The following is a 125,853-nucleotide window of genomic DNA, read 5'->3' on the forward strand; positions in this document are numbered from 1 at the left end:
ACTATTAGGAGGGAGCTGGGGTAGTGCTAAAAGAAATAATGATGTTTACTAATGACATTATTAGTCCTTCATGAAATATTCTCCTTTGAAGTATCCCTATCTAGAAAATGTGCTTCTGGTTTTCAACATAGTTTTGCTTAGATGCTAAGCCACTGTTTGGGCTTAAGCTTACAAAGTTGGAGCCCATATCGGTGGGGGAGGCATGGCAGCAGGCAACCAGAGCTGGAAGCTGCAAGTTCACATCACCATCAATAAACAGGAAGCAGCCATGTACCCTCAAATTCCACCCCAAGGACATACTTCCTCCAGCAAGGCCTCTCCTCCCAAACTTCCCCAAACAGCGCCACCATCTGGGAACCAAATGTTCAAATACCCAAGCCTATGGGGGACATCTCTCATCCAAACTACCACAGACACTGTTTCCCAAACACTGGATTACTATCTGACTGATTAATTTCACAATTTTTAAAATATTTGTATTGCTATCGGATTAACTCAGCAATTTTTAAAACGTTTATCTCCAAAAAGGCATTTTGAGGCAGCACAGGTCCAACTTTCAATCTCTGCTCTAAATCTTTTGCATCTTCCGTATCGTTTCATCCTCATGACAACCTCGCAGTTATGTGTTCTTGCTGTAGATGAGACTCAAGTTGAAAACAGACTAAGAAATGACAAGGTTTTGCAGCTACTAAGCAGAAGAGCAGGATTCAAACTCAAGTATCTCCACGACCAAAACTCTTTCAGTGGCATTTATTTAGAAACCCTAGGCCTAGACAATAGAAAATCAAACTAACAGTACCAGGCTGTATAATTGTCAAATAAATAGTGTGAAGAATGAGTGATGTGTTCTTTCTGAGTAACAGAAGCTGGCTGTGTGGTTCCCAGACCCTGAGAGGGTGTGTGGGAGTGAGGAATGGAGAAAGGATGGTTAGAGTGCGGGGGTATAGTTGGGAAGGAAGAATAACTTCTTGTGTTCTCCTGCACAGTTGCATAATTCTGGTGTTCATGAATTAATTGAATATTTCAAAAGTGTTATTAAAGAGAATTTTGAATGTTTCCAACAAAAAGAAAAGACTTGTGTTTTAATTAATAGATATGCCATTTACTATGATCTGATTATTACATATTGTACACATGTATTGAAATAGACTCAGCTAAAGATATAGCTCAGTTGGTAGAGTACTTGCCTAACGAGTACTATGAAGCCTTAAGTTCTATCCCATATACTGCATATACCAGCTATAGCAGTATATGCCTGTAATTCAGCATGCAGAAGAAATCAGCAGGAGGATCAGTAGTTCAAGGCTGGTCTTGTGTACATAATGATTTGGAGGCTAACCTAGTCTACATGAGATTATATCTCAAACAAAAAAGAAAGCAAAGAAAACATATTACATATACCATGAATGTGTGACATTATTATTTGTTAACTTAAAATATATATTAATAAAAATAAAGACGACTGTAATAGAAAGGATGGGTGTAGGACTATATACACATATATGCATGTTAAATCTTCAAAATTAAGAAACATGCAGATAGATGGTGAAATTGAAGCATTTACAATGGGGAAATGTGGAGAGAAGGCAATAGAGACATAAAAGATCGAAAGCAAATGTGCTCGCAGCATATCTAACAGAATATAGGCCAGGCTAGTGAAAACCAAGTAATGTAAATGTGTCCACCAGCCCGCAAACATAATGACAAGACACATACAAAAGAACATAATCAAGGTCCCACGTCTAAAGGAAGATTCTGGGTCCTTCTACAGAAAAGCACATTTCTCCCATGAAGATTTAGCAAATAATAAGCCCTTGTTAGATGAGAATGGATACTAGGCATTGTGTTGGATAATTAGACACAGGATAAGAAGTAAAACAAAGATTATAATCATACTGATCTATTCTGTAGTCCTACTGCTTGCCTCAACTTGTGAGGGATCGGGCTATGCAGCCAGAGGGAAAGATGGCAAGGTCATGAAGACAGGACATCCATGCAGTGGATGAGTACAGGGCTCGCCAGGCCTCCACTATCCAATTGCTAGCCAGGAAAGGCTGCCACAACCCCATAGGACTGTGCTCATCTTCACAACAGAAAGATGACCTCCAAGGTTTCTAACACAGTATCTCTTCCTTCAACCACACTCCATGCGAGGATTCTCATTACAGTTCCATAGCCAGGGCAAGTATTGACATGACTTGAATTCTGCCCCCATGTCAGTAAACATGTCTACACAGAAGGAAGGGAGCAATTAGGGCAGGGAAGGGTCCATAAAAGCTGACCCGTCTAGGGAACACAGTGATTCCCATCTACTATTCAGACATGGTTTTCCATTTTCCGTGCATGTCTTTGCTAGAAACCAAAGAAAAACATTTCCTCTCCATGCACAACAGGAAACTATATGTGCAGAAGACTTGAAATCTCTCCATGGAAAGAATTTTGCCACAATAGAGAGCTGACCTGGGAGATGGCCCCCGGGGAGACTTTCCTGGGAAAAGAGATGGAAGTTTTGTTATTGAACTGTGTTGACTATCACATATCATAATCTGAGACATCACTCAGCTCTTATAAGGAAAAGTTTTAAAAAATAAATATGCAAGTTATTTACAAACACCATGAATTGCTACAGCATGCCTTTAATAAACTGGTGCCTTTCTGAAGTCTGGGAGGGGTAGTAGTCTTAAAACACGAGTGAAATATAAAACCAAAACCAGGTTGCTCCAGCTTGTCCTCCTGGTATAACCGTGAAGAAGTCTATAAGCATCTAGCTGTGTTAGCCCACAGAGGAGAAGATGGTCTTGCATACAAATAACAAACATGAAGCCATCATGCAGGCCGCCACCCCAATAGCCAATACCTCAATACCCTCAGAGCATCACATTTTCTCTACATTGTTTTATGTCGTCACTAAGTGCCAACACAGGAATGGCATGTCACTACCTCAGACCATCAAGTTCAGAACCAAACCATTCAACTTTTCCCCAAATATATCCCTTTCCTGTTTCTTTATTTGGATAATGACAGCAATACCTTGCAAGTCTATATAATTCATCAGCATCCAGTTCACGGTCTTGACATCATTTACTCCTTCTCACACACAACTACACATATACGGAAACAAACACTTTATTTGGAGGGTTATTACCCTTTGTTCTTTGTGTGGGGTGGGGGTGGTGGTGGTGTTTGCTCTATTTTTTTTTTGTTTGTTTGTTTGAGACAGGGTCTCTCTGTAGCCCCAGCTGGCCTGGAACTCACTATGTAGACCTGTTGTGCCCAGTTCGTGAGACCCCAAAGACCACCAAGGAGCCAACCGATGCAAACACACAGGGGTTTATTTATTGTTGCAAGCTTAAGCTTGGGTCCACTCTGTCACCGACTCAGTGGATCTCAGATGTGAGACCCCTTGCTTTGGGAGACAGAGGTTTTTATAGGTTTATTTCAGCAAGTTCAGCAAGTAGGAGAGTAGGGGAGTCTCCAGCCTGGCAAGCATCTGATTGGTTTCAGCTCAGTGCCAAACCATAAACTGCTGGCTTCAGGAAATCTGAAAAGACATCTGGACTTTTAGTACTTTCATGTCCCTGGTTAATTGACCACTGGTGGTGGTGGGGGGGTGTTGTTCTCTATCCATTCCAAGTATTGTAGTTTTTCTTAGAAGAGGGCCCAGGGCTGGGTCAGTCCTATGGAGGTTTTATCCAAGATGGAGTCACTCAGGTCTCTCAAACAAGGCTGGCCTCCGTCTCATAGAAATCTGCCTGCCTCTGCCTCAAAGGTACTGGGATTAAAGGTATGTGCCACCACGCCTGGCCACTCCAAGCTCTTTTTTGTTCCCAAAACTACATGGACAATGAGACTCCATGGACTGTCACATGTCTCTTTGTGTGACTGAAAAATTTTGTCTTGTTTTCTAAAGAAAAAGGATTCTATTAAAAAGAAGCCTCCTCTCTGTTGCTCATACCCAAATTTATTTGCTGGACATTGATCTCCACCTTCAATCCTCCTATTGAACCCAACATTAGACACTGAACATCTCCTACTTGGAAATGACTATGAATTCATACTTTCATCTCCCAGCCTCTACTGTGTCCCCATTTTTAATCTGTCCTCAGATAACTGCCACACTCAGCTTCCTAAGGCAGCTGAGGTATTGTGTCTTCTGTTTGGAAGCTCTCATTGATTGACTTATGTTAAGAAGTTTTGAAAAGATTAAGAAAGAAGTAAGAAGACAGAGAAAAGATAAAAAATATTTCAAATATTTTTACTGAAATATTTTACCATTAATTTGGTGTCATGTCCTAATTGTTTATATTTAGTGCATTTAATATACAAAACAATTCATTTGGGGAAATATGAATATAGATACATATATAGAGATATATTGTATTAAAAACAAAGAAAGAATAGATAATGAACTAGTAGAAAGAGTTGCATGGCTAGGCATGGTGACACACTCCTTTGGGCAGAAGCAAAGCCAGCTGGATCTTTATGAGATCCAGACCAGCCTGGTCAACTCAGTGAGTTCCAGGCTAGCTGGGGCTACAAGGAGACCTTATCTATAAATAATAAATAATAAATAAATAAATAAATAAATAAATAAACAAATAAGTACAAGGTTCAAATGTAGATTTGACCATCTATTTGGCTTTTCTGAATCTTCCAACTGTACTGTGGTTATATAAAATGCTCTTATCCTTAGGAAATATATACTAAATGTAAAAAGGTCAAAGAATATGACCTCTCTGACCCACTACCACACACACTATGTATTTGTTGGGGCAGGGGAAGACAGAGACAAGACAGAGACAGAGAGAATAAAATAAAAACAATTTGTCATGAAGTTAAAAATTGTCAGTCAAGGGTAAAGAGCCATTTTATTTTCCCTGACAGGACATTTATCACTTCTTTCTGCTCTGGAGAAACCAGAAACCTTTACCCCCATTTCTAATCTCTGTTTCTAGTCACTGATGGGTTTGAGACCCTGAAAATCTGCTAATTATGTCTTAGTAAAGACTATGTTTGAGAAGAGCTCTCATTCTACTGCAGTGGCTTTGTTTAGCAAATGGTTTTACATATTTCCTCTTTAGTTCAAGTGTTAGAGATCTTTGTTACTGTAATGTGTTTTCTGATTTGTCGTGCTGTCCCTCGGGTATGTTCTTGTGAAATGGATATTTCTGAGTTTAGATTTCTTCATCTGCAAAGCAGGAATGGTTGGGTAATCACTAGATTATATCTCTCAGTTCCTTCCTCCCACAATAAAAGCTACCATATTCCACTTCCTCAATCTTCTTAATGCAGAAGAAATTCAATTATCTCATCACAGCATTTGCTATCGCTGGGGAGAGAAAGTGTCATTTGTTCACGTTTTAGATGAAGTGACGTCTGTTATCAAACTTGCTCCATCCTGGATAACTTTTTAATTTCTTAATTGAGAAAGAAGCTGATTCTAACAAGGACTCTAACAGTACTAAGTCGAGCCTGAGATTGCTTCCAAGTAGAAGGAAATTGTTGAAATAATTGCCATGTTGCCAGACAAACGCCTCCAGTTTTCACTAGTTCTCAGGCCTGCTTTTTACTCCTCACTACCCAGGTTCACTGGCCTGCTCAGTTTCATTTGCCTGATAAGGGGGCATCTTTTCATATGCTGTCAGTTGGAAGTGATTTCTTATGAAGTGGCTCTTCAAATCTGTGTTTTTATAGGATTGGTCTTTTTTATGTAATCACTGAAATGTGAGCGTTCTTTATACTACATTGCAGACACAAGGCCTTTTAGCCTCCCTCCTCCATATATGGCTTGTTTTTCCTTCATTCTTCAAGTATACCTTTTAACAGCAGATGTTTTTAATTATGATGAAGTCCAATTTATCAATTTACTCCTTCATAGACTGTGTTCCCCTTAGTGATGTATCTAAGTCTTTTGCCTACCGAAGGTTTACAAAAAATTACTTCTCCTATATTTATATCAAGAATTGCTATCTCAGGGTTAGAGAGATGGCTCAGCGGTTAAGAGCACTGGCTGCTCTTGCAAAGGATCCTGGTTTGATTCCCAGCACCCCCATGGCAGCTAACAACCATCCACAACTCCAGCTCCAGAGGATCCAATGCCCTCTTCTGACCTCCACAGGCATTGCACAACCAGGTTCACTTACACACATGCAGGCAATACACTCATACACATGAAATAAAAAAAATAAATAAAATACTTTAAAAATAGAATTACTGAATTACTGTCATTTTACACTTGACATTTAGGACTCTGATCCCTTTTAAATGAGTTATACTAAGAATGAAAATATTTTGCTTTACATTTTTGCCTTACACATGGATTTACATGTGTTCTGGGTTTAGTTTTAAAGGCTGCCCTTCTGCCAAGGAACTTTCCCTTACCAAAAACCTACATAATGTTTCCATTTGTTTCTAGACTCTTGCTTCTTTCCCATTGACCTATTTGTTTATTTTTAAGGCCATACTAGACTTTTCTATTGTTGATAGCATTATGGCTCCAAATTTGTTATTTCTGAAAGTTATTTTTAGTATTGCACAGTGTTTCTATTCATACATGAGTTTTGAATCTGCTTGTCAGATTTGACAAAAACACCTGGGATTCAGAATAAGAGCACATTTAATTATATAAGAATTTGAGGACAACTGACATTTAAGGTACACATTGACATTTACTTTTGTCTTCTTTAAATTTTTTCTTCAATTTTAAGACATTCAGTAAATGGATCTTTCATATCTTCCATGAGATTTATCCTTAGTTATGCATATATCCAAAACTATTATAGATGGATGTTTTATACCAATGCTTGATTATTTGACAGTATGAAAATACTGACCATTTCTATTCACTATTAAACTTATTTTCTACATCCTTATTAGTTAATCCTAAGACTTGTTTTGAAGAGTCAATCTGATGTTTTTTACACAGAAAACAAGATGAGGTGCCAGTAATGACATTTTCTATTCTTTTCCAGTTTGCAATACTTTTTCCCATATATTATTGAATAAATTGATCAGGGCAAGCATCTTTTGTCATTGTGTTCCTGATTTAAGAATGAAGACTGTCAGTATGAGAACATCTTTTCTGTTCTAGTGTCCTGACAGTTTTACTAGCAGTAGATGGGGATCATAAAATCCATGTATTTATTTAGATGATCACTTTTTGTATTTTATAATGATGAATTCCATTGAATGGTTGTCAATTATTAAGTATCATTGTATCCTGTGATAAACATCACATACTATCATCATTTTGTTTAATTTTTGTAGACATTGTTGAATTTTCATTGCCAAAAGTTTGTTTAAATATATTGTGGCTAAGTTACCAAATGATACGGTTCACCGTTGCCTTTCATTGTAAGGTTTCTTTCTTTTTTTCTTTTGAGACGGGGTCTATCTCTTTCCAGCAGGCTGGCCTGGAACTTGCTACAAAGCCTAGGCTGGCCTTGAACTCTTGTCTCCATGCTCTAGTGCTGAGCTCTGTTTTGGTATTAATTTTAGAGCACTGACAGTCTTACAGAACTAGCAGCAGAGTCTAAAATTGTGTAAAATTGATTTTTCTTTTAAATGTTGTTGAAATTCATCACTAAATACATTTAAACCTGGACTTTCTCAGAAAAACAAATTACTACAAATTCTATCACTTTAATGGATACAGCTCCAGTGAGCTTGTGTTTTTCAAATCAGTAATTAGTCTAATCAAAACTCTGTGATCCATGGGCATCACATTTCTCATATTGCCTGCTTTATCCCACAGTTCTACAACCTGCTATGATCCTGGGACTGGTGATTCAATCTAACCACTGTGCTAGAATTTCATCACTTTTATCTTCTCAAAAAACTAACTCTTGTGTCTATTTTTTCTTTTGTTGTTTTCTATCATCGATAACCACTTCAGTCTTCATTACTTTTTTAGTTTATTTTAACTTCTTTTTTATTTCTTAAACAGGAGCTGAGGTCATTGAGGTGAGACTCTTCTCATATTGCCTGCTAGAAATTTCTTCTAAATACTGCTTAAAGTTACTGTGCAACTTTCAGTCAGTATTTCTTGTTTTCACTTTCACTTGATTCAAAATGTTTCCCAATGTCTATTTTGATTTCTTCTTCGGCCCATGGTTTGTTCAGCCACATGTTACTCAGTTTCTTGGTATCTGGAGATTTTGCTGTTGTCTCTTAGTTCCTGATTTCTAATTTAACTACATGGAATCACTGTGAATGCCATGAGATTCGTCTTATGGCTGCGAATATGGTTTCTCTTGATGAGTATTCCATGAATATGATTTTCTGTGGTTGAGTATTCTACAAATATAAATAGGTCAAATCAAGTAAGAGTTTTCTTTCTTTCTGAAACCCCCCTGATCGTTGGTGTTGTGTGACTCCTCTAGCCAGTCATAAATGAACTTACTCTCTGTCAGGCCACTGACAACTAAAGAAAAGTTTCCACCAATGGGTTTATTGGGGTTACTTATAGGAGTATGAGTGGCTTAAAGGCAGCTAGAACACTGGAAAGTTCTAACCCAGTATCAGTGATGATTCACAAAAGCTGACCAACTAAGCCCCCATCCCTACCCTCTCATCCAGCCAAATTTTTACTCCTGAATATTTTAACACTGTTGTAGAAGAGGGTATCTTCCTAAGAGACTTACCAACAGGCCCTTAAATTAAAACATAAAGAACAAACAGGAGGAACCAGGATGTAAAAATAGTGTTGGTGGTCAACTGGTGATCAAGATATAGACAGAAGTAGAATCTAATCCTGATCGGACCACCTTGTAAAGAACAGGTGACAGCTGTCTCTCCAGCTTCCAGGACATCTTTGCCAAGAAAACATGCTCAGAATGCTGTTACTCTTTGAACTTTTTCAACTTTTTAACTTTTAAACTTTAGGGGTACTTAAGCCGCTGTGTATATTTTTTTGCATCTTACACGTCTAATTATAACAGACAGAATTCTGGGAAAATGTGCTTCTTTGAAGAGCATGCCTCAGGTTGAGCACAATGGATGTAATCACAGGGAGATGACCTCTAAGCCCCCGTGCCTGCTAGGATCTGTGCTGTTGCTTTTTGGCTTGACCGGCTCTTTTTCTGGAGTGTATGCTTGCTTCCTTCCCTGACTTAGTTACTCTTGACTGATTGCTCTGCTACTGTGTCCCACCTGAAGTATTTTCTTTGGGGAACACAAGAACAAGACGACTGCTGGAGTTGAGACCAGAGGAAGCTGGAGACTTCCGCATAACAGCACTACCCAAGACCATGTGAGTTTGAGGGCAGGAGGGAATGGTAGTTTGTATCTCAAGTAGTAGTCTGGTGATCCACCTCCCATATGCTGTTTTATTTCATTGCTTAGACTGTTATCCTGGGTTCTGTGCTTCATGGTAGCCAGATAGCTCTGTCATACCTGGAGCAAAATGCTAAACTAAAACAGCTACTCAGTTTCTATAACAACTACCTAAGGTAATAAAATAAACTTATGAAGAGAAAAGCGTTATGGTTTACAGTTTTACAAGTTGCAGTTCAGGACCCTTTTATTTTGGGGACTCATGTCAAGAGAGCACATCAAACCAAGAACACACCAAGGAGCAAACACACCCCATGGCTAGGATGGAAAAAGAAAAAAGACAAGACTAGGGTCCCACAATCCCCAGGAAGCCCTCACCCCCTGCTAGGCCCCACCTTTTAAAGGTTCCACCACCTTCCCATTGCACTACCCTGGGGACCAGGCCTTTAATACGCACTTTAATGTCCTAATGTTGTAGGACACTCAACATTCAAAATACAAATTACTCTGTTCTTCACTGAGTGAGAAGTGCTGAAATCTATTATCACTGAGGATTTTCTATGTACCCTGCAATTCCATTGACTTCGCTTCATGTATTCTGAAGGTAAGGTGTTATAAGCATAAATTCTTATCATAATTCTTATCTCATCCTGATGATTTTGCCTTTATATGTGGGATTAAAGTTTTCATTAGGTGATGTGTGAATATTACCTGGGAAGATGAACAGACATATATTCACCTGAGGTAGGCACCAGTGACAAACCAAAGAAACAAGTCCACCAAGTCTAGCTTGGTGAATCAATGAGCTCAATTAGGCTTACTTTCAAAAACATGAGTAAGTGGTTATTTTACATGGGCAGGATAATTTACAAGCAGGCTAAACTACTGAAGAAAATGTCTCTTTTATCAACTGTCAATTTCTTACACACCTTCAGGAAGTTCATAATATACCCTCATGAGTTCCTTCCAGCCCATAGAATGAATGTTAGTGGGCCCTATACTACATGGGGCCTCATGCAGGTAATCAGCTACTGATAGCTCAGGGTGACAAAGACCCTGTCGTGCTCAGAGGTAAGAATTCCACAATACCAAGCTTGAAAATTGTGAGGACATTAAAGTTTTAAATATTTTTCTACCCTTCTACATTTTCCATTAGGAATTTGAATTATGTGCATATAAAACTGCCTAAGGTTTTCTTGTAACTCACTGTATTATTTAATTTTTTCTGTTTCTCCTTTGAAATACTTTCTATATCTAGATCTTCAAATTCATTATTTTTCCTGCTACACTGTCTAGTCTGCTATTAATTCAAACCAATATATTGTGTTAGATGTTTAATTTCCATCTCCAAAATTCTGAGTTGAGTTTTTGAGCACATTGACATTTGGGTTCCAGTTTAAACAATTGCTATAATGTCCTTTTTTTGCTAATGACAGTTGTGGGTCAGCTTTAATTTTTTAAATATTCTCTTCATGCTGGATAATGTTTTTCCTAATTTTTAAATTTTGAGCATCTGGTAATTTTCCACCTGATGAGAAACTGTATACAGTATACTTTTTTTTCTCTTTGATGGGCAGTACTAGAATTTGAACCTGGGGCTTAATGCATACTGGCCAAGCCTTGTACCATTGAGTTATATTGCCTTCCAGTTCACTTTTTACTTGTTATCTTTTTTGTTATTTGAGACAGTGTCTCACTAAATTGCACAGGCTAATCTTAATTCACCCATGCTGATTTTGGATTTGTGGTCCTCCTACAGGTCTGCCAAATATGACTGTATGGTGCCTTCATTGATGTCTTATGCAGCTAACTTACATAGAAATAACCAAAGGTTTTTTTTTTTTTTTTTTTTTTTTTTTTTTTTTTTTTAAAAAAAATTTTTTTTGTTTTTTATGGAGGTAACTTAAAAAAAAAAAACCAAAGGTTTTTTTTTTTTTTTTTTTTTTTTTTTGTCTTGTCTCTCCTCCTAGCCTGGGTACTGTCCCATTCCTTGTCTTGGCACCCCAGACACTGGGGCTGACCTCTCGGCCAGGAATCACCACTGCTTCCTAATACTTTGCATCCAGGTCAACCCAGTTCCTTCTGACAGTCCCCAGGAGCCCCCTGGCCCTGGTCCCACCCTCACCTCCCTCTGCTTCCCTGGGGTGAACAACCCACCAGCCTCTTTCCTGGACACTGGGGCTGACCTCTCTCCAGGAAACACCACTGCTTCCTGATCCTTTGCATCCAGACAAACCAAGTTCCTTCTCACGGTGCCCAGGAGCCCTCTGGGCCTGGTCCCTCCCTCACCTCCCTCTGCTTCCCTGGGCTGAACAACCAGCCAGCCTCTTTCCTGGGTAAGCCCATTGGTGCCCACCTTGCCTTGACTCCCCTAGCTTCATTCACCCTCCCAGGTCCCCTTCCTTTTCTCTCTTCCTAGCCTGTGTACTGGACCATTTCTTGTCTTGGCACCCCAGACACCCAGGCTGACACCTCTGCTTGGAGCCACCACTGCTTCCTGATCCTTTGCATCCAGACCAGCCCAGTTCCTCCCTGCAGTCCCCAGGAGCCCTTGGGGCCTCTTCCTGACCCCACCTCCCTTTGCATTCCTGGGTAGCACAGCCACCAGCTGCCCGAGACCATCACCTTTCCTGGGCCAGTCCAACCCCAAATTCCTGAGGACAACATCCTTCCTGGAGGGATCCAGACCTTAGGAGAAAGCCTGAGAGCATCTGAGCCTCATCTCACTTGGGCCTCTGTGGGAACTCCTGAAGACAAAAGCAATCTGGCCGCTCTCATATAAAATCAAAAGAGAGCACCTGAAGCCTAGACCAACCAGCTTCTTATGCCCAACAAGTAAACCACAAAGGCACATAAAGTTTACAAAAAAAAAGCAGATTTAAATTCAACAAAGGAAGGCTTGGGTCTCACACAAGAATCAGAAACTATGAAAGAAATTAACATCTCAAAGTCACAGAAGAAAAAATTATATATCCCCACCAAGTACCAATATTCCTCTAGAGGAGTACAATGAGAACTCCCTAGAGATAACAGAGGACATGGAACTCAAAAGAACAATTATAAACATGATAAAAGAATTCAGAATTTAAAGAACACACAAAGAAAGAAATCAAAGAACTAAAGGAAGATAGGGATGCACATCTGAATGAATTCAGAAAAGAGTTAGAAATATTGAAGAATAAATACTCAGGCTGAAATGAAGAAAGAAGTGAAACACACTGTAAGCCAATTATAAAGGAAAGGAAAAAAAAGCTCACTAATAGGATGAATGAAATGGAAAACAGAATACCAAGACTGAAAGATAAAGAGGATGATTTTCGATCACTCAAGCAAAGGCTATGAAAAATTTAAGAAACACAAGAATGGAATATGTAAGAATTGTGTGACACCATAAAAAACCAAACTTATGAATCATAGGCATACGGGAAGGAGAAGAATCTCAAGATAATGGTATGGACCAGATCTTCAACAGGATTGTATAAGAAAATTTCCCAAAACTAAAAAAAGACATGCCCATACAAATACAAGAACCATATAGAACACCAAATAGACAGGACCAGAAAAGAAACTCTCCATGGCACATCATAGTAAAAACACTAAACATACATAACAAAGAGACAATACTAAAAGCTGCAAAAGAAAAACAAGTCACATGTAAAGGAAAACCCAATCAGGATTACAGCTGACTTTTCAGTGAAAACTATGAAAGCAAGAAGAGCCTGGACCAATGTCCACAGATGCCAACCCTGATTACTTTGCCAAGCCAAAATGTCTATCATAGTTGAAGTGGAAAGAAAAATCTTCCATGACATAAAAAGGCTAAAAGAATTCATGTCCACAAAAACCAAACCTTCAGAGAGTTTTTGAAGCAATACAAGGAGCTGAAGAAAGGCACAACTATACACAAGGGGAGACAGAAAGAAATTCAATGAAGGGATAACTGTGGAAATGCACAGCTACATCAAAAATGTGAACAGAAATAAAAACGACTGGATTCAATACACAGCTTTCATTAAAACTTTAAAATATCAATGGACTGAACTCCCCAGTCAAAAGATACAGACTAGTTGAATGGATTAAGAAACAAAATGCATCTTTTTGTTGTTGCAAGAAACTCATCTCACTTTCAAGGACAGGCACTACCTGGAAAGGATGAAAAAAAAAAAAATACCAAGCGAATGGTACTAAGAAAAAAGAAGGCATTGCAATTCTAATATCTGATAAAATAGACTTTAAAACTAATCAGAAGAGACAAACAGGGCCACTTCATTCTGACTAAAGGAACAATAAACCAAGAAGATATTACACTCAAGAACATATATTCACCAAACTCTGATGCACCCAACTTCATAAAAACAGTACTACAGGACATGAAGAGCCATATCAATCCCAACTCACTAGGAGTAGGGGACTTCAATATCCCATTGTCATCATTAGATAGGTCAACAGGACAGAGAATTAACAGAGAGACATCTGAATTAAACAATAGCATATATCAAATGGACCTAAGAGACATATACCAAATATTCCACCCAAACACCAAAGAAAATACTTTCTATTCAGAGCCCCATGGAACCTTCTCCAAATATCGACCCATATACTGGGGCACAAAACAAACCTCAACAAATACAAAAAGACTGAAATAATTCCATGCATTCTATCAGACCACAATGCAATAAAGCTTAAAATCAACAATGGAAGAAACCCCAGTAACCATATGAACACATGGAGATTAAACAACACACTCCTGAATGATGAATGATTCAAAGGAGAAATTAAGAAAGAAATGAGATTGTTCCTAGAACTAAACGAAAAGGACAATACAACACAACAATACTTCTGGGACACATTGAAAGCAATCCTTAGAGGGAAGTTTATAGCTGTAAAGTACGTACATTAAAAAATCTGAAAGAACACAAATAAATGACAACATTGCAACTCAAGACACTTGAAAAGCAAAAACAAATGAAACACAAACCCAGCAGACAAGAAGAAATAACAAAAAATCAGAGCAGAAATTAATGAAATAGAAACAAAGAAAGCAATACAAAAAATCAATGAATCCAAGAGCTGGTTCTTTGAGAAGATAAACAAGACTGATAGACCACTAGCCCAGTTAACCAAAAGAAAGAAAGAGCACCTCCAAATCAACAAAATCAGAGAAAAATACTCAGCAATTTAAAGAGAGAAAAAAAAAAGAAAGAGTAACTCCAAATAAACAAAATTAGAAGTGAAAGGGGAAACATCAAAACAGACATCAAAAATATCCAGAACACTATAAGGCAATACTTTAAAAACCTATATGCTACTAAAATTTGAAAACAAAAAAAGAAATGGACAGGTACCTAAAAACCTGGGAACCACCAAAAATAGACCAAGAAGAGATTAACAACTTAAACAGATCCATAACAAATAAGGAAATTGAAACAGTAATACAAAGCCTCCTGACTAAAAAAAGCCCAGGACCATATGAATTTACAGCAGAGTTCTACCAGTAATTTAAAGAGGATCTACATCCAATACTACTTAATTTATTCAAAAAGATGGAAATGGAGGGAGAATTTCCAAATTCCTTCCCTGCAGCCAGCATCACTCTAATACCAAAGCCAGGTAAAGATACAACCAAAAAAGAAAACTATAGACTCATATCCTTAATGAACATAGATGCAAAAATTCTCAAGATACTTGCAAACCACATACAGACACACATCAAAAAGATCATCCACCATGATCAAGATGGATTTATTCCAGAGATGCAGAAATGGTTCAGTATACATAAGTCAATAAATGTCATAAGTCATATAAATGGGCTCAAAGACAAGAACCACATGGTCATCTCAATAGATGCAGAGAAGGCTTTTGACAAAATTCAACATGCATTTATGTTCAACGTCCTAGAGAGAATTGGACTAGAGGTAACATACCTCAACATAATTAAAGCCATATATAACAAACCCACAGCCAACATCATTCTAAATGGAAAAAAACAGGAAGCATTCCAATTGAAATCAGGAACCAGACAAGGCTTTCCACTATGTCCACTCCTCTTTAAAATAGTGCTTGAAACTCTTGCAAGAGCAATAAGACATGAGAAGGGAATTAAAAGAGTAATAATTGGAAGAGATCAAATTATCTCTTTTTGCAGATGATATGATATTATATCTAAGAGATGCCAAAAATTCCACCAGAAAACTCATAGAAATTATTAGCACATTCAATAAAATGGTGGGTTACAAAATTAATCTACAAAAGTCTGTAGCCTTTATATATACCAATAACAGTAATCAGAGAAAAAATACATGGAAACACTCCCCTTCACAAGAGCTGCAAAAAAATTAAATATCTCAGAATAAACCTCATCAAAGACACTAAAGACCTCTACAATGAAAATTTTTAAATCTTTTTAGAAAGAGATTGAGGAAGACATCAGAAAATGGAAGCACCTCCCATGCTCATAGATTGGAAGAATTAATATTGTGAAAATGACCATCCAACAAAAAGCTATTTATAGATTAAATGAAATGCCAATCAAAATCCCCATGACATTTTTCACAGAATTGGAGAAAAAACATCCTAAGATTCATATGGAAGACAAAAGACCTCAGATAGCCAAGGCAACCCTGAGCACTAAGAGTAATTCTTGGGGGAATTACTATACCAGATATTAAACTGTATTATAAAGCTGTAGTCATAAAAACAACATGGTACTTGCACAAAAATAGACCCAAAAATCAATGGAACAAAATTGAAGACCCAAATATGAGTACATTCAATTTCAGCCACCTGATATTTGACAAAGGGGCCAAGAACATTCACTGGAAGAAAGACAGCATGTTCAGCAAATGGTGCTGGCAAAACTGGATCTTCACCTGTAGAAGAATATAGCTAAACCCCTGTCTTTCACCTTGCACAAAAGTCAACTCCAAATGAATCAAAGATCTCAATGTGAAGTCTGAAACTCTGAAACTGTTAGAAGAAAACATTGGCAACAACCTACAAGATATAGATGTAGGAAAGGATTTTCTGAACTGGACATCAACTTCCCAGGAAACAAGGTCAAGAAACAACAAATAGGACCTCATTAAACTAAAAAGCTTCTGTACATCAAATGAGGCAACCAAGGAAGCAAACAGAAAACCCACAGAATGGGAGAAAATCTTCACCAGCGACACGTCTGACAGAGGTATAATAACCAGAATTTATAATTAACGCAAAAAACAGAGAACCAAGACAAGAAGCAACCCAGTTAAAAGATGAGCTAAGGAGCTGAACAGAGAGTTCTCAAAAGAAGAAGTAAAGATGGCTATGAAACACCTTAAAAGATGTTCAACATCAGTAATAATTAGGGAAATTCAAATTAAAACCACTTTAAGATTTCATCTTACCCCAGTTAAACTGGCTAAGATCAAGAGAACAAATGATACCAAATGTTGGAGAGGATGTGGGGAGAGGGGAACACTCATCCACTGGTGGTGGGGCTGCAAACTTGTTCAACCCCTATGGAAAGCAGTGCGGGGAACTCTTAGAAATCTATAAATGAACCTACCATTTGACCCAGTTATACCACTCCTTGGCATATACCCAAAGAACTCCTTCTATTGCACAGACACTTGTACTTCCATATTTGTTACCTCTCTTTTCACAATAGCTAAAAGACTGAAGCAACCTAAGTGCCCCTCAGTTGACTAGTGGATAATGAAAATGTGGTTCATTTAAATGATGGAGTTTTGCTCAGCAGTAAAGAAAGGTGAAATCATGAAATTTGCAGGTAAATGAATGAAACTAGAAGCTGTTATACTAAGTGAAGTAACACAGACTCAAAAAAAATTGATGTATGTTCTCCCTCATATGTAGATCCTAACACCAAATCCTTATAGGTCAGTGTGTATCCATATATAACTACAGGAACCAGGATAATGAAAAGGAACCAGGGAGGCAAAGGAAAAGAAAGAACCTGAAAGAGAAGAACAGTAGAAAACAGGTCTTAATAATGGAGATATGGATAAAAATTGGGTTATTTTAGGGGAGGTAGGGAAGGTTATACAAGGAACTTAGGGGGAAAAGGGAAAGAAGGAGTTCAAGAAAGGTAGGACCCTAGAGAAGGGTATTATTAAGGGAGAAGTGAGAAAAACAGGGGCACCTTAAATGGGGAAACCATGGTGGAATAGTTAGACAATGTGAGAGATAAATAATGCCTAGCTAGTTTTAAAAAACTAGAGGGAACCATATTAGTCCAACAACCTACTGACAAATTATATATACCAGATCAAGAAATAATGTCTAGGTAAGGTTTATCTGAGAACAATTGGTCTTTGCCCAAGATTTAGCTACATGGCACACAGTAATTAAAAGTAAGTACCAGACTGGTGGAACTAACTTTCTTGGATGTTTAACAGCCATACTATGAGGCCTATACTAATTTGGTCAGAGGGACAGGAAGGACAATTTTTGCTCCTTTCCTTCCTATGTTGACTAAGTTCCAGGGGACTATAAGCATCTCACAAAATGTCCTATAACTGTGGTGAGTCACCTTGTCCTCTTGATCAAGGAGGCTGTGGGGACCCTACCAGATTGACCTGAACCAGTGTCCAGTCTACCAAGTGGAGGGTCAACACAGAGAAAACATTTCCTCTATACTTCCAAGAGAAGCCAGCCATAGTCAAGTAGAGCCTTTGACTTATCTTCACATAGACAAAACTGGCAAAAGAATGGAGCCAGGGGCTCCTTCCAAGCCCATGTGACCCCTGAGGAACAGATCCTCAAATGACCTTAAGAGTAAAAATGAATTGGTTCATCAGGGCCAATTGTAGGGTCTTAAACACCCAAAAGGAAAGTACAACCAAAGACTAATGGGGTCAATATAATTCTTTAAGAGTCCCTGTGTATAGCTAAAGGCTACATAACAAGAAACAATGCCAGACAGGAGATACCTTCCTTTGGGTTGTTGGCCAAGTTGGCCCAAAAGACTCCGAGACAATAACGCAGCATAGAACTGGGAAAATGAATAGCAGACCCAAATCTTATCTAAAGGAATATTGACAACTGATTGTTGCTAGATGAGGAACAGCTGATCTTCCTAAAACAAGGATCTCTAGATAGGCTGACTAGATTCAGCAGACGAACATGCACTGGGCCGCTGACAACACAATGGACAGTAACAGGGGTGACAGAGTATATGGGCTCCAGTGTGGGGGGGGCTATGGAGGATGCCATATTCATGCCATATAGATGAATAAGATTATATGGGACAGTCTGTATGATATACACACAAAAAAATCAATGAATTAAAGAAAAAGACATATTTGAGGAGGAAGCATAAAAATTCACTTCATGTTAATTAGTAGACATGATAATCATTACCATTGTAATCTACCTGATGACTTTATATCCATACTCGGGTGCCAAGGATCCGAATGTAACTGACTTTGACTACTAACAATCAGGTACATAGAGATTACAGACTCATGTGCAAACATCTAAGTGTTATAGTAACATTACAAATGTAGGAAACAGCATATTTTTAAATGAAATGGAGATATTCTTTAAGGGTAAAAACTCATTCAATTTTATATCTTACAGGGTTTATACTGTGTTCAATATTGTATAACTGTATTAATTCAACTGTGAACCTAAAAATTAACAGCCAGTTTTGAAAGAAATATATCCTTGCTCTGGAAATTGTTACTGAATATGTTAAACATGTAATGAAATGCTTCTTGTAAAAAATAAATAGGTAAAAATAAAAAAAATAAAATTTTTAAAATCTCTTAGAGAACTCTTAGAATTGATAAGCACTTTCATCAAAATGGTATGACACAAATTAACACAAAAAAATTGACTTTACCATTTATCAATGATAAACAAACAGAAAAAGAAATCAAGTAAATACTCTGATTCACAATAGACTCCAAAAAATTCCTTGGAATAAACCTTACCCAGGATGTGAAAGACTTCTAAAAATGAAACACTGAAGTAAGAAATTAAGGGAAAGACCTTATGATGGAAAAACCTTCCACGCTCATGGATTAGAAGAATCAATATTGTGAAAATGATTATCATACAAAAGCAATCTACAGATTCAATGCAATCAAATTTCCAGTGATGTTCTCCACATAAATAGGAAATGTGATCTTAAAACTCACATGGAAGCAAAAGAGACCCCAGATAGCCAAAGCAATCCTGAGCAAAACGAGTAACACTGGAGGTATCACCATATCTGATTTCAAGCAATGCCATAAAGACATAGCCATGAAAACAGCATGTTATGGTTATGAAGTACACATGTAGATCAATGGTATAGAAAAGGACAAGGCCACACAACTACACACAACTACAGCCACCTGAGTTTTGACAAATATTCAAACATCCACCTTGGAGAAAAAACATTGTCTTCACCAAAAGCTTGGCATCTACATGCAGAAGAATGAAATCAAATGAGTATTTTTCAGCCTGCATAAAACTTAATTCCAGATAGATCAAAGACCTCAACACAAGACACAAAATCCTGAAATTGCTAGGGGAAAAAGTATGGATCTGGAACTCTCTCAATGAGACACTAAAAGTCTTGAGTCCTGCAAAGGAAACTGGCAATCAAGTGAAGTGACAGCCAACAGAATGGAGGAAACTGCTTTGTCAGCTGTGTATCTGACAGAAGACCAATATCTAGAATATACAAAGAACTCAAGAAAATAAACAACTCCATCATAAAGTGGGCCATGGAAATAAACAGCAAGTTCTCAAAAGAAGAAAACCAAATGACTAATAAACATTTTCAAAACTGCTCAACATCATTAAGCATCAGGCAAATGCAAATGAAATACTTTAAGGTTCCATCTCACCCCAATTTAATGGCAGTCATAAAGAAATCAAATGACAACAAAGTCTGGTGAGGATGTAGGGAAAGAAAAAATGCCTATTCACCATTGCTGGAGGCTCAAATGAGGATGACCACTGTCAAAATCAGTGTGCAGTCTCCTCAGAATGCTAGAACCAGAACTATCATGGGACTCAGCTATACCATTCTTGAGGTATACCTGAAGCACTATATCCTACTACAACATGCACATCCATATTCACTGCTACAGTTCATAATAGTTAGGAAATGGAATCAGCCTACACGTCCACCTTCTAATGAATGGATAATGAAAATATAGTACATATATGCAATTGAATTTTATTCAGCTATAAAGAAAAAATGAAATTATGAAATTTGTATATAAATAGATGGAACTTGAAAAAACATATGCCAGTCTCAACAAGACAAATGCTGCATGTTCTCTTTTATATGTGGATCTTAGCTTCAAATCATTCAGTTGTTATCTTTAAAATGTAGTACTAGTAGATGCCAGGAACCAGAAAGAGACCATTGCAGGCAGAGTACCTCAATGTAAGGGGGTTGTAGGGTATAGGTGATACAAGAGTAGAAAGGGGAATATTGGGAGGGGAGTGGAAAGGTTTAAGCAATATTTATATATTGCTTGAGTTTTTGTTTTGCTTTTTTTTTTTTACTAGAAAGGAGACCATTTTCAGTTCCTGTTAATGTAGCCTAGGCAGAACAGGAAATTTTTTTCCTGCCTTTAAAAACAATACCTAAAGGAAAAAAGGAAAAATCAAAAACACAACAGAGAAGAGAAACTTCTCCTTGTCTTGCTTTGAGGATGTGCTGTATCATCTCCTGTTGCAACTGTTACAGATTACACAAACTCGGAGGCTTAAAACAACACAGATTTATTATTTATAGCTAAGTAGGTCAGAAGTGTGACCCAGGTCTCTGACAGCACAGATGCATTCCTTACTGGAAGCTTTAAGTGACAATCCATTTCCTTGCTGTTCCAGTTTCTAAAAGCCACCTATATTCCTTGGCCCATGACCCCGTACTCCATCTTCCAAGCCTGTAACTTCACATCCCCCTACTTTTCTATAGTCTCATTTCCTCACCCCAGCAACAAAATACTCCATGCCTTAAGCATCTGTGTGATTAGACTGTGTTCACAGGACCTGAGGTTAGAATGCAGACGTCTTTAGGGGGACAATATTCTGCTTAACCATACCTGATATCTGGTGGCTTAAATATTACTGTTTTGTTCACTTTTTTTCAAGAGGGAGCCACAAATAAGTGTCCTATTAGACTTACATGTTTTTTATTTTTTAATTTATGTTTATTTTATGTGTATGAGTGTTTTGCCTATGCACCCATGCATTAAATGCCTGCAGATATCAGAAGAAGGCATTGGATCCCCTGGAACTGGAGTTATGGTTGGTTGTTAACCACTATGCATGTGTTTGGAACTGAACCCGGGTCCTTTGCAAGAGCAGCCAGTGCTCTTAACCACTGAGCCATCTCTCCAGCCCATTTTGTTTACTTTTAAGCAACAAGAATGACTTTTAAAAGCAGAAATCCTTTTAAAAGCATTCAGTCAAATGCAGTTTAAGAAACTAAATTTGCCATTTTTCTTTCCTACTCAGTTGAAAAAGGCATAGAATTAGAGAGACTGCTTCCTGTGCACAGCTCACTGGTAAGCCTTCCTTCTTAGCCCATGATCTCTGGTTTATTCATAGTTAGTATGCAATGAGGTCTATGTGTTTCTAAGTACCATGTGCTTTCCAGCAGTACTCCCAAGAGTCCTCTCTAGTTTTTATATTGGTTGGTATCATTTCTTAAACAAATTTCATAAGTATTTATAGCAATGACATAATACTCAGTATGTATTGGCTATGTCAAATACTTTGTTTAATATTGTGATGTTGAATTTTAAAGTAATATTATTATTAATTCTTTCAGAATTTTACACAATGTATTTTGGTCATATTCACCTCTCCTACCCCAAACTCTTCTCAGATCCACCCCACCTATTACCCACCCAATTTCATATTCTCTCTCTCTCTCTCTCTCTCTCTCTCTCTCTCTCTCTTAAGACCATCAAGTCCAGTTCCTGTTGCCCAATGGTTCCCTGGGCCATGGTCAACACCCTTAAGAAAACTGTTTCTCCCTCTCCCAGCAGCTTTTGATTGCCAGTAGCTGCTCAGCTAGTGGTGAGACTTTGTGCCTACATCTCACCTCCATGCTGGATTTTGTTGCTTGAGCTTGTGCAGGTCTTGTGTGTGCTATCACAACCTCTGTGAGTTCATATGTGCACAACCCTGTTTCTTCAGAAAAACACGGCTTCTTTATTGTCATCCACCACCTCTGGATCCTATCATCTTTCCACCCCCTCTTTCTCAATGATCCCTGAGTCTTAGGGAAGGATACAATATAGAGGTGCTATTTAGTGCTGAGCACTACATGTCTTTAATTCTCTGCACTTTGACCAGTTGTGGGTCTTTTGTGTTCATTGCCATTTACTACAAGAAGAAGATTCTCTGATGAGAGTTGAGAGATGCACTAATCTATGGGTATAGCAATAAGTCATCAGGAGTCAGTTCAATACTAAGTTCATTTAGCAGAATAATAGTAGTAGGGTCTCACTTAGGGTCTAGGACTTAACCTAGCCATAGGCTCTTGGCCCCAGTAATGGTGCCAGGTATGGGTTCTCTCTTGTGGAGCTAAGATTAAAAGAAAAAAAGTGACAATAAATTTTGGCATGGATGTGGAAAAAGGTAAATATTTACTCACTGTAGTTGAAAGTGAAAACTGGTACAACGACCATGGAAGTCAGTGTGGATATTCCTCAAGTAGCTAGAAACAGATCTACCACATGATCCCTCTATACTATCCTATGGCATGTACCCAAAGGACAGGATATCCTACTATAGAGATACTTGCACATTCATATACATTACTGCTCTGTTCATAATAGAAAGATGTCTTAGTCTTCAATTTCTGTGACAAAACACTCTGACCAATATCAACTTGGGGAAGAAAGGGTTTATTTTATCCTACATCTCCAGGGTTCATCACTGAGGGAAACCAAGGCAAGAACTCAGGGCAGGAACCTGGAGCACAGAGCATGAAGGAACACTGCTTACTGGCTTGCTTCCCTAACCCATGCTCAGCCTGCTTTCTTATACAATATAGGAGAACCTGCCTAGAGGTGGCACCACCCATAGTGGGTCACTCAACTATCAAGAAAATGCTCCACAGACATGGTCACAGGGCAATCCAATGGACTCAGTTCCTCAACTGAATTTCCCTCTTCCCAGGTGTGTCAATTTGACAACTAAAGTTATCCAGCACACCAGGAAATTGAAACAACCTAGATGTCTATCAATTGATGAATGGATAAATAAAATTTGAAGTTTAATTTTTATGCCAACTTGCCAGGATCACAAAGGGTCATGATCATAGGTAAAATGTTATTCTGAGTTTCTGTGGAGATTGTGAAGTGGTGTGGTGGTTTGAAGGAAAATGTCCCCCATAGGCTCCAATATTTGGAGATTTTGTCCCCAGATGATGGCACTGTTTTGGGAGGTTTTAGAAGGTATGGCTCTCCTGGAGGAAGCACGTCACTGGGGGGGGGTGCTTAGAGAGTTCTTAAGCCTTGCAAGATCTCCAGTTGCTATATTGCTTCCTGTGCCTGTGTGATGATGAGACAGCTTAGCTTCTGCTGCTCCTGGTCCAGCCACCTCCAGCCACCATGCCTCCCTGCCATGACGGACTGTAATTCCCCTGGAACCATAAGCTCAAATAAACTCTTCCTTCCATAAATTGCTTGGATCAGTGTTTCTATCACAGCAACAGGAAAGTGACTAATACAGTAATTGGTACCAGAGAGTGGGCTGTTGGCTGTGAAGAACCTAAACGTGGGGTTTTGAAGAAACGTGCAAGACTTTGGAAGGTTGGGCTAGAAAAATGGTTGATTGCTGTAAGCAGAGTTTAAAAGGACATTCTACTAGGGACCTGGAAGAAAATAGTGCTGAGAACAATGTAGTTCCAGAGGGAAATAAGGACTTAAGTAGCACTTGGGATATTTTGGGAAAGAGTCTGTCGGGAGTCTTCCCTCGACCAAGAAGCTTGCCTGAGGCTAAGTTGAAAAGAAATGGACTAATTTCTCTGGCAGAATAAATTTCAAGACAGCATAATGTAGAAATGGTGGCATGGCTATTAATGGTGAATATTATACAGATTTACAAACCTTGGAATGCAAGATTTGAATAAGAATGCTTTTGCAGGCTTGGGTCTCTCCACCCCTTTAGGTTTGACAGCTCTTTCCTCGTTGGTTGCATCCTTTACTTCATTTTCATGCATATACCCAGTCTATTAGGGTTCATTTAGTTTTATATAATAGGGCTTTTCTTTATATAATAGGGTTTTCTCCCATATGCAGCCCTTTGGGAGATTGAAAAATCAAGCACATGTATTTTATGTAGCAAAATACTTGACCTTCTGGCTCCTCCTGCTTCCACCTCCTGAGTGCTGAGATTATAGGCATTCACCACCGTACCAAGTTTACGTGATTTGGGGAATCAAACCCAGTGATTTGTGCATACTGGACAAGCAGTCTACCGACTAACCTACATCTCCACCCCACCTCCCCTGTTTCCCTCCTAAAAGAACACTCACATTGGTTAGGGTCTATCCCAAAGAATTCATCTTAAACAGATTGGAGGTATTCCGTTCCTATTTCAAAACAGGATCACATTTTTGATTAAGGGTTCAGATTTTAACCTTTATCTTTGAAAGGGACAGAATTATTTTTTGAAGAAGCTAGAATTCAGCCGATAGTGCTATTCTCTTTCCTGTTGGAGAATTTGTGTTAAGAATCATTAAAACAGGTTTCCATTTCAACCTATTTGAAGACATTGTCTTGAAAACTAAAATCATTTCAACCTGATTATCTGAATACATCTGTCTTGAAGACTAAAGCCTTGATACAAATCAGGGGAAACAGTCAGGTCAAGTATTGTCAATAGAAATATACAATATAGAACCTTTTCTTTTTTTGATTTCACTTTCTGATTATTTGCCATCACATAAAGCCTCAATCCATTTTTCTCTTGTTTTAAGTGGTTAGTTCCAGGTTCCATATACCTGATTTATCAGCCTTCTTCTTATCAGCAACTGTTTGACCTAACCACACTAAGAGCTGTGAGGTTACCAAAATGTTCTATATGTGCTATTTTAAAAGATGAACCACTCCATTCTTCTCTGCATTCAGATTAAACCTACAGTTAGTGACAGAGCCAGAAAACTCCAGATGTCATTAGTCCTGACTTCTTCACATTTCTCAATCCACCGTGATGTGTGTATTACACACAAACATACACATGGTGCAGTTTTGTTTTAGTTTTTGTTCTCTATCCCTAATTATAGCCATTGTAGAGAAAAAATTTCACAATTTTGTTCCCAGCCAAGAAATCCTCCCCTTTATATCACTCAAAAGACCGTGGTTCAAATTATAATATATTGTAATATTGCTTTTTTCCCTACCTAATAAATAAGCTGATGAAAGAAAGTGCAAGCCTGGCCCTGGGCTCCTGCTTAACCACCTCATTTCTGTTTTGCAGTCCTCTTCCTCAACATTCCAATTCATCCAAGAAATCATTGAAAGCTGCTAAGGCCCAGCCTTGAATATAAAACAGACAGCTACATGTAGAACAACCATACTCTTAATTAAATAATGATTTATGCCCTTGAAACTGGGCAATAAAATTCAGACGGAATTTTTGTAAGTCATGCTTTCTCCTCTGCAATTCACTCAACCTTTCTGTTTTTTTTTTTTTTTTTTTTTGTACCATCAGAACTCATAAGAACGGCTGTAGTTTTACAATCGCAGGGATGCATTTTTATGAGGAACACAATTGATTTTCCTCCATCCTCTTTTTAAAAATCAATTAGGAAACATTTTAAAGCATGTACCTCTGCATCACTTAGTACATTTGCTTATTAACCTAGATACCCAGAGTCAATGAAAAGGAAGGACTGATAGACCATCCAGGGAAATGGAAATGTGCTCCAAATAATGAGAAAGCAATCCAGTTGATCATGTTTTAATTGAGTTATGAAGCCAAGTAGTCCTTAAGATATTAGAAAACATGAATTTTGATAAGAAGGATTAAAACAATAAGTCTGACAATCTAATCAATTGTTATATAGTAAGTTGGTTCTCTCAACTCAGATTTATAACAAAGACTTGGAAGCATTATTTTCTAGAAATAACTAGTTTTATTTTTACCTTATTTAAACTTTCCAGAGACATAATACGACATTCAAATCAAGAGCTCTGAAACTATGCTGCCTTCATTGAAGAGCCGGCATTGCAATTTACTAGCCATATGTCCTTGGATAGATTAATCAGCCTGTAAGAACCTTACTTGATTTCCTTGTCCATAAAGCAGAAATAATATATAGTACACCCCCACACCAGCATTATGTTTGTGCATTTGTAACAAGATAGTGCATTTAAAGTACTTTAGATAGTAACGGCCCCAAGTTCCCTCAGTTACATTCTGTGTGAGGAGGGAAGGCCAGACATAGACCCTCTTGAAGATGGAAAGTGGAATTTTAAGCACTGGCTCCGTAAGATGACAATGTCTTCTTTTCATCAGCAGACAAGGGCCATCACCTTACCTGTCTCCCTGAAATGTGTCCCACATGGTGGTAGCTACCTTGGGGACAAAGCATTGCACCCCTGGAGGCATGGGTATTCACAAGGTACATTATTAACATGAAGCCATGAGGAAAATACAGTGCTGTCGGCTTCCTACAATGATTCACGTCGCGAAGCTAGACGTTGGGTATTACTGCCTTGGCCGTCATTATGGACGGCAGAATGGGGAGAGATGAAGTAGAGGATCTGTGCTCATTAAGAAAGCAAATACATAATTTATGAACGTCTTTCCTTCCACAAATACTGTGTATATTTTCCATGATTTTTAACTGCAAAACATTCTAATTCCCATGAAGTCCTTTGCTAAGAGGCAATTATTTGCAAAGTGATGAGAAACCTGTGTTCTGTTCTTGGCAGATAACCTTAGCATTGGCAACTGCAGAAGCAGATGCTTGTCTGCGCAACTATCCAAAAGGAGTAAGGAAGCACTCCAAGGTCAGAGCGGGCTGAAAACACCCCATGAACACAGAGGAAGAAAATTACAGAAAATGAGGGGTGGACATGTATGGTGGGAGCCCAGGCCTCAGTGGCACTGCATTACCCTCAGAGCTGCAGCACTCTGCAATGGAGGAAAACACAGGCGTCTCTGGATGCTTTCACCATGAGAGTATCATCTCAAATTGTAAAATCTTATCCAACCACACCATAATTGTTAATGTCCTCACATTTCAGTCCAGCCTTGGGAAGTGTTGCAGAACATCCTACTTTTCATTGAGATAATATAATTTATTTACATGTTAATTTAATCTCAACTCCAATCTGAAAATCAGATGATTGACCCTGATATTCAAACAACAATATAAATCCATCCAGTGTCAAAGGGGGGAGGGGATAAATGTCATAATTTCTAATTTGGCTGTGAGGGAAGAAATTTCAGAGATGGATGGCTAGAACTTGTTTAATCTGCACAAGAGTGTCAGAGGAAAAGCCACATAAATGCTGAATTTCTATGACTTTGAATGTTTGTCTCCTGCATCTAGGTTTATGGGGCAGGTCCATCTTCAGAAAAGAAAAAAAAATGGGCATGATGTAAAGGTTACCCAGGACCAAAGCTAAAATTTATTAAGTGATTAATTTGCTCTAATTGAAAGCAATTCTGCAGAAGCATGTAGAAATGTGACGGTTTGTAAAAACTAATAAATAAATGCTTGCTGACCAACTCTTGTGTGTGACTAAACAGTAATTTCAGCACTTCCTAGTGCTTCCTATCGCTTGTCAGACATAGTTCGTGTCAGATCAGTTGTGAAATACTACTTTGTAAGTACTACTACTGTAGCTCAGAGATTGAGCCTGTCACACGTCAGACCCTGGGTTCAATCTGCAGCACCAAACACACCTAGATCAAGTCCAGGTTTCAGACCTGTGTTTCACCACTGACCAAAACACCTGACAGAAACTATATCAAGAAAGACTTACTTTGATTCATTGCTTCAGCGGTTCAGCCATGATTGGTTGGCCTGCCCACGTGGGTAGAACATCATGGCAGAAATAGTCTATGACAGAGGAGAGCTGTTAACTTCACAGCCAACCACGAATGAGCCAGGGTGCAAATAGGAATGATATATTCTCATGGATCTATCTCCAAAGGCTTAGTTCCTCTAATTAAGTGCCATGTCCTAACATTTCTACTACCTTCAAAATGGTGTCACCAGTCAAGGACCAAGTGCTCACTCATATCATGAGTCTCAGAAGAGCATTTTATATTTATCCATACTAAGACCTTATCTCTGTGCTTAAATATGGGGTAGAGAACATCACACAAGGGAACCAAGCAAATCTGTTGATTCACCAAGACAAAACATTGTTCTGATCGGCTAAGTAAAGGCAGGAAAGTTTCTTAGCACAGAGTTAAGAGTTCCAGGAGGCAGCAATTATCCTTGGCCCCCAGGCAATGAGTCTAGTTTTCACAGTTGGACCAAGTGTTCTCAAGACTGGAGGTTGCTTCCAGCACACAAGCCCCAGGGAAAGAAGAAGATAATGGTTATTGCTTTATGTCTTCTTCAACATATTCTAAGTCTGTCCTCATTTCGTGTCAGATCTTTCTATGTTTCTGTTTGTTTATGGTCCACATTCTGGTTAGAGTTTATTACTTGTTAGGCACACAATCAATATATTTGATAAATAATTATTATACAGTAGTCATACACTACTTCCCCCACCCAAAGGAATAATACCTGCTATTATTTAAATAGGTGTCCCCTAAATTTCATGTACAGGAAAGTTGATCCCCAGTGCAGCAATTTGGTGACACTTTGGGGGACTGACTGGATCATGAGAACACACTTAACATGAGTGAATTTAGCTATCATGGAGTAAGGGATTTATTAATTGCCACAGGAGAGACTAAGAGTAACTCCTCTCTAGTGTACCTGTCTTGCTACTAAGTTAAAAAGTAGAAGGATCCCATCAGATGCTGAGGATATGCTCATGGATTTTCCAGCCTCCAGAATCATTAAGTAAAAAAGCATCTATTCGTTGTAAATGACCCAACTTCAGGCAATTTGTTATAGCAATAGAATAATGGACCAGGGCAACCTAAAATGCCCCAGTCACACTATAAATTTTATACCCTACCACCACCACCACTACCATCACCACACAAGCCAACTTACATTTAACATCAGTTTTTTCCTTCCCAGTAAGTGTCAGACAGGGCATGTTTATACAAGATTTGGAACTGATCTAAAACCTAAAGTCATATCTGCCTCACAAAGAACTAACTAGCCTCTACTCAAGCTTTCTCAGAAACAGAGAATTTAGGGTTTAGAGAGATGGCTCAGCAGTTAAGAGCACTGGCTGTTCTTGCAGAAGACCTTGGTTCGAATCCCAGCACCCACATGATTGCTACCAACCATCCTTAACTCCAGTTCCAGGGGATCTGACACCCTCTTCCATCCTCTGCAGGCACTGCACAACTTGGGTGCCTTACATACATGCAGGCAATATACATGAAATAAAAATAAATACAAAATAAATAAATAAAAGAAACAGAATTTATGTACAGCTATGGTTGTGAGATAGTATCTTAAATTGGGATTTGAGTCTGGATTGTTTTAAACTTCTGAACATAGATCCTCTTTTTGATTTTGAGGCAGGCCTTGAATAGTTCCTTTTCCCTTGAATAATTCCTTTCCATATGAAATATCAAATATCTAAATACAAAAATATTTCCTATTTGCTTTCAAAGCCTTTTCTACTTTTTGTTAAATAAGGGAACATTCACTCATCATATTGCATAAATGATTTAACACTTTAAAACACGAAACCTTTTCCAGAGTAGTTTAGATCTCTGTGTAAGAGAAAATTAGATAGAATGTGTACTAGAATCAACATGAAGAAACTAAGGCCTACAAAAGTTGGACTGACTCATTCAAGGTCATGTGAACATGGTCTTATACCATTCATTTTAAGTACAGCAACTCTTCTACCCCATCTCAAGGGATATTCTCTCCACTGCTCCATGTTTCCCCTCGCTGGATTATTATTTTAAAAAGTTATATAATCATTCTCAGTGCTCCTGTGTTATAATAAAGACTTCTGTTTTTCTAGAGTTCCCTGACCATCTTCTGATAAAGTCAAGGAGATCTACTCATAACCCTGCTTATGCCCTTGGTCATGTTTAGGCATTGCTGAAATTCCTTCAAAGAGAGAGCACAGCTGATTAAAATTCTTCTGAGACTCAAGGTCCAAACTAAAGTCAAGAATGAAAGTAGGGTTTTTTTTAATTTTTATTGAATTTTTGTGCATTTCATACAGAGCATCTGAATCATCTTTCCACCCCCTTCTCCATCAGCATCCTCCCGTAGACCCCTCTTTTTATCCAAATCAGGAGATAATTGAAAATTTCTGAAATAACATTTTAAACTTCAAGTTTTCTTATTTATACAGTGTAAAACAAAAACAATGCACAATTTCAGAAAGACTGAAAATTATTGATACTGATTTTTAAGCATGTAAAATATAAATAATAATTAATTAGTTAATCTCTAAGTTCTTTCCAAGAATATATACATGCTCAACATCTTAAGTTCAAGCAAGAGGCCAAACATTTCTTTACCAGAAGAGATTCACTAGGAGAAAGTGATGGCTGGGTCTGGGGGAGAACTGGAGACAGAAGGAAGTGCCTGTCCAACCAGGGAAAATGCTACTCTTGTTTGGTTCTTAAAGATAAAACTGTGGCACATTCTCTGTGCCAAGCCTGTGCCTCAGCTATTCAAATACATTCTCCTATTTACTCCTCACAACATCTCTCACAGCTACATATCGCTGATTCATTCCCACCTAACAAATTAAAAATCTGGAGCTCAGAGGAGTTTGGCAACTTGTTCAAGGACACAAGGCAAAGAAAGAACCCAGATGTTGTCAACAGAGTTGGATCCTTAATCAGTGCATTTTGTTGTCTTTTGGCCAATAACAACAACCAAAACAACAACAACAACAACAACAACAACAACAAAAACTGAATTATTCAAGCACTATCTTTCCAGTCATTTCCTAAGGAAACAGAACAGTAGGCTTCCCAGTCACCCTTGGGGGCCTGGAATCCAGGTGCACAGCTCACTAGCCTTGTGGAGTAGAGCAGATTCCTTAACCTCTCTGGGTGATGTTTTCTTCTTCTATGAAATGTGATAACAACATACAGAGATATTAGGAAAACTGAGTTGATATGTGGACAGAACACAGCCCAGCAGCAAATAGCACTGACCTTGGACTCCCATGGTGAGTTCAGTCTTGTTTTGTAACTAAAAGGGGCTGCCCACTGGTTCCCTCAGACTGTCTCCTGCTTGTGTGTCAGAGGTTACACAAACCCTCTCCTCAAAGGCAGTTAGGAGCCTTAAGTGAGAAAAACACTACTTAAGTTTCTGGCATACAGAAAATGTTTGATAAATTTGAGCTGTGGATTTTATTACATAAAAACATCTGGCAACTACAAACACTAGCAGTTATAAACCTGAGTAAATAGGACATAGTTTGTTGAGGGGATGACAAAATAGAAATGTAACCTTAAAGAAACAGAACACATAAAATTATATGCTCAAATAAAATGGATGAAAATTACTTACCTAAAAATAACATCATCCCAACTGAACTATAAAACCAAATTTAGTGATTTTGATTTTCAATATATAAAAAAGTGAGGTAAATAATATGTGTAAAGTTAAAACACAATGAGCTGTAACAATAAACACATGGATCACAAACAGAACAGCAGAAGTGAGATGCACAGAGTGAGTCTATGTGTGACTGAGTCTATGTGAGATTACTAAGGAATAAAACTTCCTGCTGAAGATTATGTGATGGGGAACAATTTTTTAAGGTTTATTATTTATGTGTATGTCTATACCAGTGCATACACATATGAGTGCAGTGCTTATAGAGGCCAGAAGAGGGCATTGGGTCCCTCGAAGCTATAGATGGCTGTGAGCTACCTGATGTCTGTGCTGGGAACTGAACCTGGGTCCTCTGCAAAAACAGCAAGTGCTCTTAACTGTTGAGTCATATTTCCAACCTCAGGAAGCAATAATTTTAAGTCACTGGGAATTCTATTTTTTTAAATTTGTGTATGTGTTGCTCTGTGTGTGTGTGTGTGTGTGTGTGTGTTTGTGTTCTATGTACACAGGTGTGTGCACATGTTTGTGGAGGCCTGAGGTCAACACTGGTTATCTTTCCTCAATCACTCTCCATCTTATCTTTTTATACAAGTATTTTTAAGAACTTTACACTTGAGTGCACTGTATTTAAATTATTTCCACCTCTTCCCAAACAAAATCCTCCCATCTCCCCCCAGTTCCCTCTCATACTCATGACATTTTTTTTTATAATTATTATTGTGGGCTGGGTGTGGGGCTACATGCATTTAATCTCATCACTCAGGAGGCATAGTACATTCCAGGCCACCCATTGTGGCTACATGACTGGAGACTCTCTCAAAAAAGACCAAAAAAAAAAAAATTTAGTTACACACACACACACACACACACACACACACACGCACACACACTAACTAGTCTGTTTAGTGTTGTTCCTCTATACATGTGTTTAGTGCTGGACCACTTGGGCTTGTATAACCTATCAGGAGGGCTCATCCCTGGAGTAAACTGATTCACCCTCCCTAACAGCCATTGATTTCCCATAGCTCTTCATCTAGGAGTGGGACCTTATGAAATGTCTCCCATCCCTCTCTGTTGAGTGGTGTGATCATTATTCAGGGCTTATTTATGCAACCATATTGTTAAGAATTCATGGGTGTAGCATCCCTGTCATGTCTAAACCACAGTCTCATAGCAGGCATCATGGTTCTCTTGGTTCTTACAGTCTCTCTGTCCAATCTTCCAAGATGTTCTCTGAGTCTTAGGTGTCAGAGTTATGTTATAGGTCTACAAACTGGGGTCAGCCACTCCACAGTCACTTATTCTCTTCATTTTGACGAGTTGTGGATATCTGTTGCAGCCTCCAACTGTAATAAAAAGAAACTTCTTGGATAAGGGGTAAGAGCATCATTTACCTGTGGGTGTAAGGATGTCTTTAGATTACAGTTAGATGTTATACTGATTTTGGAAAATGGTGATAGTAAGTTCTCCTCCAGAGTCTATGACCTCTCCAGCCACAGATAGTTGACTAGATTTACAATACCCAGCCTGAGTTCCCTCAACTGAGCAGGATTCAAATTCAATTAGACAGCCATTGGTTTCCCTCAAAATTAAAATGGTACTATTGTACCATTGGCAACATCTTGCCAGACTGAACATTGTTGTGGTTAACGACTGGGTAGAACTATTGATTCTTTTTCTCCCTTGGCTGCTTCCATAGCATCTTCTGCTACTAAGAGAGTTATTCCTCTGGGAGGAGGCTTCCACGTCAGTTTTAGCTTGATTCTTCCAACTTGTGTCCAAAATGTGTGGTATCTTCAGCAAAAGACTCTTATCTTCAAGTTTTGGGAGTCAATGAAGAGCCATGGCAATAGCCTATACTGTTCCGGGGTCTCAGGACTCTCTGGCCAACAAAAATGATGCTTCCTCTTGCCTGGCACTGGGCTATTTGTTAGGTGTTCCACTGTTCCTGGGGTCATATTATCATCCCATGTAGCATAATTACACACACACACACACACACACACACACACATATATATATATATATATATATATATATATATATATATATATATATATATATATATATATATATATATAATGTTTTAAATTCTTATTTATTCCTCTGTGTGTGTGTGTGTGTGTGTGTGTGTGTGTGTGCAGGTGCACATAGAGGCCAGAAGATAGTATCAGATCCTCTAGACCAGGTAGTCATGACATACTCTTACATGGATGCTGGGAACCAAACCTGGTCTTGCAGAAGAGAGGAAAGTGATCTTAACCACTGAGCTAACTCTCTATTGCCCTGTGTATTTAATTTTAAGAAAAATTATAAAACAATGTTTCCCTATGGCTTTTTCAAACATCTTTAGTGTTATTTATCTCTGCTCCCTCACCTCCCCATTTAGTGCTCCCCACTTTCCCCTTTTTCCCATTATAGCACCCATGTCCTACTATCCCCTTCTCCAGAGCTGCTTCTCCCCCCGATCCCACATAGTCCCTTTGTCCTTTCCTGGCATCTTCAGTTACCCCAGTTTATATACTCAATTTTAAGGATTCGGAGCTAAGATCAACAAATAGTGAACATTCAGTGTTTATAACGCACCTTATTTTTTGAACAGGGTCTCTCACTAAACCTGAAGCTCATTGCTTTGGCTAGGCTGGCCGGCCAGTGAGCTTCAGAGACTCACTTGTGCTCATCTTCCATCCCCACCACCAGTCTAGGGTTACAGACATAATGTGCCATGCTCCACTTCCTACTTGGTTTCTGGGGCTCTGAACTCAGGTCCTCTGGCTTATGTAGCCAGCACTTTACTAGACCGAGCAAGTTCCCCAGTCCTAGTTTCTAAAGATGAAACTACAGAGCCATATAAGATTTTCTAAGATTCAGAGAAGGCATCACTTTTAACAGCTCATGCAATATTTAGCAAAGCTAACTCTAAAAGCCCATATTTTATTTTATCATAGATCCATGAAAACAGAGAAGTATTTTTTCACCTAAAATTGATTCCTGACTACTTGAATAAAGTAAAAGGGAAAAATTAGACATGGTGTATTTCTTAACACTGAGTGACAGTTTGGGGACTGGGGATTTTTTTATGTGATTTGTGCTATCATAGACTCCCAAGATCAAACTATTTTATGGAGAAGCACATTGGCTTTAAACACACAGTGACTGTGCTCTGCAGAAACACAGCTTTGTTTGATAAGCTGATGTGTTTCCTCTTTCCACCTGCATGCAGTGAATAGAAAAACCTCAAGAACAAATGTATTCAGACTCTGGTCTCTAAAATGTCTCATGCTTGCTCTGCCTGCTGACAGTCCACGCACTTACGGAATCAGTCTCAACCCTCTTCTTGTCTGTCTCTGCTCCCTTACTTACGTGAGCTCTATTTTAGAAATATTTTGTTCATTTCTAATGTTCTGCAACTTGTTCACACTGTGGCTAAGAGGACAAGAAATTTAGGGGGGCATGGGAAGAGTTGGGGGGACATGGGAGGAGTTGGAGGAGTGCTAACTACGAGGCTAGTGCAGGTAGTTTTAAAGGAAATTGTCTAAAAGGAATCTGTGAAAAGTACTGGAAAATTTAGGTTAATTTCAAAGCAGTCATAAAAGATGTCATTACCACCTTACCCCTAGCTGAGGCACTATTGACAGTTAATGTCTGCTGAGGTAGGAGAGTCATTTTCCTTTAGGAGTGTAAGAAAGTGGTTCCTGGTAGGTTGGTTATGCTCCAACGTGTGGTCCCATACATACTCACGCATATATGAGCACCACTGACTGGACTCAGTGAATCATAAAAATTAATAAATATGAAGACATTCATTAGGAGGGAGGTTGTGGGGGAAAACTGGGTGTGTTGGGGTAAGTAGGAAGGAATATGATCAAATATACATATGTATGAAATTGTCAAAGAATAAAAATATTATACTTAAAAAGGCTTTGCTTTGCTGTGTTTATTTCTCCAGTTGCGAATGTGTGCCTTTGGTGGCTTTTGGAATTGGGTAGGCCTTGCCCCTTTAACCACTTCTTTCTTCTCTGTCTTTGTAGAAGTAACAGAAACATGTTGATCCTTCCCATGCTTCCTTCCATTAAAGGTTATCTTCAGGAGTCCTTTGCTAATAGTGCTTTGTACCAATGGTTAACTGTTCTATATCCATTGTGTTCATAAGTCCACTTAATATAATTGCTATTTAAGAATTCTATTCAGAGCTGGGTGTGATGATGCATACCTTTAATCCCTGCACTCAGGAAGCAGAGGCAGGCAGATCTCTGTTAGATCAAGGCCCACCTGGTCTACATACTGATTTTGTATTGCAGGCCAGCTGGGACTTCAGAGAGACACTATCTCAGAAAGATCAAATAATAGTAATAATAATTATTATTATTATTATTATTATTACATTCAAAAAATTCAATTTTGTCCTTTTTCGTCATGGTCTCTTGCTCTAGCACATATTAACTTTTTTTAATAAATTTCTTTTAATATTTTAAAGCATTTTAAAAACATTTTCCATATACTATCTGTATAGTCTGCTTTAGGCTGTTCATTGGATCAAATGATTTGAGTAGCTTTCTTAATCTTGTGTATAAACTTTGATACATGGCAAATGAGTCCTTCATTTTTTAATTTCTACTTCTTTCAGAGGGTCTTCTTTTCCACTGGTATCTCCATGCTGACAGCTACTGAGGATGACCCTTCTGAAATTTTTAACAATATTTCTTCACATCTCAAGGATAATCTAAGTGCCAGCTTTTATATTAATATTCCAGCTGAGGATTGTAGGCTTTGTTACATACAGCACTCCCAAGGAAATGGGACTCCCAAGAAAATGGCACATTGGTGCAGGATTTATATTGCTTGGACACTTTTTCCCAGACAAAAATAAGCTTCCTTGTCAAGCATTGGGTCACAGGGCAGATACTTAATGCCCCCCTGTCATGGAGTCTTGAAATTTCTATAGTCCGGGCTTTATTGCAAGAGTTTTTTCATAAAGAATCTTTGCTTTCTGAAGTTCATGTACACAGGTATTGAAATTCAAGCCCATGGCTATTTCCATGTGCAGTTACCCTTCACCTTTACCCAAGGCTACAGTGGCATCTATGTGCTTATTGACCTAAGCTCTACTCCCTTTTAGAAAAAAGCTATTATAGAGTTTAGGAACTTTCTTTACCATATTCTCAGTGTTGACTTTTAATGTCATTGTATTTTATCAAGGAGTTCCAACACAGTAGGAGGGTTGGCACATTATTTAATGGAACGGGAACTCTGTTGGTGATTTCTTCTGTTTACAAGGTGTCTTAGATACTTTCAATTGCTGTGATAAAAATGCTTCCCAAAACCAACTTGGGGAGGAAATGGGTTTATTTTATTTTATATCTCCCAAGTCACAATTCATCACTAAAGGAACTCAGGGCAGGAACCTGAAGCACAGACCATGGAGGTATGCTGCTCACTGGCTTGTACTTCTGGCCTATGCTCAGCCTGCTTTCTTATACAGTGCAGGACCACCTGCCCAGGGTGGCACCACCCATAGGGGACAGGGTTTTCCCATATCACCTAGCAACCAAAACAGTGCCCCAACATGCTCACAGGACAATCCAATGGAGACAATTCTTCAGCTGAGGTTCCCTCCAACCAGGGATGTCAAGTGGGCAACAGAAGCTGTGCAGCAGACATGGATTTAAACTTTCATGTGCATTTCAACAACTCCCTAATTATATTACTAAATCAGTGCTCTCAGTGGGTGATACTTTTACCTTCTAGAGGGCATTCGTTCATATTGGAGTATATTTGGGGGTGTCATAATAGGAGGGGCTACTATTGGCTCCTTGTGGGTCAGAGGTACTGCTAAACAGCCTACAAGACCCAGGACAATGCCATTGCAGACAGCTGTCTCATATCAAAATGTCAACAGTATGAGGCTGAAAGCCTTTGTATATGCTATACCACTCCTCTATTTTGGGCGTGTCCATTGAATGTATTTTTACATGTATAAAACAGAATCATGTTTCTGGTTTTTTTCACCAAGCCGTTCTTCATCCATCTTTCTCATCTCATTGAATTCCAAGGACAATTATGAAATTGACCTCTCCATTCAGAAACTTAGTGGTCATTATTTTTTAATTATTTCTTTAATAACCATATAATTAGAAGAATCATTTCATTACAACAGCATTGACATATTCAATAACAATTTCCAGAGCTAAGATGCATCTCTTTCAAAATTGGATGTAAATTTTTAGGTTTACAGTTGAATTGATACAGTTATACAATATTGTAGTCCGTATAACCCCTATAAGACATAAAATTAAGTGGTTTTAAACCTTAAAAAAGATCTCCATTTCATTATTAAAATACAGATTCATACAGAAAAATTCATTTTTAATACAATTGACATTAAGATGCACATGTGTTTCTAATCTCTATGTATCTGATTATTACTAGTCACAGTCGGTTACTTTCTGAGCTCCTTGGCATCTGAGCATGGATATAAAGTCATCAGGTAGATTTCAATGGTAATGTTTTTCACATCTACTAATTATTAAGGAGCAAATTTTTATGCTTTGAAAAATTATTTTTTTTCTTTTTTATTTATTTATACACCCACTTGCCAGGTAGCACCCTCACATAGCCTCCCTCCCCCAACTAGAGCCCTTATACTCTGATATCCCTGCTACTGTCTGCTGTGTTGTTGGCACCCCTAGCCATTCCCCACTACTTGCCCTCCTGGTGAATCTAGTCAGCCTATCTAGAGGTCTTTGTTTTAGGAAGGTCAGCTGTTCTTCATCTAGCAGTATCAGTTGTCTATATTCCTTTGGATAAGATTGGGGTCTGCTGTTCATTTTCCCAGTTCTATTCTGAGTTACTATCTGGGAATCCCTTTGGCCACCCTGGCCATCAACTCAAAAGAAGATATTGCTTGTCTGGCATTGTTGCTTGTTATGTAGCCTTTAGCTATACATATGAACTCTTATGAAATTATGTTGGTCCATTTAATCTTGGTTATACTTTCCTTTTGGGTGTTTAAGTCCACACAGTTGGTCCAGATAAAACCTATTTATTTTCACTCTTAGGTCATTTGAGGATCTGTTCCTCAGGGGTCACATGGGATTGGGAGGAGTCCCTGGCTCCTTTCTTTTACCAGTTCTGTCTATGTGAAGATAAGTCAAAGGTCCTGCTTGACCATGGTTGGCTTCGTTTGGAATCATGGAGGAAATGATTCCTCTGTGTTGACCTTCCTTTTTTATAGACTGGACACTGGTTCAAGTTCATCTGGTGGGGTCTCCTCAGCCTCCTTGATCAAGAGGACAGGTGACCCACCACAATTACAGGACATTTTGAGAGATGCTCATAGTCCCCTGGATCTAGTCAACCTAGGAGGGCAAAGAGCAAAAAGTGTCCTTTATGTCCCTCTGAGTGGTCATTATTTTTTAATACAATTTTATTTATTATTTTTACTTTGTGTGTATGTGTGTATTGCTTGCATGTTTGTAAGTACACCAAAGTTTTGAAATGCCCACAGAGGACAAAAAAGGGTGCCGGATCCCCTGGAACTGGAGTTACAGAGCATTGTTAGTCACCATGTGGGTGCTGGGCTATCAACCCAGGACTTCTGCAAGAGCAGCCAGTGCTTTTAACTACTGAGCCATCTTTCCAGCCCCTGGTGGTCATTCTTGAAGTCTGATGGCCCCATCTGGTTGATCGGACCACTAAACATTGCGTCTGTCATCTCCACCTCCTTGCTGGGTGACCGTGTCCCCACAGGCTGCTGCGTACTCTTCTCATCTGTCCTCCTCCTTCCACGCCAACATCTGAGAGACCTTCTCATTACAAATCTAATAAAGCTCAAATTCCTCCTCAGCAGGGTATTCATAACCTTAGCTCTCCCAATCTCTTTAATCCATGCATGTATCCTGTGTTCCTCTATCCAGGACCACATCCCCTCAAAATAACCTAATTTCTTAAACTCCTTTCTCTCCATTGTCAAGTATTCAGACCTCTGTGTTTGTTTTACATCAGTGCTTTTATGGCCTTTGCTACTCCTAGTTGGAAACCTGGCATTTCTAGTCTTTTTTAATAGTAAGATTGAGAAATACATCAATAAAAATAAATTACTGCTCAAGACAAACAATTTTAAGCAGAAATTATGGAGCTCTGTTTCCCAAGTTACTTTTTGTAAAATGACTTTTGTACCAACTATTCCACTGAGAATATCTTTCCTCTCCTGCTTCTATGCTACAGCAGAAGTGTGGACTTAACAAACTGTCTTGGCTTTATAAGAAATAACATAGTAGGGGTCTGAAGAGACAGCTCAGCAGTTAAGAACTCTGGTTGTTCTTGCAGAAGACCCAGGTTCGAATCCCAGCACCCACATGGTAGCTAACAACTGTCCATAACTCCAGTCCCAGGGGATCCGACAGTCTCTTCTGTCTTCCTCGGGCATTGCACGACATGGGTGCACTTACCTACATACAGGCAATACATGCATAAACATAAAATAAAAATAATAAATAAAATATTTTTTAAAAAGAAATAATATAGTATTCTGAAAAAAGTACCTCACCACCTCCCCCAAGAGAGCTGGACTAAGGTAATGGACTTTATGCTACTGTGCATGTCACCTTGTAAGGTCAGCTTCACATGGTTGCTGTCCCAGCATGATGCTGCATGGAAAAGCACACTATTCTTAAACTTTGTGCTTGGCTATAAAAGAGATATTTATATACTGACCTTTCAGTCTTCTCCAAACCTTTACAAAGGTTCTAAAATTTAAACCAACCAAGCAGGTAACAGATTGTTAATGTTGTGGTCTCAGTGCTGATTTTAAGAATACTATTGTTCTGATAGTGGATAACAGTGACAGTACCAAATATTCCAACTGAAGCAATAACATCAAATTTTGAAGGGTACCACTTCTCAGCCAGAAAATAAATGACTAAGTGAAAGCTGGGATTCTTCCCCAGCTGATTCTGTGAGTTTAAATTTGTTCTCTGCTACAGCCTGTCTCTTGCTTTAAAACACACTAGCTAATGAGTGGGCCAGAGCTTCACTAGCCGTTATGACTACTTGCAAACTAGCAAATTCAACCTTTGACATAACAACACAAAGTAAAATGAAGTGGAATGCTGTGATTTTAAGGGGGCTTTGGCCGCTTTTGTTCAAAGAACTGTGCCAGCTTTCACACCATAGCAGCCCCATAGTCCTTTGTTCAAACTCACAACATAAAATGTAAAGAATGGCTTTACATTATGTGAAATCCAAATGCATCAAGGAAAATGCTCACCAAGGCTTAGAACAGAAAGGTATTCATTTTACATGTGCCCTCGTTCTGTGTAACTCAGCATCATGACAAATGGATTGAATTTACCTATGAGAGTTGAATTTCTCTTTGTCTCTATGAATCATGAAGCCCAAACACTTGGCCTAACATGCCAATTCTTTTAAATAGTGGGTGCTGGTAAGGGGGAGCATTGAAGATCACCATCTCATATACTTGAGTGGAACAGTGTTGCGAGAGATATCACAGATTTGCACTGTCAGCTCCCTCGGGTGTCTATTAGTTGATTTTCCCATTTTTACACCTGACTGTGATTTCTGCAGCTTATCTCATTATGTGCAAGAAATACAGATTGTTTCAAGAAGCCAGTGTGACAGGGTAGAGAAAGCTCTGGATAGACTACAGAATACTGTGGGACCTAATTTTCATAAATGTAAGGAATGAAGCAAAATACATTTAGATCCGAACTGAAAATAGTGCAGTTAACTCCTACCTATTTGAACTTGAGAAAATTATTCACATCTTGCTTTTTCATTTGTCAGGTGGATTTATTGTGGAGAATAGAGTTTGAGGTAATAGGTTGGTTGACTTTAGTCATTTATTACATGCTATAGTTTAAGATCACATTGTTTTGTATCCCAGAAATATATATATGTGTGTGTGTGTGTGTGTCTGTGTGTGTATGTGTATACAAAATTTGATAAAGAAATGCTTTTAAACTTTTTATTGAATTTTTGCAATTTTCACAAAATATAATTTGATGGTATTTAGATCCCTTCTTCTTACTGCCCCCTGCCCAATAATGTACTCTAATATAAATATTATATATAATGTATATGTTCATACCCCTATATATATATGCACTAAGTCCTACAGAGTCTGATTTGTGTCCCCAATTGTCTCTCAGTGTGAGTCCATCCATTGGAGCCTAGTTAACCTACCAAGAATCCTATCCCATCCTTGAAAGAAACTTTCTCCTTCCTAGCAATCATCAAAGTTGTCAAGCTTTCTTTAGGTTGGGCTGGGGTCTCTTACGTACTTTCCCATATCTACATTTGGATTTCATCTGGTTTGAGCTTGCATGGGACTTCTGCATGTTATCGCCATTGCTGTGAGTTCATGTGAGTAAATGACCAGCTGTCTGGAAAACTCCTTTCCCTATGAGACACTATTTTTGAAAAGCATGGTACCATGTTTGTCCCCTCTTAGGAAGAAACTGACACAAGAAGCTATTGCTACTAAGCAGGGTATCTGCCTTGCTTTTCTGTGTCACAGCTCTCTGTAATTCATATGCAATCATCTTCAAGATGTAAAAGAAAAACTGATACCAGATGAGCCCAAGTAAACTAAAGTTTCCAGCATGCCAGGTTTGCAGTTGTGTGGGGCCTTCCATTATGTGCCTCCTGCTCTTTGCATTTACTTAGTTATATCCAATGTCTGTAAGAAACCCTTAAAGATTTGGAAGAATAGGCAGAAGCAGGGCATAGTGGTTTACGTCTCCAATCCTAACAACTCAAGACACTAAAGGGGGACAACACTAGAGATTGCGCCCAGCCTACATGACACCATGAGACCCTGTCTCAAAGCACACACGTGTGTGAACACACACACACAGAGATACACACAGCCAAGATGCCTGCGGAAATAATGTGGCCAAGACTGCCATTTCCCTGGGTGACAGAAGTAAAGCTTTGGAGCTCCAGTCCTGGGGAAAGAATTGTCAGCACATTAAGGGAAGAAGCACAGGATCGGTCAGAATGTCAAAGGCACACCTCTGCTTCAGCAGAGAAGAGAATATACATTAGTGCAAAAAATAAGCATTAGAGATTGTATAAAGACGACCTGTCCAGACAGTGCAGAGAAATTACTTCAATAAGCAGAAACTGCACTGAAGAGGCTTCTAAGGGGAAAAAAATGAAATAAAGGTAGCAATTGTGCAATGCACTTAGAAAAAAAAAATTAGAAGCGTTTCTGGCAACAGAGAAAGAGATTCTGGGAGTGGGGTGCCAGCTCAGAGAGGACAGCTCTTGAACTTGGCTGGTTGGCTGACTTCCATTAGTATTCCTCTTTACAAGCATCATCCATTTCATTCAGAGTAAAACATTTTGCCAAATATGCTATTTAAATTTTGATTTTTAGAATGTTTCCTTGATTTGAAAATACACTCTGAGACTAGCAACAATCCAAATCCCTTCTTTCCTCAGTCATTGTCATGATTTACAGGGGAGCTCTTCCTACCAGAGACAAATGGAAGAAGACCGGAACGTCAAAGGGTGCAGAGCTCACTATTCCTGATTATAAAATGTCTTGGCTAGAGTTACTGTGAATAGTTTGTGTGGTCCAAAACATTCTGATTGTATACACAAAGACATCTGAAAATTAATGTTTCTTTTCCCAGTGCGAACATTTGAAGAATGGAAGGGGAAAGTCAAGGGAACTTGGCATGAAATTAGTCTTTGCAGTGTGAGCACGGTTTGGGGTGAGCGCTCCTGATTTCTGTTATGCCACAGAAGTACTGGAATTGGCTGGAGGAAAAGGAGGTGGCAATGACAAATGCTCGAAGTGCGCTTCCTGCTCTTCTCCAGGACCAAAAGCGATCCTGGTGCGTAGTTGGCACTCAATAAATATTGGTTACATGAATGAATAAATTAAGCCCTAGAACAATCACATTAGAGAGCGCATTCTTTCATCAGCAGCATTCCAGCACCCTCTGGGTCAGAAAATGCTGAGAACCTTGTACAAATTGCAATTCATGGTTTTGGGCACCTCAAATTGAGTTCACAGTCCTAAGCAGAAGACAGTAAGCAATCCTGTTTGTAGTCAACCATGAAGAGAAATCAACATGTTCATTAAGAATAAAGAAAAAGGAGGCTGGAGAAATGGCTCAGTGGTTAAGAGCGCTAGCTGCTCTTACAAAGGACTCAGGTTCAATTCCTAGCACCCACATGGTGGCTAACCACACAGTCTTTAACTCCCAATTCTAGGGGATCTGATGCACATTTCATAACATAGGTGCACTTATATACATTCAATCAATCTACTCATACACATAAAAATAACAAATAAAATATTTTAATAAAAAATAATAAAGAAAAGGAAAAGGATCTAACTTTTTATTTGGCTTTTTTTTTTGTGTGTGTGTGTGTGTGTGTGTGTGTGTGTGTGCATGTGTGTGCAGGATCTTTACCATACTAAACCCTGAAGCAGTCTTTTTATTTATTTATTTACTTATTTATTTATTTTTTTTTTACACCCACTTCCCAGGTAGCACCCTCCCATTGCCTCCCTCCCCCACTAGAGCCCTTATACTCTGATATCCCTGCTACTGTCTGCTGTGTTGTCAGCACCCCAGCCATTCCCCACTAATTGCCCTTCTGGTGAATCTAGTCAGCCTATCTAGAGGTCTTTGTTTTAGGAGGTCAGCTGTCCCTCATCTAGTGGTAATCAGTTGTCAATATTCTGAGGATACAGTGTCTCAAAAAATGTATCTTAAGTCTCTCATAACAATATTTTTCTCAGAAGTTAGTAAATTTCCTATGAATATTAAAATACATAATGGCCCATAATTATGCATAAAACTCGAACACTATACACATCCTACTTGTTTCCTTGATTATCTCATGCCTATGAAAATTTTAGAACTCCTAAGATTACTTCCCACACTGCCCTACCCCCTTCCTGTAGCACTCCAGCCCACTGAAACACTACCTTTTCATATGGCTGCTTTCTGAAGAAGAGATGAAAGTTTCTCACTAGAACATAACAGGAAAAGAAGTATAACAATTAGTGGAAACTGAGGCATGGTAGAAAGATAGGGAAATCGTGAGGACATGGGAAGGGAAAGGAGGCCCTACTCCAAAGTCTGACTAAAGTCTCTTGCCAACTGAGAAACAGGATTATAGCACCATTAACATTTGCCATAAAGGCTGCTGGCCTAAGGTTAATATTCCTTGAGTGTATTTTATGTTAAATTAATAATTGACCATGCTGAAGGCCTGCATGTATATGATCTTGGGTAGGGCCTCATTATTTCCCAAGACATAACCTGAGGATCTCTAACAAAAGTGCTAACTTTGTTTACAATGAAGGCATCCTGACTTTCTGTAGCCCTGTGGGCTGGACTTTTGTCTTATCAATTGGAATCCTGTCAGATGTCTTTGAGAAACCACCCTGCGATGCGAACTCATTTAGATTTGTGGCAACCCTGTAGAGATAGTAACTTCAAACTCTCCTAAAATCCTATACATGACTCCTGTAAAGACAATGAGCTGTGATTCTGCTGTGAGAGGCCCACATCTATACCAGTGTCTTACTTTCTTCTGAGCACTCTCTCTCTCTTAATCCTGCTTCTTAAGCCTACATTAACTTTGATTAAATCTCACCTCTACTTTGTAATCTGGCTCATCCTGAATTTCTTTTCAGCATTAAGGCCATAAAGCCATGTTTGATCTGAGCTGAGGTTCCAAAAATGTAGGGGACCTTGTCAGGTTACTGAGGGTAACAAAGGAAAGTTGTGCTACCTGTACCTGTACCTCAAAATGCTGGCAAAACTCTCCAAAATTAATAGAAAACAAAAAACTGGTAAAGTAATACTTTTAGTAGAATTCTATAAAATGACTGTCAACAAAAATAGAGGCAAGAAAATCAGTCAATCATAAATTTCTGCAGATGGAAGGAGAATTAAGAGGTAGGTGGTATTCTCCATGTATACAGAAACTGTATAAGTTTCTTTTAAAATAAATGAGGGTTTTGAGAGACTTAAAACAAGTCCTTCACTCAGTGGTGGAAGGAAGTGGGAGCAGGTAGGGGCCCACCACTGAGGACAGTACACACCTGCATGATTTCGTTTCCAGGGTTCTCATTCCTCTGTCCTTCCATGCCTCCCTCTCACCCCACCACCTCTCCTCTCCCCTCTTCCAGCTCAGTAGACGAAAGCCTAGCTGACACTGCAGGGATGCTGTGAGTTGTTAGTTTAGTTTTCAGCCCCGGTTTCTTTTTCTCATGTTAGTTCCAAAATCCTGAACAAAGCATTCTGACTGGCCTGCTTAAGTTGGTGGTCTCATTTTGAACCAATCAATTGTAACAGGAAAAAGAACTGACTAAAAAGACTGACTTGCCTGGCTTGAGTTACATGATAGAGACTCCAGATAGAACTTCGGCAGAGGTGAGGTGAGGGTAGAAGCTTCCTTAAAAAAAGGTTATTAGAAAGACACTTCAGGATATTTTTTATTAAATATGGCCAGAGGGGCTGGAGAGCTGGCTCAGTGGTTAAGAGCATGAACTGCTGTTGCAGAGGATCCAAGTTTAGTTCCTAGCACCCATGTCAGGCAGCTCACAACCACCTATAATTCCAAATCCAAGAAATCCAACACCCTCTTCTGACTTCTGAGGGTACCTGAACTACTTGCGTACACAAATACATATACATACACACACACAACTTAAAATAATAATAAAACTAAACTATTGCAAATATAATCAGAGACAGCAACAGTACCTGTAGTTGTCATCATGTTAATGCCACTTACCGGATAGTTCTAGCTTCTGTACTTCCCAGGCTACTTGTGTCCAGTGTGTGGAAATGGCAAGAATCTTCCAATTTCTTTTTCACTCAGGCATAGAGATGGAAACATCTGAACTCTTCCATAAGTTTGGGCCAGAGTCAACAAACAGCAAAGTCTTCCTAAAATATACATATACCACAACTTGTCTACATTAATCCATTGAGATTTGGTGGCCTTCTGTTACTGCAGGATTCCTTAGCCTAGTACTAAAATTTGAATAAGTGTCTCCCAAGAGTCCCTGTATTGACTGCCTCATCCCTCCAGTGATGCTGCTGGAAAGAGCTGGAACCTATTTGGAGCACCTTCCATCAGTGCACCCTTGAAGAAGACTCTGAGACTTTGTCCCTTTCTCTTCTTCCTTGCTTCCTGACTCGTGAGTTAAGTAGTTTGCCCTGCCATATGTTGCTTCCATGCTCATTAGAGGTCCTAAGTTATGGGATCATTGGATCTTGAGTTAGAGCCACATAACCATCAGCCAAAGTAAACCTTTGTCTTTATAAATTAGTTGACCTGGGCTGAAGAGATGGCTCAGTGGTTAAGGGGCCTGACTACTCCTCAGAGGACCGAGGTTCAATTCCCAGCACCCACAAGGCAGCTAACAAACCATCTGTGACTCCAATTCTAGGGGATCTTCTGATCTCCATGGGCATTGCAGGACACAGGTGCACCTACATATATGCAGGCAGTACCCTTATACACATAATAAAAAAAAAATGTTAATTGCCTCAAGTATTTCACTGTAGCACTGAAAGCTTACTAATGCACCAGCCCTGGCTGAGGCTCCACTCCTCATTTCCCAGGGCCGCTCTTTCTGCAGGACACACTGGCTGCAAACTGTGTCTGAGCTCAGCAGTTTACTGTAATGTGTTCTGCTACTTCTCTTCCTCATAGGAAAATACCCTCCGCTTCTTTGATCTTCTGTCAGCGGAGGTTCTCAAAGGGCTGTTGGGACACTAAGAATGTTTTCTTTTTGAGCCAGCACAGTTGTGGAGGATAAAACACAGATTTGTGAGCATTCTTATCAGTCACAAACCGTCCCAGAGTTCTAGTCTGGATGCTTGATTTGTCATGTGCTCCCAGATTTATTTCTTGTATAAAATCTTCTTTCAGAACCCCAGATGTCTCCCTCCCTTGACTGGCAAGTGGCTGCTTTCCATGATTCGTTTCCTCAAGTCCTCTGACCTCCCAGGATCCTTCCTGGTATCATATAATGTGGCAGTAGATTTTGCTGCAAGAAATTTGACAGGGAAAATTTTCATCAGTGAACTGTGAGGGGAAGAAAAGCAAGCTTACGGTTTGCTTTTTATGACGCATGCAGTGGCTCTCAGCTGGACGGCGGGGGCAGATGGATTTTTGTCTCCCTGGTGGTATTTTGGTGTCTCTGTGGAGAGTGGGGGCAGGGAAGCTGCTGAGCCAAACCGCCTGCACTACGCACAACAGACAACAGTGTCACGGCAAAGTCTGTCTGGTCTAAAATATCTCTAGTTCGAGCTTTAGAAAACCCATACTAACATCAAGGTTTAAAAATTTTTGTCTTCAATTATAAACTTACTACTCTGCATCCTACTGTGTCACTACTTTTAAAACACAGTTTCGGTCTCTTACTGGAGACAGGAAATAACACAATACTAGCGACAAATAGTATTGTCCCCACAGCTGCCAAAACTCCTGGGGGCATCTTACATTTTAGCTGTCATATAACTGATTAAAAGAGATTAATATTGAATTCCTCAGTGAAGAAGCTATAAATTATTCTTTTCCTCTCTTTAAACACACTGAGTCTTATTAGCTTAATATAATGTATTCTTACAAAGAAAGAATATATGGATCATAGTTTTTTGTTGTTAATGTGCTGTGCACCAGTTTCAGTACTTGTTAGGTGATAAAACACTGACCAAAACACCTTGGGAAGGAAAAGACTCATTTCATCTTACACTTACAGTCCATTACAGAGGACGGGCAGGGCAAGAATCAAAGCAGAGACCATGAAGGAATGTTGCTCACTGGATTGCTTCCTCCGGCCTGCTCAACTACCTTTCTTACACAACCCAGGTCCACCTTCCTAGGTATGGTACCACCCACAGAGGACTAGTCCCTCCTATGTCAATTAAGAAAATGCCCCACAGACATGGCCACAGGCCAATCTGATGGAGAAAAATTGCTCTTCTCATGCCCCCAGTTTGTGTCAAGTTGACAAAAGTTAACCACGGTATGCTACGGAGTTGTTTTCTTTAAGTGTTGACTTCAGTTCCTAATACTCCTGGGGCCCGATATGAGCATATGGAACAAACTCTCGCACTCGTCTAAACAGAAGTTGAGCCAATAACAAATGGCAGTTTTTAAGCCAAATAATGTCTGTTGTCTTGTAGCTAAAGAAACTGTTGGCAGACCTGCAAAGTCACAGCTGTTTCAGTCTCAGTTAAAGACTGGTCCCTGTGGCAGAGGTCCATCTTGCCTGCCTTAGAGCACAGCCAGTTTAGGGATTAGAGCCACCCACAGGGAGGTTGGCTTTCTTTTTTAAGCTCTTTAGGTTTAGAAAACCTGACAAGTACTGTTAAGAAATAAAGATTACCATTTTAGAAAAAGGATGAGTAAGGATTCCTTAATGCACACATAATTGTGCATATTTTTATCAAAATGAATACATTTTAGAAAGGTGAGGGGGAAGAGTCTTTCCACAATGAAAAATAATGTTGAGTTGGTCACATACAATGCCTTGATAGGAAAGTGTTTCTGTGATCCATTTGTACTCACTATGCACATTTTTAGGCTCTGGAACAGACTGCCAGCAACTCTGAGTCAGGTCTTTCTTACAGCACAGCCTCATCCCAGAGGGCTAAGCAGCTTAAAAATAGGGAAGATGCCATGTTTTGACATAAGACAGCTGTGTGTAAAATGGCAAGGGGCAAAGGTGAAGGAAGTAATGCTACTCAACACTTCTGAGAGCCAAAGGCACAGTCACACAGGGTTACAATTTTTAGTAATGTCAAGGAAATAACTCCATTGGCAAAAGTTTCCTCATTTATTTAGAAAATTGTTTTGTTAAATGCAGGAACATTACTAATGTCCAGTAAACTATTAACAATAATCGGGTAAGCTTATCCTAGTATCATGCATTAACTTAGCTTCTCTCATACTCTAAAACAGCATTTTAAAGTGGCTATAGCCTTTTCTAAATAAGATTAAATAAGGCAGATAACACAATTTTAATAGATTCAAGGATTAAATCAAGTAAACCAAGTGACTTCATTCTACGATTGATTATCAATGAATTGGAAACTGATGGGATGGACTGAAAATATTTAATTATTGCTGAAATAAATGGTTTCTCAGCTTTCATTTGTGAAAAAAGTAGTTTCTTAACTATTTTCCAAAATCAAAGTTTCCAATTTTTTATACAAATAATTTTTAAATCTATTATCTGCAGATGTAATATGTAGTACAATCTCCCACCTTCTTAAATTTGCTGGAAAGCAAGCTTTTGGTTTGGGTTTTTTTGAGACAGGGTCTCTTTCTATAGTCCAGGGTGGCCTGGAACTTGCTATGTAGACCAGGCTGGCCTCAACTTCACAGAGATCTGTCTGCCTCTGCCTCCCACGTGCTGGGATTAAAGGCAAGCACTATCAAGCTTGTCCTAAGCAATCATTGTTTTTTAATTTTTTTATTTGTTAATTTATGAGTATGTATATGAGTGTTATGCCTGCTTGTGTATAAGTGCACTGGTGTCATACAGTGCCCATGGAGGACAAAAGAGGGCGTCAGATCCCCTGGAACTGGAGTTACAGACAGTTGTTAGCCACCATGTGGGTGCTGAGATGCAAACCCAGGTCTTCCACAAGAACAGTCAGTGCTCTTAACCACTGAGCCATTTCTTCAACCCTCTAAGCAAGAATTCTTAACCTAAGAGGCTGCAGACACTGGAGGGAAGAGTTCCGAATATGGGTACCCATGGGTCTGAGAGCCACTGAGATCATATACAGAACTGTTGAATAGATGGCTTATCTGGAGCTCCTAAAGGGATCCAGCATGCATAAGAATTATAATGTCATTGTTATAACTCAGAACACAAGTTAATGAACTTTCTACTAATCAAGGTATTCATTATGAGTACAACTCTTGTACTGGAACATAGTGATAGAAACAGGCTTTATGAAATTTGTGTTTTTCCAGCTGCAGTATAAGAGGACTCTGAATAATCTCTCTTAACAGTAAGAGTCAACAAAAGAAACAAAATCAAAAACACCAAAAGTCCAAAATTCCTTTAAGTCTAAAGTTTATTTCTAATTTTGGATGAACTTCAGAATTTCTTTCCAAAACTTCTGTTACTAATGACAGAATTTAAAGCTTAACTTTGGGTCCCAATTGAGGGTAAATAAACTAAGCATGTGTTTACTAATTTGAACATTTGCACTGCCTAGCATAGAATATATGATGATAGATTCCGGAGCAACAATATCAAGGAATTATCAAAAGTTTCTATTTATTTCTGTCTCTGAAAGTTCACAAGAACTAAAATTATTACTATACATGAATATGCCCCTATAAAGCCTTCAGGTTCATGGAGTTGGGAGTCCTTCTTCATCTTGGTAGATGATAAAATCTATTAGAGTTTAGGCTCTTTAATTTCCTATGTTAATTAGAGTAGTGAAATTCTAGATCAGTAATTCTAGTAAGTCAGTTTGTTTCAGTTACAAAATTATAGCAGTACACACCTAAGAGTTTGGTCAAGTAAATGTCTAAACATTTAAAATAATGACTCTAAACTAAAAGAAACTAAAATTTTATTGTTGCAGTCAGAAATTTATTAAAGTAAAATTTTCAAAAAGATAAAATTCTTTGGCAAATATAAAAATAAATATTTATAAAGGATTTTATTAAAATAATCAGTAACCACAGGAACCAGTAAGATGGTGAATCCATTTAAAAGTAAAAGTATAAAAGTAAATTTTATAGGCAATATCAAAATTAGATAGTTGTAGTGGAGATAAAATTGGTTAATGGCTAACTTGGTAATAAACTGAAAACATTAAGGCTGGTTCTCCCACCAGAAAAAAAAAATTAGTTGTATTTCTATGGGATGTAAATCTACAAACTACTTCTGCCCTACAACACTGTTAAATAGTCAATATATAAAAAAAAATCACAGCCGGGCATGGAGGTGCACACCTTTAGTCCCAGCACTCGGGAGGCAAAGGCAGGCAGATCTCTGTGAGTTCAAGGCCAGTCTGGTCTGCATAGTGAGTTCCAGGCCAACTGGGACTACAGGGAGACCCTGTCTCAAAATGATGAAAAAAAAAAAAAAATCAATAAAAAAGTCAATAAATAGAAAATCCAGCCCAGCGTTGCATCAAAGAATACAAAATTGCTTTAGGCTATTGTCGAATTCCAGGTAATTTTCCTGACAAGTCAAAGTAGCTCTCATAAATGAAAGTTCTTAATTTATGAGGTTTTTTAGGGGGAAGAGGAGTGTTTTTTATGAGACACAGTCTGACTATAGACCAGGCTGGTTTACACTGGCACTATCCTTCAGCCTCTTAAATGCTGGGATTCCAACACATGCCACCACGCCCACTGTAAAGCATCTGTGGAGACTCAGTTGGAACCTGGCACAGTAGAGCATGCTTTTATTCCCAGTACCAGGAAAGCAGAAGCTGGCAGGTCCCTGTTGTTAAGGTTCAGATAGCCCCACCCCCTCACCAACAGGGTCTCACAGACTTCTCAAGCTCCTGAGAAAAGGGACCTGAGTTGATAAGCACCTTGGTCTTTGAAGTCAAGAGAAGCAGACTTTTCTCCACTGTTTGGCCAACACAGCAGGCTTCCCCTTTGATCTCTAAAGAGAACAGGTTTTAACAGTCCCGCTCTCCCACTTCTCCCCCACCCAACTTTAAAAAAATACATCTTTCAGCCTTCCGCATGAAGCAGAAGCCTCCCCCTTAAAAAGACCCCAGCTCATAACCCAGGCAGACATTTTCCTTGCCCGGAAGGAAATCTGTCCCATGTGTTCCTTTGCTAATAAATTCTGCTTTCTCCTGATCAACCCTATTCATCATATGGCTACTTTTTATCTACCGCCTGTGTTTAAGGTCAGTTTGGTCTACAGAGAAAGCTCCTGGAGAGCCAGGGCTACATAGTGAGACCCTAACTCAAAAAAAAAAAAAAAAAATTTTCTATTTGTCTTTTTCATGGATGAAGTAACAAATACATTCTTGTGTTCTATTGTTTTGGGTTTTCCCCCTAGTTTAAGCTGGATGTTTGTTCAATAAAGCTTAGGATAGTATACTGCAGAGAGACCTGAATGGGTTAACCCAAAGGGGAGTAACTGCTGTACTTAACTTTTGAAAATGAACCCATATAAAAGGAGTTTACAAAAAAAGTACACATTTTAGCTTCTAACATTTTATTACAAGTTTTAAGTACACATTCATTTTCATATCAGCTAAAAGAAAGTAAATCACACAGTCGTTCTTACATGTTTACCAGGGTAAATTGTTCTATTTTAGGTCTGCTAATGTAAACCAAATAACAGCACAATCTGAACAGTCTGAAATGCACAAGATATTCTCATCATTCCAATAAGAGAAGAACATTACTAATCAGAATGAAGAGTTTGGCTTTCGGTTATTATTCAAAAATAGTGACCATCAATTATTCACTGATTATTCAACAAATTGTACTTTTTAAAGATGTGTGTAGGGACTGGAGAAATGTCATAGCTGTTAAAAGTGCTTACTGCTCTCCCGGGGACCTGAGTTTGGTTCCCTGAACCCACATAAAATGATTCACAATGGCCTATAACTCCAGCTCCAGGGCTTTCAATGTCCCTTTCTGACTCCCATGGGCATGCATGTACGTATATACACATAGACACATGCATATACACATAAATATAAGACAAATGAAAATTTTAAAAGGTGAATGTAAAATTTAATCCCCATTCAAGAAGCAGAGACAGTCAAATCCCTGTAAAATCAAGGGTAGCCTGGTCTACATAGCGAGTGCTAGGCCTGCTAGGGCCACAGGGAGCACCTGTCTCAAAAATCGAAAGGAAAAAAAGTAAATGTAACCAAAGTAAGCATGTTTTCCTAAGTCTTTCATTTAGTATGAAGCATTTTGGAATAACTAGATGAACATACAGTCAGACCCACCTGTGGGAGGCCAGGCTGCCCAGATGCTGGGTAGCTTAAGACATAAGAATGCACATTTCTAAAGAGCCTAAAATCCCCAGCATTAATAACTTGGATTAAAATAGTAAATTTTTCAGAAATATAAAAGTCTTGAAATGTAAATAGGTCACCTTGACAGGGCATGAGATAACTTGCCAAAAATAACAGCACAAAGTCAAATGTAAGTATCCAAGTGTTTGTTAAGCTAATTGAAAAATGATTCATGAGAGAAAAGTCATAGACAGCAGGCAAAGGACAGACTCACAGGCACTCACAAGCACACTCAGCCACAGGGGAAACTGAGGGAGAGACTGGGCCACAGTCAACACTCCAAAGGCAGGGGCAGCACATAACGATAAAAAGCAATGCTTGGGTGTGCACCTTGAAAAGTTGTAATTAGACCATCAGCCAATTCCTTTCTTCTTGGTCTACATTCCCTTGTACTTAACATGTTATTTTGACAATTTGATGGCTTTGTATTAATTAGAATCTACACAAACATCTTTCTTCTAAAATCTAGTCTATACTGCAATGTCTTATTTATTTTTTATTTATTTTGGGGGGTCTTTGTGAGACAGGGTATCTCTGTAGCTCCAGCTGGCCTGGAACTTGCTATGTAGACCAGGCTGGCATCAAACTCACAGAGATCCGCCTGCCTCTGCCTCCCAAGTGCTAGGATTAAAGGCATGTGCCATGGCACCCGGCTTGTAATGTCTTTAATAGCTCACACTGATAGTAATTACTCTATCAAAACATACAAAATGTGTGCATGTGAAGAATGACAATTGAGAAAAGAGAAGACAAGACACACTTTAAAAGTTTATGATTTTTTATTTTTAAATTTCCAAAGAATGACAATGTCAACAATCAGGTTTTTTGAAGGGGAGGGTACATTTCATACAGGATCTCGCTATGTAACCCAGGTGGTCTTGAAATCCCAAATCTCTGCCACAGCCTCCCTGAGTGTTGAGATTTCAGATACACACAACCAAACCTGGAGAATCAATCAGCTTTTAAATAAGGGGTAGGAGAGTTGAGATTGGGAGAAAAACCACCATGAGTACGTGTGATATGTGATGACCTTGAAGATTTTCCAAGGACATGAAGACTCAACATATGAACACTCTGTGTCTCAGTCCTTCCAACCCAATTAAGAAGCTGGTAGGGGGATTCAGGGGAAAATCACCTGAGGCTTCATTTGGCCCAATTATTGTCAAATAGTCTCTAGTCATGTGCTGCCCTCAAGGAGAACTAACTGTTCACTTTAGTTTGTTTCATTTGTATATCTCATATTGGATTCATCTACATAATATATTTAAGCACATTCAATATCTAGACTTATTGCCAATATCTACATAATATCAATTACATCAGATTAAACCTGACCCAGGAAAAAAAAATCCTCTGTGATTAAAAAAATACAGAAATGATAGCATACCCTTTATAAAATGACAATTTTTTAAAGCAGTCATTAAAAAAGATAGGTTGGAGATGTAGCTTAGTCATAGAGTGCCTGCTTAGCATGTTTAAAGCTCTGAGTTCGATTACCCAGCCTTACACAAACCAGGCATGGAGGCACACTCCTGTAATCTCAACATTTGTGAGGTGGAGGGAGGAACACACTTGGCAGTACATTTTCAAACAGGTAACATGATGCCTTACAACTGCTTAGTTTTCTCAACCACTAGCCATAAGTCAGTTCAAAACTTAGACAGCAAAGCTAACTTATATATCATTTGTTAGATGTGGTTGTTTCTATGCTGACAATAGATTTCTAAAAAGAAATGGAAAATGGAAATTTTGCTTCTCAGTGATAGCTGATTATTTATAGACACTATAGAAAATATACCGGCAGTTTACAATTTATCTTCTATTTCTGTTGAGAATGTATTTAGAGACTCATGTTTTCGCACACCACATGCCTTGATTTTCCAATGTAGAATTGCCTCTGGGTAGTATTGGGAGAGCTATTCAATAATCAGCAACAGAAGAATGTCGATAAACTTACCCATTAACAGTACAGTCAAATCAGTCAAATAACATTAAGTGTGGTTTATTAGAAGAGTCGGAGCCTCTGGTTTATATTGCTTCATCAAATGGCATGAAAATAATTTAAAGATTAGTGGGAATAAAAATTTGGGCTATTGTGTAATAAGAATACATGCCAGAGTTCTAGGAAAAAATATAAACAAGCATTTTGTAAGCAATATATTTTTCTGAATCTGCTTAAGTCTGGAATACCTCTAAACTCTGCAAACATTTTCAACTCAGGTTTATCATATACACTGGACTGAATGCACATATCCATCTATACTGCCTCACTCCTGGGAGAACTTGAGGTTGATGTACTTGATTGTTTTAAAAAAGCACACGTGTCGCACTCTGAGTAGAAGCTCTGTTTGTCATTCATTCATAGGTAATACTTTGACCCCATGTGCATTGATGTAGGTGATAAGAATTTTGGCTCTCTGCTCTACTACATCGATAAGCTTTTCAATTCCTTGCCTGCCCCCTTGACTTTCCCAGTAAACCTTATCAAGAAACAGAGACTGAAGGAGTTTCTGCCGTAAGTGCTGGCTCTTCAGAACAGAAACTGCAGATTCGGGAAATCTGAAACGATAACACAATATTTCATTCTTGGCAATTGCTTAGAAATATTATTCCCTTCCCCTGATTGCTCTTTCCTCATTAACCTACCATAAATCACACTACAAAATGGGATTTCAAAAACCAAAACAATTTTGTCACTGCTAAACAGTTTTTGCCAAAAGTAATACTCAAGAAAAAATGTGTTTTATGTGAACCAAATTTTCTAAACCATTCAGAACTTGACATACTAAGATCTTACTTTGGATCATTACGGACTGGCAAAGGGCAACTCAGAATTAAAAAATTGTGTTAAGTCAGCAAAATTATTTACCTCACTCTTAACTCCATTTCTCCTATAGAAAGCCTTTTACTCTGACCTTGTCAGTGTCAAGGTGAGACTTTATGCAAAAAAAAAAAAAAAAATGGGAGACACAAAATGTGTGCAGTTTCAGTAAAATAATCTCTCGGTACAGAAGTCACACAACTGAGTTTAGAATACAGTAATCACAAATGTGCTGTAAAATGAGAGGAGAATCATTCAAAAAAAGTGCAATTGAGGAAGAATTGCGTCTGATTCAGATTATACTTTTGGAATTCTGGTGATTGAGAGTGTTTTAAGTGGAGTGTTATGTAGAGCTGAAGTTTAGACCCTGAATTTCCCCAGATGTCCACACATTAAAGACTCAGTTCCTAAGGCAACTGGGAGACAGTGGCCCCTTCAGGAGGTGGAGCCCAGTGGGTGGTTTCAGGACTTTGGGACATACCTTGAAGTGGATACTGCAGCCCTATCCATTCCTCTTCCATTTCCTGACTGCAGTGAAGAGAACCTCCCCATCTTCATCTACCATAGTGTATTTTTTTTCACCACAGGTTCAAGGTAACAGAACTATTTGGTTATCAACCAAAACTTCCAAAGCTGTGAGCCACAACCTTTCCAACAATTTTTTTCAAATAATGTCAGAAAAACAGAAATTTCAGAGCCAGGGCATTCAATAAAAGAGAGCGCAGTGGAAAATCGAAGGCCAGTTAAGAGTCTGGCTGAATTATCTTGAGAGAGTACATTGCACTTCTTTCTCTTCACGTAGAAAGAACAGAGCCAGAGCCTAGCATACAAAATGTCTGAAGAGCTTAGCAAAATTTTCAGTTTAAATCATAGATTTTATTCTGCCATATCCCCAGATTGGCCTCCTCCAACCCTCATTAAAGTATTATACAAATATTGGGGTTAGATAGTAATTTTCAATAAATTCATTTTACCTTAAAAACTACATGCTATTTAAAGAGCACATTTTGAAACCCCAAGCCACACTCTGAAGGTCCACGGATGGAAGAGCACACAGAATGTGTGGATCCAGGACCCAGAGTTCTGATGTCGCTGGAAGACCAAACATCATGGTACTCGACATGCTTAATGAATCTGAGAAGTGTGGTACTAATAAGGCTTATTATGTGCTCTGAGTTCCCTAAAGACCTGAACTGTATGATCTTATGGGCTATAGTATTAACTAAGTAACATTTTTGCTGTATAAGGTATTAATAATCCATTATTTGTAATTTCTATAGCCTTTCAACTAATTTAGCTGAAGAAGAATGCCTGAGGTAAAAGTGGTAAAACCACCAGTTTCTTTGGTGGCTAATTTGTTCATAAAGGAAAACAAAAATATTACTCTATTACTGGCCTTTTTATTGCCTTGATAAATAGGAATATTCAGTGCATGGATCTGAGATTAACAGTCTTCATTTTTACGTCTTAATATGTGAATTATATATTCAAAGAAGGTTTGGCCTTAAACCCATTTCTCCTCATAATGTGGGTAAGGTTTAATCTTCTTTGAAAGAACAAATAAGAACATTCATATTTATGTGAATGTTTAAGACAGGTGCTCCAGGCACTCTCAACTCCACAAGGAAATTTAAGTGATGCAGTATCATTTCAGTAAGTGACGTCTTAGGAATGTAAATTTTCCTTGCATAAATTTTCCTGAACTTAGACACTTGAAAGAGAATCTGCTACATATTCCACCTTCACTTCACAAAGATAGGTGAGAAATGGAATCAGCAGAGAGACGATGAAGCAAAAGCTCCTGAGACGCCAAGAAGAATGTTACTTTCAATGTTAAAAGTGTATAAAATTTGCATTAATTAAGTCAGAAAGTCAGGAAAAAAAACAACGGAAATATGCTTCACAGTATGACCTGTTTTTCACTTTTTGTGGCTTTTCTGGTTTTGCTTTTGGTTTTGGTCCTGGGGCTGGAACCCAGGGCCTCATGCATGCTAGGCAACTGCACTAATACTGAGTCACCCCCCAGTCTGAAGGAGGGTAATGGCCTCCAAACACAAATAAAAGTTAAATAAATATTAATGAATATTCAAGAAATAAAAGAGAAAACAACAGGCTTGGACTTGGAAAAGCTGAGTTCTACCATCCACTTCAGACTTTGGGGGATTTTTTCTTGCAGTGGCTTAGCTCCACTTGGTTGGTATTGCTCCACCTTCAAGCTTCCAACCTACCCCACTTCCTTGGGAAATATGATTCCTGACTAAAGTGAGTGTGGGGCGGGGCGGGGGGGCAACTGCTGTGAAATCTAGTCACGATTTCCAAAACCAAGGTAGAATTGCTGACTTTATAGCTGGTTCGCATCATTCTTACATCCCATTCTCCTCTCTGTGCACTGTGTGTACGATCATGTGTGTCCTTACACCCACTGTTTTAACCTCCACAGTGCAGAACTCCTTTAGTTTCTCTTGGGTCCTCTCTTCACTCTGTATCTTTTCTAAGACTTTTCAGATGCCTCCCAAATTTTTGAGGTCTCTCTTGAGTTCTTAGCCAATCCTGATTACAGCAGTGATTCTTTGACTGGCCCCTACAGCCCTTCCTTCCTAGTTTTCAAGACCCACCCCCCATAGTCTATGCCTAACTGAAAAGATTTCCGAGTACTCAAAAGTCCTCCTACCCAAATTAAACAGCCAGTCGCCCTCTGATCCTGTGTTCTACTCTCCAGATCTCTTTTCCTGCTGTATTCATAAGACATTCACTTTATCGTGAATTTGAACATCTTGTCATGACTATTAGTTCTACTGACATGACAAATACTTTATTCTAAATTCGGGTATCTGTTCCTTTCTTGTCCAGTCCTGTGCCCCAATAGCAGAGTCTCTGCCACCTGCTTACCCCTTGTCTGCCAGTTCCTACTCATGATATCCCTGCATCCCTCCAAATGTACCCACATGGGTTTTCACAAGGAAGGCTGGCCAAGGCAGTAAATGCAAAATATAGCAGGAGCTTTGTATGGGTGGGCTGTTGTTGGACGTACTAACTGCTTTGGGGGATGGTTTCACTTCCTTGGATCTCCATTACCAAATTCACATTTACAGGTTATTTAAGGGTTAAATCTATCAAACATAAGGTGCGAGTTTTCTTAGAACCTTTCTAATCATTTAACATATATGTGATATTCCAAGGATGCCACACCATCATAAAACTTACTCTTGATTCCGGGTATGGTGACTCTTTCCTGTAATCCCAGCACTCTGGAGGTTGAGACAGGAGGATAATTTCAAGCTGAAGGACAGCCTGGACTATATAGTGAGTTCTAAGACAGCCTAGACTGAAGAGTGAGATCTTACTTCCAAACCAAATGAGAAAACAAACAGAAAACTTACTCTCTGATGCCTTCTAACAATTTGAAGTTTAAGTTGTCTTCACTTCTGTCAAAGAAGCCCTTATTGTCTATAAAGACCAAATGCCTTGGATCATGTGTTCTCTGGATAATGTGTGCCAGAGTCACAGAGTTTTGGTCATCACAGTTTGGCCTCAATCTGTTATGTACGCAAGCATCTTCCTTGCGAGGTCTGAATCCACAGCAATTTGTATCTAAGCGATTATAAATCTGAAAATGGAAAATGGAAACAAGATGCAGAGTCAAAGCTTGGGAAAATCAGAACACTTCCAAAGAACTAGTGCTTTCTGAGTAGCTGATCTGCCAGAATCCAAGCAGCCTGGGCTCGTTTAATTAAAGACAACTGTCCAAGTAAGACCAAGGTTCAGAGCCTTCTGACTCAGACATGGTCCTAAGCATTCCCAGCTTAGGACCTAAGCATTCCCCTAAAAGTTCCAAAGCCAGATCATCCAAGTCAAACATTTCCACCCTGAGCACTCATAGTTCCCACCGACATCACACAAAAAAATCGTGGCCAGGAGAATCTCACACTCCTTTCACATATCCCAGGGGCTAGATCTTACTTTCTCCCTGGAGCTGGATTCTACAGAATCTGATTATTTCATTGGCTATAGCATCTACTACATCGAATTCAGTATTGCAGAAGCTAACCTGAAATAGGATGGAAGATCTATTAGGAATATAGGAAATTCAACAAGAAAAGTGGGAGCATGAGCCACTGATTCTGAACAAGTGAGAACAGGACAAAATGATCAAGCCTTTGGCAGCTCATTAAGGGTCAAAGGACTTAAAAAAGGGCGGAAAGATTAATTAGGGCATCCTGTAATATCACTTTTTAAGGCCAAGGGAAAAATGATACTTAATAATCAGAGTGTAATAGGCCTGGGCTCAGAAATTTGATTAATTTAAAGTCAAATCTGGGGGCTAGAGAGATGGGTCAGTGGTTAAGAGCACTGGCTGCTCTTGCAGAAAACCCAGGTTTGATTTCCAGCACCCACATGGCAGCTAACAATCATCTGTAACTCCAGTTCTAGTGGAATCTGAAACTCTCTTCTGATCTCTGAGGGCATTTTATGACACGGGTGCACTTACACACATGCAGGCAACACACTCATACACAAAAAAATAAAAGAAATTAATAAAATATTTTAAAGTCAAGTCTCTGTTCTTATTGTCTGTGCAACTTTGTGTAGATTCCTTCATGTCACTGACTCTAATTCCTTGTGTGTTACAAACGATACTATTTATGTTGTAAAGTTGGTTGGTAGGCAAATTAATAAAACGCATACCTTCTACCCTGACCAGAAGGGATGCCCAGACTTCTGGCCCTGCAACATGACCTTGTCATTTTCAAATATGTTGGACCACATTCCAACTTGTAGTCCTGTGTTACAGATTGTACAGAGCTGCATGTAGTCCTGTGTTACAAATTGTACAGACTTAGTAGGGAATACTGGCTCTACTTTGGATCTTAACTCTCACCCAAAACCCATGTGTCAAAGGTTTTAGTACCTAGCCTACCACTACTGGGAGGTGGTAAAACCCTTAGGAGGTAGGACATAGTGGGGGAGGGCGTCCTTAAGTAATCAAGTTATGAAAAGGATTTAGACACAGATTTCTCTTCCTCCGTTTTATTTCCCAGCAGCTAGACTGGGACCAGCCTCCTCTTCCCTGCACCACTGCTTTCCCACAAGTCCAAAAACAATAAAGTCAACCACCCAGAGACTTAAACTCGCAAAACTGTGAGCCAACATTACCCTTTCCTTTCTATAAAAATGATTATTTCAGGAAGTTGTTACAGTAATAGAAAGATGACCAACACAATACTCAAAGATGGCAACTGTTACCGGTATTGTTGAGACATACATGCCCACTACATGAAGCGCAAAGCAAGGTTCCAAAGTAAAGAGTAAATGTTTCTGTTTTATATAAAAAAAAGAAAAAGAGAAAAGAGCTTAGCTTCAGAGATTGCATAACCTCCCCTGGGTAGGATATTAGTCAGTAACAAAGATAAGATATGGACATGGATCTGTGTGCTTTCAAAAGTTGATGACTTTTATACATTATGTTGAAAATTTTCAGGATCATTAGAAGTTATATATTTGCTCCTAATTCAACATATGGCTACACAGACACCTGCACTTTTTTCTTTCAGCATTAAATTTACATGTGTTTGCCCCACACTTGTGTCTTTGCAGCCCTCAGGGGGCTGAAGCCACTAGGAACCCAGCTGCTCAGAAAGGGATGCAGAGAAGCAGTGCTGAGATTTAACCTTCTTTGAAATGACCATCACCCAGCAAGCCTATTGACCATTCTGTCAGTGAGCCAGGCACCATGGCAAATGTTCCCCATGGCCAGCATCTCCCCATCATTGCTATCTGCAAAGAAGAATGCGGGTGGTCATTCAGTTTTGCACTGTTACCACAGCAAACTCCAAGAACTGGGCATCTGGCCTTCCTTTGTTTTCTGCATGTAAATAAGCTTGATATGACAAAGCACACATTTAGAGAAGTGACTTTAAGAGACATTAACATGAGGTAAGTTCTTCTGAAGTTGACGTAAAGCAGGGTGCACAGGGTCCATCAGTGAGCCTGTGCTTTGCACAGCTTTGAGTATTTAGAAACAATGAGGAAGACTCTTTCAGCCTCTGAGAAGCAGTGTGTGGGCACATGGATAACCCATGGCTTATCTGAAAGGTCAAAGTCTCTGCTTTCAAAGCACGCTATTTGATACAAAATGCATTTACATCACAAAACAGAGGAAGGTCGTTTGCCCAGTTCCTGAGATTTGAGGCAGTGGTAAGATAAAGGTAAGAGACCATCCCAGGAAGTCTCCACCACTAACAGAAGTGCATTTGTTTGACAAGTACAAAGGCTTCCCAGTGGTGACCAAGGTAAATTGCTACAGGTAGGGCAGGTACTCAGAAGGAAAAACGGCATAAAAAACAAAGTATTGGGAAAAGTTATCAAATATTTTCTCCTCAAACAATTACATTCATTTTATATTATATATTCACAGCCTTTAAATACAAGACAAATCAAATTATCAACCAGAATGCATCTGGCTGCCAATTACCAAAGTTGAGAACATGAAAAGTGACTTTTCCTGGAAGTTCCTTCCCCTTAGTCAATTCTCCCTTTATTATAAACACTAACCAATAGTTTTCAAAGAATGTACTATTTTCTACCATTATCATATATTTATGTTCAATTATATTAATATCTATAGAAGAAAAATGAAATCATTCAAATTTTGACTACAACAAGATGTGCATGTTTAGGATTTAACTTTCAAGGACAAAGTTATCACCCATCTCTTAAATATAAAGCTAGCCTCTATACTCCTCCTTCATTTATGATTTCATAAAGGTAGAGAAAGGACCAGGACTCAGAGCTACACTTCTTTTGTCTCTGGAACAAAGTTGTGCTACTCAGTTTTCTTACGCCATGACAAATTCCCTAAAGAATCAATTTACACATAGAAAAAGGATTCTTTGGCTCACAGTTTCAGAGGTTTCAGTTCATGACTCACTTGTCTCCTTGCTTTGTAGTGGCAGCAAACAAAGGTGTAAGCGTCTAGTGGAGCAAAGTTGCCCATCTCATGACTGGGAAAAGAAAGAGAGGCTCACAATGGGGCCTGAGTCTCACACTCCTCATAAAAGGTGCATCCCCTATGACCCATGACCTCCCACTAGGCCTCACCTCTTAGTTAGTCCAGCAGCTCCCAATGGTACCACAAGCTGGGGACCAAGCCTTTAACATATGGGCATAGCTATGATCCAAGCTAACAGATCCATGAATAATGAAAGTATTCATGTTCAATAATAAGATATTAATAAGTTTGTTCTTTTCAGCATTTTTATAAATATTATATTTTATATTTTTAAACTTCATGAAAAGTATGAGTAGTTAGAGGCAGGAAAGATTGGCATAGGACATCTTTTTGCTGCCTTCCCAACATTAGACTATCCTACAGTGTATTTTTAAAGTGCCCCATCAGATCTAATCTTGAATCACTGGACAGTTTGATAATTTCATCACTTCCCTGACAGCCTGCTGTGCTTGTGCCAAGCAAGTCTAACCAAAGTTATTATTGAAACAGGTGTGTATGTTCAATTCAACCTCTAGGAAATGTTATCACTCATTTCATTCAAATCATAGATCTATGTTTGTTTTTGGGGAGTACATTATCACATGCTGAGTGTACATGTGTGTCATGTGGATATGTGTAATCAGACTATAAAGCCTCAAATAATTTGTATCACTGCTTTCCTTATTCCCTGACAAGAGCAAATTATGTCCTTATTTAACTTTTACCCTTGCCTGGCAAGGGCTTATGTGCCTTTTAAATCCTGCTCTCTGACTCTTAGATTTCTGTTTATGTTATTTTTTCTAATTAGCTTTCTATTACTGTGATAAAACACTCTGACCAAAAACAGCTTGGGGAAGAAAGGGTTTATTTGGCTTACACTTTCAGGTCACAGTTCATCACTGAGGGAAGTCAGGACAGGCACTCAAGCAGGAAGCTGGAAGGAACTGAAGCAGACCATGGAAGAATGCTGCTTATGGGTTTACTCTCTCTGACTTTCTCAGCAACTCCTCTTAAACAGCACATACCCACCTGTCCAGAGATGGCACCACCCACAGTGGGCTGGGCCCTCCTGTATCAATTATCAAATAAGAAAATGCCTCACAGACATGGCCATAGGTAGATCCAATGGAAAAAATTCCTCATTTGAGGTTCCCTCTTCCTAGGTGACTCTAGTTTGTAGCAAGGTAACAAAAACCAAACCAGCACAGTCTTCCTTCTGAGTTTCCATCCAATATAACAAAAATAATATATAATACATTCCCTTACACTCAATACCATTTTGCCTGGCAGTTGATTTAAATATGTGTTGAACATAATCCTGCTAACTTTTAAGACAGCAAACCAGTTTTTAAAGCCTAGTAAAGCATATCCCACGAAGCTATGAACCCATAATATGGTTTTAATGTTTATTTAGTGCACACATTAAAACAAAGATTTAACTGTTGCATCATAAAACTTTACAGTGCACATCTGCCTGTCTACATTCTTAAATAGTTATCCCAAAAGGATAATTTTTTTCAGGTAAGCAGTTGAGACTGCTAATCACCATTACTACTTTTTGAATTCACATCTTCTTATATTTATTTCTTACTTTGTGTATGGGAGTGTGTGTATGGACGAGAGTGAGGGCATGTGGGTACCACTGTAGGCATGTGGAAGTCAGTGAACAAGGCATATGAGTGGGATTTCTCCTTCCTCCACATAGGCACTGGGATTAGAGTTCAGATGCGCCAGCTCGGCAGAAATCACCTGCTAAGTCATCCTGCTGTAACTGACCTGCCAGAAATGAAGATATTCTAAAGAGATACTTGTGTTTCTCAGCCTGACTATCAAACTATTAAAACAGCAGACCTCATAAAAATAGGAATTTCTCCAGGAATCTCATGCCAACAGAAGGAAAAGGTGCCAGGTGGAGGGAAAACATGTCTTCAGGGAAAAGATTTCACAGATTTTTTTTTTTTTTTTTTTTTGTCTTTTTGAGACAGGATCTCCCTGTAGCCCCAGCTGGCCTGGAACTCACTGTGTAGATCAGGCTGGCCTTGAACTCACAGGCATCCACTGCCTCTGCCTCTTGAGTACTGGGATTAAAGGCCTGTGCCACCACACCTGGCATTTCACAGAGCTTTAACAGCTTGTCATGAACTTACAGGATGAGACTGAAGGCCAAGCAATGATAGGTCAGTGGTGGGCTGCTTAGATGTGCATAGTGCTGGTTCCCTATTTAAACCTGAATCTCACTTCAGGACCCCAAAGATGGATTTGGGAGAATCAGTCACTGTATCTCTTTGTTCCTCTTCCTAAAGTGGCCACATTGAATAAATTTCCCTTTTCTATTTTCCACTATTAATTTAGCTCTTTTAATTGGCTTCTTGAGTATGAATGGCCAAAAGCAGCTTGGGGCACAGACTGTTACCCCAAAGTTCAGTATTATCCCTGGTCCTGAACTCACTTAAAGATTTATTTTACGTGTATGACTGTCTGTATATGAGTGTACCACATGTATGCAACACCCACAGAGGCCAGAAGGGGGCACTGGCTCCCCTGTAACTGGAGGTACAGGCAGTTTTGAGCTGCCATGTGGGTTCTGGAAATTTGAACCCAGGTCCTCTTCAAGAACCACCAGTGCTCTTAACCACTGAGCCATCTTCTTGCTCTTCAGAACAAGGAAAATCCTTTTTTGCTAAACTGATCTGCTTCTGAGGAGGACTGCCAGCCATCATTTTCTATAAACTTGCTCTTTTCCTTTTTTAGAAAAATACATCTTTTCAGTATTTACTTAACTAAAATTATACTCAGAAAAATCCAGGTGTTCCAGCCAACTTTTTAAAGAGATGGGTTATTTTTAGATATTGTTCCTTGTAAAGCTTTTTTCTTAATTCCATTTTCCTTTGGTAGAGCTGGTTTTGATGGTAGAAAAAAAGTATCTTATAAGTGACTCTAAACAAGGGTGCCTCTGCCTCACCACACTGTCACTTCCCAAGAGCTGCTAGAAACCTTCAAAAAACAACCACCTTTCCACACACCACAGTTTTCAAAACTGGGTCGGTCAAGAACTTGGATTAGTTTCTTCACATCTTCATTTTCCTCAGTGCAGTGCATTAAACACTAGTTCCAAGCAAGCAATGTTTGAACAGAGGCAACAGAGACTAAGTGAGGAAACAGGCATGAAGAAGCAGTGACTTCTCCAAAGCCTCTCTGCTCACAAAGGACAACTCAGGGTTCCAAACCAGATGTCCACATCTTAAAAGCCATACTGCTATTCATTCTGATTGTGTCTTTCAGGTGTGGCTTTGCATCTGTGCAGACTGTTAAATGATTCGGTATTCAATTACTATCGATTGTGAGAGTTTCAGAAGAAATACAAAGAACTTCAGTACAGAACCTTAAGAAAAAAATGCACGAAGGAGAGGATGACACAATTGGGCTTAAAGAGCCAGGCAGTATTAGCTTGAGAACAAATATTTTGTAACATTCAGTGGACAAAATTACTCTACTAAAATGTTATGAATGTTTAGAAAGGTTTACATGCCATGTTTGCATTTATGTCCTGGACTGGTATGAACTGGCCTGAGTCCTTGGGACACACTGCAGAACACTGCAGGGGAGGATGGGAACATGAAAAACAGGTAGTCAGAGCCAAAGGAAATCAGAGTGCCATGTAGATATGATAAATTTGAAGATAGGTTTGTCTGAGAACTTCCTCATTTTCTCTCATTGGGAGAAAGAGGGAGGCAAGGGGGCAGAGCGTCAGAAGGAATCATAAGACTGCCATCTGAAACAGAGCATGCTGGGAAGCTAAAGACAGAGTAGCTGAGGGTACTCTCACCTACACAGGTGAATTCCCATCATCTAAATGTGTTTCTTGTTCCATTCTTTTGGTTAAATTAAATAAACCTGAATAGTTTTCCATCTGTTTTCCTTCCCTACTAACTGCTCTGAGGGAGCATATGTATACAGGTATGCATGTATGCATTTCTTATCTAGAAGGTGGTATCTTAAAATTTGTTAGCAGGGGGTATATTCTTAATGTGTGTGTATACATGCATGTGTGCATGTTCATGTAGAGGTCAGAGGTTGACGTCAGATATCTTTCTCTATCACTCTCTACATTATTTTTTGACACAGTCACTCATTAGATTTTGACTCGTTGACTTGGCAAGGGTAGCTGGCCAATGAGCTTCAGCGATCCTATTTTCTCTGTTCACATACACACACACACACACACACACACACACACATACACACACACACACACACACACACACACACTCGCTGCTGGATTGATTTGCAGATGCGAACCACTGCCACACCTGGCTTTTATGTGGGTACTGGGCATCCAAATTCAGAGCATCATGTTTGCACGTACACACTTTACCAACTAAGCTATCTCCTCAGCCCCATCTTAAGAGTCTTACCATTTTTACTCAAACTATTTGTTTTTAATATTTAACAGCTGCCATCTTTATAAAGACAATTGCATTTAGAAGAAAAAATTTTAATAGTCAAGAAAATATTTAGACAAACTTAGCAATTCACTATTATACTCTACTGAACAGCTAGCACATTGGTGGTACTCAATGTTTCCTAATGAGTCAACTCTAGTGAAAGTTATTACAAACTTCCTATTCGATTATTTTCAAAGCTCCTCCAAAGCACTGTCTTGTATCAAGGAATACCAAAATTACAATGACATATCAAGCTAGGACTTCTTAAAGTAGTATGAACCAAGTGAGAAGGGGGCAAGCCATACAACTCTCTCTGTGTCTATCACTTGTTTTGGGTTAGCTTCTTTATGTGGACTTACCCATGGATCATAAGTTCTACATCTGACAGAAAATCTTCTGGAATGCCTTGCATGTAATAAGCACAATAGGCAGGTGACACAGATAGCAAAAGGAAACTCTTTTCTCAGACTAGCAGTTTGCTGGCATATTTCCTCTGAATCTAAATTACTTGATTGAACATCTCAATTGCTTGTGAAAGATACATGCAGAAGGGGCTGGAGAGATGGCTCAGGAGTTAAGAGCACTGACTGCTATTGCGGAAGACCCAGGTTCGGTTCCCAGCATGCACATGGCAGCTAACAATTGTCCATAGCTCCAGTTCCAGGGAAACTGACGCCCTCTTCTGACCTCTGTGGGCATTGCACAATAGGGGTACATTTACATACATGCAGACAATATAATCATACACATTAAATAAAAATAATAAATAAAAATTTTTAAAAGATACAGGCAGAAAAGAAGCCCCACATTCAACAATTATCTTAAGTATTTCAAAAAAGCAAAGAGGCAACGAGAATTGTTTGTTATTAGCAGCAGCACCCCAAGCACCGAAAGACATGAAAACAATTGGGCTTCTTTAGTTGTCAACTAGCTACTCACATGGGAAAATCCTCTACATGTGTTTGGTCATATGAAAATCAGTATGTGCCTATAGTGCTACAACTGAAATTAGAGTTGAGTTCCTATAGTCTAATAAGTGTTTAAGGGCACACCATATCACAGAGAAGAGCAATCTTGGACAACACCACAGGCCTCAGTCCTCGTGGTACTTGTTAATACAGATGCAGGTTTTTCCCTTTGGAGACTACGCAAAACAGAAGCCCACACAGTTTTCTCCCACTTGCACCTGTATCCCTTAGGAACTGTTTCCTTGTAAAACAATGGATTTCACTTTTGTTCTGGGCTGCCATGACAACAGGTATCTATTTGATTAGTAAGCACACAGACATGACAAGCAGAGCAGCTGAGGAATGATGAGAAATATGAAAACGGTCTTTTTATCTGATATTGATAATAAACACAGGCTCTCAGTGCTTCTGCCTTTATAAACAGCAACCATTTCTCTGCCTCTACTCTAGAATTCCACAGTTAAATTGCTTGCTATCAGTGCACCAATTCAAGGAAGAATCTCTAGCTTCTTTATTACTGAATCACAAGGAAAGATAGTAGTATTTCTTTGTGGGTGGGTAAAACTATGTTCAGTGATATATTTGGCTCTGATTCCAAGGATGCAGATTGGTAAGGCAAACTTCTGGATGACTGCAAGAGGCTGCCCCACAGACCAGCTCTGGAGAGTCAGCAGGCAAATAACAGTCTATTTCTAGGGAAAGAAATTCACATTCTATAATTTGAATAAGCAGAGCTCCATAAAAATAACCTCTGCCAGAGGCACACCCCCTTCCTGTAAAGAGTTTAAAAGAGCATTCAGACCAAAAACACAATTATTTTTATATCTTTTGAAATTCTGACTTACAGAATGTATATTAAGCAAAGAACTCTAAAAACAGGAATGAAACAACCTAAGAAAAGTTTCTTAGGAATTTAGACTAAGTAAACAAATCTAAACTGGAAATGAAATAAACCTTATCTAAGAAAATCTTCCTACAATGCATTCCTTTAATGAAATGAAGTGGTATTTTTAACTTACATAAACTAGGATCATAAATGAGCTAAAAATCTTATTTGTTTACATCTGCGGGAATGTTGCCACTGAAAACTGGTCTTTTGCTAAAGTGATAGGTATTCATATCTAGTATTTGCATAGAATTTCCTTTCATTTTATATTTCTCAGTAAAATGAATTTATTAAAAGAAAATTGACAAAAATAAAGGCAGGCAGGCTAAGTCACTATGCTAAATACCATTCTGGTCATGCCTGGAGTCAATGTAACAAATCCAATAACTGTTTAGATTCATATTTTTTAATGGAACTCATTTACAAAAGATCTAATTCTGACAAATTGATTATTGTTAGTCATTAAAAATGAATATTCCTTTCCTGAATTAACCTTGATTTCAAAAATTGTTATTACATGCATATATAGGATTTCCCATTCTAAGATGTATTTATTTCTGTGCTTGTTATAAATTTAAAACTCTTTCTGTAACTAGCTAAAATTTTTCAGAACACACTAAGATTTACATTATAAAGTTTTTAATCATCAAAACCATCCAAAAATGATCTGTGTTTTTTCTTCATCTTCTTACTTGCTACAAATGAAGAAAAACGTTCCAAAAGGGTAACTAAACTACCTAAGAAGAAAAGCAGGGAGCAGGTATGGATTTCTGCATCAGAGCAGTCTGCCATGGCATCCCAAGCTGGGAAGAAGTTCTTCTTTCACCTAAGGTCTTATGCTGCTAAACATGACTAACTTTGTATAATAATAAGCAAGACTTCCAGTTCCTACCCATTACTTTGTCATTATCTATGTCTCAAACCTTAAAATGCCATGTTCTTAGAATCACAGAAATGTTATGCCTCTATAGTTACCAAGTACTACCTAATAACATTTATTTTTAGAAACTTAAGCTAGAGTGCTGACCTTTCAAACTGTTTTTACTTCAGGGTTTTTGACACTCTTAAAAAGAGAGGATCCTCACAGAGCACTCATTTATGAAAGTTTTTTGGTATATCAAAATTTAAACTGAGGGACTAGAAGAGATGGATCAGTGGTTAAGAACACTTTATCCTCTTCCAGAAGACCCACAACTCCAGGTCCAGGGTACACATACATGCACATGGTACACATACATACCTGCAGGCAAACATTCACATAAATTGAAAATAGGTAAATTCTTTTAAAAATTAAAGCTGAGACTTTCCAGATAGTTATAAATTAAATTTATTTGAAAATAGCTGATTGCTTGTTAACATAAATAGCACATGTTAAAGAAAATTGTTATACTTTGCAAAGAATGAAAGCAAAATTGTTGCTTTAAGTTAAATAGTATTTAATCTCTCATATCAAAAAGCTGCATGAGGACAGGTCCACAATAAAACTGAGCTTTGAAATGCAATAATGCAATTCATGAGATTACTGTATGTGTTCTTGTCATCTTGTCACTCAAGGTATTAAAAAGGATGTACTTGCAGGCAGACGTTTAAGAAGAGTATTGGTTTCTGTCACTTCACCAAGACCATTAAGAGAACTTGGTATATATGCCATGTGTTTTCCCAATGAGTGTAGGGGAACACAGACTGGTGGTTTGCTTGCCTTGATTCATCCAAAGACACCAACAAATTCACTTACTAGTGCAAACATCAGCACTGTGGAAACAAAACAAAAGCATTCTTGGTGTTACAAAGACACCTTTAACCTCATGACTCTCTCCAAAGCACACAGAAGACCTTCCTCCTCTGCTTCCCTGGGCAGCTCCCTCAGCTTCCCTGGGCTGCACAACCCACCAGCCTCTTTCCTGCATTTGTTCAGCAGTGCCCACCCTGCCTTGACGCCTCGGTCTCATTCACCCTCCCAGCTCCCCCGCCTGTCTCTCCTCCTAGCTTAGGTAATAGCCCATTTCTTGTATAGGGACCCCAGACACCTGGGCTGGCTCTCTGCTAGGAGCCACCACTGCTTCCTGTCCCCTTGCATCCAGACCTACCCAGGTCCTTCTCAGTCCCCAGGAGCTCTCTGGGCCTGGGCCTGGCCTCACCTCCCTCTGCTTCCCAGGGTGGCATGACCACCAGCTGCCTGAGACCAACATTTTCCTGGGCCCTGCTCCCAGGCTAGTCCAGCCCCAGAATTCCTGAGGACAACATCTTTCCTGGAGGGATCCAGACCTTAGGAGAAAGCCTGACAGCATCTGATCCTAATCTGACTTGGGCCTCTGTGGGAATTCCTGAAGATGAAAGCAATCTGGCCACTCCAATATGAAATCAAAAGAGGGAACTGGAAGCCTAGACCGACCAGCATTTCATGCCCAACAAGTAAACCACAAAGTCACATAAACTTTACAAAAGAAGCAGACCTAAATTTGGCGACTTGAGTCTCACACAAGAATCAGAAACTACAAAAGAAATTCACATGTCAAAGTCATAGAGAAAAAATAATAACATGAAAAATAAAAATAACATATCCCCACCAAATACCAATAGTCCTCTAGAGGAGTACAATGAGAAACCCCAGAGATAACTCAGGACGTGGAACACAAAAAAAACAATTAAAAACATGATAAAAGAATTCAGTGAATTTAAAGAACACACAAAGAATTCAAAGAACTGAAGGAAGATAAGGATACCCTCCTGAATGAATTCAGAAAAGAGTTAGAAGTATTGAACACTACTCAGGCTGAAATGAAGAAGGAAGCGAAACACTCAGTAAGACAATTAGAGACAACAAGAGAAAGCCTCACCAATAGGATGAATGAAATGGAAAACAGAATATCAAGACTGGAAGATAAAGTGGATAAACTAGATCACTCAAGCAAAGATTATGAAAAATTTCAGAACACGAGAATGGAATATGAAAGAATTGTGTGACACCATAAAAAGACCAAACTTACGAATCATAGGCATACAGGAAGGAGAAGAATCTCAAGATAATGGTATGAACCAGCTCTTAAAAAGAATCGTAGAAGAAAATTCCCCTAAATTAAGGAAAGACATGGCCATACATATACAAGAAGGATACAGAACACCAAAGACACAGGACCAGAAAAGAAACTCTCCACGGCACATCATAGTAAAAACACTAAACATACAGAACAAAGAGACAATACTGAAAGCTGCAAAAGAAAAGCAACAAGTCGCATATAAAGGAAAACCCATCAGAATTACAGCTGACTTTTCAGTGCAAACTATGAAAGCCAGAAGAGCCTGGACCAAAGTATTCCAAGGTCTAAATGACCACAGATGCCAACTCAGATTACTGTACCCAACCAAAATGTCTATTATAGTCAAAGGGGAAAGAAATATCTTCCAGACATAAATCGGCTGAAGGAATTCATGTCCACAAACCAGCCCCTCAGAGAGTTCTGGAAGCAATACAAAGAGCTGAAGAAAGGAATGACTATACCCAAGGGGTTGCGGAAAGAAATCCAATGAAGGTGTAACTGTGGAAAAGGACAGCTATATCAAGAAAGTGAATAGAAATAAAAATGACGGGATTCAATATACATCTTTCATTAATAACTTTAAATATCAATAGACTGAAATCCCCAGTCAAAAGACACAAACTATGTGAATGGATTAAGAAACAAAACCCATCTTTTTGTTGTCTGCAAGAAACTCATCTCAATTTCAAGGACAGGCACTACCTTAAGGTGAAAGGATGGAAAAAAATATACCAAGCAAATGGTACTAAGAAAAAACCAGGTGTTACAATTTTAATATCTGACAAAATAGACTTTAAAACTAATCAGAAGACATAAAGGGGGCCACTTTATTCTGATCAAGGGAACAATAAACCAAGAAGATATTACAACCATGAACATATATTCACCAAACTCTGGTGCACACAACTTCATAAAAACTGTACTACAGAACTTTAAGACCCAGATTAATCCCACTCATTAATAGTAGGTGACTTCAATACCCCACTGTCTCCATTAGATAGGTCAATAAGACAGAGAGTCAACAGAGAGACATCTGAATTAAACAATATCATATATCAAATGGACCTAACAGACATCCACCAAGTACTCCACCCAAGCACCAAAGGACATACTTTCAATTCAGCACTCCATGGAACCTTCTCCAAAATCAATCATATACTGGGGCACAAAACAAACCTCAACAAATACAAAAGACTGAAATAATCCCATGCATTCTATCAGTCCACAGTGCAATAGAGCTTAAAATCAACAATGGAAGATGCCCTAGTAACCATATAAACCCATGGAGATTAAACAACACACTCCTAAATGAATGGATCAAAAGAGAAATTAAGACAGAAATAAAAGTATTCCTGGAACTAAATGAAAATGACAATACAACACAACAAAATCTCTGGGACACACTGAAAGCTGTCCTTAGAGGGAAGTTTATAGCTCTAAGTGCCTACATTAAAAAATCAGAAAGAACACAAATAAATGACTTAACATTACAACTCAAGACACTTGAAAAGCAACAACAAATGTAACCCAAACCCAGCAGTCAAGAAGAAATAACCAAAACAGAGCAGAAATTAGTGAAATAGAAACAAAGAAAACAATACAAAGAATCAATGAATCCAGAGCTGGTTCTTTGAAAAGATAAAAATGATTGATAGCCTTCTAGCCCAGTTAACCAAAACAAAGAAAGAGCACTTGCATTAGCTTAAAAAAATTAGAAAGAACATGCCTTTAACCTCAGCAGCTAGATGGCAGAAGCAGGTGGTTCTTTGTGACTTCGAGGCCAGTCTGGTCTACATAGTGAGTTCCAGGACAGCTGGGGCTACAAGGAGACCCTGTCTCAAAAAGACAAAAAATAAATAAATAAATAAATCGGAAAGAACACAAATAAATGACTTAACATTGCAACTCAAGACACTCGAAAGGCAACAACAAATGAAATCCAAACCCAGCAGACAAGAAGAAATAAAAAAAATCAGAGCAGAAATTAATGAAATTGAAACAAAGAAAACAATATAAAGAATCAATGAATCCAAGAGCTGGTTCTTTGAAAAGATAAACAAGATTGACAGACTTCTAGACCAGCTAACCAAAAGAAAGAAAGAGAACCTCCAAATCAATAAAATCAGAGATGAAAGAGGAAACATCACAACAGACACCAGAAACATACAGAACATTATAAGGGAATACTTTAAAAACCTATATACTACTAAATTTCAAAACCTAAGAGATATGGATATGGATATCTAAAGGTATGGGAACCACCAAAACTGAACCAAGAAGAGATTAACAGATTAAACAGACCCATATCAGAAAAAAAAAATTGAAACAGTAATACAAAACCTCCTGACTAAAAAAAAGCCCAGGACCAGATGGATTTACAGCAGAAGTCTATCAGATATCTTAAAGAAGATCTACATCCAATATTACTTAATTTATTCAAAAAGATAGAAATGGAGGGAGAACTTCCAAATTCCTTCTATGAAGCCAGCCTCACTCTAAAACCAAAGCCAGGTAAAGACGCAACCAAAAAAGAAAACTATAGACCCATATCCTTAATGAACATAGATGCAAAAATTCTCAAGATACTTGCAAACCGGATACAGACACACATAAAAAGATCATCTACCATGATCCAGTCGGCTTTATTCCAGAGATGCTGGGCTGGTTCAATATACATAAGTCAAATAAACATATAAATTGGCTCAAAGACAAAGACAATAATGTCATCTCAAGAGATGCAGAGAAGGCCTTTGACAAAATTCATCATGCATTTATGTTCAAAGTTCTAAGAGTGAATTGGACTGGAAGGAACATACCTCAACATATTTAAAGCCGTATATAATAAACCCACAGCCAACATCATTCTAAATGGAGAAAAACTGGAAGCATTCCCATTGAAATCAGGAACCAGACAAGGCTGTCTACTTTCTCCACTCCTCTTTAACATAGTGCTTGAAACTCTTGCAAGAGTAATAAGACAAGAGCAGGAAATTAAAGGAGTAATAATTGAAAAAGAAGAGATCAAATTATCCCTTTTTGCAGATGATATGATATAATATCTAAGAGACACCAAAAATTCCACCAGAAAACTCTTGGAAATTTTTAACATGTTCAGCAAAGTGATAGGTTACAAAATTAATCTACAAAAGTCTGGAGCCTTTCTATACACCAATATCAAGCAATCAGAGGAAGAGTGCATTGAAACACTTCCCTTCACAATAGCTGAAAAAAATAAAATATCTCGAAATAAACCTAACCAAAGACATTAAAGAGTTCTACAATGAAAATTTTAAATCTTTAAAGAAAGATTGAGAAAGACATCTGAAGATGGAAGGACCACCCATGCTCATGAATTGGAAGAATTAATATTATGAAAATAACCATTCTACCAAAAGCCACTCATAGATTCAATGCAATGCCAATCAAAATCCCCATGACGTTTTTCACAGAATTGGAAAAAACCATACTAAGATTCATATAGAAGCACAAAAGCCTTTGGATAGCCAAAGCAACCTTGAGCACTAAAAGCAATGCCAGGGGGGATTACTATACCAGATTTCAAGCTGTATTACAGAGCTGTAGTCATAAAAGCAACATGGTACTCACACAAAAATAGACCCCTAGAGCAATGGAACAAAATTGAAGACCCAAATATGAGTAAATGCAATTTCAGCCACCTGATATTTGACAAAAGAGCAAGGAACATTCACTGGAAGAAAGCATGTTCAGCAAATGGTGCTGGCAGAACTAGATCTCCACCTGTAGAAGAATGGAACTAAACCCCTGTCTTTCACCTTGCACAAAAGTCAACTCCAAATGGATCAAAGACCTCAATGGGAAGCCTGAGACTCTGAAACTGTTAGAAGAAAACATTGGGAAAAACCTAATATAGGTAGGTGTAGGGAAGGATTTTCTAAACCAGACATTAATTGCTCAGGAAACAAGGTCAAGAATCAACAAATGGGACCTCATTAAACTAAAAAGCTTTTGTACATCAAAGGAGGCGACCAGGGAAGTGAAGAGAAAACCCAAAAAATGGGAGAAAATCTTCACCAGCGAATCATCAGAGGTTTAGCATCCAGACTATATAATAAACTAAAAAAACAAGGAATCAAGAAAGGAAGTAACCCAATTAAAAGATGGGCTAAGGAGCTGAACAGAGAGTTCTCAAAAGAAATAAAGACGGCTAAGAAGCATCTTAAAAGATGTTCAACGTCACTAGTAATTAGGGAAATGCAAATTAAAACCACTTTAAGATTTCATCTTACTCCAGTCAGACTGGTTAACATCAAGAGAACAAATGATACCAAATGTTGGAGAGGATGTGGGGAAAGGGGAACACTCATCCACTGCTGGTGGGGCTGCAAACTTGTTCAACCCCTTTGGAAAGCAGTGTGGAGAACTCTTTAAAACACTACAAACGAACCTACCATTTGACCCAGTTGTCCCACTCCTTGGCATTTACCCAAAGAACTCATCCTGTTGCAGAGACACTTGTACATCCATGTTTGTTGCTGCTCTTTTCATAATAGCTAAGAGATGGAAGCAACCTAAGTGTCCCTAGCTGACGAGTGGATAATGAAAATATGGTTCATTTGTACAATAGAGTTTTACTCAGCAGTAAAGAAAGATGAAATCATGAAATCTGCAGGTAAATGGATGGAACTAGAAACTGTTATACTAAGTGAAGTAACACAGAGTCAGAAAAAAAAAAACAAAAACATTGTATGTTCTCCCTCATATGTGGATCCTAGCACCAAATCCTGATAAGTAAGGATGTATCCAGACATAACTATGGGAATCAGGATAATGGAAAAGAAACAGAGATATAAAGGAAAAGAAAGAATCTGAAAGAGAAGAACAGTAGGAAACAGGCCTTAATAAGGGAGATATGGATACAAATTGGGTTAGTTTAAGGGAGGGGGAGAGAAGGGTATACAAGGAACCTATGGGATACAGGGAAAAAAGGAGCTCAAGAGAGGTAGGATCATAGGAGAAGGGTAATATTAAGGAAGAAATGGGAAAAATGGGGACACCTTAATTGGAGAAACCATGATGGAAGTGTTAGACAATGTGAGAGATATATTATGCATAGCTAGTTTCAAAAACCAGAGGAAACCATATTAGTCCAACAATCTACTGACAAATTATACATACCAGAACAAGAAATATATGTCTAGGCAAGGTTTATCTGAGAACAATTGGTCTTTGCCCAAGCTTTATCCATATGGTACATGGTAATTAAAAGTACCAGACTGGTGGAACTAACCTTCTTGGATGTTTAACAGACATACTTTGAGGCCTATACTAATTTGGTCAGAGGGACATAAAGGACAGTTTTTGCTCCTTGCCCTGCTAGGTTGACTTTTTCCCGGGGGCTATGAGCATCTGTCAAAATGTCCTGTAACTGTAGTGAGTCACCTGTGTTCTTGATCAAGGAGGCCATGGAGACCCCACCAGATGGACTTGAACCAGTGTCCAGTCCACAAAGAAGAGGGTCAGTACAGAGGAAACATTTCCTCTGTGCTTCCAAGTGAAGCCAGCTTGGTCAAGAGGACCTTTGACTTATCTTCACATAGGCAGAACTGGTGGTAAAAGAAAGGAGCCAGGGGCTCCTCCCAAGCCCATGTGACCCCTGAGGAACAGATCTTCAAATGGCCTTAAGAGTAAAAATAAATTGGTTTATCTTGACCAACTATATGGCCTTAAACGCCCAAAAGGAAAGTATAACCAAAGATTAAAAGGGATAATATAATTTTTAAGAGTCCATATGTATAGCTAAAGGCTACAAGAAGCAATGCCAGATAAGAGATACCTTCTTTTGAGTTGCTGGCCAGGGTGGCCCAAGAGACTCCCAGATAGTAACCCAGCATAAAACTGGGAAAATGGATTTCAGACCCCAATCTTATCTAAAGGAATATTGACAACTGATTGCTGCTAGATGAGGAACAGCTGTCCTTCCTAAAACAAAGACCTCTAGATAGGCTGACTAGATTGACTGAATGGACAAGTACTGGGGAAAGGCTGGGGGTGATGACCACACAGCGAACAGTAGCAGGGAAGACAGAGTAAAAGGGCTGTAGTGGGGGGGGGGCTATGGGAGGGGCCATCTGGGAAGTGAGTATATAGGTGAATAAGATTGTTTGGGATGCTCTTTGTGATATACACACACAAAAATTAACAAATTTAGAAAGTGAGTTATATTTGAGGAGGAAGCATAAAAATTTACTTCATATTAATTAGTAGAGGTGATAAACACTATCATTGAAATCTACCCTATTACTTTATATCCATACACAGGTCCCAGTGATCCAAATGCAACTGTCCATAACTAGTAATAATCAGATACATACAGATTAAAGACACATGTGCCAACATCTAAATGTTATTAGCAAAAACAATGAGTCTTTTGTAAGAAAGAGTATATTTTAAAATGAAATAGAGATATTTTTAAAGGTTCAAAACTCATTCAATTTTATGTCTTACAGGGTTTATACTGAGTTCAATATTGTATTACTGTATTAATTCAACTGTGAACCTAAAAATTCTATAGCCACTTTTGATCTTTGATCTTTGCTGGAAATTGTTATTGAGTACATTAAAGCTGTAATGAAATGCTTCTTCTAATAAAATTTTTAAAAATACTTAACATTAAATTTGTCACCTTAAAAAGAAAAAAAAAATGCACACAGAAAACGTTGTCCCAGACAGTACCATCCAATTTGACCACAGCATGGTAATGATATTTTAAGCTCCATATAGCTTAGTAAGTTATTCTGTAAACAATATCATAATCACTGTTGGGGGAGCATGAAACTAACAAAATCCTCACTCAACCTTTGCAGTGGATCAACCAGCTCTCAGTTAACCATAAGCCTCTCTGAGTCTATGTCTGCATAGCCAATAATGGACCATAAAAAATTTTAAATGATTATATAAAAGTATATATGTAACCACATGCATAATATTGTATGTACTATCGTGATTCCGTAGGAACACCTGAGCAAGTAAGCAGGTATTCATTGGTCTAAATAGAGTCCAAAGTTTTTCTTTTTTTTTCTCCTGACTCCTCCAACAGACTCACCCAGAAGTCCAATGCATAGACCTCTTATTTCCTTGTAACATGCTAGTCAAGTGTCAGAAAGTCCATAGTTCAAGGGCACAGGATTAAGAACGAAGGTAATTCTAAAACCTTCAAATGATGCATTACAAAAATCTTTGAGCTGGACATGTGGCTCACAACTTTAATCTCAGGACTCAGGAAGAAGAGGCAGGTAGATCTCTGTGTCTACATAGCAAGTTCCAGGCCAGCTGGGGCTACAGGTATATCCTGTCTCAAAAAGACAAAACTAAAATAAAATAAAAAACAACAACAAAAAAAACCTTTGAAACTCAAATGGTTATATGTAGGCTTTCTAAACAGTGGTCTCTCCAGCAGCCATGTATATAAATAGATTTATGACTGAAACATACTAATTATTCACTATCAATTTCATCACTGTCTAAAAAGTTCATGGCAAGTGTAGAAATAAACAGGGGGAAGAACTTAATTAAACAATATATTCTTCACTTTTGATTAACAATAAAATTAGAATTGACCAAGATATGTTGAATCGGTTGTAACAGACTTGGTTGTCACATAGTAAAATGAGGTTACGGATACAATGATTTTGACCAAATATTTCTCCCTTTCACTCAAACATGAAAGCAAACATCTAGGTCAACCTCCTCGTCTATATTTCATGCAAATTATGTTTTAAAGAAATCAAAGACAAGAGCTTTTAAGCTTCAGAGAATGAATGATAGAAAGGTGGAAAAAATATACGAAGTTCTGCTATTTGATTCAGTAATCCTGTTCCTGAGCAGATATCTAAACAAGCTGAAATAAATGTGGGAAGGGACATCTACAGTCCCATGTTCATTGCCACACTGCACAGCATCCAAGGCACAGAGCTATATTAGATGTCCATTGGTAGATGAATGAATACACAGATGAGTGGGTGAATGGAGGATTGTTATTTTGGGCAGCATAGATAACCTGGAGAAGATTACATTAAGTGAAATAAGTCAAGCACGGACAGATAAATACCTCATTCTAATGTGCTCACTCATCTCTGGAAGACTAAAAAGATGATATCATGGAAATTGTAAGTAGACTAATATATGTCAGAAACTGGAAGGGATTTGGAAGGGATAATAAGAGGATTATTAATGGACACAGAATTGTAGTTGGAGAGAAAGAATAACACAAGCTCTGTGGCACAGTAAGTAGCTGACAACAATTAATTGGATATTTCAAAAGACCTACTATAGAAGATTTTGGGCATTCCCTAATTTGAGACAATGAATATGTCAGTTACTCAATCTCATCATTACATATTGTGCATAATACATTAACATCACAGCATCTGATAGGAATGCATAATTGTCTGTAAAATATGTTTTAATATTTGGAAGAAAAAGAATATATAAAGTTCTAAAGTACTTCATGTTAGAAGCAGATGCCTGAGGAATGAGTATGATCCTTTGTAAGGAGGCATAATCCTTTGTAGCACAAATTTTTCTTTTTTAAAAACATTTTAATAATTCTTTGAGAATTTCACGAAATGTATTTTTATCATATTTGACCCTCCTCCCCCAGCTCCTCTCAGATCTACCCCAACATCCTTATTCTCCCCAACTTCTTGTCCTCTTTTAATAAATTTCATAACCTATTGAATCCAATTTGTGTTCCCCAAATATACTTTGGCGTGAGTCCATCTCCTGGAACCTGGTCAACTTACCCTGGGCCACATTCTTAGAGAAAACTGTCTCTCCCTCTCCCAGAAGCTATCTATTGCCAATAGCTTGTCAGTGAGGGGTGTCTACCTCACCACCATGCTGGAATTTTGTCTGGCTTGAGCTTGCACAGGTATTATGCATGCTGTCACAATGCAGTGGGTTCATATGTTCAAAAATTATTCTTAAAAGAAAGTAGGCTAAACCAGGCATGGTAGAAACAGCCTGAAATCCCATCATTCAAGAAGATGAGCAGGAGGATCATGAGTTTGAGGCCAGCCTGAGCTACCTAGTGAGTCCTGCCTAAAAGATTGAAAAAAAGTGGAGGCCAGTTGTTGACTCATAACCCAAGTGTAGATTTAATAGCTTGCAATTTGTGAAATGAAAGAATATGGTCTTTAAACCTCAAGTATAGCAGAAGATGATGTCAAACTCTGGAAGGGAGAGTCATAGTCACTCAGTACATTAAATGTTTCCTTTCCTACCCTGCCATATTGGAAAGGACTTGCCTGTTGAAGTACAGACCCCTATCATTCCAGTGTTGGTTTCTTCCCTTCCTGAATTAGGTTTTGAGAAGACCTAATTCTCAAAGGAAGCAAGGCAATCTCTGTCAAAGAGGATTTTACCACCTTCCAGACAGATGAAGTTTGAAAGAGTAGGCCCTAAAGGAGCCATCCTGTGGAAAGGAGATGTTCCCAGAATGGTCAAAGTAGAAGTGGACACTTGGGGTAGAACTACTGAGAAAAAACACCCAAAAATAACACTTGGTGAGCCTCAAGAAACAAATCCAAAAACCTCAAATGATGATTGAGGCCCACAAGTTGAATGGGAATCATAGAACGCTTTTATAAAAATACAAATGCACTGAATTTCATCACACCCCTTAAGCAATTTCCTTAATGTCTATGATTCCTGATTTGGTAATCAAGTAAAGTACTGCAATATGCTAATAGGAACAATAGAATAATTGTTTACAAACAAGCCATTCAAATTAAATACCTAAAAGCCAAACAAAGCTTTGTGTATGTTGTGATAATGGCCGCAAGCAATAGATGTATGTTCCTGATATCTCTTGCATTGATAGTCTGGTTTCAGGCTACAGAATATTTCCTGGCCACTGTCTTGCAGACGTACATCCTCAGGAACACATCCCCCCTAATATTCACCTCCCACCAAACCCTTATTTCTGGCATCACAGATCTTGGGATTCACTCAACTCCATCCTCTCCTATTTCTTAAATCTAAAGAAATAGAAAGGTACAGAAAAATGTGGTCCTCTGCATGTGCAGTAGGTGACCTTTTGAAAAGGCACAAATACTCACATGAATTCAATATAGATGCATGTACAGATAGGGTTTCTACTTGGCTGGAAAGCTGCTGTTGATTTCATGTGAGGAACCACATGTGGGAGAAGAGGCACAGTGGAGTAAGGGAAGGACAGGAATTGAGAACTCCAGCTTGTCTTTATCTCTTCAAAGGGAAGACTGACAGCAAACATGCAAGAGTACTACTGACAAGGTAATTCCAAATGTGGATTCTGTACAGTTAGACCCTGGGCTTTAGGATTGATTTTATGATTCAATAGAAGAAACAGAGACCTCAAGGAAGAGAACCCAAGAATGAAATCTCAACTCACTTTAGGGTCTACAGACTGAGAGGGCCCAGCATTTACCAAGTAATATCCAGAGGTGTTCTCTGCAGTCTTTCTGTTTATACAAAAATGATAGCCCATTCTACTCAGGCCCAGATGGCAGGCCCAAGGAAACTGGCATTACATGATCTTATAAATAGAAATAAATAAGTAAATACATAAATCAATAATAAAGGTATAGACTTGTAGTCTATAGATCAAAAGATATCCCAACCAATCACAAGGAACAGAATTTCTCTAAATCCTCCTTTCAAACAAACTGAAGTACATACACATGACCTTTACAAAGCAAATAAAACCTTAGGTATTTGACAGGAATCACTATATGTTTCAAGTGTGCTAATAGTAATGTGCTTATATGTTTTCTCTTCTAATGACATGCACTGAAATATTTGCAAATGAAATAACATGTGAGTGATTTACTTCAAAATAATATGGACACAGGAAATGGGTAGGGAAAAAGAGGAAACAGGATGTCATGAGCTAAGAATTGTGGGTAGCAACACAAAGGTTCATTTTGATGGATTATCTACTTTTACATAGCTTTTGTTTTTTTAAATTTAATCAATTTATTTGTATATTTATTTGTTTGTTTATTTTGGTGCTGAGGATAGAACCCAGGGCCTCACAGCTGCTAAGCCTGTCCTCTACCTCTGAGTGATACCCCTAGCCTCCATAATAACTCTAAAGGACTGTGCTGGATAGCTTTAGTGTCAACTTGACTCACCTGGGTTGAGGGAACCTCAGTTGGGGAATTTCCTCCATTGGACTGGCCTGTGGCCATGTCTGAGAGGCATCTTCTTGATTGTGGGAGGGCCCAGCCCACTGTGGGTGGTACCACCCCTGGGCAGGTGGGCCTGTGTTGCATAAGAAAGCAGGCTGAGCAGGGGCCAGGGGAGCAAGCCAGTAAGCAGCATTCCTCCATAGCCTGTGCTCCAGCTCCTGCCTCCAGGTTCCTACCCTGAGTTTCTACCTTGGGCTACTGGATGAACTGTGACCTGGGATATGTAAGCTAAATAAACCCTTTCCTCCCCAAGTTGGTAGTGGTCAGAGTGTTTTGTCACAGCAATGGAGAGACAAACTAGGACAAGGACTAAGACATTTTCACTTTATTTTCCAATCAAATGGAAATCTTTAGAGGTATATTTTAGTTTTGGAACATGCAATACGATTAAAGTAGGAAAGGTGGATTCAGCAATGCTTTGCACATAGAATGACAGCTGAGGAAGTCTACAAAGAGATGAGTTGGGAGCCCTGAATGGCTGACATCTGACCCACAAAACTAAAAGTCTGATTAAGGCGATGCCGACAGGAAGGAAAGGGGTGAAGGGTGGGAGTCATTTTGAGGAACTGTCAAAATTTGCTGCTGTTTGACTGTGAGGCACTAAGCTAAGGAAGGTTCAATGACTCAGAATATTCAAACCTGGCAGATTTAAAATAGTCATGTCATGAAGAAATATAGGTAAGTCAAGAGAGCAAGTCATTAGTGGTGAGTTGATAAAAACACCCTCAGACAGAGTCTGAGAACCTGCAGAGACCACTTCTATTTAAAGCAAATTGTTTAGCTCTGCATGCATAAAAATAAAAACCTTATGTGACTTACTTATAAATAGAGTGTTACAAATTAAGCTTACTACAAGGAAATAATTGAATAAAAACAGTCAGCTGGGTTGATGGGGTGGGCCTGTAGTTCCATACTCAGGAGTTTGACGTAGGAGGGTCACAAGTTTGGGCTACACAGCAAGACCCTGATTTAAACAGAAAAAAAGAAAGGAGGTAAATCTTCCTAAAACTAATATTCCAATAGTCTAAATTCTTCCATAGTAAAAATAATTTCTTATATGGTTTAGCCATTTTACTTATAGCATTTTCTCAACAAAAACCTGTTTCTTACTCTTCTGAGCAGTCTAATAAGTAATCTTTCTTTTACTTCACTTGCAATGTCTCTACACACCTACACAGTAAAAGCAATAAACATATTGTGCATGTCCAATAACTACTAAGGTTTCCAGGCAGTTCACTTTGTTGTTACAAGCACTACTGATAAGAATGAAATTGTACTGTCACAAGACAATTTGAAAAGACTTGGAAAGACTTTTTAAATAAGATAACATCCTTATCTTAATAAGTATAATTACTAATTATATTAAGAAGCATCAACAACGCTGAAGTAATTTCTCTTGAAATTCTCTTATGACACAGTTTCATATAATTAGAATTCTATAATAACCACAATGCATGTCAGTACTTATTGCATATCTGTCCCTGCAAAATTTGACCTTGGTCATTTTTAAAAAATAATTTTGCATTGTTCTTAAGAATTTCCTACTTGCATATAATGAAATACGATATATCCATCCCCCATTTCTTCTTCTAAATTTCCCCATATGTGCACCCAACATATTCCTCTCCCAACTTCATATCTTCTTTTATAACCCATCAAGTCCATTATGTGCAAGGGTGTGGGGCCATCCATGGGAGCATGGGGAACTTACCAGTGTCCACACCTTCAAAAATGATGATTCTCCCTCTCCTAGCAGCTATTACCTGCCAATAGCTCCTTGGAAAGGGGTGGGACCTGGAGAGCACTACCCTCATCTATGGACCTTGATCATTTTTAATGCTTAGAAAAGCACAGTTCCTATATCCTTAACCTTAATAAGTGACTCCTTATTGCCAAGCAAACCATTCAGATCATCTCGTACTCTCCATTAAAATAAGGTGCTCTGTCTCAATAAACAATAAGAAGCAGAAATGCATAGTTTTCTGAACCCTAAAAAAGCACAGCTCCTATACCCTTTGCCTTAATAAGTGATTCATTATAGTTAAGCAAACCAATTGGATTGTCTCATACTCTCCATTAAAACAAAGGAGCGAGAGGAGTCTCAATAAACAATAAGAATCAGAAATACAGTTTTCTGAACTCTGCTCCTCTGCCATATTCACTCACTGGATCAATTCATCAGACTTTCTTTGTTACTTGGAACTAAGATGTTGTCTGAGGACATCATCTCTCACTATTTGCTAGCAAACAAATGAGAAATTATACCATTTGATTGTTTGGACTTACCGACACATACACAGCCAGAAGTTATTTAGATTGATAGCATTCCAATTCTACAAAATAATAAAATTGAGCCAAACTGTTTGAAATGCCAATGTCTGAGACCCTGGACCACTCTATCTAAATCCATCTGTGACTAGTCATCCTCACTGGCTCTAGCTGCAAGTGAAAATCTTAGACACTGAGAAGGTATGTTTCTCACACACATACACAAGAAAAAGATGGTTGGAATTTTTACCGTTATTTTATCACAACATGAAGCAGAAAAAAATATAATCCACAGAATCAAAGTAAGGGGCATACATCAAAGATTAAGGTCTTGTAATGGAATTCATTGCACAGCTAATTCCTTAGAATTCACGTGAGATGAGGGAAAAGAAACAAGAAGAGACAGTGCTGGGGACAGGGGCAGGGCAAACAACTTCCCATTGCAGTCATAGGTTCATTGCTCACAACCCTGTGAGAGAAAACTGGGTTTGGGAAACAGGAAGTATCTTTAGGCATCACCCACATCCAGACCTTTGCTTGGCTTCTTCTCCCTAAAAATCTCTTCCTGTGGGTTCTTCCATTTCTGGATTAAATGTCACATTATCTACATTCATTCATAGCCTACAATTTTATGATGATTCATAATCCCATTTCTTTCTGCTAAGGAATAAAACTTAATTATGGCATCTGATATATTCTCCTATAATTATCTTTCTCATATTAAATTTGTAACTCTCAAGAGCAGGGAAGTGATCTCTTTCAACTTCTTTATGTACAGCCCTAAACCTGCTTGGTGTCTAGGACAGACAAAAAAATTTCAGGAAAGTATATTAACTGGAAGGGAATGTGTGTAGTTTTTTTAATAGTGAAAGTATCTCCCAATACACAATTTGTTACCCACTTTTTATGTAAACATCCATTAAATTTTCATTCGACAAATATTTTTAGAAAATGTAAGTCCATAAAACAATAAATTAGACATTTCCTATTCATTTGATTCTTTCATTTAAAAAAAATTGCTAATTTCCTTCAACATTACTTATTCTTGATATTACAAGTAAACTCTTTCACTTGCAACAATTCTAATTTGACACTGTAAATTTAATGTTTTAATATAAGGAGGTAGTTTCCCTTGACCGAAAAATAATGCCTTGAGTACTTGTGGCATTCCCAGACATTTTGCTAATAACAGAAAGGTTATAAGTTGAATGAGACAGGAATTTGCCCTTAAGAAATTCAGTTTATTAGAGAAGACAGACTAGTCAAAAGCAAGTATATCTATTAAGATAGATGGAAATTAGAAAATACTATAGAAATCCATAAGAGTTCAAGTAAATAAAATTATTTGGGAAATGACTTGAAAATGAATAGAATAATGGTGAAATTGGTTTATTTAATTCTTTTTTAACCTGGATTATTTCCCAGGTATTCCATTTTTTAAATTATAATGAGTAATATTTATTGACAGTCTGTGCACCAGGCATCATTCTAAATATACAAATGCATTTATAAAATTCTGTTGTTCTCTCCTTAGCCTCTGTCCATGCAGCATGACTGCCCTTTTACAGATGGGAAAACCAAGGCAGAGAGCAGTGACTTCTCAAGGTTAAGAATTCACTAGCAATAGTCAGGATTCCAAATTCACAGACCACAGCCATAGTCTCAGCTTTTCTACCACTACACATAAGTCTCTTGGGTCTGGAAACAGGGTTTTCACATTCTGAACTTGTTCCTGTTATTTTATATAACTTTTGAAGAGAAATTTGACCAAACCCTAGAAACTCAAATGTTCTGTAGAATATTTTTCTGTCACCCCAGTGGTGGTAAATTCTTGTCTGTGCAGTTTATACCCCAACGCTTCAAGAAGAAAAGATTATTTGTTTCTCTTTTGTACTTGACAGAGCAAGTAAAATAGCCCAAACTCTGTGACTGTTGATTTATTAATTGGATGAAACAAAAAGAAAGCAGTAGACAGAGAATTAACAGCTAGGTTCTGTGTTCCCTTGCCCCTCCTGTTGTGATTTTAGTTTGATCTACGCATAACTTGTCCAAAATTGTTCACAAAATCTATACAATACATTCCTGAGCACCACTTAAATAAGGCATATTTCTAATTTTTAAAAAACTCAATGTTATATAGAACATCCCAAACAAATGTATTCATCTTTATACCCACATCCCAAATGGCACCCTCGCATGAAAAACGTTACCATTGAAATCTACCTCGTGACTTTATATCTATGCTGAGGTGCCAAGGATCTCAGGAAAAAAAAAAAAAAAAAAAAAAAAAACCTCAATGCTATTGAATAGGAACTTTTTATACAAAAAATTACTACGGAGCTTGTAAAAATGGCCTGTTTGCACATTCTTTATTTGCGCCATAAGGACCTTCAATTCCTAGACACATCTTACGATACTAAGTATAAGTAAAAGAGCCAATTTTATATGATCTTACATTAAAATGTACAACTGCTCTGGTACAAAGTCTGCTATAAGCAGATTCAAAAAGAAAATAACAAATGAATAAAGAGCAAAGAGCGTGTGAAATGTCACCAGAGTTTGCATCTGGAATGTCTCCTAAAGGCCCCTTCATTAAAACATTGGTCCCAGTGTTGTGCTATTAGGAGACAATGAAACCTCAAAGAGATTGGGCCTGGAGAGAGGCCTTCAGGTCACTGGGGACGCTACAGTGTTGCTTTTTGCTATTTGAATAATGATTGTCTAGTAGCCATCACAAAGCTGAGATTACCTTGGTTCTTAGTCATGGTAATGAAATAAACAAAACAGCACAATGGTTAATCTCTAGTAATAGTAAGGGAGCTAAATAGTCCCTTAGTAGAAGAGAGAGACTCCGGCAGGCTCAGTAGCCATTTTCTCCTAATTGAAGCATTTCATTCTGCAGAGAAGTGGAAGGTTGGTAAGACTCAGGAATCTAACGATACCCACTAGGCACAGGAAGCTCATCAAACTTGGAATACTCAAAAATCTCAAAAGTTACAAGAGTTACAAGGTATCTCCTCAAGGTTCTATAAGCAGTAAACAATTGCTGGGGAATTAGGGACACTCTTGATGAAGCTGCCTGAAAGTTGGGCATGGAGTTTCAGAGATACAGCTTTCATGAGTCCCTCACCCATGCTGGTATGGGCTTTTCAGTGATGGAGCTACCTTCGAATCACCCATGTTCCTCTAAGTAGCCCATCACCTATGTTCCTGTAAGCAACTCCAATAAATTAATTTTTTCAGCAAGCTAGACTTGGGTGGAATCATTTCTGTAGTATGTCATTGATGTGCTATCTGGGATAACTAGACATCTGTTCACATCTTTCCAGGAAAAGTCACACAACACAGTTGGTGCCCACACCATAGACCTATATAACCAAAGGAGAGTTGGCATGAGCAGTTGTACAGTTCTTGCAACGGGTGATAAGACATGCAGGTGAGGCTGGTCCCTCTTTAGGTGGAGCATCCACAGGGGCAATCCCAGTAAGGCTACATTTTCTCATTGGGATGGTATCCTTCCTGCTGTAGTGGTTGCATGAACCTTGTATGACTACACAGCTGATTCATGGCTTTTAGTGGAATGGAATCTTTCACAGTCCAGTTGTGTATGACCCAAGAACCTAAAGTGCCAGATAATTATGATCACAAAATCAACCCGGGGCAGTGGCTCTGAGTTTTTTGTCTCACATGACTGAAGTTTAAAAATGTGAACTTTTGTGGAAATATGCACAACAGAAACAATCTTTATTAAGAATTACAGAAAAGTGAGAAATAATTAAGGAAAACAGAGAGGTTCCTGAGAGTGGAAAGGGTTCTCAAGAGAGGAAGAGCTGTCAAACTTCCTTGTCTAGGATTTTTGGAGAGCTGTGGTGAAAACTGGAAAAATGCTATGAAATTAGCAGCTTTCTAGGCTATATTGGGCCACGTCAATGGAGGACCCACAGTCCCTGTGCATGTGCCACTGGCCGAACCAAGGAGATGATCATGGATTGTTCATGTACCACATACCCAGTGAGGGGTGGTTGAAGCCCTCATTAGTCCATTTCTGACTTGTGCTTCAAAGGCTGGTCATTTTGACTATCTGCTAACGGTTAAGTCACTGGCTGGTGTGCTACCTCTGACTCTACAAGTGTCTCAAGTACTGCTAACTGTACTAAGCTCTCTCTGTCTCACATTTCTTTGCCATGGCAGAGTTAACTTGATCACAGCCACCAAGATGTAGTTGCAGCTTTCTTCCTTACCTCATACTTAGCTCCTTGTCTATGGGGTGGTCTCCTAGGTAGAAGTAAAAGCTATCCTTACTTACAATTTGGTCTGTTAACAATTAGCTGCATTAGAAATAAGGATATAAGAAGAGATAATAAGACCTTACATCTATTCCTCCAGGGCTTTAGGGTGAGAGTTGGGGAACAGCCAGCCTACTGTCACTGGCCCAATGCCCTGTCCTTCCCTCTTTATCTGGTCCACTTGGATGTCTCATACTCCACTGCAAAGTTCTATGCTTCTTATCATTAGTGTTCCTAGCCTTGTGGTTTTAAACCTAAACATTCCTTTTAACCCCCAAGTCCATAATCAATGTTACATGTGTACACGATTTACAATTTTCACTATGGGCAAATTTCTCTTGGACCTTCTGAGAGCCAGTTCCTACATCACAACTGAGGGTGAGTCATCTGAGGGTAGAGCTTCCTTGAGGGAAACTCAGGGTGAACATCTTTCTCTATGTGGGGCACAGTGGTATCCATCCATGATGAATGGTGACTACCATGTGAGTCTGAGGATGCACCCAAATGGACTGATGGGCTAGAGAATGCATTACACTCTCTAAATGCACACATAAGGTTTAGGATCACAAGTAGGCTATGGTGTCAGGTGCATGGTCTTGGCTGTAGCCAGTAAGACATACAACTAAGACTCAGCAATCTGCCTGGAGCGCATGCCTGTACAAGGAAATACTTATGAGACAGAAACTTGTTAATACTGTCTTCCATACAGATTCCTCCAATTTGAATGGAAATATGGAAAAAAAGGGAAGATGAGAGAGAGAGGTGTTGGCTTGTGATTTCTTACAGCTAACAGGACACAAGAAAAGAAGATGTGAATTAGGAATGTGCTAAAGAGGCCTTCCTAAGATCCAAAGACTTAAAACTCATGAGCAGACTCAAGACAGTGGACAGGAAGAAATGGCTTAAGATTTCCACTTAGGCCTGACCCTTAATACAGAGGAAGAGACGATCCATGACTCAGCATGTACTAACAAGAGCCTTAACAATGGCTCAGTACAGTAAACCATAACAAGGAGGAAATTCTCTGCATCTGAACGGCTTGAATTGGGAAAGCTAATATTTAGCCAAGAAATAAAAGAATCCCTCACAGCCTGGCTCACAGGCTCATAAGCTGGCTCATAGGACATGATTATGCTGAGTGCCATGCAAGTGGAGAAACTGAGTAACAAAACTGCTCCCCATCCATGAGATAAAGGTCACACAATCTGATACAACACAAGGTGGACTGGTTTGAATAATCTATTAGGGACACTTGGTGATAGCTAGCTGAGGTCCCCATGAATATCAGGAAGTAGAAGACAATAGAGAAGTGACAGTTATTACTGAGGAAACTTGGCATGAGGGAGATAGTATTCAATGGCCAGTTCATCAAGCCCAATAGGGCTGAGTTCACTGAAGATCTAAGAAAGAAATTAACTCAGCAGGTACCTTTGGGCTTTAATGACTTTGCTAAGCCCCAGGTGGGGCATGACCTTTATAAGGCAGGAGAGGCTCTGTGGATCTGAATGACCTACACTGGCATGTAAATTAGATTTGTAATGTGCTAAAGCATTCAGGAGGGGATTTTTAAAAGGGTAAGTAAACAAAGAGGTATGTCCAGAGCTCCCAGAGTCAAATGTGCCAAGATTTGTATAGATCCAGAGTTTCCGGTGAGGGGCGGGGCAGAATAACAGAAAGCCAAATGCTGTGCAAATGAACCTCTGGAAAGCTGTAAGACCTAAGCACCAGTTCATCAATGGGATGAAAGGAGGAGTGGAAGACAGAGTAGCCCAGATGAAAAAGATTTAGCTTATCCTAGGGGTGAGTAATTATTCACCCAGAATGTGCTGTGTACATTTCTCTCCTACAAGAAAATATGTTGGGGTTGGAGATTGTACACCTCACCCAGGGTCCTTTCAGCAGCTAAATATGACTGGTGGAGAGATAACAGCTATGCCTCTGAACCAGAGCCTGTCAGAAGCCCTGAACAGCAGGTAACAATGCAGCTATGCCCCAAGCCGGCCCATGGAATCGATCAAGGATGAAGAAATGCATGGTGGCCCCAAAGCAGAACCCCAGGGTGAGGAAGCAAATTAGCTTATGGAAAAGAACTGGATTACACAGAGCCAAATAAGATCATGCCTCCCACCCATTGGACCTTCCTACCTTTCCTGAATCCCCCAGCCAATTGGTATTTGCTCTGAGAGGACAGTAGGAAGCCTTTAAAAATCCTGCCCTCTATAAACACCCCAGTGCCCGGAGTGATTACTTCCTGTTCTAGTTCTCTGTTGCTGTGATAATACACTCTAACCAAAAGCAACTTAGGGGAGGAAAGGGTTTAGTTTATCTTACACTTCCAGGTTACATCCAGTCATTGAGGGAAGTCATGGCAAGAACTCGAGCCAGGAACCTGAAGCAGAAACAGTGAAGGAATGCTGTTGTTGGTTCACTGTCTGGCTCACTCTTAGGCTTGGACTTAGCTATCTTTCTTATACATCGCAGGACCACCTACCATATGGAATGGTATATTAACAATCATATATTAACAATTGAGACATTGCATCACAGACACGCCCACAGGCCGACCTGATAAAATGATTATTCAACTAAGACTCCTGTCAGGTGACTCTAGACTGTGCCAAATTGCCAGCTAAAGCTACAAGCTATTGGCCAGACAGGCTCCTGAAGTCTCACAAACCCTAAAGACTATTGCTCCTTATATTGGCTGCATGGCAGAGCTAGATAGTAAGTCTTTAGTGTCAAAGGACCTACACACTTTGGTTTTAGGATATAGACAAATCAAGTTGGAACTAATATGGAAGTTCCCTCACTATTGCCTGGCTTTTGTAGCTAGAAGGTATTATGCAGGTTGTTAGGGGAGTACTGCCACTGAAAGTCTTGCTCAGTATGGATGCTGCATGCTAGACTACCAACATGCCATGCAAACTGTGTCCACTAATATAGTAATGACATGACCAGTTGATTTCCAATCAGATTTAAGTTTTTCTCTAGAGAAGAGAACTCATGTTTGTAACTGCAAGTAACCCAGGACAATGCCCTACGGCTGGTGAGGTCATAGGTTCCATTGAAGAGGCTACAGATACTGGGTTAAAAGAAAGTAGCATGTTTGTCAAATTGCCTTCTATACATTTGTGTTTATCCCATAGATTACTGCTGTTGTCAGGCTTGGAGGAAGAGGAAAACCCTTTGTTGCAGTGGGTGATGGATACTATAATTCATACCTGGTCAAACTGCTGAGAATATGTGACTGTTTCTATGGCACAGCGGCCCAATGCTCAGGTACAAATGCAGAAAAATAGCAAGGTATCTATAATAACCCCTCCAAAACTCAAGGAATATCATGGAAAAGAAGGCAGAAAGAATATGGGAGCTGGAGGAAGGAGACTCGGGAAGCTGATGAAACCCATGAGGGCCGGGAAGCTCAGAAAGCTGTACCAATCGCAAGGCCTCGCCCTGAGGTCGTAAACAGTAAACCATTTCCAGAGAATGAGGAGAGTCTTATGTGGATTGAGCTGCCTTGAAGTCATGCAGGGAGCTCTAGAGATGCAGCTCATGAGTCCTCACCCACGCTAGGGTGGGTAGGCTATTCAGTGATACAGCTGCCTTTGAGTTTCCGATTTTCCTGTAAGTAACCATCTCCCATGCTTTGTAAAGCTAGACTTGGATAGAATTGTTTCTTTGGCCCAAGGCAATGATCTTGTCCTGAAACATCCAAACTGTATCCAAAACCAAGACGAGCCTTCTTCTTCATAACATGATTATCTCAGGTATTTGCTTCAATCATAGAAACCTAGCTAATGCAGACATTTAATAGAGTCATTTTAATACTATGCAAAGCTTTTAAAAATATTTAATTTATTTTTATTTTATGTGTATGCGTGTATTGCCTAAATGTAGGTAAGTTCACCCATGTTGTGCAATGCCCGTGGAAGACAGAAGACACTGTCAGATCCCCTGGAACTGGAGTTACAGACAGTTGTTAGCTGCCATGTGGGCACTGAGATTCAAATCCAGATCTTCTGCAAGAATAGTCAGTGCTCTTAACAGCTGAGCTGTCTCTCCATCTCCACTATACAAACTTTTTCAATAAATAAGGAAAATTATAAAATGCAATGAAAGGACAGTAATTTAAATAAGCAATTTGCTGAAAATAAATACATGACTATATGATATGACCTCATCACCCTCCATAAGATTGATGGAAATTACGCTTTGCTTTACATTTCGCACAGTGGAGAAGAAGAGGGAGATGGGCACTGTCAGAACTTACACATGAAATGGTAAAAGTGCCATAATTTCTAAAGGAAATTAATTTTCTGTCAGTTCACTGTGAGACATAAACAAATGAGTGATAAACAAAAGATGTAATAAATACTTAACTCTTAATAACTGGATATTGCTGAGTTTTAGATTTAGTGCTTAACCAGAGCTAAAATTAGGAGCTGCCACTTGATGTTACAGTTTGAATAAGTTCTGGTAAGCTTTACGCAGACACCCTCACAGATTATGCAGATTTTGAAGGACGAAGTCCCTCCTACCATAAACAGAGGGCGGAAGAGAGCAGAACCATGCCTGGCAGAAAATCTCAGCTAAAAGTGATCCTGGTTCATACCGTTTGAGTGAGTTGGAGGGAGTCATCCAGGTGAGAAAAGACAAAGCCTGACTAAGACAGGGTCTCAATGATACCTACAAGAAAGTGGGATGAAGAGACATCAAGATTTTGGTCACTGTCTGGGTATAGGACATCACAGAAGCACACAGATGGCTCCTACATCTTTAACTTGGACCATTTGCTGGTGATGGTTCCTTATACTGTTTCTTGTAGAATGAACAGAGGGTAGCAGGGGTTGGAGGTTTGATTCTTAAGACAGAACCTGTTGTTTTACTCTTCGTACTATCACATATTATCTGTGTGACCCTGGCAAAGTTACTGAATTTATCCTTGCTTCAGCCTCCTTGTCTCTAAATTAGAAAAATAATTATAGTACTTAGTTCATTATCTTAATGCTTGCTACAAAAGTACCTAGAACCATACTGGGCACGAAGTAAGTATTCTATGACTGTTAGGTTATTGACCCATGTTAGCATGTGTTCTGTCACTGACTTGTACTTTCAAGCTCCTATATTGCACTAATTTTTAATAATGTTAGTGTAGAGAGCTACAAAGATGTCTCAGTGGTTAAGAATACACGCTACTCTTTCAAAGGATCAGAGATCAGTTCCCAGCACCCACCTCTGGCAGCTCACAACCACCTGTAACTGCAGTTCCAGGGGATCTGACTCTCTCTAGGCCTCTGTACACAGAACACACATGCGCACACCCATACACAGACATAGATATATGCACTTAATTTAATTAAAAATAAAAATAAAATCTTTTTTAAAAGAATGTTACTGTAGTAAAGAGTTCTACAACTATGTCTTACTTTGGGATGCAGGGAAGATTTGATTCCTGACCAACTTAATAAAATCACATATCCTTCCAAGGCAAACGTTAGATAGGTTTTCTAGCAGCCAATCATAAGATTGGGGATTTCCAGGGTTAGTTTCCTTGTCAGTGACACAAACACATTACTAGACGCAGTCACCAGGATCCTGCTATATCACCCCCAATGCAACTAGAGGGGCAAAAGAGTGTGACACAGATACCATTTGCTGTATCGTAAGTACTAAAATCACATGACTCAGATCCAAGAGTTTCTCATCTTCAGTAGCATCAGTTAACTTGTTAGCTTGCAAGTAAACTCTCAGACTGTACATAGTTTCCATTTCCATGCCTGTTTCCCTCCATGCAAAGTGGACAGAGGGTCCCTACTTTATAGTGTTAATGTTAAACATACAAATGTGGTAATGTATACATAATGTGTAAAACTCAACTATGCCTCATAGCTGGACGGAAACGCTGTTGGAGGTGGCAGAATCTGGTGACTGTTGATTGCCTCCCCACCCCATCAAATGGCCTGCACACTTCCTCAGTCGTCCCTGGCTCCTCTGCATCACAACACCCGAGATGATTCTCTATTTCAACCAAGTTTATTCCCTAGATTATGACTAAGCTGCTTTTTTGTTTGCTTGCTTGTTTTTTTTGGCTCTTTGAGATGGGGTCACATGCAGCCTAGATTAGCCTTGAACTCTCTATGTAGCCTAAGAGGACTCTCTCTCTACATTTTTGTCCCATTCTTATTCCTTCTTTCTAGACACACACACACACACACACACACACACACACACACACACCACAGACTCTAGCAAAAAGGAGGGTGTTTTGCCAAGTGTTCTATCACAGCTCTAAATTTCCCTCAAATTACTAATAACAATATAATGATGACAGAAAATTGGTCTGTCTAAAATGAGAGACAGGAAAGGCAGAAGTTAGAACGAAGGGGGTCTTTATAGTAAGGAAAATTACAATAGACATTAAAAATATCAAGATTCAGGGCTAGAGAGGTGACTCTGCAGTTAACAGCACTGGTACCCTTGCAAAGGACTCAGGTTCAGTTCCCAGAACCCACATGGTGACTAACAACCCTCTGTAACTCTAGTTCCATGGGATTCAACACCCTCTTTTGGCCTCTGGGCATTGCATACATAGGTACACTTACATGCAGGCAAAACATACACATAAAATAAAAATGTTTTTAATTTTAAAAATATCAAGAATCAGTTATATAGCTGTATTATTCTTAAATGGCGAATCTTAATGAAAGTCTTGTGAAAGTACTAGACAGAAAATACAGAAAGTGGTGGCTGTAGCTATTTGGCCAAGTGAGTACTGAAGCATGGGAAGACAGAAAGAAGACAACCCTTTAGCATCACCAGGCCCCAGGGAATCCCAGCTCTGTCTCTTAGTAGTTGTGAGAACTTGGTAAAACCTTAGTTTATATACCTCCCAAATACGGAAAGATAAACCCCCAAGGTTCAACAAATTGTAGTTACAATGAGTGGATTGTGGGAGGGTGGCCAGTAGATCACTCCTCCAGAAAGTAATAAAAATATCAAGGAACATTCATGATCATTTCCCTCAAAGAAGATAAGATTTCATCATGTGCATTCTACACTTGCCAGATGCAGCATTATAGAACACAAACTATGACTTCAGTAAAAACTCCAGTTGCTGAAAATTCCTTCAGATTGGGTTTACATCACTGCCAGTCTTAAATAACCACTTAAATAATTTGATAAACTTACCTGTAACAAAAAATCAAAGAGTGCCATTTTGGACCACTCATGGTGATGGATTTCCAAGCAGCCCCACTCGGGTCTGGGAACACGGCCATTCTGCCAGCATTTCTGTTTTAGCAACTGCTGATAAATTCCCCAAGTCAGCTTAACCGAAGAGTGGCTATCATTGCTTGCCAGAGCTAGAGATGAGTCCCAGAGAACGACAGGACGTGGGCGGCCATCTAAAGAATCAGAAAAACAAACAGGCTTCAACATGCTGCCCTATTGAGTGGACCAGGGCCCCTGGGAAGCTCACTCAGTCTTTAACAGACTCCTCTCACCTATCTAATGTGGGACATTGATCAACCACGTTCCATGGTCCCTCTGTTCTCAGAAGTTTTAGTATTTTTACATATCAATGATATATAAAACAATAATATGTAAAACAATAATATATAAGACTTCTGTTATGTCTTAAAAAGTGGAAAATTACCATAGAGATGAAAAAATTTAAACTACTTTATAGATGTGGCAGGAATAGGCTACTAACCATCAATAACAACGTCCTCTGCTTAATATGGTTTTATTCCACATCTAAAAGCAGCTACCACAAAAAAGAAAAGAATCCAGACATTTGTAATTGTCTATTCAATGTCTGAGCAGAGATGTTCTCTGTAATAACAAATGTCTGATTTTCTTGAGGCCACATTCGGATGTAAGAAAAAAAAATCAGTTTTAGAAGTCACAAATTTCAGAGAGAAATTGGATGCTTCACACCAATCAGTGGAATCTCCAAAGAAGGAAAAGAAGAGCAAGATGCATTTGCTGCTTTTGTTTCTCTTTTCTGATAGAAACCATGCAAGCCCAACAGTGATCGTGGGCAGGAATCATTTAGTCACACATAACCTCATAAAGTATGTTTAATCAAAGGTCACTTCAACCGCATGTGTAGACGGTATTATCTTAATGCCACTCGAGTTGTTTTGCTCTCACTTACTCAATTGAAATGCAATTTCTTTCACTGCTGCACTGTACAAGATTTTCTTGAGGCCACATTCGGATGTAAGAAAAAAAATCAGTTTTAGAAGTCACAAATTTCAGAGAGAAATTGGATGCTTCACACCAATCAGTGGAATCTCCAAAGAAGGAAAAGAAGAGCAAGATGCATTTGCTGCTTTTGTTTCTCTTTTCTGATAGAAACCATGCAAGCCCAACAGTGATCGTGGGAAGGAATCATTTAGTCACACATAACCTCATAAAGTATGTTTAATCAAAGGTCACTTCAACCGCATGTGTAGACGGTATTATCTTAATGCCACTCGAGTTGTTTTGCTCTCACTTACTCAATTGAAATGCAATTTCTTTCACTGCTGCACTGTACAAAGAATGATGAGCCTGAGCGAAGTGACCACAAATGGGAAAGATCAGGACAGTAAACTCATCAGGATCAAAACCAGCTCTGTCAAGTCCCTATAAAGCCACAGAGATGGTGATGAACAGCTTGGCTTACAACTCAAAAGTCAGTGTGATATTTTGGGGAAAAAAAAAAATTACAAAGATCTAGAAAATCCCCCTTAACTCATTCTAAGCAGGCCTGAACAATAGCTCTTAGAAATTACAACTAGGGTATCCAGACCTGCCCCAGGAGCTTCCTCAAACCCTTTTGAATGGCCTTCTGTGTTCTGAATCTATCAATTTTGTTGGTATGCTAGAAGCTCTTGCTTCTCTACCCTTCTTATTTGGTTTCCTGTGGAGTTTGTATCTACAGGAAACTGTCAACGTCTTAAACCATTCTTGAATTTGGGGTCACATCAACATCAACTATTTTAATTGCATTCACTTAATAATTCTAATCACTCCAATTCCAGTCTGCTCCAAAGAAAAAATCATTCAGCATTTCACCCACAGTACAGTTGGGACATAGGAAAGGTCCTGTGGCTTGTACAAAGCTTGCCATTCTCACTGACATACAGCTGAGAGAGAAACTTGAGGCATAGTGAAAAGACACTTTTCCATCATCTACATCCTTTCCATTTCTAAGTGATTTGGGACCTAATTACTTTCTTAGATGATCAAGATAAATACTTTGCTGTTTTTACGAACAAATATATCTATGTAAAAACTATCTATCTCTCATCTGGTCTGGTGGTTTGCATAAGAACATCCCCCATAGGCTCCAAGTATTTAGACATTTTGTCCCCAGTTGGTGGCACTGTTTTGGGAGGTTTTAGAAGGTGTGGCCACGCTGGAGGAAGCACGTCACTGGGGGGCAGGCTTAGAGAGTTCTTAAGCTCTTTTGCTTCCTGTGACTGCTTGAAGATGTGAGACCTTAGCTTCCATTCCTCCTCCAGCCACCTCTGTCACCATGCCTCCCCACCATGATGGATTCTTGCCCTTGGAACCGTAAGTTCAAATAAACTCTTCCTTTTATAAGTTTCCTTTGGTCATGGTGTTTCTATCGCAGCAACAGAAAAGTGACTAACACATGTTGTGAAGGCAAGTCTGGGCCAATGTAGCCAAATACAAATAAAAAATACCAGTGTAGCTTTCGAATACATCACTTCAGACCTGAGAACACCAAGAGGTTTGTGTACCCATGTCCTTCACACTGTGATCCATAAACAGCAGTTTGTATCTTACAGGTAGGAAATATTCAAAGGAAGTTAAAGCCCAATACAGCATTTCCACAGCATACATCACTGCAAGGGGCAGAAGACAGCGGTTTCCTCCACTGTGCCTGCCCTGGGAGGAACACAGAAGTGTTCTACAGAAGTGATGGAAAGCTGCAGTGTTCTGTTCCCAACTTTAAAAACATACGGCTCTTTCTGTAAAACTGAATGAAAGCAAATACCCTCATTTTAGGCAACACAGGAAAACATCAATGTTTATAGCTAAGAATACTACAGTCATGTATTTTGTTCTCCAGAATTTTATTCTTTTCCTGAATATATAAATGGTTTTAAAACGTAAGAAAAGAATATATGGTTAATTTGTGGGTGGAACTTAGAATATAGAACCCAGAAGACATTTTGTATTCTTGCCACATGACTTCTTATCTTTGTAACACCAGATAACTCACAAAGCCTTTCCAAACCTTCCCTTCCTCCTCTGTGAAATGTGACTACCTATCTTTGCAAACTGACTGCTATGATTAAATGAAATCATGCATTTAAAAAATCTTCTTCAAACTTTTCTTACTTCCTCGTTATAAAAATATGCAAAATCTCTTCCTCCAGATTTTTGGAAATATTCAGTATAAAATTGGTATTCATAGTCACCCTACTGCATAATACCCAACATGATAGATATATTTAACTGGGTTTGAAGATTATATGATGTGTACATGTACCAAAGCATCCCATGGTACCTCACTAATATATATAATTGTTATATTTACATATATAAATTAAATGAAGGCACAAAATTTGAAAGCAAGTGAGTAAAGGCTTCAGCCTAATGTCTAACATAAATGCACATCCCAGAAACGCTTTGTGGTAGTTATTTCTACATATGTACCTCCCATAACCATGTAACACATCAGTCTTCACCTGACCTGTGTTGCTAACTGAGCATCTACTATATTTCATGCAGCATTACAGAGCCTGCTACACTTGCATAAATCAGCATCAACTTTTGCTTTCACTGTCATGGAGCCTAAATTGTACCTGATGAAGAAGCAAAATGTACAGAAGGAAAAAAATGTAGAGCCATTTTATGTATGCAGGTCCCTCATAAATATTTCCCCAAATATTATATCATAAATATTTATCTTATAATTATATATATTTTTAAGTAGCACCACTGTGGTTGTGTTGCAGTAAGATAGCCTAGTGGTGGACAAAAGGAAACACTCGGAGCTGTACCAGCCATGTGACCTCCATCACTGCTGCTCAGCTCAGGGTCACTGTGGCACAGAAAATTGTAGGCAATGAGACAACTCATTATGACTAGTCCACCAACACTTTACCACGAACACTGAAAAGAGAATTTCATGTGATCTTGAAGTATCTTAGTAATAGTACCACTCTTTTTATTATTTACAACCATGTAAAGTTACAGAAACCACTTTCAGTTCATAAAATAAAGATAGGTAGTGAGCCATCTTTGGCTGCAAACTGTAATCCTTACTAGCCTGTGAGTTTACTATATTGCATTTGCCAGGCTTCTCTTGTAGATCATTAGATTCTTTCAGGCTTCTATTTTCCCTCTTAAAGCAAGGTCTCCCTGAAGCCCCAGCTTGCCTTGATCTCCCTGTGTAGACCAGGCTAGCCTTGATCTCATAGAAATCCACCCGCTCTGCCTCCTAAGCACTGGGATTAAAGGCGTGAGCCACCATGCTCTGCTTTTTTTGTTCCCCTCGGGTTCCCCGAACTGCCCAAGATGGACTTGAGCATCCACTCCTCTCATCTCAGCCTCCTGAGTGCCGGGGTTCCCAGTACGTACCATAAACCTTGGTTTTTTGATACACTTTGTATTTTCATAAATAAAAAGTCATTCTTCGACTGTCAAAAGTGGCTCAGCTGATAGGTGCAACTGGTTTTTCATTAGCATCCTGAGTTTTTCTCCTTAACGCTCTAGGTTCCCTCAGTAAAATATCTTGACTGCTGACACCTACATGAAGACATTTATCTCTTTCCTGTTAGAAAAAGGAATTCCCAGAGAACATGGAAGGAGCAGAATACTCAGCAGTACCCCAAGTGGTGGGGTGGGCTGCAGAGCCTCCTTTCCTCTGTTCTCACCGCTCGGTCTTACTGCCGTATTTCAGTGTGTTTGACCCCTGCCAGTAAAAACAGCTGTCACTATGGCCCCAGATCTCACAGCAGTGAGACCACCAAGAGGAGAGGTCCACTTTTGATAAAATATGGCTTTTAAGAGAAGTAAATGAACTTTGATAGATCTGAAGTGGTAAGAGGAAAATGACCTCTGAAAACAGGAGCCTGGTTAAAGGCACTCGCCCTGAAGTGTTTCCGAAATGAGCCATGTTCATCTCTTCCCATTCAACTTTGTCAAAAATGATGCAGTGCTGCGCTCTCTGGAGAAATCTTAACAGTGAAGAGATAAAATTCTAACTGTCAGAGCAGTGGGAAAGCAGCTTGGAAAAGATGTGTGGGTGTTCATGTGAATTAAACGTTATACAGCTGTCTTAAAAAGGAGACTTGCCAGTAAAACGCCTTTTTTCCAGTATCTGACTATTTCCCAGGAATTTTTATGTTCTCTCAAGTTATTTTTTATTCAACAGCACAAAGAAGTCATTTTCTCTAAGATGAACATGAAAATCAACCACAACTATCTGCTTTATACAATCTCCTTGGTCTACAGTTATTAAACACCCTTCACTTTGAAGCCTGGCTGACTGGTTTTGCTGAACTATAGGTGCAGGCTGAGCATCCTGCTGGAGCGTGAATCCTTGCTTGTGTTCATCACTGAGCAAAAATAAGTGAAAGTGTCCTGAGCTCTGAAATGAAAAGTCCTTTCTGTGGCACGGGCCAAGTTCCAAGACTCCTTGTGAGTAAAACAGAGGAAGAAGCATCAGTCCAGCTCATAGCCTTTCACTAAACACATTCTATAAAACCCATGAAAGAAAACACAGGGCAATTAATGCCAGGAGCATCTTCATTGCACAGAACAAATTCTGAAGGGCTCCATCACAGCCATCAGCAGACCACTGAGTGACAAAAAGCCTTACACTGCTGAGTTATGCTTACACTTAAACATAAAGCATTCCATGTTCCAACCAATAGTGCTGTCACAACTAAGAATCTGTGAAGTGCAATCAGCTCTGTTATTCTTTAGTACCTGTCAAATCAGGATTTGAGCCATTAAAAAAAATAGGATCTGGAGAGATGGAGCAGCTGTTAAGAGAACTTGGTGCTCTTCCAGAGAACCTGGTTTGGTTCCCAGCACCCATGTCCAGCAGCTCACAAACACCTATAACTGTAGCACCAGGGGATCAGATGCCCTCTTCTGGTCTCTGAGGGTACCTGTACACATCACACATACACACACACACACACACACACACACACACACACACACTTAATGTAAACTTCACACACACACACACACATGCACACACCTGGTTGAAATGAAAAAGTAGGTGAAATCTCCTGGCTTGAAGTTGATGAGAGTAACAGGCTAGCATGTATAAAAGGAACCTGAATAGGAATGCAGGGCTTCTGATAGTCTTGAGGGAGGAATGAATTGGGAGGATTAAATGAAATTTTGCATGTGCTTAGGATTTTAAGTATTTAGTTTATCTCTTAAATAAGTATTTTAAAATGCTGCTTATTTTCTGGACTTATTTTGTCCCTAAGTTTTATAGAGAAGAAATCTTAATAAAGTGATTTAAACATGGAGGCTTTATAAATGAGGTACCACTTCTAGCTAACCTTTCAAAGAAACTGAAATCAGAACATCACAGAACTGTCTGTACCCCATGTTCACTGTACTGTTATTCACAATAGTCAAGCAATGAAAGAAACCTGCTTGTCCATCATTACAGGAACGGTAAAGAAAATGTGATACAGATGTGCCAACACTTACACACAAGCTATGACACACACGATAGAAGACTGTTCAGCTTATATCAGGAGGAAATGCTGTCACTTGGGACAACATGGACATAAAAGGGAGACCTTATACTAAACAAAATAGAAGACCAATACTGTATGACTGCATATGAACCTAAAAAAGTTAGGTTAGTTGAACTCTTAGAAGTAGGAAGGGGGTAAAATGTTTATTGTTAGAGCCTGGGAAGGAAAGACAGACAATTTAATGGGACACATTGACTAAAAAGATATAAACTTTCAGTTACATGGGAAGAATAAGAAGCTCCACTACAGGGGCTGGAGAGATGGTGCAGCAGTTAAGAGACTGGTTGCTCTTGCAGAGGACCCAGGTTCAGTTCCCATCACCCACATGGCAGCTAACAACTGTGCATAACTCCAGTTCCAGGGGATCCGACGCCCTCTTCTGAGCCCCCTGGGCATTGCACACATGTGGTACACTTATATACATGCGGGCAAAACACTCATACACATAAAATAAAAATAAATAAAAAGAAAAGAATCTCCACTACATAAATGGAAATTCCAAGCCTCTTCTTGTCTTGGGTTTCATCTATTAAACAAGAATCAAATTTTATTTCCAAGGGTGGTGGTAATGATGTGGTAACCACATCCGGCTCCACAATCATATTTTGCAGATGAAGTCTTGGCTGCATTAGGGTCACCTAGTCTGGAGAGATTTAGAGTTCATTAGTACAGTTGAATAACCATGAATTCCTTTTCAGAGTAACAATACTCAGCCTTATCACCCATCTTCTCCAAATCCCTCAGTTACACCCATCACCTGAAGATAAAGCTTGTGCACCTGACATGACGGAGAACACACTCTCACTCACCACAGCCTTATCTCACTTCATCCTCCAAACCCTAATCTCCAGTTTTCAAAACCGTTTGCAGTTTCCTGAGCACATTTGGCCATCACAGGCTTGTCAAGCTGTCCACCCTTCCTATACCCATCCCATCTCCTACTCTACCCATCAAGACTTGTCTGGGACAAGCAAGATGGCTTAGCAGGTAAAAGCACTTGTGCAAGCCTGATAAACTGAGCTTGGCCACTGGATCTCACTGTGGAAGAAGAGAACTGGTTCCTGAAAGTTGTCCTCTGACCTCCACATACACACAGTGGCATGAGTACCCATACACACACACACACACACACACACACACACCACAATACACACACATATTCAATGGCAATATAAAATAAAAAATAAATAGAATTTTTATAAAAATAGATAATTCTGACATTGCTTTGTCCAAAGCCCTTAGCATTGCCACACCTGCTCCCCTACTTAAACATTCTAAGCCATTGAACTGAGTTGATTACAGCTGAATTACCCTGAAATCATAGGCTTGCCTTGTCAACTAAGGTAAGAAAGTTTGTCTATTATTCTGTACTTGTGTGGTCCTTGGACCCACCCAGAGCTACAGTATATTCAGTCCCTGTGAAAAGAGGCCATGACTGAGTGCAGGAAGGTACTAAGTGAAGCAGAGGTCAGTGGCTGTAAGTGTCACTCTCAATAGACTCACTAATGTCAGGTCCATAAAGACATGTGCCCTGTACTACGCTGTGCTGGGATACAGCCCCAGTGACTGGAAGAGTTGCTCGTATATAGTGCATGCTCAGTAAATATTTGTTAAAGGAATAAAAATAAATAAGATCCTAGAGAAGTCAGTAGATCTCATGGAGTTGAGGCACATGCATTTACACTGAGGACAGTGACAACCTTTCATTGATGCTTCTGTCCAGCCTAGTGTGAGATCAAGGGAGAAATTCCAGAGGCAAAGCAGAAGGTTGCTGGGTCCCCAGTGTTCCTGGGAAGGTATGTAGTGGGTAAACAAGAGGACACTGGAGCCAGCCAGCAATGCTTAGAAGCGATGCTCAGTAAACTTTTGTCCCCTGAATGAATGCAAGTATTAAGCTGACCAGAGTAATTAGATTGCTAAAGAAAAACCTTTGAGGCTTTTCTGATAAAGAAAAGGAAGTGTTTTTTAACAAAATTTTCAAAACTAAAACATGATTATATACTCTTAAATGAAAAATTTAAGAAAGATTGTAGATATGACAAAGGTTTACAAGATTTGGAACCAGTATGTTTCCAAATTGTGGAGGCATCCAAATCGTTCTCTACACTTCATGCAAAAGGTATAGGGCCCTACCTGAGCAGTCAAACAACAGGAGATGCAAAGTGACCATTCCTCTGCCCTGGCAGCTATACCATCAGGACTGCTGGTACTGCTCAAGTGCACTTGAGAAGTCAGCAAAAAACCCACAATATATTTCTCCTACTCTGTAATAACAAGAGGCAATACAAATTAGAAAACAGTGAGCAACTTGGGATTGGCAATGAATTTAAATGGAAGCTTGTGGGTGCCTGAAGTTTGTCATCTAAGCAGCTTGCCATACAGAATTCAGGGAACCAGCCCACCTTAATTCAGTATGACAGCTCTGTGGCAATAAAAGGGCATCCTGAAAATAAAGATACATAATGTATCTTCCGTGATGGGAATGAAAAATAGTATGATGCTCAAATGTTACCTAAATGGCATTGAGATCTAGTGACGTTAATGTGCAGACACAAGGGAAGCTTTGAGAAAGCTACTAATTCAAAGATCAGAGAAGGGCCCTGAGCTCCTTTCTAGTTATTCTTTTTTAGAGATTTATTTATTATTTATTTATATATTTATTTATTTATTTATTTATTTACTGGGGTAGGGGGTGCACACATACCACAGCACATGTGGAGGTTAAGGGACAACTTGCTGAGGTTGTTTCTGTCCTTCACCATGGGGGTTCTAGGGATCAAACTCATGTCATTGGGCTTAACAGTAGGTGCCTTTACTCTCTGGGCCATCTTTCCAGTCTTTGATTTCCTTTCAGGGTTTCTTCCCCTGAACTAAAATGTTGCCAAAGTTACATTGTTGAATTGAAAAAGAAATTAAATAGAAATGCTGGCATACTGTTAAAATCAGAAACTATCAGGCTAAAATTTTCACAATCTGGATAATATCATAACCATGCCAATTATGTTTGAAACATAGTGTTGGTTTACAGAAGCAACCTAGGGAAGTATTGACATGCGAAGAATTGGGAACTGGGGATGTAGCTTTTCTGCCCTTATGTGGGGTTTTCTATATATGTCATGGAGTCAGATTCATAAGGGAAACAAGCAATTTTCCATTGCTAATAATGACATTATAACTGTGATGCCTAACACTAGATTTTTCATAGATGCCAGGTGAATCTTACTGAAAAATGGATCTTTTCATTTTCTATTTATTTTTATAAAACAAAGCTGGGGTTTATTACAGAAATGACACTAGCATAGACTCAACAATGGGTGTAGATTTCTAAAAAGGGAGCTATATCTTTGGGATTTTAAATAACAGGTTTCATGGGTAAACTTTAACAGAAGAAAGAATTATTAATTAGTTAATGTAGAGAAAGGCAGGGATTTCCAGGAATAGGATTTTTCCCAAAGAGGATTTTCTATCCTTTTCTGTTCTTACATGGGGTTTTCCATGTTGGTGATGGTGTCAGGTACATGATGGGGGCAGGCAATTTTGTATAGCCTATGATACCATTATAATGAAGTAAAGGGACATGGGGATAATCTCAGTGGGTTGAGTCTGAGCTGGTTTTAGCTGGTCTATCAGTCTTTAGCTATGCATTTTGCTCTTTTATCCTTATGCTTGTCCAGTCTAGCTCATTTTCCTCCATTCAGAGATTCCTATCCCCTAACATTAATGGGTTGAAGAGGGACAAGGACCCAAAACCTGGATCTTTACCTTAAGGACACTGGATGCTTATCTTTGGCCCTCATTCCCAGATAGGCATAGGATGTGAGTTCGTACCCATTGTACTGGCTGGATGCTGCACTGTGGCACTCTGCTGTCACTCCCTGCCTATTAAAACTTGGCCCTTCCCGAGACACATCCTTTTCATTTTCTGTAATATCTTTACAGTAACACCATTCAAACGATGGGCTGGCATATAATGCAATGTTGAGAAGTCCACTAATTTCAGATATATATTTTTATATGCAAAGAGATCCATTTAGAATTCATCATTGCATAGCCAAGTACTGGTCCCAGAGTAGTCTGAGCTAACGATTCTAATGATGATTGAACTTCCCTCATTATTTTTTCAATTATAAAATTCTGCAGATGGGCTGTATATTGGTAAGTCCCTGACTTACCATTGCTCACCTTACAACTTTTCAATATAGCATTCAGTAGAGACTATATTGTGAATTCTGAGTTTTGATTGTTCCCCAGACCTACAGTGTCTATAGGATACTTTCCTATGATGTCAGTAGCAGCAGTGAGCCTCAGTCATCCATGTGAACTTGAAAGTAAACAATGACTACTCTCCAGTGTGCTGGGTCTCAGGCATTTTTGGATATTGTATTTTGTATTTTTGCCTTGCATCATGTGTATGAAACATCCATCTCTGTATATATATGAGCCTTTATTGTGTTACATGGTATTGTCCACCCATAGGCTAATGCAAGTGTTCCTGATCATGCTTAAAATGGGACAGGCAAAGCCATGATTCTGTAGGTTAGGTATATTTTAAGTGCATCTTCTAATTCCAGTATTTATAAAGACAAAACCTATGCAAGATGAGATGTACCTTCAGTTGGGACCCTATTTGGACTGAATCAATGGAGAACTTCAACTATGAGAGACTGAGGGTAAGCAATTATTCAGTTTCTCTTTTATATCTCCATAGGAATGTCATGTATCCCTTTTAAATCCAGCTGTTCATATGTTTTTAATCAAGGTACTTATTTCTCCAGGCTTCATTTTCCATACACATTAATTGTCTGTCATAGAATCCCAAGGCCCTATGACACCAGGATACACCTTCGAGAATTTGTGTATGGATTTAACAGGATAATGGAAACTCAGTTCTTAGAAAAAAATGGTGTCTGGTTAAAAAGTGACATTCAGTAAATCTCAGTTATGGTAGAGATCCTTGCCCCCTTGAAAAAAGAGGATTGCACTGCCTGTACGTGTGCATCTGTGTTAGACACCTGTGATACTGTGTTAAACAACTAGATCATAGTGTTTAAATGTATAGAAAAAAGTGATATACTGTGTGGAACCGTAAAGAATTTGTGTAGAGAAGCAGATTGGTAAAAATGGGAGACTTGGAAATAAGAGGAAAAATGCCTTAAATTCTTTATGGCCACAAGAATTCATTCTCATTGTCTGATCCTGAGCGGTTTTCTTACCTTTCTTTCATCTCTAAATTAAGGTTTTGGTTTTTTGAAAACAATGCCAACTGCATAGAATTCCTGGAAAGATTAGTGGAGATAACCCAAATAGGACATCTGCCTCGCCATGAGATAAGCTACCTTCTTTGTACGAAGACACAAATATATTTTAATACACATCAATTAAAAGTCAAAGAACAGAAACAACATTTAAGGCAGATTATTTATAAGATTTGCTGATTATTCATTCTCCTGGGTATATAAAGATGTATTCCTAGACCAAACCACATCATCCAAACAAATCCTATTGTTCCTCCTTTAGAGAAGTCATTATTAAATTATGCTAGAGTAAAGTTAACACATCATACCTATGGCTCTTAGCATAGGTCTAAAAGTCTTATTATTTCTATTATAAGATTACCAGAAGCAGTTTATTAACCTCCACAATAAACTTTTGAAAAGATTTTTCTTATTTTTATCTTTTTAATTAAATCTTTATTTTCATTTTTTTATGTGCGAGTGTTTTGCTTGCATGTAAGTCTGCCCATACATGCAATGCCCAAGGAGACCAGAAAAGGGCGTTAGATCCCCTGAAACTGGAGTTATGGATAGCTATTAGTCACCATATGGGTGTTGAGACTCGGACCTGGGTTTTTTGGAGAACAGACAGTGCTCTTAATCACTGAGCCCCTCTTAATCATCTCTCCAGCCCCTTATTTTCAAATATGTATGTGGGTGTATGAGTACGTACACATGAGTGCAAGTGCCCACAGGTGGAGGCCAGAGGTATCAGATTCAGATCCCCTGGACCTGGAGTCACAGGTGGTTGTGAGCCACCTATCAGATTCAGATCCCCTGGACCTGGAGTCACAGGTGGTTGTGAGCCACCTGACATGGGTGCTGGGAACCAAACTCGGGTCTTCTGGAAGAGCAATACATGCTCTTAAGCACTGAGCCATTTCTCCAGACCCTATGATAAACTTTCCAGGAATCCTGCAGAAAAATCCCAGCCTAGATTTGGGACTAAAAATACTAGTACTTTCCCTGAATATTAGAAACTGAAAGCAAATACAGATTTACTGCTTAGAGCCACTAGAACAAGGCAAGAATGAATTTCTACATTCATTCAACATGTTCACTGAGTACCTACTATGTGTCACATTCACCAATAGAATTCATACATGCAAAAATAAAGAATATAGGAAATATTACTGCCTCCCAGACCTATAGACCAGTGGGAAAGAAAAGATGATTAAACAAATAATCACAGTGCAGTTGTATATAATATGATAATATGATATAGAATGAGCCAGACACAGGTTCTGGATAACTAGACAGAACGTCTTCGGGAGCTCAGAGAGGCTCACACAAAACTAAGTTTGAACTAAGAGAAGAATAGGAAGTTCTAAAAAAAAGAAAAGTCACACTTCTATGGAAATAAGGAGAAAAAAGCACATAGAAACAGGTGGATGAAGAGGGATCCTGAACTGGTCCATTCCGATACTCTGCATCACTAACAACCTACACCATAAAATGATCTACTGAGTGATCACAACTGAAAGTGAGTCATCTCATAGGCTCCTGAGGAGACTGGCCTGACTCCATGACTTTAAATAACTAAAGGGAGAAGACACTGAGAGAGAACAAAGCAAGGACTGGAGACATTTGGTATGAGTAGGAATTTAATTCATCACACTGAATCATGACTGTGATCATATTGCTCTCCACTGCTACTTAAGGGAGAATGGAAAGAGGAACATTCCATACCCTTCTTCAAACTAAATCTTGATTTTCAAATATGCTAGAAATCCAGGGCACAGAATCAAACAGCCAAGAGGAATCCTGGCACAAATTAAGCAGTCATGAGACCAGACTTTCAGTCCTAGGTTTTTCACATAAAGAAATGATCTTTGAGGCTTGAAGGCTCAAATCTACTCAATGAACTTGATACTTCTTGTGCTAAGTGTAGTAACAGCAATAGCCAATACTTTTAAAGGTTTATTTTGTGCCAGGAACTGTTTTCCACTTATGGTAAACGGTACACTTTACAGCTTAGGAAACTTAGGGGAAAGATGCTATAACATTTCCAGGTTATGTGGCTGGTAACTTCAACTCCAGGCAGTTCAGCTCCTAACTCTAGCTCTTAACCTGTACTTTATTCATCTAAGAATATCCTTGGGAAGTTCAAAAGACATATCTGGAACCCGCCTCAGGGTACACCCAGAGGTTCCCCTTCTCCTCTCTGGGGCCTTTGTGATAAGCACATGAAGGACAAAACAACACAAAGCAAATCCTATGCCCTGCAGACCCTATCCCCACTCACTGCCCGGGGTTCTTATCTGGATCGTAAATTATATAGTCTCCAATGTTCGCTGTTAGAGGCTATATTCTGAAATGCACTGGGCCTGCATCTGAAACTCAGCTAAGCCATTTATTAGCTGTGAGTGTTGAAGCCGATTACCTTGCCTGAATAAGACTCCAGCTACTAAATGGAAATACTAATAGTACCCACCTCTTAACATCACTGTGAGAAACATCAGAGCCATGTATTACATGAACCGTACAAACCAGCTATTGTAGTGCTTAGCAAAGGTGAACACTGGGTAAAAATTAATATTTGCCAAGATTAAGTTAAATGTTATAATAAACCAGCATACTTATGGCAGGTTACTTTGTGAACTTGAGACACTGCAAACTACTTGTGAATCTAGGCCTTTTATACATGAACAAGTAAGGAATATATTGGTAAGTAAACAGTGGTACCTCAAGGAGTATACATCTTAAAACTCAATTGTAATCCCAAAGCCCTTAGATTTGGTTCTCAGTAGCTCCTAAGAATTTTAATCTGGTCCACTCCAGGCTTCCCAGGCCCTCAGTGAAATGCTAAATTTCATTGTAATTGGGGAGAAAAGGAGTCTCCTGTGAGTGCACAATCTCTTTGAGGTTCTTTTTAGACTCTTGTGCCTAGATTCATACTTGTAACTTCTGGATTATTCTATGTCAAGCACAAGTCCATGATTCTGAGTATACCTTGGATTCTAACCCTAGCAGAGCCTCCCTATTCAGGGTCTGCCCTCTATGTGACATGATTTTTCCCCAGACCAGCACTGGGACCTTGTGCAAAGTAAGTGGCTATATACCCTGGACACTAACCAAACCTTTGTGTTCCAGAAAGAAACAGTTTTGGAAATCAGGCTCAATAAACTACACTCATGAAGTTTGAATAAATCACATAGCTAGTTATTATACATATCTAACACATTGACTATTTTTACCTCATTTTCCTTAGTATTAAATAAAGAGGTTGAATCCATTAGTGATGAGAAGAAATAAAGAGATTGCCTCTAGCATGCTCTGGTTCTATCTGAACTTCTTACAAAGATCGTATCTGCTGAAGAAAGATAACAAACTTTCCTCTTACTCTTAAAAAACACCCAAAGAAGGAAGTCCTGCTTCCATGGAAACCTGTAATAGTATGCTTGGCTTTCAGCAAGTTCTGGGCCTCCACCCTGGCTTCCTCTCCTCATCATGCAAATAGCCATTGGCTTTACTTAGATTTAATAAACCTCAGGGAAGGAAATGTGAGAGCCCACAGTATGGGACTACTCTGGCATGTCCAGCACAGTGATTCACTGAAACTCCCACATTCCCAGGCTGGGAAAATAAAGTGCCACGTGTATGGAAAGAGACGCTGCTATTGCTGCCCAAATGGGAAACGTGGGTGGAGAAGAGTCATTTAGAAAAAGAGAGTGAGGAAAAAGAGAAAATGAACCCGAATCCCTAGCACCTGCAAATAAGCGTGTGGATCTGTTACCTTGGATGAACTCTGACTTCCTACTCACAGATGGCAAGGTCCTGTTGAGGCCCAGGATTCTGTCCAGGTGGAAGGCAAACACTTCACTTGTATCCAGGGGCTGCTTGAGCAGCCCACAGGGGTTAGGCCCACAGCCAGGCGCAGAGTCTGCAGTGCTCCCTTCCAGCACCAGCAAGTGAGCACCACTTTTAGAGAAGGCTGGCTGGACGCTAACCACTGCACCATCAGCCAGCTGTCGCATCCTGAGAATATCGTCCTTGCTCAGCCACGAGGGAGCTCTCCCACTGTAGATCCTGATGTTGCTCTCTTGTACCTCTTGCAAGTCTGAATCCCCAGCTCGGACTCCAGGATTATGCACTAGCCTCCAGCGTCGTTCTCCAACCCAGGTCAGGTGTCCTTGAGCATACCCAGGAACTGCGGCATCCGCTGCCCTTGCAGCTTCCTGCAGCATTAAGGATGGTCTAACGACAGCCACCTGTCCAGTGGCTACCGACACCACTGCGTGCTTCTTCCTGCGCTTGGGTTTCACTGTGCCACGGATATTAGCAGGCTTGCTGCGCTTGGAGCGTAGAGTGATGTACACCACGTTGGACTGCAGTGTGATCCCATTGCCCTGGGACTCTGGAGGGCCCAGGGTACCATCCAGCGGAATCTCAGGGAAGGGTACCTTGGCGGTGTTGCGGCTGCCAGGTGGTCCCCTGTCGGCTGTCTGCCCGTGCTGCAGGGAGGCCCTGCCAACCTGGCTCACCAGGAAGCCCAGATAGATGGCACAGGCAGTGCCCAACAGGAGGTTCCGTCGGGTCCTGGGACGCCTGCTGCTCCAGAGTTTACACACCCGCGGGACGCACAAGGAGCAGATGAACCAGTTTATGAGCTGCCCCGGCTTGTCTGGACAGGTCATTTCTCTGCCTCTTCCACATGCTGAATGCAGTTTAAAGTCTGCAGCTGGCTCCTGGCGACTGATGCATGGCTTCCTGAATTCAGCCGCCCCGTTTGCTTCAGTATCTAAGTGGTCTTCAGTGGGCAGAGGTGGAAAGGAAGGGTCGCTGCAGGCGCTGCGAATGCACTGGACTCTGGCCACAGCAAGCCTTTTAAGTGCCTATCAGCCTTCGCAAGGAGGAATGAAGGCTGACTCTGAGAATGAATGGAACAGTTGACTGAGTCATCATCTCAGGCCATTTCAGATCCTCTACGAGAGGAAAGAGAAAAAGTAACCCTTTCCTTCCATAAATACCACCACCAAAGGATAAAGTGTGAAACACAGAAGCAAGATAGGTGTATGCCTTCGGTTTCAGTTTAAAGTAATGAAGACAAGCTGCAAAAATCCCAGAGTTTTTGTGTCTGGCAGCTAGAGCCATTTCAACTGTTTCCAAGCAAAGTATTAAAATGCCAGCAATGGCGTGTTCCCTCCCCCTTTTTTTCAGAAATAACTTAAAACAAGCAATATAGTTCTTAAAACTGTGTAGCTAGCCCAGGTGATTTTTAAAGGTTTGTATTGCGTACTTGGGCAAAAGTATCAAGCAAGTAAATTCAGAATCAGAAACTCTTACCCAAAATGTCCAAAATGTCACAAATTGTCTTCACATATGTTCTGTTCTTTAATTAATATCTGTAGAGCTTGGAAACAGCTATATTCTCTCTCTGTCTCTCTGTCTCTGTCTCTGTCTCTGTCTCTCTCTCTCTCTCTCTCTCTCTCTCTCTCACTCTCTCCTCTCTTTCTCTCTCTGGCACACACATTACAACACAGATCAAATTACTTTTTATTCCTTTTCTTTTCACCAAAGAAAGCTGAATGAAAGAAAATACAAGAATCTCCCATTCCATTTTTTTTCACATTATTAAACAGAGGAAGAAACTAGTTTTAAAAAAAAATAAAATGACAAAACTTTACTTACACAACTGGCCCCACGCTTGGCTCCAGGAAGAATGGAATCCCTGACTCTAATGCAAAGAACTTTGAAAGGCTGAGGCATGTAAGGGGAGCATATTTCATGATCAAGAGTGTTTCATACTTCAAACATTTCAGCTCAGTCTTAAAAGCTGCCTTCAACTGACAAAAAGCAAAATCAAGTGGCTACTACATAGTTTTCAGGCGTGTTCTTAAAGATTATTTACAAATAAAATTTAATTTTAAGTTCCCAAAAGCAAAGGCAATTCAGAGTCAGTTTTCATTCAAACAACTATTTCTTTCAACCCCTGGGAGCCCTCTAGTGTCCTGTTTGCAAACCATAGAAGAGATGTCAGTCTTGTGAAGTTGAAGGGATCTGAAGTGTTTGCTTAGTTTGTTGGAGATTCCTCAGTCAGAAAAATACTTTGTAAAATGAGGAATGCCGCCACCTCCTGCTTATCCACACAGAGCTAGGTGACAGGACACAAGGATCCAGGACCTGCTACTCACCTTACATCATGGCTGTTTGCAGAGAATTCTGGGAAGAATCCACCTGGACCTGGACGGTCAGACCAAGCTAAGGCAGGGTTCCCTGGAAGAGGAGGGAATGGAGGAGTGAGATAAGAGTGGGGAGGGGAAGGTCCTGCAGTGTGCACTTGTACAAGCAACAGCTCACAGAAAGCAGCCTGGATTCTTTCTCATTGGCAGTCTTTTAAAAAACAGGTTAGTGATTGGCCTAGGAACAAACATGTGTTTGCATGTCCCAGCACAAAGGAGCAGATGACCTTGGGGATCTCACAGGGTTTAGTTTATTTGATTCTTTGGCAAGTAGAATCAAAGACCATGAAGCCACCCAGGGGAGATGGATGTTTTTCCCCTTAAAAGAAGTTTCCAATGTAGTGGAGTGACTGGATTAAAATAAGGTGTATAAAAATACTATGTGTTACAATACAAAAAAAAGAAAGAAAGAAAGGAGTTGGACAGATTTCCAAGTAATGAAATGCCAAAAATTGCAACAGGATTGCTATCTCTGCACTCTTAAACTCAGACATTTCCTCTTAAGAAGTTTTGGTACACAGTGGAAAGAGACAAAGCAATTCTAAGACTGCTCTGGAAGTTCCAACAAACTTTCACTAAACTTTATGAGAATCTGGGCCCTCAAGTCATTTTCTTTATGCTCCACAACCTTTAAAGCGCATAGTTCTATAAAAATAAAATTTATTTTCTAGATAATACAGCTGAACTTCATGAAAGGAAACTGTTTAAGCTGCTTTTTATAACTATCTTATGATTTTCACATATTCAAAAGAATAACTCATCCTAGTCTTTACAAATTAAAACTAGGGATCAGGGATGTGACTCAGTGATAGAGCACTTGCCTGGTATGTGGGAGATCTTAAGTCTATCTCCAGTATCATGAAATACTAAATAAAAAGGTTAAAAATAAACACTTAGCAGAAACCAGATTAGGCTATAATAAGTAGAAGCCTCTTTCAGACATTCGAAAGCAACACTGTTGATGCCTAGGAAGCAGACAAAAGTATGTGTGTTGGTAAATTTGATTGACTCCTCTCCTACCTCAAAAAAAATTGGGGCTAGAGAGATGGCTCAGTGGTTAAGAGCACTGGCTGCTCTTGCAGAAGACCTGGGTTCGAATTCCAGCACCCACATGGCAGCTAACAACCATCTGTAACTCCAATTCCAGGGGATCTGACACCTTTTCTGTCCTCTGCAGGCATTGCACAACACAGATGCACTTACATACATGCAAGCATAATGCTCATACACATTAAATATATATATATATGTATATATATATAAAATAAAAATAGTTTTTTTAAAAATAACACTTGTTGTTCTTCCAAAGGACCTGGGTTCAATTCCCAGCATGTACATGCTGGCTAACAACCATCAGTAGCCCCAGTTCCAGGGGAATTTGATGCCTTTTTCTGACCTCCATGGGCATTGCATTTACACATATGCAGACAATGCACTCATACACATAAAATAAGAAACAATAAATAAAATATTTCTAAAAAAATTAAAATGTCTCTTTACTAGCATAGAACAAATCCATTGTCTCCTCTTTCAGTCACAATAGACACAAGTAGGTACTAAGGTATATGATGAGCAGAGGGTGGGCTGGAGAGGGAGAAAGCCAGGCTTTCACCTTCACTTGCTGTGGTGAGTGTCAGTACCTGCCTAAATCTCTGCTTTCCATTTCATCTCAAAGAGCATAACAGCACTTATCCTGTGGGCTCTCTGTCATGGATAAAGGAGACAGAAGTGATGGGAAGTCCATCTGGAATAAATGGCTCTGTGTTTGTCTTTATCTACTCCAGTATATGCCCTTTACTGAATTTCTCAGGCTCTTCTCCAGGACCCTGTTGTGCCAGAGTGAAGCTATTATAAAACTCAGAATATCCACAAGAAATTATTGGAGCTTCCAGAAAAAAAAAAAAAACAATACAGCAGATAAACAAAGCTCATGGATGTAATCAGAAATCAATTTATCATTTCTCCCAGGGCCCATCAAACCTGTTCTGGGGCCAAATCACTCTCCTCAAAACCCTCAGATGATATCTAAGCTATGCTCTAGGATTGCCAATTATGCTTCTAGTTATACTTAGGGCTTTTGTGTTAAAAAGTTTACCAATCACTTGTTAGTCCTAGGCATATACACACCTATGCATAAATTATTAAAATTATTGATTCTATGAAATAGTCAAAATCTTTTCATGTCCTTTAAGAGTTAAATCATAAGTCAGCATGGTGGTACACGCCTTTGATCCCAGCACTCAGGAGTCAGAGGCGGTGGATCTCTGTGAGCTCAAGGCCAGCCTGGTCTACATAGTGAGTTCCAGGCCAGCTGGGGCTACAGAGAAACCCTGTCTCAAAAAGACCAAAGGAAAAAAAGAAAGAAAGAAAGAAAGAAAGAAAAACAAAGAGTTAAATCATTTCCCCTCTGCAGAAGCTAGCTGCACCTCAAAAAGCACACACAGCCAGGAGATGGGCATGGGCATAGTGGTATACACCTATAATCCTAACACTTTGGAGGCTGAGGAATCCAAGTTTAAGGCTAACTTGGGGTCCATCAAAAGACCCTATCTCAAAAATACAAAACAAGAGCCTGGAGAGATGGTTCAGCTGTTAAGAGTGCTTGCTGCTTGCTCTGCTTTGGAATTTTTTTAATTGACATGACAAACACCATGACCAAAAGCAACTTGTGGAGGAAAAGGTTTATTTCATCTTACAGCTTACAGTCAATCATCAAGGAAAGCCAAGGCAGGAACCTGAAGGCAGCACTGAAGCAGAAACCATGGAGGAGTGCTGCTGACTGGTTTGCTCCCACTGGCTTACTCAGTTACCTTTCTTTTAACTTAAAATCTTTATTGAGAATTTCACACATGCATATAAGGTGTTTTGATCAAATCCACACTCACTCCCTCCCCTCCAACACCTCCCATATCTCCCCATCACTTTTTCCTGACAACTTTGTCTTTCTTTCTTCTTCTTTCTTTCTTTCTTTCTTTCTTTCTTTCTTTCTTTGTAAGTACTCTCCCACTGAGCTACATCCTGGGGCTTTTTGCTACTCTAACATTGCCCGCCTCTGAAGAGGTAACACTAAAATCTTTTAGGAATTAGATAAGAGCTCCCAAATACTTTTGACATTTTGGCCTTTGGAACAGACTATGTTGCTAAGAGGCCCAAGGACATTTTGGCTTTTAGCCAAGAAACTGGCTACTTTTCTTTGGGGTCTTTTTACCCTAACTGCCTAGCCAATTCCTACCTCCTGTTCTTATAACACCATCCTCTGAAGAGGTTACCCAAATTGCCTATAGGGAATTGGATGCAGACGACTCTACCTTCTTCCATGCTGAACAAGGACGCAGGGTGAGGCAATTGGAGTATCCCTTCAGTGGGTCTATCTAAAAGACTTCCTCTGTAGTGAGAAAAGAAGCTCCTTGACTGGTGAATAGGAGATGTGAAGGAGAAGTAAAGGCAAGAGTAGTTACCATTACAAGTTCTAGACAGGGAACCAGAAAAAAGCCAGAACAGGGCAAATTTCAATTGTTCATATCAGAGTCCACTGAGATTTCTTGACGAGAGCTTCCAAAAGCATCTTTCTATTGGGTTCCTCCTCATTTTTCTTTTGTATGCCAAGGCTGTACTCAGAGTGATGGACTCAGGATTCGTTTACAGGCACTTTGATAGCTATTGGAGTGGCTAGAATCAGTGCCAGTTCCCTCTCAAATGTTTCTAGATAGGGGGATCAATTACCTTTCTTTTTTAAATATTTTATTTATTATTTTTATTTTATGTGTATGAGTGTATTGCCTGCATGTATGTGAGTGCACCCATGTCGTGCAATGCCACGGAGGTCTGAAGAGGGCATCGGATTCCCCTGGAACTGGAGTTAAGGATGGTTCATAGCCACCATGGGGGTGCTGGGAATCTAACCCAGGTCCTCTGCAAGAGCAGTCAGCTCTTAACTGCTGTGCCATCTCTCCAGCCCCTCAGTTACCTTTCTTATACAGCCCAGTCTTGCCTACCTAGGAATGGCACCACCCATGGTGGGCTGGGCCCTCCTACATCAATTAGCGATTAAGAAAATGCCTCACAGATGTGGTCACAGGCCAATCTGATTTGGGAAATTCTTTAGTGAGTTTTCCTGTTCCAGGTGACTCTAGTTTGTATCAAGTTGAGGAAAACTAACCAGCACACTGCTCTTCCAGAGGACTGAAGTTCCAAGTTCAATTCCCTGCCCCCAGGTAACTCCATCTAAAGAACATCTGATGTCTCAGTTCTCCTGGAGTAGGCACCTGCAATCACATGCAAATACACACACACACACACACACACACACACACACACACTTAAAAATAGTAAAATAAATCTTAAAAAACGCACAACAAAATAATCATAGTCTATAAGTCAGTGGAAGAGCAGTTATCTAACATATGAAGCAATTCCTAACACTACAAAAAAAAAAAAAAAAAGACGATAATCTACTGTGAAGAGAGAAGACATTCATCTGGGATTCTTTTTTCCTAGATAAAGGTTCTGTTCCTGATCCCTCTTCCTACTCACCACATGGTAAGTCTGCTCTGGTTGCCCCAGGTTGCAGGGTAGGGGATACAGTAGAGGTAACAATGGAAAAACACTTGCTACTCCCTTAAGACTGTTGTGAGTTGGCTGACCAGATTCCTGGGCATGGAGTATGTGTAAAAATGAGCCTCTGATGGGCATCTTGTAGTCCCTTCAAAGGGGCCAAAATCATAGCATCTCTCTGGGAGATACTGATGTCTCCTCACACTCTGGCATCTACCAGTCCACTGTTTTGTGAGAGTTATTATACCTTCTCCAGCTCATTCTTTGAAGAGGCATTTAAGATGAGCAGCAAGCTGGCTTCCTTACCCAGCATCATAAGAGTATAAGGGATGTCATGAAAGAGTCACCACCAGTACCCTTAGTTTGTCCAATACCAAAACCCCTTTCCCTCTGCATGGTGATCCCCCATTCATCTCAGAACATCAACACAATTGTCTCCTATTACTCATGGTCTCTATTGAAACAAGACAGAAAGGTATTTTCTGCTATTATGTAATGTTGGACTCAAGAGAAGCTTAATTTTGTTTTAGCAAGAGCAAAGCTAAATTCCTTCATTAAAAGAGCAAATGAACAAGTCTGAAAAAATTATTGCCATAATATGACATAAGATACCCTGTGAGTGTGCATGTAACACTCAAAATACTAATTATCATTATTATTAGCTCAGAGAGACTAATAATAGTCTGGTGGCTGGTAGCTGGAGAGAGGACTCGTTGATGAAAGCACTTGGCCGCTCTTGCAGAGGACCCAGATTCCGTTCCCAGCACCCACATGGTGGCTAACGACCATCCTTAACTCCAGTTCCGGGGGACCCAACACCCACTCTGGCCTCTGTGGGCAATGAACAAACAAATACTCAGGTACACACACATATACATAAAATTAAAAAATGAGTAAATATTTAAACTTCATATTTTCTCTCCACAAAAATAATATACAAAGAAACTAAGGTTAAAAAATGTAGATTTGATTCCAAGACCTCCAATTATAAGATCCAAATACGGCAAAATTTGTGTTGCCCTCAATCTAGAACAATTCTAATACCAAATTAGACATCAGTGCACAGGGCTTCAAATTTCCCACCCACTACACTCTAATTCCCCACAGCTGTGTGGGGAATCCCTTGCTGCTGCTGTGGACTCCCATACCTTCTGAAAGTGAGTGAGAATATACAAGGACTCCAGTCACTGGGAAGATACATGCTAAGCCCCTCCTCTCTGTTGTTGGCCCTTACTTATTTCAGATTACAGACCTAAAATGGACACCATGTTCCTTCAACTGGGTCACTGAGCCTGACTGTCCATCCTCCTGGCCCCTAGCAGCCACCTCCTTTCTAGAACTACAATTCCACTGCAGCCTATCTCCTTCTTGTCACATGGAATTTGTTCACACATTTTTTTTTTGCTATCTATTCTCACATCAGGCCTTTCCTGCCACTGAAATATTCTTCCTTTAATAATCCTAGGACTGTTACCCTACAGGCATTCAATTAGTACCAAGGAGTTTGATTTTTAGTTTGATTTTCAGGTTTTTTTATTGTTTTTTGTTTTGTTTTTGTTGTTACTATTACTGTTATGAGAAAGGGCTAGCCTGGAACTCACAGTGATTCACCTGCTTCAGCCTCCCAAGTGCTTGATTTTCAAGTATGACCCACCACACCAGCTTGTAATTGTTTAAATGGCACTCTGTAGTTTATTGTTCTTTTAAATGGTATCAAAATAAGTTGCATCAATTACATTGTTTGTAGGAATATCTGAACATTCATATGACATGTTGCTCACCCCTAGATGTCTTTCCTGTTAACCTACAATTCTACATCAACTTAGAGTAGGATAAGCACGTCAGGAGAAGCATCTATCTCCTCAGAGCCAGTCTTAGAAATCCCTGAAGTGACACTAAGTGTCCCAGTTTATACTGGCATATATAAGCCACAGACTTAGTAGATGTATTTCCAGAAAATGAACTGCCTATTATCTCATTGTGTTGGGTGATCTCTCCTTTATCTACCATTAAAACTAATTAAGAGCAAAATGAGGCTCCTGGAAATGTCCTGCCATAATCTATTTAACCTCTTTTCTCTATGAATGCTGTATGATTTCTTTAAAATTGTGAATCAGGATGGTTCTGCCCATGATCAGAAACAGACCATAATATAACAGATAAAATGTATAACAACCAGTTTGATGTAGATTTGAAATAAGAAGACTTATGGGGCTGAAGAGATGGCTCAGCGGTTAAGAACACTGGTTGTTCAGTCTCAAGGGATCAGACAGCCTCTTCTGTCCTCCTCGGGCACTGCTTGTCATGAGTGCACTTACCTACACACAGGCAAGGCAATATTTTAAAGAAAGATTTATAAGGTTGTTGTTTCACCTCTTAATACTTAGATGATTTACACATATTAGAATATTTAGCATTTGCTTCATATTTCTAAGACCTAATGATTCACGGTCATCATAGAATTAAAAAATTATAATAATTTGGTAAATTGGAATCCACCTGAGTTTTTACTAAAAACCTCCCAGAGAATCTTGACAGTAAATGCTTCTGTTTTAGAAGTGGATGCTGAGCCCTCAAGGTGCTGCTCCCAGCCCTACCATTAGACCACACACAAGGAAAAACTGGTTCCAACATGCTGGCCCCAGGTCACTCTTGGCTTAGATGCATGTAGCAGTAGTTCTGTATTCTTGTAGGTGAGTGAGATTGGCCAAAGCTTGCTCAATCCTTGGGGTTCTTACAGGAAAGTAGACCACAGCTGCAAGTCAGCGCTTCTCTCCCCACCCAAAGCACAGTTTAAACAAAAGAAAATAAGGTGTGGAATTGTATTTAAAGGAAGGAAGGAACCCTGGCTATGCCACTTCAAGTCTGGCATCCTAGAAATACATTGGAGTCATAAATAAACACCACATAAGTGCAGGGGGGAAGAAAGACGGAGAGAAGGGTGAATCCTTTAGTAACTCTAAGTTTTAAGATTCTACTGTGGCACCCACTGTGATTCAGACATGTGCCATATGTCTGATAATGTAGGTATGTAACTACTGCAGGACTGGTCTTATGAACTGATAGAAAAACTGGATTGGGAAAAACAGCATGAGTTAACAGAGCAAGCCCTGCAGCGCACAGGCCCATAGATGTTGGCTACTTTGGAAGCACAGCAGAGCAACACCCCTGGGGTGGACCACATGCTCCTATAGGAAATAGCAGCAGCAGCAACAGTGAATTGACCTTAAATATCTGCAAAGACAGGAAACATGTATGAACAAGGTTTGTGTGTATCAGCCAGAACTGATGGGCTATAATCATCTGAGTGACAAGTCCTGACACCCCTAAGGCATAATTAAGGACTTTATTGAAAGGTGCTGCATGGCTTGTTTCCTGCAGGAGAATGAGAACCAGTTCCAGTCATGCCCGCTGAAGGGTATTTGGTATCCACCAGCCAGTGAGATTTGGGAAACCACAGACTGCCATTTAGCATTTATTAACGATGACTGAATGACTATGAATGACAAAAAAAAAAAAAAAAAAAAAAAAAAAAAAAAAAAAGGGCTGGAAAGATGACTCAGGGGTTAAGAGCACTGCTCTTGCAGAGGACCAGAGTTAGACTCCCAACACCGACATGGCAGCTAACAACCATCCATAACTCCAGTTCCAGGGGAATCTGATGCCTTCTTCTAATCTCTATGGGCATTGCATAACAGAGATGGAGTTACATACATACAGGCAATATACTCATAGACATAAAAATAATGAACAATTTTTTTTTTTTTAAAGAAGCTTCTGTTTAGTTCTGGAGCCCATTGTTTAATTGACTTATTTATTTTCTTCTTTTTAAAAAATTCCTTTTATTTTCTCCTCATGAACCTCTCTCTCCAGTGTATGTTTGGTAAATATTTTCTCCCGTTTTATGGGCCATCATACCACTGGATAGATGGTTTCCTTGGTTGTACTGAAGCTTTTTAATTTCATGACGTCCCTTTTGTCAGTTGTTAGTCTCATCTTCAGAGTTATAGAAATCATTTCCTATACATGTGTGTTGACTCATTCTTCACACTTTTTCTTATAGCAGTTTTGTAGCATCAGGTCCTAGATTGCGATCCTTGACCCATTGTTCTGTGGAAGGCATGAATTTCCAAGGCATTGCTTGGCTCAGTAGTGTGTCAATAAATGTTAAGTAAATGAATTAGTGAATGAAAATATCAAGATGACAAAGCAAAGTTCCTTACCTGTGTGTCTCAAAGTTTTCCTGAGTAAACCATCAGCTATACCTGGGAATTTTCTAAAACTGCAAATCCTTGGCCAGTAACATAACTCTCAAATGTGAAATTCAGGAGGGAGCTCTATTATCTATATTGTCACAAGCTCTTCAGGAGATAGAAAATTTGAGAGCCACTGCCCTGGATGAGAAACTAAAAGCAATGGGGCAGGAACGGGGGAGATGAAGATGCAGTGGAGGGACGGAGAAAGCCTGAAGCTCTTTCCGATTTTTAATGTAGGCACTTAGAGCTATAAACTTCTCTCTTAGGACTGCTTTTAATGTTTCCCAGAGGTTGTGTTGTGTTGTATTGTCCTTTTTGTTGGTTTCCAGGAATTCTTTTCTTTCTTTCTTAATTTCTCCTTCAACGCACTCATTATTTAGGAGTGTGTTGTTCAATCGCTGTGAGTTCCTATAGTGACTACAGCTGCGTCCAGTGTTGATTTTGAGCCTTATTGCTTTGTGGTCCAATAGAATGCATGGACTTCTTTAAATATTTTTGTATTTGTTGAAGTTTGTTTTGTGGCCAAAGTGTGGGAAAGTGTATTCTTCAGTGCTTGGGTAGAATAATCAAAAGATGTCTGTTAGGTCCATTTGACGTATGGTATCATTTAATTCAGACGGCTCTCTGTTTATTCCTTGTCCAGTTAACCTGTCTAATGGAGACTACTATTACTGAGTTGGGGTTAATCTGTGTCTTAGAGTCCTATAGTGTTGTTTTTATGAATTTGGATGCACCAGAATTTGCTGCATATATGTTAAGGATTGTAATATCTTCTTGGTTAACTGTTCCTTTGATCAGAATTCTATATTGAGCCTTATCTCTTCTGATTAGTTTTACTTTGAACTCTATTTTGTCAGATATTAGAATTGCAACTTCTGCTTGTTTCTTAGTACCATTTGCTTTGAATATTTTTTCCCACCCTTTCACCTTAAGGAAGTTCCTGTCCTTCAA

At 39.2% G+C, this 125,853-nt stretch overlaps 1 protein-coding gene across 2 annotated transcripts; it reads right to left on the minus strand.

Moving 5' to 3' along the window:
• Positions 1–54,730: 54,730 nt before the first annotated feature.
• Positions 54,731–115,675, minus strand: Gask1b (golgi associated kinase 1B). Of its 2 annotated transcripts, XM_029556755.1 has the most exons (5): positions 115,542–115,675; positions 113,647–114,835; positions 98,072–98,286; positions 60,172–60,398; positions 54,731–56,529 (listed from the first exon to the last, which is right to left on the minus strand). In XM_029556755.1, the coding sequence occupies exons 2-5, from the start codon at positions 114,545–114,547 to the stop codon at positions 56,322–56,324; spliced, it is 1,551 nt and encodes a 516-aa protein (XP_029412615.1). In that variant the 5' UTR covers positions 114,548–114,835; positions 115,542–115,675; the 3' UTR covers positions 54,731–56,321. The 2 variants fall into 2 exon arrangements, with proteins under 2 accessions (XP_029412615.1, XP_008852535.1); XM_008854313.3 differs by lacking the exon at positions 115,542–115,675 and having other exon boundaries at positions 113,647–114,846.
• Between the last annotated feature and the right edge of the window lie 10,178 nt (positions 115,676–125,853).

Source organism: Nannospalax galili, unplaced genomic scaffold, assembly GCF_000622305.1.
Source record: "Nannospalax galili isolate Female #2095 unplaced genomic scaffold, S.galili_v1.0 scaffold305, whole genome shotgun sequence".
Taxonomy (NCBI): Eukaryota; Metazoa; Chordata; class Mammalia; order Rodentia; family Spalacidae; genus Nannospalax; species Nannospalax galili.

What these genes read in the sequence shown, in the direction of transcription:
- Gask1b (XM_029556755.1), bottom strand. Translation starts at nt 114,547, where the DNA reads ATGACCTGTCCAGACAAGCCGGGGCAGCTCATAAACTGGTTCATCTGC. An exon ending in TCTTTGATTTTTTGTTACAG is followed by an intron (nt 60,399 to 98,071) that starts GTAAGTTTATCA and finishes TTCCATTTTCAG; the next exon opens with ATTTATAATCGCTTAGATAC. An exon ending in TTGTTAGAAGGCATCAGAGA is followed by an intron (nt 56,530 to 60,171) that starts GTAAGTTTTCTG and finishes TTATCGTTTCAG; the next exon opens with ATTTCCCGAATCTGCAGTTT.